Consider the following 134,631-nt stretch of genomic DNA (forward strand, 5'->3'; position numbering starts at 1 on the left):
ATGGAGACTGGAGCAGGGGAGAGGCAGCAGAGAGCTCCGAGACGGCTCTGCCCTTTCCTATTCAATGGCCAGAGGGGGACGCTGAGGTGCCCAGAGCAGGAGGGCCTGGGCCACTGGCCCAGAGAGACTCAGGGTCAGAGCTCAGGACACTGGACCACGTCCCGCCTTCCCGGGGCAGGGAAGAAGCCGCCCAAGGGTCAGGAGAGCAGTGGCGCAGGGCGCTGGAGAGAAAACGCAAAGCGTGGGACTGAAATAAATAAACTGACGAGCAAACGGGCAGGTTGGAAGGGGGTCGGGAGAGGCCAGCAGCCCCGGGGGGCCTAGGAAAGCTAGTTAGTTAAAGGGGGACATCATTTCTGGTCTCCTTGTTGCTTTAGTTTGTCTGTTCCCTGGAGTCAGATCAAAGGCAGGAGGGAGGGTGTCCAAGGAGGGGCAGCGTCTCCTGCTGCAGCAGCTTGGCCAGTCCCAGAATGCACGGCTGCCCAGCACAGACTGCAGAGAATCTGCCTCGCGTGGGATCGACACTGGGGGCCCCTTAGCTGCTCTCATCCAGCCTGCCATCTGCAGAGCGATTCAGAAGCCCCGGGAGTCCAGCCCGGCGTACACTTCCCGCTGTCCCTTCCTGATGGGCTGTGGGAACAGAAGCAGATGTGAGCACCCAGCTCTTGTGGCAATACAGCTCCGTGGCAGCTCCTGATACATCAGGGCTCTGGGCCAGGGGTGGGCACCTCTCTGCTACCACCAGGTGTGACCTGGGCACAGGTGTGTGCACGGTGCACCCTGCATACTGTGATCCGTCTGTCGCACGGACAAACACCGACCCTTAGGAAGCAGCACGGCCCCGCGCCAGTTACTCCTCCCCTCCACCCCGCCGGGGGAGCCTGGAGTGAACAAAGCCCCTGGTGGAAGGGCACCAGTGCTGTAATTTCTCAGCCCTCCTCCGCAGAGACCGGCGGGCACCCACCCCACGGCTCTCGATGCAGAGAGCCGCGGCTCATCTGCACAGGGCTCCGCTCATCATCCACCGCGAAGGCTGTGACCCCGCCCCCGCCAGCTCTGGAAAGGCCAAGAGAGGAGGACAGCCGCCCCGGGTCCTGTTACCTCATAATCCGGGTTCGGCACAGGCGGGGGACGCACCATCTTCTGGCCTGCAAGGCCAAGGAGAGAGAAAAGTCATGAGAATGCTACCAATGCGGAGCCCAGAGCCGGCGCTCTGCAGGCCCGACTCATCCCTGAGGCTCCGTGGGCCTGTCAGGACCCGGACCCCAGGTGTCCACTGACGTGGGAACCCAACTGAGACAGGGAGGGCCTGTGCACCTGGCCTGGAGCGCAGGGCGTTCTCAGACCCGGCGCGCCGGCCCGGAGCCGGGGGGCTCTGCCCAGAGCGCGCTCTGCAGTGTGGTGACGTGGAGTGCGTCTTAGTGCCCCGCCGGGGCGGTCAACAGATGACACAAGAGGCTCAGCTTCCGTTTGGAAACAAGGCTGTGTCTGCCCCGCGGCACTGCAGGGAAAGGCCTGAGGGCCCAGAGCGCAGCCACAGACGACCCCGTTTGTCATTTCCACAGTCGCCTGGTTCTCAAGCCAGGCCCCCCACGAGGGCCTGACTCTGGCGTGAACGCTGGAGGGTGGGGAGTCGTGGATCTTCCCGCTCCCTTTGCCTCTGTCCTGGCTGCCTCACGCCAGCCTGTGTGACTGGTGCCTGCAGCTGGGGCCTGGCAGCTGCTCCTTCCCGACACGAGGGGCAGCCTGGGGGGAGGAGCCTGGGGCAGGCGAGACCCCAGTGTTTCCCAGCCGCGGGTGCTTAGCCCCCCTTCCCAAGAGAGAGTCAAACCGGCTCTTACCTCTGGGGTGGCCGCCAGCCCTGCCGCCGCTACCGCCACCACCGCGCCCCTTCCGGTTTTTGCTGAAGTAGTAGGCCAGGACCAGCACCCCGAGGGTGATCAGCAGATCTGCGATGATGATCCCGGCCACCGTCAAGGGGTCCAGCTCCACACAGCTCTCGCACACTGCCGTGGGAAGGGACAGTCGGGCGCTCAGCGGGAGGGAGACAGGCCGAGCCGGGGAAGGAAGATGGCGGGAGGCGGGAGTCACAAGTGCCAGCCCAGAGCCACCGGGTTGGCTCTGCCCAGGACTCACCCGCCTGCTTTGCATGGCCAGAGTCCACAGGCCTCGTGAGAGGGGCAAGGAGAGTAAGCGGGGAAGCGAAGAGGGGAGGGCTGGCTGTTCCTGCCTCCACACGGCTCACTCTGCCAACACCACGGGGCCGGCTGGAAGGGCAGGGGCTTAAACGTCCCTGGTTTTTCTGCAGGACCCTTGGCAGCAGGCTGCAAACGGCTGCAGATTCCATGTTCCCCCTCAATCAGTGCCAGAAAGAGCTCAGGGATTCTCGGGGTCCCTCGAGCAGCTCCCCAGACACCCGAGAGTGCACACGGACTCAAGGGGCTTTGTCAGCACAGAGGAGAATTGATCCAGTTTCCCAGTGGCACGAGGGAAGCCGGGCTGAGCCTTCTCCAAGATTCTAGACCTGGAGTCTCCTTTACATTTATACAGCCGCTCCCATCACAAAGCAGCTCCCAAGCTGGGTGTGTAAAGCGCCTTTGAGAAATGCGGCCACCTCTGGGGCTACGTCTACACTCCGGATAAACTCTGCCACGTCCAGAGAATGCATCCGATCTGCCAAATGTTTTTTCAGAAAAGCAGACGCACGCTTTCGGAAGCCCTGTAAACCTCATTTCACGAGGAAGAAGGGCTCTTCCGAAAGAGGAGGTTTTCCGAAATTTGGCCCAGTGTAGATGGGTCAAATTTCAGAAAAGCCTCTTCTGAAAAAAGAATCAGAAAAAGGTACGCAATTTGCAGAGTGCATTTTGTGTCCCTTTTTCCGAAAAAGAAGTGTAGTGTAGACACAGCAGGATGGAGGGCACAGCACAGCGCACCCCACACAACGGAGCAGGGAGAGAGAACTGAACCGCACGTCCCAGGCACACGCGTGCTGTTCTGAACAGTGCTCCATGGGATCTCAGTGTTCATGGGGGGGCCGGCTGGACTGGAGCACTCGTGTGCCAAGGTCAGTCCCAGCGGGGCCCAGGAAAATCAGGCCTCGGCGTATGCTATGGCATGTGGCGCTGGGAGCAATGCAGTACACACAGAGTTAACCGCTAGCTGCTGTCGCCTCCCATGACATCTCAGGTGCCGGCTGATTCCGGTGGAAGGGACACTCTCCCTCTTACCTTTGGCCTTCAGGTAAAGTGTGACGGTGACCCCTGAAGATTCACAGTGATACTCTCCGTCGTCCTGGGAGCTCTTGTAGTTCTTGATCACATGAGTGCAGTCTGGAGTGACCTTCTCATTATGTGTTATGGTGCAAGAACTCCTGAGGCATGTGAGAGTCACTGTGGTCTTAGAGATCATCACCTGGAACGCTGCAAGTGAGAACCGCAGATACACAGAGGTGTTGAGTACAGCCAGTGGTTAAAATGGCCAAGCCAAGGAGTCCCAGATGCAGCAAAAATGGAACTAACAATGGGGCTGGGTCCCTGAGAGGCTCACTTTGAGCCCTGCCCTGCCTCTCCAAGCGGCTGTGGCAGGGGGGTTGTTAGGTTCAATGTAAAATCTCGTTATCAGCTCGGGGGAGGTTCTGGGGTGCAGCACACCCCACATTCACGAGCAGTAACGGAAAGGAGCCGTCACTAGCTCCATGAGCCACCTGACCACCATTAGTAGTAATAAATGGACTCCGACAACTGGGAATTGTCCGTCTCATGGACGAGCACTTATTTTGTGGGCTATGACATGTGACCAGCTCTGCCCTCAGTCGCTCACAAAGCGCTTCCCACAGATCAGAGTCAATATCCCCCAGTTACAATCAATAAGGCAGCCTCACTGACTGCAAAGGGAGCCAGGTGGAGCCCCGTGTGCAGCTATAAAGCTTTCTGCATTGGTACTTGAAAAAAGAAGTAAAGACGTTCCCTGTGATCAACCGCACAGAGACACAGACATGCACTTAGGGGCTGGCTTGCACCCGCTGGGGTCCATGGAGAGACTCCCATTGACTTGGGTGGGCTCTGGTAGCGCGCCCACACTCACACGGGCGCTCAGACCAAGGGGTGGAGGCTGTTAGTGCTCACAGATGCCCCGTTTTTAGATGATCTCTGAGCAGTTAGAAAGGGCAGGGTTCATCTTAGCAGTGTTTTTGAGCTGCTGATTATGGCTAAAAGCATCAATGGTAAAATCAACTTACGTTCCAGTACCTGGTTCTCAGCTGCAAAAGAAAACCAAACAAAAGCTCTTAGTAATTCTATCTGCTGGTGTCAGAAATATTCCCTGTGTGGAGGAAAATCCTCCTTCGTTCATCTGTTTAAATATTTCCTTTCTCTTACTGTTAGCAATCTGCCTTGAGGGAGTGAACACAAAACACTCGTCCATACCAATGCTGCAGGCGGGGGCTGTTTATTCTAGCTGGCAATATTCTAGCCATCAACACTGTTTCTCCACATGCCTCTCTCGTCCTGCCTGGATGGCCCTAAGAGTGGCTATGTAACAATTTTAGCTGGTTTTCCAATTAACGCTGCGCCCGGCTGCCATGTGGAGCTAGAAGAGGGAAACGAGGTGCCTGGTGTGGCTGTGAAAAGAAACGCTCTGGCTCATTGCGAGGAGCGAACGATGGCACCGCTACTGTGCCACGCGGAGATGGAGCCTGCTGTGGCTCTGAGCTGGGAGCCGGCAGGGAGAGCTGCAGGGCTCTGTGTGGGTGTACGGATCTGCCTGCTGTAGGACCAGGCCCTTGGGGTAGAAGTGGTTTGATTTGTGAGCATGAGGAAGATCGCGGAAATCCCGAGGCCACAGTCGGGTTAAAACAGCACCAGGGAGATGCTCAGAATCACACACACAGTGCACACGGGGGGCACCAGACAGACGCCGATGAAAGATCTGTGTTCCCCTCTGTCCTGGGCAATTGTCTTGGCCAGCACTTGCTTTACAGGGCCTGGGAGCGCAGTCTCACGAAGACTTCACAGGTGAAATCCCAAGACAAAGAATTTGATTCCAGGGGAAGGGGATTGGCTGCTCTATTCCGGCACAGAACTATGCTTTAGAGCAAGGGAATGAAGATGCTACATGCAGAAACACAGACAGTTCACAGCCCTGGTCCGAGCCATGGCCTGGCTGCGCCCCCCATATCCCATGTATATGACACAGTGACCAGCTCTGCCCTCAGTTGCTCACAAAGCGCTTCCCACAGATCAGAGTCAATATCCCCCAGTTACAATCAATAAGGCAGCCCCACTGACTGCAAAGGGAGCCAGGTGGAGCCCCGTGTGCAGCTATAAAGCTTTCTGCATTGGTACTTGAAAAAAGAAGTAAAGACGTTCCCTGTGATCAACCGCACAGAGACACAGACATGCACTTAGGGGCTGGCTTGCACCCGCTGGGGTCCATGGAGAGACTCCCATTGACTTGGGTGGGCTCTGGTAGCGCGCCCACACTCACACGGGCGCTCAGACCAAGGGGTGGAGGCTGTTAGTGCTCACAGATGCCCCGTTTTTAGATGATCTCTGAGCAGTTAGAAAGGGCAGGGTTCATCTTAGCAGTGCTTTTGAGCTGCTGATTATGGCTAAAAGCATCAATGGTAAAATCAACTTACGTTTCAGTACCTGGTTCTCAGCTGCAAAAGAAAACCAAACAAAAGCTCTTAGTAATTCTATCTGCTGGTGTCAGAAATATTCCCTGTGTGGAGGAAAATCCTCCTTCGTTCATCTGTTTAAATATTTCCTTTCTCTTACTGTTAGCAATCTGCCTTGAGGGAGTGAACACAAAACACTCGTCCATACCAATGCTGCAGGCGGGGGCTGTTTATTCTAGCTGGCAATATTCTAGCCATCAACACTGTTTCTCCACATGCCTCTCTCGTCCTGCCTGGATGGCCCTAAGAGTGGCTATGTAACAATTTTAGCTGGTTTTCCAATTAACGCTGCGCCCGGCTGCCATGTGGAGCTAGAAGAGGGAAACGAGGTGCCTGGTGTGGCTGTGAAAAGAAACGCTCTGGCTCATTGCGAGGAGCGAACGATGGCACCGCTACTGTGCCACGCGGAGATGGAGCCTGCTGTGGCTCTGAGCTGGGAGCCGGCAGGGAGAGCTGCAGGGCTCTGTGTGGGTGTACGGATCTGCCTGCTGTAGGACCAGGCCCTTGGGGTAGAAGTGGTTTGATTTGTGAGCATGAGGAAGATCGCGGAAATCCCAAGGCCACAGTCGGGTTAAAACAGCACCAGGGAGATGCTCAGAATCACACACACAGTGCACACGGGGGGCACCAGACAGACGCCGATGAAAGATCTGTGTTCCCCTCTGTCCTGGGCAATTGTCTTGGCCAGCGCTTGCTTTACAGCGCCTGGGAGCGCAGTCTCACGAAGACTTCACAGGTGAAATCCCAAGACAAAGAATTTGATTCCAGGGGAAGGGGATTGGCTGCTCTATTCCGGCACAGAACTATGCTTTAGAGCAAGGGAATGAAGATGCTACATGCAGAAACACAGACAGTTCACAGCCCTGGTCCGAGCCATGGCCTGGCTGCGCCCCCCATATCCCATGTATATGACACAGTGACCAGCTCTGCCCTCAGTTGCTCACAAAGCGCTTCCCACAGATCAGAGTCAATATCCCCCAGTTACAATCAATAAGGCAGCCCCACTGACTGCAAAGGGAGCCAGGTGGAGCCCCGTGTGCAGCTATAAAGCTTTCTGCATTGGTACTTGAAAAAAGAAGTAAAGACGTTCCCTGTGATCAACCGCACAGAGACACAGACATGCACTTAGGGGCTGGCTTGCACCCGCTGGGGTCCATGGAGAGACTCCCATTGACTTGGGTGGGCTCTGGTAGCGCGCCCACACTCACACGGGCGCTCAGACCAAGGGGTGGAGGCTGTTAGTGCTCACAGATGCCCCGTTTTTAGATGATCTCTGAGCAGTTAGAAAGGGCAGGGTTCATCTTAGCAGTGTTTTTGAGCTGCTGATTATGGCTAAAAGCATTGATAGTAAAATCAACTTACGTTCCTGTGCCGTGATGCCAGCTGCAAAAGAAAACCAAACAAAAGCTGTTAGTAAATCTATCCACTGGTGTCGGAGATATTCCCTGTGTGGAGGAAAATCCTCCTTCGTTCATCTGTTTAAATATTTCCTTTCCCTTACTGTTAACGCGCTGCCTGGAGGGAGCGAACACAAAACACTCGTCCATACCAATGCTGCTTTTAACGTCAAACAGCTGGGTGCCCGGCAGAGTTTGGAAAAGTGTCACAGCCACATTTGTGTTTTAAATCCATCACAGCAAACGTCCCCATTCTAGAAACTGATGGGACGGGGATCAAGGCGGGAAATGGTGTCGGCTGCTAAAGAAACCCTTCAAAACCCGAGGAGCCACTTTGAAGACGGGGCACTTGCTCTACTCCCTCGGCCCCTACCTAGAGATCTGTAATTCCGTCTGTCCCCTGCTGCCCCCGGTTTTTGATTTTATAACCAAAATGAAAACTCCTGCATTTAGGTGAAAGTGCATCCCTTCTCTCTTCCCCGTACCGTCAGTCGGTTCCTACCCTGTTCCTTTTGTACCACAAATCAGCGTCAGAACACCCGGCAGGCTGGGGCCGTTTATTCTAGCAGCCCATACACTAGCCATAATTCTATGTCTCCACGTGCCTCTATCAGGGTACGTCTAAACTACATGGCTCCGTCGACGGAGCCATGTAGATTTGTTGTTTTGGCAAAGTCAAATGAAGCCGCGATTTAAATAATCGCGGCTTCATTTACATTTACATGGCTGCCGCGCTGAGCCGACAAACAGCTGATCGGCTGTTTGTCCGCTCAGCGCGCTAGTCTGGACGCTCCCCTGCCGACATCAAAGCCCTTTGTCGGCAGCCCCGGTAAACCTCATCCCACGAGGAATAACGGGGCTGCTGACGAAGGGCTTTGATGTCGGCAGGGGGAACGTCCAGACTAGCGCGCTGCGCGGACAAACAGCCAATCAGCTGTTTGTCGGCTCAGCACGGCAGCCATGCAAATGTAAATGAAGCTGCGATCATTTAAATCGCGGCTTCATTTGACTTTGCCTATGTGTCTAATCTACATGCCTCTGCCGACAGAGGCATGTAGTCTAGACACAGCCTCAGTGTAAACAGCACCAGTGAATTGACAGAGAAAGTTCCCAGCCTGGTCCTGGAGTCAGCTAGGCGATGGGCTACTTTATCCCTGCACTGAACTCTGTTTTTGGTAGGGGAGGGAATAAATGCAGGTGCCATGACACAAACTGATCATGGTCACGGAGAACCCGAAGAGTTGCCACTGAGTTGAACGCCGGCAACTGACATTTACTGCTCGTGGGCAGAGTGGCTGCTATTTCTTCCTAAATTTCTGGTGCCCATTCCCAATGGGCGTATCACTCCAGCAATAGCGCCCATGCTTTGCTTTTCATCCGTCCGCCTTTGCAAACACCAATACTCCACTAACCCTGGCAATCTCCAGAGGCTGCTTTCAGCCCTCTTCCGTGCCCGGTGATGCAGAGACCTAGCGAAGGGGGAGCGAGGGGCCCGAGCACATGGTGGTTTAATATGGCCGCCCGCAGCAGACGGGGAGACCGGATTCCTTTGCATTCTGCTGCCCACGGCACGGCCTCTCCAGGGCTCTTCCCCAACCTGCTCAGACCAGGGCTTTGGGGTTTATTGAATTTGCTGATAAATAAGAAGGTTGCTCTTGGCAAGTGACTTCTCTTTGCACACTGGATGCAATGAAGCACCTCGATTCCCTCTCTCGCCCACCGGGATTCCGTAGGGGGCAATTCCTGCCCCGCTGCCCCGCACATCACTGGCAGGGGGGTTTATTTCTCATCTGCCAACGGCAGCTTCAGCTTTCCTGTAAGCCTGGGGCTCCTTACGAACACCTGGCTGCCGTGCCGGTGCTCCGCAGCGGCCATTGGCACGCGCCAATACCCTCCTTGCCCAAACCCGGGGGTCACGCTTCTGACCCGTCACGGTCTGTAGCCAGCTGTACTCACCCACACAGAGCAGGAGCCCCATCACAAGCAGGGTGTGCGCTAGCTTCATCGTGGCGTCCCCCCGCTCGCTCTGTCTTCTGTCCTCCCCAATCAGATCGGCATGCCCAGGCTGGCTCTGCAGGAAGAAAGAACACAGGCGCTTTCAAGTTGCTGTGGGTGAGAAAGAGGCCCCGGATTGTTTCCCAGAAACACATCTAGTGATCAGCACAGGGCGCCCGGCGGAGACTCACGGTTTCCAGCGTAACGTGCAAGCAGCTCAGCAAGACGGCAAAGGTCTGCCAGAAAACAGCCCCTGCCAGGAAGCGCGGAGGCTCGAGGGTGCCTACGTTTCTGAACGTCACTGAGCGCACGAGGGGGCCGGGGTGCAGCCAGCACCTCGGAGACGCCCCGGCCAGCCCGGAGGGGGCCCTGCAGGAAGGAGCACACCCAGCCTGCCCCAGCGGCTTTGCTTTCAGAGACTCCCCTCGATTTGTAAACAATATTTTCTGCGCTCAAGTTCAAAACGTTAGTTCATTTAGCAAAGCGACGGCAACAAACGGAACCCACAAGGAACGCAACAGCCAGCGGCGGACACAGGCGCCTAGTACCACCAGCGTGAGACAGTCTGCGAGCTCTTCAGGGCGGGGACTGCCTCCGCCTAAACTAGGGGTTTGCCCCGCGCCGGCCACGTTAATTCCCACCCCGTGGTGCTGTTGTAATACAGAACATCAGCAGCGCTGACAGTAATAGGAGGAAACAGGAGTCAGGTGCGGTGCTGACGAGAGGGCTATGGAAGCCCTGAGAGCAATCGCAGTCAAGGGGAGTGAATAACACGCCGGGAAGCAAAGGGAGCAACTCACCAATTCTGCTGTTTTGGGCCTGGATTTACTCAGTGGGAGGCCAGCTGGGACCATGCTTTTGTGGGGATGCCACTAGGGACTGGGTTGCACTGCCAGTCGTGTTTCTCACCGGACACCAGGGGGCTGTGCAATGAGCCGTGCGCCAGGGAGTCACTGCAGGCCTGATCTGGAACCTTCTTTGTCCCTTGGCCCCGTGTCAGCTTCTCACCCAGATGTCATCGGGCCTCCTGCCACACTGCCCCGGAGGGTCGCACGCTCTCCCTGTGCTCACTGGGGAGGTCACACTACAGAGGAGAGTCGATCTTCCAGAGTTCGAATTAGCGGGTCTAGTGAAGACACTAATTGGAACTGAGAGGGGCGCTCCTGTCGATGCCGGTGGTCCTGCTTCCATGAGGAGCAAGGGAAGTCGAAGGAAGATTGGTCTCCCACCGACTTCCCGCAGCGTGCGCAGCGCCTAAAGCCGAGTTGAGCTACTTCGACTTCAGCGGCGCAATTAACGTAGCTGAAGTTGCGTATCTTAACTCGACTTGTCCCGTAGTGTAGACGTACCTACCGCCCTCCACACAATTTGCTGGGGGAATGATCTGAGACTAGTGTTTGCCCCTTGAAAATGCAGACGTGTCTGTTGCCATAGCCACATCTATTCAGCACACTCCTTGGAGCGAAGATTGGGCCTTCGAAGTGCCCAGCCCTGCCAGAAGTAGAGTGCTGAGCTGTGACGTGTTGGGGCAGGGCTCTGTGTCCATTTCCCACTCTCCTGCCCTGCTCACTTAGCAGTGGAGAAAGGCACCCTGCTCTGTGCTGGGGAGTCAGCATGAGCTGGAGCTCACGGCTCTTCTCCCTCTAGTGGTAGAATTCACCACTCCCAGAGCGGCAGGATGCAGAAAAGCACCAATCCTGGGCCTTGTTCATGCGCAGGGGTGGAGACAACAGCTGCTTGATGCGGCGCTAGCTTAAAAAAATAATCATAGAATCATGGAATATTAGAACTGGAAGGGACCGCGAGAAGGGGTGAAGTCCAGCTCCCTGCCCTCACAGCAGGACCCAGCACCAGCCAAAGCATCCCTGACGGGTGTCTGTCCAACCTGCTCTTACGTATCTCCCATGATGGAGATTCCACAACCTCCCTGGGCAACTTATTCCAGTGCTGAACCCCCCTGACAGGCAGGGAGTTCTTCCTAATGGCCAGCCTGAACCTCCCTTGCTGCAGTTTAAGCCCATTGCTCCTTGTCCTGTCCTCAGAGGCCCAGGAGAACAAGTTTTTTTCTTTTTCCTGGTAACAAACTTTTGGATACTTGGCTCTCATGTCCCCTCTCAGTCTTCTCTTTTCCAAACTAAACAAGCCCATTTCTTTCAGCCTTGCCTCATAGCTCATGTTCTCTAGACCTTTCAGCATTCTTGTTGCTCTTCTCTGGATCGTCTCCAATTTCTCCACATCTTTCCTGAATAGATATGATAATATATATAATAGATGAACACCAGATAACGCTCCAATGCACAGTTCTGTATCAGAACTAAATTTGCTCCCTTTTAAACACAGTGTTTCCTTTATTTACTAATGCAACCTTGACACTGGTTTTGGTTTTTAGCCCTCTCAGATCCCTGTTATCTATATCCATGATTCAATTGGATCTCCTAGTGACAGTCCTGTGGTGCTCGGGGCAGCCAGGGATAAATATCAGGTCAGACCCTCAGTAACTTCTCGCTCCAGCTGCCAATTACTCTGTCCATGGAGACAGGACACCCCCAAAAAAGCGAGACAGGAGACCAGATTTGAGCCAGCTACAAGTGAAATGTCCTGGCTCCCCCAACGTGCACCCACTTGTCTGGTGCTGATAACACTACCCTGATGAAGAAGCATGCTGAGGGGGAAGAGAGCGCTGCGTCCGGTAGACACAGGCCCTGTGCAGGTTATTTAACAAGCACCAATTGTTTTATTGCCTGTAGAGAGAGAGGCTCTGCCACAGACAATGGCTCTTGCTTTGGACCCTGTTACACTGCAGGGGTGCTTTGGTCGCCAGAAGTTTTGTCGCCTGATACTGTCGACAAAGAGCGTCTAGACGACAGCCAGTTCTGTCGCCAAAGCACGAGAGCTGCTTTGTCGCCATGGGAGTGTAGACGCAAAGGCCCGTGTAGATGCAATAACTGTCGGCAAAAGGCAGAATGAGGAGTACCGCCATTGACAAAACTGCCGAGGTCTGTGGACGTTCTGTCGACAGAACTCGGCAGCAGCGTAGACGCAGCTCTAGTTTTGTTGACAAACCCCTGTAGTCTAGACACACTCCAGGAGTGCCCAGGCTGGCACTGCCTAGCTCCTCCAAGCAGATGTCTGATGCTGCCTTTTTCCTGGGATGTAGGAACTCCTTGGACTTGTTTGCTCACTCTCTCACGTTCGCTCGAGGAGCCCAGGGAGGGATCTCAAAGCAAGCCGGTATCTTCATTTGCTGTTCGTACTTCTCTTGCAAACCTCACTTTGTACTGGCCCATTTCCAATAACATTCATTTTTCATGTCTACGGGACCTCTTGTCTGTCAGCCAAGCCGCGCCCAGCACAAGGCAAAACGAAGGGGGTGGAAGAGGCTAAGGATGTGGGAATAAAGTTACCCTTTCTCCTGCAAAAGCTGCCAAGGCCAGGTGGGGCTGTAGTTTGTAAAATCCTGTCCAGAAGATTCTCACACTTTCAGCTGCATGGGAGCTAGCTTATCTGCCTGGGAGGGACAGAGCCCAGCACACCAAGCCAGCGTAGGAAGCAGTGGTTGTGGAGAAGCTGAGCTGTGTAGGGGGTGGACGGTCTGCACTGTCTTTTGAAAAAAATGTCCATAGGTGGAAGTGACACTTTAAAGGCTACACTGAGTTTTAGCATTAGTGTAGGAGCCACACAGCTCCACCAGGGGGGCACCTACCTCTTCAACAGCCTCTCCTCTCAGGTGCTGCATGCTGGGTCCCAGGGGAACTCACTTTCTTCCCAAAATTTGTTTTCGTCTTCACCGAGAAGTCTGATGATGGAATGCCTGACATAGTGAATGCTAGTGGGAAGGGGGCAGGCTTAGCAGATAAAATAAAAAAAAACAAGTTAAAAATCACTTAGGAAAGTTAGATGCTTGCAAGTTACCAGGACCTGATGAAATGCATCCCAGAATACTCAAGGAGCTGATAGAGGAGGTATCTGAGCCTCTAGCTGTCATCTCTGGAAAATCATGGGAGACAGGAGAGATTCCAGAAGATTGGAAAAGGGCCAATATAGTGCCCATCTATAAAAAGGGAAATAAAAACAACCCAGGAAACTACAGATCAGTCCATTTAACTTCTGTGCCAGGGAAGATAATAGAGCAAGTAATTAAGGAAATCATCTGCAAACACTTGGAAGGTGGCAAGGTGATAGGGAACAGCCAGCATGGATTTGTAAAGAACAAATCATGTCAAACCAATCTAATAGCTTTCTTTGATAGGACGACGAGTCTTTTGGATAAGGGAGAAGCGGTAGATGTGGTATATCTAGACTTTAGTAAGGCGTTTGATACGGTCTTGCATGATATTCTTATCAATAAACTAGGCACATACAACTTAGATGGGGCTACTATAAGGTGGGTGCATAACTGGCTGGATAACCGTACTCAGAGATTAGTTATTAATGGTTCACAATCCTGCTGGAAAGACATAACAAGTGGGGTTCCACTGGGGTCTGTTTTGGGACCGGCTCTGTTCAATATCTTCATCAACAATGTTGATATCGGCATAGAAAGTACTCTTATTAAGTTTGCAGGTGATACCAAGCTTGGAGGGGTTGCAACTGCTCTGGAGGATGGGTCATAATTCAAAATGATCTGGACAAATTGGAGAAATGGTCGGAGGTAAACAGGATGAAGTTTAATAAGGACAAATGCAAAGTGCTCCACTTAGGAAGGAACAATCAGTTTCACACACACAGAATGGGAAGTGATTGTCTAGGAAGGAGTACGGCAGAAAGGGATCTAGGGGTTATAGCGAACCATAAGCTAAATACGAGTCAGCAGTGTGACGCTGTTGCAAAAAAAGCCAACATGATTCTGGGATGCATTAACAGGTATGTTGTGAGCAAGACACGAGAAGTCATTCTTCCGCTCTACTCTGCGCTAGTTAGGCCTCAGTTGGAGTATTGTCTCCTGTTCTGGGTGGCACATTTCAAGAAAGATGTGAAGAAATTGAAGAAGATCCAGAGAAGAGCAACAAGAATGATTAAAGGTCTAGAGAACATGAGCTATGTACTGAGCTTGTTTAGTTTATAAAAGAGAAGATTGAGGGGGGACATGAGAGCGGTTTTCAGGTATCTAAAAGGGTGTCACAAGGAGGAGGGAGAAAACTTGTTCTTCCTGGCCTCTGAGGATAGAACAAGAAGCAATGGGCTTAAACTGCAGCAATGGAAGCCATTGGACATTAGGAAAAAGTTGGACATTAGGAAAACGTTCCTACCTGTCAGGGTGGTTAAACACCGGAATAAGTTGCCTAGGGAGGTTGTGGAATCTCCATCTCTGGAGATATTGAAGAGCAGATTAGATAGACACCTATCAGGGATGGTCTAGACCGTACTGGGTCCAGCCATGAGGGCAGGGGACTGGACTCAATGACCTCTCAAGGTCCCTTCCAGTCCTAGTATTCTATGATTCTATGATCACCCAGCAGCAGATTTCTCCTCCTCCTAGAGTGTGCGACATTAATACAGCACAGCCGCAATGCTGCAGCTACACCACTGCAGCAAATCCCCAGTACCTAGGTTGCCTGCAGAATTCTTTCCTTGACTGAACCGTGATTCTGGTGTGGGGGGGAGGCGGGTAGGTCAAAATGTTTCACAGCTGTGACGCTGTAGCAAGGTTGCTCTAAAGTTAGGTGATTCCCAGCCTTTCTACACTGGCTTTGTCACCCTGACATTTCCCCTCCTTGCCAATACTGATGCAGCCGCACCTTTGGGGTGTGACTGAGGGCAAGGTGTGGGTGTATGTATGTGTCACCTGGACCTGTTCTGAACAGTTACATGATACAGGGCTTCAACCAGCTGCATGGGGTGCTAGGAAGGTGCAAGGAGACGGCAGTGTAGGGGAAAGACCTCTAGTGGCTACTGAAGCCAAACCAGGAATATCCCGGGCACAGGACAGTTCACAATCTCCTCTCAAAGTCTATTCCTGTACCTGGCTCCAGCCAGCAGACATGCCGAGGCTCCAGCCCCAGCTGGCTGTGGGAATCCAGTCCAGGCTTTTCTTTCCTTTGTTTTCCAGAAATTGACTATCAAAGGTTTCAGTAACTCCGACTGTACTGGGCTCGCCTGGCGCACAGTGAGAGCCTCTTTGTAGCTAGGGGCACTTTCCTCCTTTACTCGTCTTTCAAAAGCGCGCTCGAGGGTCTCTTTAACCATCAATGCCCGGGGTGCGGCCGAGCCACTGCAGGGTTAGACAGGGGACGCTGAAGATTAGTAACTGACTCTTCCCATAGGCTTCCAGCCAGGCCCAGCCACCTCCATGGATGCAGGGTGGCTGTCTGTGATACTGACGCTATTGAACTGCCTTGATTGTGAGTACAGACAGGTGAGGGCGTTGGGCGTGGAACCGGCAGCCCTGCTGGGCACTGTGCAGGCTGGCTGCGGTCGATAACAGACCTGCAAGAGTCATGCAGCCTAAGGCCAGAAGGGGCCCCCAAATCACGGAGTCTGACCTCCCTGCACATCACAGGCATCCAGCCGCACCCAGCTTAAAGCCTGTACACTAACCCCTCAGGCGATCCACTCCGATTGAGAAGCCCCCCCTTCTCTCTCTTTCTGGTGTTTATTTGTACCTCTGGCCCCTTGCTCCACTCATCTGTGCCCACGACAGCTCCTGATGCCATCGACACGTTTTGTTAGTCTCAAAGGTGCCACCCGGCCATTTGCTGGGTTTTAAGTTTTTTTGCAGTGGCGGAGGGATTGTCAGCAGGGGGAGGCAGCTGCTGCTCCTCGCTCGGCCAAGAGGAGATGTGAGTGAGCCCTGGTAGAGCCTCACTCTTCTTCTGCCACTTCCACTGGTGTGCCAGCCTGTAGCAGTCGTTCCTACAGCGAGACCCTAAGGGCGTGTCCTGGTGCTATGTACTAGTGGGCAGGGATGGACAGAAGCACAATGGGAACAGCATGGCTACGTCTGCATTGCAATGCTATGATGGGATACTGACAGACCTAGCCCACGTCTTCACAGCAAGCCCGTTATATCGAAATACAATGGGCTTCCTAGTCTGACGTCCCGGTAAACCTCTTTGCATGCGGGTTAAGGGATGTTTCGGAATAGCGCTTTGTCAAAATGTCGAGGTAGGGTGCCGTGTAGACGCACTCTAAGAGGCCTTGTCACAGATTATCTCCTGGGCGACATCCACACTGCACCATAGTTTGAAATCAGAGATGGACTCTGAGCTATGCAAATTGTGTATCGTTTTTCGATCTTATTTTGAAATAGCTTGTTTCGTCGTTTGGTGCTGTCTCCACACTATTCCGAAACATCCCTTACTCCTTGTGGAATGAGGTTTGCAGGGATGTCGGAATAGCAAGCCTGAAGTAATGGGTTTGCTGTGAAGAGTGGGATAGGTCTGTTGGGATGCTCCGATATCCTGTAATAGCGTTGCAGTGTAGACATAGCCATGCTGTCCCCACTGTGCTTCTGTGCATGCCCTGCCCACATGAGCCCGGACATCTGCCCGGAAACCAGTGCCTGGCAGTCCCTGGGGGTCAGCGCCCTGCAACATGGGAAGCAAGAGCATCTGTGGAATGGGAGCGCGCTGGCCTCCGCCTGCCAGGGGATGTGGGAAGGGTTAAAAACAGAAGCCTGTTGCCAAACCGCTGCAAGTTCAGGCCTGAATCCAGGCCACATTCCTCTGAACAGCAATTCTAGCCCAACCCGCAGAGTTCTTGGGCGCTCAGGCGCTGAGGGTTCTGCAGCGCTACCGTGGATGACAGCAACGGGCCCCGCGGCACCCAGGAGGTGTCACTGCACGTACTCAGCTCGCCCAGTCGACCGTTCACTCCAGGCCCCAGGTGTGTCCAGTTTCCCCTGCTGATGCCCAGGCTGTGAACCAATGGCTTGGGCTGCGAGAATGAACTCGCACACAGATGGGTAAAGCTGGGCCCCTTCCTGTGCCTGGCACAAACTTCCTCATGCGAGGGAGGGCAGGCCACTCCTCTCCAATTCCCTCCTTTGGCACAAACCCTGGGCGCGCTCTGAGGCCCTGCGCGGGGGCGGCTGAGGAGGGCCAGCTCCGTGCCTCAGACAACAGGGCTCCTTCAGACTGCACCTCACACAGCAGGCGGGGGCACAACCCGCCCGCCCTGACGCAGTGGTGAGTGGAACACGGCCAGCCCTTGGCACCAATACAGGGATCTGTGAGATTGCAAATAGCAATCAACTCCCACGGCGTCCAGCCGCCGGTCAACATGCTCCCCCCTTTAGAGCAGACAGCACAGGAGGGGTTTCCCCAGTGTCTGACCCTCAGCTGCGGTGCAGCGAAGAGAGCCCAGGAGGGCCCTTGCTCTAAGCCAGCGGTTCCCAACCTTGTCCAGATTCTGACAATTCAGGAAGACTTGGTGACCCAGGGCAATTCAAAACTGGAGGGAGCTGGGGGGGCGGGCCACCTGGGGAGACACTTGGCGACCCTTTTGAAATGTAATGGCGACCCGTATTTGGGTCCCGACCCGTCAGTTGGGAAACCCTGCAAAGCAGTAGAGATGCTCTCCGCTGGAGTTAGGAAAGGGTTTCCCCTCGGCTGGCTGTTGTCTTTCCTGCGCTGTTTCCATTCCGCCTTCTACAAGGCCTTGCAGAAACGTCTCCCATGCTCTGCACTTCATTTGGGCTCCCCTCCTCTTCCGACGGCAAACAGGAGTCAAGCCCTTTTCATGTACCCTTTGCCTTCCAGCTCCCTCCTGCACAAAACATGCCCGTCCCATGTACGCAGTCTCGGGGCTTGACTCACAGCTGTTGTGTGCGTGCATGAGGCCTCTAGGCAGCCACAAACCACTTCAGCAGTTTCTCAGGGTGTTTGCGAGCAAGGATGGAGGCAGGAAACAAACATCCCACCATGCAAACAAGAAACCAGCAAGCAAGGGGGCTGGTAGCCGTGAATGGAAAGGGAGAGAATGTTCTCAGAACAGCAGCGAGGGGAAGTCTGGTGACGAGCAATCAGAGAGGCTGGGCAGGACCGGCCATTCTCTGAACGGGAGACGTCCAGTGCTTTTAGGGAGGCAAAGGGCCGAGGCCCTTCAGACCAGCTATGCTGCTATTCTTCCAAGAGCTGGCTGGGCCCCTGCTGCTGGGATTCTCCCTTTGTTTCCAGATGTTTTGTTCCATAAAAAGATCAGTCGTTTCTAACAAGGATGCTGGGGGCTGGTGTGTGTGTGGGGGGAGATGTCCCTAGCATGGGAGACTCTGAGAGCTCCAGCTCTAGTTCTCGCTATCAACCACCCCCGGCTCCTGGCTCTTGCCTCCAGCAACGGCCTTTTGGGGAGTGAGCACATCTGGCAGGCGCTGGCCAGGGACGGTGGATGAACTCTGCTTCACGGCCCCTCGCGGGATGGCTCCACCCGGGCCTGTTTCGTAACGGGGACACGTTCACCTCTGTTCCCTTTGCTCCGCGGCAGGTCTTACTGGGCAGTGTCTCGCTGCTGCCATAGAGACAGTCCCCTGAGCATCGGCTTGCCCACGGACACACTGTGCTACTCTGTGCGGTTGGAAAATACCCGGGGCCGGCTTTCTTGGAGGAGCAAATCTGCCTAGGAACACAGGGGCTGGTTCCCAGCAGGAGGGGCGGGATGCGGGGCGGAGTGATGTTGCCCTACCAACAGGAAAGGAAAATCCACCTGGTTTGGGCAGTGAGCTGTGCAGGCTCCACCTTTAGTCCCATGTGTGAGCGCTCACTGGGAGCCACTCCGGCAGCAGGAGGAGCAGCAGCATTGGGTGTGGACAGCCTGGCAGGAGGGGAGAGCCAGGAGGCCTTGCTGGCGTGTGGGGCAGCAGGGCTCCTGGGAGCTCACTTCTCTTATCCCCCTGCTCGGACTCTGGAGCATGGACTTGCCTTCCCCGGTGCATGGGCCCCGCTGGATGGGGGCTGTGCTCTTCCTTGGAGTGCAGCTGCTAGGTAAGGGTCTCTTCGGGCGCTTTCCCTCGGGCGCCAGGCACCTCCTTGCACAGGTGACTCGTGGCAGCACTCCTAAGGTGCACCCCTGTGGCCCCGCCAGCATTTTAATTGCTAAATAGGGTGCTCCCACATGCCCCCCCTGCACCTCGGGTGGCCCTCCCTGCACCCTCCGCAGGCACCAGTCGCCCCTGCCTCCTTGGCTTTACCCTCCTGCTCTTCAAGTCCCCTTTCCCCTAAGGTCGGTGCCTGCAGAACTCTGCCATTTCTTCAAGCAGCTTTCTGGTGGGCTGTTTGCGGAGACTGTGCATCCGGACACAAGTCTTGGACAAACAGGTTTAGGTGTGTTCCAGCTGAGTGTGTGAGCATTCTGAGATCGGGTTACATGCTATTTCCTCGCTCCCACCTCTCAGTCCCTGCGCCAGCTGGGAGGGAGGACTTTAGTCTTTGAACTGCCCTGTTTTCACCACTTTCTTTAAAAAGAGGTTATTAAAGAGACAGGCCGGGTTCAGAGTCATTTGCAGCAAAGTAATTCTGGAGAAACACCCAAATGTCAGTGGAATTTTACCGGGTTCACAGTTGCGTAAGGGATCAGAACTGGGTCCAAAGACCCAGTGTGGTTTTACCTTGTTTCTGTCACCTCACTTCCAGCACTGATTCAGGCGCACACACTGTGATCTGTTGTGAAAAAAATTTACTCTTCCAGGCCAAGTTAGTGCTAAGGGTTTGTTTGTTTGTTTGCTTGTTTGTTTTCCAAAGGGTGGTTTTCACTTTGACGTGAAAGCTGATCTTTGCCAAAAAGAAATTTTCAAATGTAAAAACATGGAAAAAGATTTGAGGTGTTCCCTCTTTTGAATGAGTTTCTAGATAAACATAGCTGTGAAACGTCATGGGTTTTTATGAAATCGAATGAGTAATATGCAAAGCGCACCGATTCCAGGGTGTTCATTGCATTCTGACTATTTCGGAGCCCTACCAGATACTCTTTATGAGTATTTGCAGTATTTATTGCTGTATTTGGCAGCAATGGGAAATAACACATACAAGGCTCAAAAGCCATGTTCTACACCCCCAGCTGAATGGTTGTGCTTTTCTACAGGAAAAAGCTAGCTGGACAATAGTCTGGGAAGAGGTGAATTAGGCCTAAAAGTGGGAGGCATCCCTGTTGTGAGTCAACAGCAGGTTGTGTTCAAGGCAAAGGCAGTTGCTGTGAAACTCACTGCATTGTACCACATGGGCAGTGAGGGTGAGTAACACCTCCCCCCTCGAGCTATGACCCCGCTCTGGGCGTCACTTTCCCATGCTGCACACTTTGGAGGGTCAGGGGAAGAGTCTCTCCATCCCACCTCACAAGCCACTGTCCTGCCCTCACTCCAACCAACCCTCTTCTTTCAAGGTGCCCACAACAAGGGAGGCTATAATCAGCCCTCCACACGCCCCTGGATCCCCCATGTGTCACAGCATTGCCAACCACGCATGGGTGAGGCCTCAGGGAAACATGAGATTGTCTTATGCGCCGTGAGGTGAAAAGAGCCGCCCTTTGGGGCGCTGTTATCTGCCTGCTGCTGGGGCAGAAGGGGTTGAGTTTGTCAAGCTTCTCTCTGAAACCACCTGGGCTGAAAATGTTTCCATTGTCAATGAAAGACGCGATTTTCAGGTCACAATCCGATTCCAGCAGTTGGGCCTGTCCCAGAAAAGACGGTTCTATTGAGCCTTGTGATACCACGTTACAAGCTGGCAGCACTGGTTCCTGCCTGCTCAGGGGCTGCCCTCTCTGCTTTCCTAGGGCAAGGGCTGGCTTCCTTTGTGCCCTGTGCAGAGCACACCACGGTGTTGGCACCGATTGAATTAAGAAGGGAGTAACAATGGCCCTACAGTTCTCTCACACTTCCCCAGCCACTGTATGTGCCCTGTGCCCAGGAGTGATGGGACAGTACGGTCTGGGGCTTGGGGTGGGGATGTGTGTCAGCCTGAGCTCAGAGTTTCCATTGGGATCACCCTGTTAGAGCATTTAGGGAAGGGGGTCTATGAAAGGATCGTCTGGGCGAGGTTCTGCAAGGTGCAGAAGGGTCTAAATGACTAGTCACTAAAGCCCTCTCTCCATGGGCCAAACAAGGCACTTTGTGCTTTTGCAATTGAGTTAGCTCAATTGGGTTAGCCTGGGGCCAATAAAATCTCCCTTAACACCCCTATTGACAGAGCGTCACCCTTTTTGTTTGCTTCTAGCAACTGACTTGATTAGATTCTGATCTCACACTGGTGTAAATTAGGAGCAATGCCACTTAGGCATGGTCTAGGTTAAAAGTTAGGTTGGCATAGCTGCAATGCTCCAGGTGGTGGAAAAATTCTCATACCTTAGCACTGTGCTGCACAGACCTAACCTCCATGTAGACATGGTTTGGGCATGAACGGCCTGGAGAAAGTGAACAGGAAAGTGTTCTTTACCCCTTCGCATTGCACAAGAACTAGGAGTCCTGCAATGAAACTAACAAGCAGCAGGTTGAAAACAAACATAAGAAAGTGCTACTTCACACATTGTAAAGTCAAACTGTGGAACTCCTTGCTGTGGGATGTTGTGACGGCCAAAACTATAACTGGGTTCAAAAAATAATTAGCTAAGTTCATGGAAGATAAGTCTATTGATGAGTCTTAGCCAAGCTAGTCAGGGGCACAACCCCATGCTACAGGTGTCTGCGGCAGATCCAGGCTGGGCTGGAGCAACTCCTGTCTGTGGTGGGGGAGCCACTGCAGCCCAGCGGTGGGCAGGGAGGCCACTCCAGCCCTCCTTTTAACCAGTTAACGAGGGTTTTACATCCCTATTTGACACTGTATGGGCAGGAAGGGACAAGATGCCTGTAGCTATAGAAGAGCGGGGAGACGGGGTTGGGAGGGAAGAGAGAACTTTCTGGAAAAACATGGGCCAGGCCATCTCTTCCCCACTCTTACCCCCACTCCGCAGGAAGCGGCACCCCTCCCTTCCCTCCTGCACAGCGCCCAAAGGCTGCTGCGTGCCACATTCTGGTGTGAACCCCGGCAGAAACTGGGGAGGAGGAGAAAGCACAGAATCCTAGGACTGGAAGGAGCTCGAGAGTCATCGAGTCCAGCTCCCTGCCCTCATGGCAGGACCAGACACCATCTAGAGCATCCCTGACAGGTGTCTGCCTCACCTGCCCTTAAAAATCTCCAGTGACGGAGATTCCACAACCTCCCCAGGCAATTTATTCCAGTGTTTCACCCCCCTGACAGGAAGTTTTTCCTAATGTCCAACCTCAACCTCCCTTTGCTTCTTGTCCTGTCATCAGAAGTCAGGAGAATCATTTTTCTCCTTCTCCCTTTTAGATACTTCAAAACTGCTGTCATGTCCCATCTCAGTCTTCTCTTTTCCAGACTAAACAAACCCAGGTCTTTGTGTTTCATCTGAAGAAGTGGGCTGTGCCCACGAAAGCTCATGACACCATCTACATGTTTTGTTGTCTCTAAGGTGCTGCTGGACTATTTGTTGTTTTTAAAGTTTTTCCTTTTCTTTCAGTCTTCCCTCATAGGTCAGGTTTGTTAGGTCTTTAATAATTTGTGTTGCTCTTCTCTGGAATTTCTCCACCTCTTTCCTGAAGTGTGATGCCCAATACTGGACACAATACTCTATCTGAGGCCTAATCAGTGGAGAGTACACAGGACGAATGACTTCTCATGTCTTACTCACAACGCTCCTGTTCATACATTCTAGAAGGATGTTTTCTTTGTTTGCAGTAATGTCAGTCACACTGTTGAGTCATATTTAGTTTGTGGTCCACTCGATCGTTTTCTGCAGAAATCCTGCTAGACAGTCACTTCCTATTTTGTGTGTGTGAAGATAATTGTTTGTTTCTGAGTGAAGAATTTTGCATTTGTCCTTATTGAATTTCATCCTATTTCCCTCAGTTGTCCATTTCTCCAGTTTGTCCAGAGTGTTTTGAATTTTAATCCTCCAAAGCACTTGCAACTCCTCCCTCCCAGCTTGGTATCGTTTGCAAACTTTATAAGTGTACCCTCTATGCCATTATCTAAATCATTGATGAAGATACTGAACAGAACCGGTCCCAGAACCGATCCCTGCAGAACCCGACTTGTTCTGCCCTTCCAGCGTGACTGTGAAGCATGGATAACTACTCACTGAGAACGGTTATCCAGCCAGTTATGCACCCACCTTGTAGTAGCCCCATCTAGGATATTCCTAGGTTGTTAATGAGAAGGTCATGTAAGACAGAATCGCTGTATCACATTGCCTCCCCTCCATCCACAAGGCTTGTTAACCTGTCAAAGAAACTTGTCTGTTTGGTTTGACTTGATTTGTTCTTGACAACTCCACGCTGGCTGTTACTTCTCACTTTAGTATCTTCTAGAGCAGTGGTCCCCAACGTGGTGCCTGCTGGCGCCATGGAGCCCGTCGGGGCATTTATGTGCACCCACCTAGCGCTGCCCCCTGGGAACCAATGCATGCGCAGCCCCGCCCCAGGCACCTGGCAGTCCTGCGTGGCGTCCGCCACCCAAAAAAGTTGGGGACCACTGTTTTAGAGGTTTGCAAATTGATTGCTTCATTATTTACTCCCCATTATTTTTCCTGGCACAGAAGTTAAGCTGACTGGTCTGTGTTTCCTGGGCTGTCTTTATTTCCCTTTTTATAGGTGGGGACTAGTTTGGCCCTTTTCCAGTCTTCTGGAATCTCTCTTGTCTTTCATGACTTTTCAAAGACAATTGCTAATCACTCAGGGTATGTCTACACTACCCCCCTAATTCGAACTAGGAGGGTAATGTAGGCATACCGCACTTGCAAATGAAGCCCGGGATTTGAATTTCCCGGGCTTCATTTGCATGAAGCCGGCCGGCGCCATTTTTAAATGCCGGCAGTTCGAAACCCGTGCTGCGTGGCTACACGCAGCACGGAGTAGCTAGTTCGGATTAGGCTTCCTAATCCGAACTAGCTGTACTTCCTAGTTCGAATTAGGAGGGTAGTGTAGACATACCCTCTGATATCTCCTCAGTGATCCTCTGTGTCCCTGCCTATCTATTGCCTCAGGAAGACACAGCACCAGGTACCAGGAAAAATGGGGTTCATCTTGGGGGCCCAGTGAGGCGTGGAGAGTGGACAGCACTGGGCAGGGGGGGTCTGATCAGTCAATTCTCCCCCTTCTATGTGAGAGAGGTATACAAGAGTGTGTGTTGCATGTGTGTGGTAGCGTAGTGGTATTAACGCTCAAGCCTTATAGATAAGAAGGTAAATGAAAGGAATCCAACTACACATTATTCCTTTTTAATATCTGTCAGCATTGGTACTGCATAGTTCTCTCTGATCGCTATTGAGCTCTCTTGAATATGAGTCATTTTACCAGGTGTCCCGTATTCAGCATGGGGAAAAATGGTCACCCTGCCCACGGAGAACCATGCCCACGCCCTGCTCCAGGACAGAGTGAAACAACTCCACCCACAAGCTCTCCTTGTGCAGTGTTTGTGCACCAGCTGATTCAATCTGTGAAGCACTTTGGGCTCCTTCCGGTTCTAGACATGCAAAATCAGCATCAACAATTAAATCTGCCCCTTGTGCCTCTCGGTGTAACCAATCATCAGGAGCGGATAGGGCAGCTGCCAGCCCACATTGAGTGAACAGGGCTTCTGATTTTGGGTTTTAACTGATGAACTTTGCTAAAGCTCTCCTGCCACACACAGAGAAATTGGTGTTTATTCAAAAGCATGGCAATGGTGGCTTGTGTCTAGGGGCTCTTCCACCCACTAGGGCAGTGCGCGCTTCACAGGCATGCTTTCTAAAGATCGCCACTGGTCCACCGCAGCTAGTGCATGCAGACTCGGCCAGGGCCCACCAATGCTTTGAGGCTGTGCTTTCTCCTAGACAGCGCATTGGTTTTATTTCCATCCCATTTCCCCTCCAGCACTCTGGCCTGTGGCTGCTGTGGAAGTGCACACATCCAGGGAAGTGGAGGCGGTGAATGGGACCAACGTACGCTTAAAATGCACCTTTTCCAGCTCCAGCCCTGTGGGCCAGCGACTGACGGTGACCTGGAACTTCCGGCCCCAGGGACTGAACTCTGCTGAGTCTGTAAGTGGGCCCTTCCTGCTCCAATGGAGCGATGCACAGTGCTGCTATGCAAGCATCGAGCCTGCTGGAAGGGGAGGTGTGAGTGTGGGTGGGGACCACACAATGGCTGCGGTATGGCGGGCAGTTGGCTCTGACTTGAAGGATTCGGTTGACTGCTCCTCTCTGCAATGAGTTCTGGTTTCAGGTCGTATCTTTGCTGGCCACTCAACCTGGTGAGGGAAAGTGTTTCTAGTGCACTCCAGCTTGTGTGGTTAAATGCCGGGGTCAAGGGCAGCTGCACCTGCTTGTGTCAAGGCTGAATTTGGTTCCTCGTCCCTGCTGAAGCCACAGCTCCGGCTTGTGACTCCCTCCCACTGGGAGGGACAGCACGCCGGCAGGGGCCATGCTTATCCTGTCGCATGGCTCCAAGCAGGGAGCACAGCTGCAGCGCTGGCGTAAGGAGGGGGCCAGTCTGAACGTTGGGTGCTCCAGGTGGTCTCTGAGCTCTGCTGCCAGAGGCTGATGCAGCACAAGTCTTGTCTGCTCTAGCCAGGCCTCGTCTCCAGTCCGGGCTACCGGGGACCCTGCTGGCTCCCCACAGGCCCCTGGTGGACGTGAAGTTACAGCTGCTCTCAGAGGTGAGACAATGAGGCCAGAAGCCCGACAGCAGGGCCCCTGCTGCCACTGGGAGGGAGACAACCACGGGGATGAGTCCTCTTCGTCCTATCCCACTGTGCTTGGCTGTGGCTCCTTTGCACGGCTGCTTTCCATCCAGGCTGCCTCTCTCGCCTCTGGCCCCCAGCCTGAAGTGGAGACACTGATCTCGGTGCTGCCTGCTTTCTCAGTGCTTTGAGCATTGTGCCCCGGTTCCAGACAGACAGGTGCCTGCCCTGCAGGGGCGGGGGCCGTCACACACTGGGCAGGGGTGACGAAGCTTCCTCTCTGACCACCTAGGTGTTCTACTACTACGAGGAGCCCTACCCCCCCACCAACGGGCGATTTAAAGAACGAGTTACGTGGGATGGGAACATTGGCCGGAACGACGTCTCCATCATCGTCTGGAACCTGAATCCCAGCGACAACGGGACCTTCACTTGCCAGGTGAAGAACCCACCAGATGTTGATGGCACAATCGGCGAAATCCAGCTCCGGGTTGTGCAGCAAGGTAGGTGGCTGGGGCACTGTCGTGATCGATGCGAAGTTCACTGGCCCAGGGAAGTGGCACCAGCGGACGATCCCCTGCCACGTCTGGGGGAAAGGCATGGCAAAGGGGCTGTAGGAGGCAAGTGAATGACTGCAATAAGGAATGTGGGTGAGGAAGGACTGACGTTGCTAGATCTCCTCCCAACAAAGCCCCCATTTCTCTTTGCCCCATTTCTCTTCGGTGCAGTGCACTTCTCAGAAATCCACATCCTCCTTCTGGCCATCGGCTCTGCCTGTGCGCTGATGATCATTGTGGTGACTGTGGTAGCGGTCTGTCGGCACTATCGGAACAGACGGCAGGAGAAGAGCACTGAGACGGTGGAAACAGAACTGTAAGCACGGGGCTTCTGGGAAACCGGAGGGTATCTTCTCCAGGGAGTCTGGCTAGTGCCTAGCAAGCAGCTGCCAAGTGTGTAAAACCCACCAGCACCTGGCAATAATTGGCTTCTTGCAGGGCAGACACACCAAGGAGCTCACAGAGTGAACCAGCCTCTCTTCTTACCCCAGGGGGTCCATGAAGTCAGGGTAGAAACCAGCTATGGGGAGGTCTCTGTGTGGGGGAAGCTTGCTGTGCCTGTTCTAAGGACAAGCGCAGCACCAGGGTGCAGTGGCTGATGCAGCGGATACATTCTGTGTGACTGGGAAAAACACTAGCTGCTGTTTGTTAAACCAAGAGGTGCATCATCTAGTCGTTACTTTTGGGCCAAGTGTAACTACAGCTCTGAATGAATGTAACTAGCTTCTTCTCTAGAAGGGAGCAGGAAAGATTTACAGCCACTTGCAACAGAGCAGCTACCGGCTGGAGGGAAGGGCTGGTAGCAGAACACTAGAAGAAGGAGCTGCTGGCCACAGCCTTTGTAGAGCCTTGAAAATCTGTGGCTATCCACTTTATATCAGTGGGCATCTGCATCTGCAGATGTGGGTGCAGATATCCACGGATTATTTTTGCAGATGGCAATACAAAAGTTTTCTCCATGCAGTGCTGTTAGCATTGGCTTGTCTTTGATTGGCCAGACACGGGGTAGTTAAAGGGATTCCAGGTGGGTGGCGTGTTGGGGTTTCGTGAGCAGTTTGCAGGGGACCACACTGAAGCCTGAATGCACAAGTGTTACAGGCAGTGGGACAAGAAGACTTGATCACAACAAGCCAGTGCCCAAAAGTTCAGACAGTGAAAATGGGGCAGTGATTGGGACCGTGTCTAACCAGCTGTGATTGAGTGACGCTAATTTGCAGGAACCTAGAGCTACACTGCAGCCTAAACACATGTAACCAACTAATTTAATGAACTTTCCATGTCTCCTAGTTAGAGTTACTGTACACTGGGCACACCCTGGCCGCCTAGGCAGGTGGTGCAGCTGGGGAAATGTGTTGGGAACAGTAGATCAGTGCTGTTCTGGGTCTCCAGAGATGATTGACTTGATCCCCACTATTCACCTACATCCCTCCAGATCTTCGGATGGGTCACATAATGCTGTGACCGGTGTTTGCTTTTCCTGCCAAAGGCAGGCCGGTGTTTATCGCTGTGTGACTGGGTGAAGGGGGCTGCAGTGCAGGGATATCTCTGGGGAACAGGTCACAGCCAATTCAAATCCGAATATTAGATCCTCCCTTCCCCCCAGTGCCCACAAACCTTATGTACACCTCCCACTTAACAGGCTTATTGCCAGGAAGCAAAGTTCTCATGATACCCCTTGCCACTTCCTCCACATAAAACCTCCCCCTACAAATCCGTATTTTTCTGTGCTTCAGGTAAAACAGCCTGGGCAGTGGGGCTCTTGCTGTCGCTTATTGTATAAATGACACTGCTACTTTCACTAACATTCAGTTAATTGTTTCTCCCCCAAAATGTAAAAACCCTAAAGATTCTCTGTTTAAAAAAAAGCAAAAGCAAAACAACCCCAAATTTCAGGTTTTTCTGTGGCAAACTGATTTCTAGGATCCCTGCTTATTTCCTCCTTGTGACTCAGACCCGGGGGCTGCTGGGCAGGGGGCCTGACGGCTGCTTTTGGTTTCGTTTCTAGAACAGAAAAGGAGACGCTGAAGAGTACAGAAGAGAAGGCATCTGTCCCATTAGAAGACTAAGGTTCTCTCACTAAAGGGTACATACGCTTTCCAACAGCTTTCTGGCCTGCTGAAGGTTTTGAAGTAGGGCTGCCAGATGGTTTCAACAAAAATACTGGACACCCTTGACATTATATCACACTCTACATTACATCTGATTGAGAAAATACCTGACATTTCTATTTTCTCAATTTGTTTTCCGAACAGAAAGCTCAAATACTGGACTATCCGGTTCAAAACTGGACACCTGGCAACCCTATTTTGAAGAGGGATTTTTACATGGTGGGGCCACGACCTGTGTGAAATGAATGGGCAGGTCTCAGGACAGTTCCTAGTGGACAGGTCATGGTACTCATATTAAAAAACTGCGACTACCATAGTCACAGTTAGTACCGACTGGCTTTCTCCTTGGCAGCCTCAGTAGGCAGAACAAGGACTGAATGGGACATGGAGACAGAACTTTCTTCTCAGCTTATGGGAGGTTTCTCTGGTTGGGGCTGATGTTAATTGGTAGGGATGCTTGAACAGTTGCTACCCATTATGTAGCAGCTTTGTGGATAAATAAGAGTGCCATTTTCATCTCCACTTTTAGATTCACTTTGCATTCCTCCTTTTGAAGGCCATTACAGGAAGAAGATTTCTGAGGCTAATAACAGGCTCTGCTGATGCATTTATATATCATTTTACTTTCCTACCTTTTGATATCATCAGTTGTCTTCATTTCTTAAGTCCCAAGAATGGTGTAGTAATATGTCGTCTTATTTTCCTTCCTGTAGCTTCTCCCCTGCAAAAGTGTCAGAAGCAGGTGGTTAAGCCTTCTGATTTGAAAACAAGCTGAATCACAGGTGTCTGATACCACAACTGTGGTATCCCCATTCATTTTTGTCACAGCAAAATGGTGGGATTAAAATAAAGCGTGAGCTCTCATTTCCTTCCATTGAAGCAACGCAGGGGAAACTTGTTCTATCAACAGTGAAGTTGTCTTTGGTCTTCACTGACAACTTCAAGAGAACTATAAGAAATTCAAAGGTATCTGAACAGATGTTTCAAAATTCTCATCTTGGCATGTGGAAGAATTTTGGAAAAAATGCCTTTAAATTTTTTTAACTTTTTTTACCGTTTTCCTCTCCTTCCCCACAAAAAACTCTCCCAATATTTGTGGGAAAGAAAATGGGAAAAAGAATAAGTCACTCTGAATGAAAATAGGACAATCGTAGAATCCTAGAACACTAGAACTGGAAGGGACCTTGAAAGGTCATCGAGTCCAGTCCCCTGCCCTCACGGCAGGACCAAGCACCGCCTAGATCATCCCTGACAGGTGTCTGTCTACAATGGTTAACTCATTCCCATTGCAAACAGTCTGTAATTGCTGGCTGCTTATTAGTTCTTGCTTTAATCCTCAAATTGGGTTTGTACTTTGTTTCCTCTTTCAAAGCTCTTTAAATGTTTCTAAAATGAAGACTGATGAGATAATTTGATCAAAGGGAGAGCTTATTGCAAAAACAGGATTTTGAGCCCCTTGTTACTCAAAGTGGAAAGTGTTACAGGTTTGACCATGTGCCATTTCTTTTGCCAGAATGATATTTAGAAGTAGGTGCATTTTTCAGCTTGACTTTTGTTTGGCATTTTAGGTGACTCAGTGTGTGAAAGTAACAGGCTGGGAACCCTGCCTGTTGCCAGCTGCAACGTGAGCAAGTTCTGTGGTGGTCTCTGCCCATTTCTATTTTACTGATGCACCAAAATCCCCACTTTCTTTTGCTGGTCCAGACCTGGTTCCCCCCACTCACTCCTGATTCACCTCAGTTCTACCCTCCAGCACCTTGTGCTGCTTGCCAGCAGCTATGTACCATTTGCAGATGCCCCTCAACTATGGCATGCAGCAGCCAATTCTGTTCCAACCTAGAGATTCTCCTAAGTAAACACTAACCAGTTGCCCTAATCACAGTAAAGTTTTATTTCTTATCAAAGTTCAGTGGTTCCATGGTATCAAGATTCTGGGAGGTCCAGATACCTCTCAGGAATGCAAGCAGCTCTCTTAGATATGCAAATTGATGCAAAAGGAAATTTGTCTCAATGCTAGTTACTGCTCCCGGTTAGCACTAGCATATCTTAGTGCTAAATATGTGGTGAGCACATCAGATTCAGTCCTGCTGCAAACCTCAGTTTAAAACAAGTAATCAAGATCTCAGAGTGCTTCTGTATTTAAGTGGCATGAAATCAAAAAACAAGCTTGTTTGTTCAGAAAGTATTTTTGCTTTTATGGCCCTGCCTGTGAAGTACTTGCTGTGTTATCTCTGTTAGTTTGTTTTCTTTTCCTATTATGGAGGGTCATAAATAAATTTGCTTTGTGGGCAGAGTCAGAAGCTCTGACAGTATAGTTAGCACAATGTAAGTCTAGAGAAACTCTCTATGATACTACAAACCTTCCTATCCTTAACGTAGAGTTGGTCTGGGTTTTTGATACAGTGGAATAAATGCCCCTATGTCATGACAAGGAAAGGCTGTTTATATAAAAGAGAAATTTTAACACACAATCCTAAATTCATGACCAATATGGTTTTGTTGCAATATAAGAATGTTTGTATACAGCACAATGATGTTATGTTGTGGCATGGGCATGCATGTGAAAGCAATAACCAATGCAGAAATTAATTGTCTTCCTGCTGTACCTACATCTGTCCTCTCAGATCTGCGCCTTTTCAGGTGCAGACACCCCCCTGTCCATACTGAACAGCTCTCACTTTGGTATGGGGATCAGTATACAAGTAAAGCAGGATTACAAGAAGGAACATTCCAAATAATGGGGCTAAAAGGTTCCAGTCCTGTTCTCATTGAAATAAATGGCAAAGCTCCCATCAACTTCAATGAAAGGAGGATCGGAGCAGTGAGTTGGAAAAGGAAGATATTGTACTGTATCCAGTCTCACTTGTTGAGATACAAGATACTAATATAGATAAATCCAGATTATCCAAACTCTCCACATTTCATTTGACTCCAAATCTGTTTGGGTCCTCCAAGTCCCAAAACCTACAGAGGGTCTAATGTAAGGCTCTCTCATGGAATTTGTCATGTTACTGTTTTGGCTCTTCAAATGAACTGACTGCAGATTAAATTCAACTATCAGATGCTGCTGTGCTGTGAGACCCACATCCTGAAGGTTAACATAATAACACAACTTTTGTATTCATCTACCTATTTTTAGTAGCAGTTTTTAGAGCAATATTACCCTCATTCTGTGTTTTGTAGTTTCTCTACTTCTCTTCTGCAAACATAATTACCTAATTCTACTTGTCAATTTCAAGGCCCTGATTCTATCAGCTGTTATGCTTGGGCAGACCTTTCAATAGTGAAGAGACCCATTAACTTCATTAGGGGTCTGGATGGGTGCAGAGCTCTGCTCACATGCAACAACTTGTGGGATCAAAGTGCAAGGGCAGTATCTAGAATTGATGTGCATTTTTATGAGTCAAACTGCTAAGTTAGAGACAAGTTTCAGATTTTCATTTTTTGCTGCAAAACTTATGTTTCAACAGAGACAGAAACTATAGTAAGTAAGGGGCTGTGTCCCATCTCTGCTGACAGATACTCTTTTGTAATGTAATTTATTTAAAATGAGCTTTTCAAGTCATTGTATATAAATAAACCATTTTTAGTATTAAAGCATGTCCTTCTTGTGTCTTTTTAATTGAAAAAACTGCACAAGTTCATTATGGTAAGAAAATAATGAATGCCATAGGACATAATGAAGACAACAGGTGAGTGAGAGTGACAGCATCTTTTATTGGACCAGCTGCCATTAATGAGAGAGATAAGAATCCAATAAAAGATATAACTTCACCCACCTTCTGGTGTCCCTGGCCTCTGTTTGTCAGAGGCTGGAGAAGGATGGCAGGAGAGAAATTGCTTGATCATTGTGTTGCCGGCACAGTTGTCTTTGGTCCATCCCATCTGGGGCATCTGATGTTGGCCACTGTCAGCAGACAGGCTACTGGGCTAGATGGACCTTTGGTCTGACCCAGTATGGCCATTCTTATGTTCTGTCTCTAATGTCCTGGCACCAATGTGCTACAAATATGCTGCTTAGTGTATATGTTTAGTATGAACTTTCCACAATGCCAGAAGAAAGTATTTTTTACAAGACCCTACCATAAATAGAATTTAAAATGAATTATTTTATTTGGGAGGCTGGGCCAATTAAGTGTGCAGAGCACTGTGATGCAGAAGTCCTTGGGTGGCAGAAATGCATTCATCTCTTTCGGAAGAGAGCGCTTTGATCAAAATAAGACCTTTCTTATGTGGTGATTTTGAGAGGCACTTGGGAACAAGTACCAGACTGGGCTGTTCCTGTAATTTTCCAGAGCTCCACTGAAAGTTGATGGCCCAGGGTCTTTGAACATCTCTCAACTACTTCCTGTATCTGTTCTCATATGCTGCCTTGCATGATGCCTCCTATATCAGGAGGAGCTTCTTATCCACTAAGTAAGTAACCTTCTTCCTCAGATCCTGTTGTATAATGAATGTCTATCCGGGCCAGCGTGAACTCGTTAGGTCTTTTTGCAACTGAGGGGCAGAAAAAGGCACAAATTGAGACTCTTTATAACAGGATAGTTCTGAAAGAAGAGGGGACATGAGGCACGAGGTTAGAAAGCTACTGACCCACAAATACTTATGTTGCTGGCAACACTTACAAATAAATTGAACTCCCAACGGAAGGTGGTGTAGGTCTAGGGCACACAGGTCTTCAAAATAGTAGTGTAATACAGAGGCTAGTTAAGTGATTATCAATACGCGTAGCATCTATCTACCTACATTGCTTAATCTCAGAAGCCATCTAGTACTGTTTTAATTGGCAAGAGGGAAAGGTAGATGCTACAGACACAACATTTCTCCTTATCTTCCCTTTCTACTCATATGCCCTGCCTCCTGGCAACTCTTCCACTAGAATCCATCCATCAAGCTCCAAATGTCTGCCAAGACTAGGCCACTTGAGAGGGATACCTGAGCACACCTATTGTGCTGTCAGGCTGTGTCTAGACTGGCAAGTTTTTCTCCAAAAGCAGCTGCTTTTGCGGAAAAACTTGCCAGTTGTCTACACTTCCTACTGTCTGAAATCAGTGCTTCTTGCGGAAATACTACGCTGCTCCCGTTCGGGCAAAAGTCCTTTTGCGGAAAAGCGTCCATGCCAATCTAGACGCTCTTTTCCGCAAATGCTTTTAACGGAAAACTTTTCTGTTAAAAGCATTTGCGGAAAATCCTGCCAGTCTAGACGTAGCCTCAGTGTCTGCCATCTCTTGGAAATAAGCACATCCAGAGTCTTCGTTAAGACATCGTTGACTGCCGCTCATCTCACTGTATCCATTTCAATCCGACCTTCCTTCTTTCCCTGCTTCCGTCGGCATGCAAGTGTCCCTTGCCGGCGAGGGCCCAGGCCAACGTGCCACGGTCACTGCCGGCTGCACCCCAGCGCCGTTCTGCGGGGACGGGCGGTTGCTGCCGCGCACCCTGGGCGTGTGGAATCGGCGTGGCAGGCCCATGAGCCCAGGGACCCGGGTGGGTGCGGGCGCTTTGGGTGAAAGGGGCGGGACCGCAGCCCCCCAGGCCCGTGGGGGCGTTGAGGCCACAGGCTGCCGGGGGGGGGGGTGGGCCTGGCCCTGGGGGCAGCGGGCCCTGGGCTGATGATGTCTGGGGCGGCACGAGGAGCAGCCCGTGGCCAGGGCGGGGAAGGCCGGGCTAGGCCCCGTTGCCATGGGAACTGCCCGAGCGGCCATATTGGACCTGGCCAGCGCCTAACTTCCGGTCTGGGCTCACCTGGGCCTGGGCCTGGCTTCCGCCGGGCGGGCTGCGCCGTGCGCACAGCGAGCGAGCGAGAGAGAGAGAGAGAGAGAGAGCGAGAGCGGCCGGGATGCGGGGCTGGGCGGCCGGCGGCCTCCTGCTGCTGTGGGGTGAGCGCGGGCCGGGCCGTGGGGTGGGGGTGCGGGTGGAGGGCGGGGTGGGGGTGGGGGCTGTGGGGCGGGGTGCAGATGGAGGGCGGGGTGGGGTGCGGGCTGTGGGGTGGGGGTGCAGATGGAGGGCGGGGTGGGGGTGCTGAGGTGCAGATGGAGGGCGGGGTGGGGTGCGGGTGGGGGCTGTGGGGTGGGGGTGCAGATGGAGGGCGGGGTGCGGGTGGGGGCTGTGGGGTGGGGGTGCAGATGGAGGGCGGGGTGCGGGTGCGGGCTGTGGGGTGGGGGTGCAGATGGAGGGCGGGGTGGGGGTGCTGAGGTGCAGATGGAGGGCGGGGTGGGGGTGCTGAGGTGCAGATGGAGGGCGGGGTGGGGTGCGGGTGGGGGCTGTGGGGCGGGGTGCAGATGGAGGGCGGGGTGGGGGCTGTGGGGTGGGGGTGCAGATGGAGGGCGGGGTGGGGGTGCTGAGGTGCAGATGGAGGGCGGGGTGGGGTGCGGGCTGTGGGGCAGGGCTGATGGGGAGGGACTGGGGTTTGTGGATGCGGGGCCACGGGGACCTGCGGGGTGTGGTGGCTCAGGCTGGAGAGGGAAAGACCGTTCATGGGGGCAGGGGGCTTGGCTTGGTGATGTGGGAATTCGTGGGGGGAGTGTTCAGGATTAAAGGGTTTGGGGTTGCATGTGGGGCCGGCAGCCTGATGTAGGGTATATTTGTGGTTTGTACATTTAGGGAAGCTACTCTGAAGGGTTCAGTTTTGGGGAGGATTTCATTAGCTCCACCCCTCCGTGTGTTAGAAGCAGGTGGGTTTTGGGGCAGTGAAAGGCAAGAGGGGAATGTTTCAGGTGGGAAGCCTGTGTCGCTTCAGCTGGATATTTCAGAAATGATTGAGTAACAGTGACCCAGTTGCACCCTGGCTAGCTTTGAGTCACCCGGACACACCAGTTTCCCAACTTGGATCTCTCAGGGTTAGGTGGGGCCAGTGAGGGCCTTGCACTAGCTGCAGCCTTAGCTTTTGGAAGGGTGAACAAGTGCCATAGAAAGTTACAAGCTTTGACTGGTGAGTGAAGCCTCCCCAGGTGCCAGTGTCTGGGCCCTGGCATCATTTGGAGATATGTCTAGCAATAGCTGGGGATCTGGGCTAGCAGAGCACTAGAATGAGAGTCAGACATCTGTGTTTGATCCTTGGCTCGGTTAGAGACTTGTTTGGGTAAGTCACTTCACCTCTCTGGACCTCAGTTTCCTCACCCGCCAGTTGTGCTGAGTGACTCCCACTCTCCTTTGTAAAGCTCTTAGAGATGTTTGCAACATGGTTTAAAAGGGGGTTTTTTTTGGTGTCTTCTGACAACTTGTTACTACTTCACACTAGACAGCTTGTGGAGCTTGTTGGGGATGTTGTGAAGGCCAAAAGTATAAGGTGGGATAAATGTATGTGCAGTTTCAGACAGCCATCGATTCTTCACTGGGACAGCTTTGCTTTCTCGCGTGTGTCCCTTACAAAAAATTCCATCTAATCTTTCTCTTTGGGACTTGTTTCATCAGGTGTCTGCAATACTTTTTCACTGGAAATTAAAGTCAATCCTGAAGTACGAGCTTTTGTGGATGAACAGGTGACCCTGAAATGCTCATTCAGATCCTTCTCTCCCATAACTGAGAAGCTGACTGTAGACTGGACTTACCAGCCCCTCACAGGTGGCCATACGCAGACAGTAAGTACTTGCAGATGGGTAGCCCAAAGAACCTTTCATGCAGGGTGGGCAGGTCTCCGGAAAGATTGAAGGTCCCATGGCATTTCATGTAAAAAGTCAGCATTTGTCTCTGTGTGCTTCTCTGCTGCTGTGTGACGGCTGCATTTCAGTGCTGCGGTGTATCTATTGAATGAATTTCTTTAGAATCTTTTGGGGCCTAAAGGCACCATGTAAACGCAAATAATTATAACCCTAAGAAATTACTGTCCCATTGCAAACTAGGCATCCACATAAATGCACTAGGAATCACATGGTTTGGAAAACCTCCCATGTAGAACGGAACATGGCAGCTTTGTCCTGTGGTGGAAGGGAAACTTGTGGTGGAGTGGCAGTGGTGTGTGTACAGACAATCTGCAGGCACTGATAACAGCTGGTCCCAAAGGATTTATAGACTCTTACCAGTTATTTTTGGCAGTGTTACAATATCCAGGCACAGGTGCCTAGATGTCTCATTCTTTGTTTAAATCATCAGTGACATCCTCTGCTTAGCTGAGGTTGAGCTCTTGGGAATGGTATGTTGCAACTAGAAGGATGTGGTGGTGTCTGTTTAAAGCAGGCTCTGGTAAGTCCCTTGTGGCCGGCCAGCCTGACAATTTGATGGGAAGTGAGCACTGTTTTGTGAATGACCTAAAGTCAGAGCTGCAGACTTGCAGCATTCAGTCATCGCATGCCTGTGACAAGGTTCCAGTGCTTTCCAAGGGGCTGGGGAGCGAGCGTTACAACTCCAGACTGGCACTGGTGCAATATGGCTGTAGCTGTGAGCTGCAGAAGAGCTCTGTCTGGCTCCAAAGCTTGTTGCTTTTGCCAATGGGAATTGGCCCAGTAAAAGCGATTTCTCCCCCACTCCAAGTTGCTGATTATCTTGAAAAGCTGTCTGCCTAAGGTATTGCCATAGTACAGGGTACAGGAGAGCACCCTCGCTTCCAGAGCAGTGGTTCTTAACATATTTACCTTTGTGTGCTGCAGAGCAGCCCTCTGTGTCTTGTGGGCCACACCCACTCGTTATATAGAACTTGTATGGCCCTGAGGTTGTCGCATGTGCCTCAACTGTGTCCTGATTGGGCTGCAAGTGGCCCATGGCTGCAGGTTAAGAACCACTGCACCAGAGCATCCTTTTCCATCTTGGATCCTCTTTGGCCAGAAAGATGATGGTGACTGTGCGCCCTGGGAACTGGTGGACAAAGAGGGAGCTCCTCAGGGCTCTCCCCTTAGTATGAAAAGCCCTGATGTGCATTTCCACCTTGGGGAAAAATATAAAAAAGATCTGAAAAGCTGGTGCACTGGTGCCTGCTGTTGTGGGTTTATGAGCCCGTGGTGTACCTGAGGTTGAACGCCTGTCACTGAGTTGTTCTTCTTGACCCTGTTACTCTCTGAAAGGTGTGTTCTCTGACTGTCTGTCTGTCTTTAAATGAATGATTTGTTGGAACAATTATTGTCTTTCCTCTTTCAGATTTTTCATTTTCAGTCTGTTGCATACCCAGCTGTAGCGGGAACATTCAGAGGCAGGATTTTGTGGGTTGGGAACATTGGCAAGGGTGATGCCTCCATTGCTATCCAAAATCTGACGCTGAATGACAATGGGACGTTCACCTGTGCTGTGAAGAATCCTCCAGATGTGCACCACAACATCCCTCAGACCAAGCTGACGGTCACACACAGGCGTAAGACTTTCACGTGGCAGTATTCTCCCTACTTATTTCTCATGAATGCATTCCTGTTTTGCTGGTAGCCTTTAGAGACCAAGCACTAGATCTGAAGTGTTTTGCTTCCCTGAAACTCCAGTTTAAATGCCATCAGGGCATCTTCTCAACCCCTTTCCTTTCCAGCTAGATCAATTGAGATCCGTCTGTCCTGCATGGAGGTGAAAGATGGCAGCAGTGTTTTCCGAAGAGCAGGCATCGCCTCTGATGTCTTTTTGAGGAGTTCATATCACCCCAAACTTCACTGGGGGTTAGCACTTGTGCAGTGAAAAAGGGGCAGGGAGTAGTGGAGGTGAGGGGCATCCCTCCGCAGAGGTTCAGGACACAAGATTGTCAGTCTAGGATTCCCACCTAAGAGGATGCAGCATTAATCAGATAGTTCCCAGCCATGCTGTCTTAACAATGACTTGATGCTTCACACACGCACTAGTGGATAACTGCCTCATCTACCCTGTATGAGAGAGCTGTCCCTAGGCTTGCAAATTGGGCATGTCCATCAGTTTGACAGGACTCCCCTCTCACTTGGCTTTGAATGTTTGCTTCTTCGTTGCACTCAGATTTAATTTTTCCTTCCCTCCATGGAAAGAGTAGAGTTCTGAATTTGTCACAAGTTCCTTTAACCCCAGCCAGCCTTGTGCTTTTTATAAAAAAGGCCAGGTGGCTGTGTGCTGAGTTAATGTTTGCCCTTGAGGTGGAACACAGCCGTATTCTAGTGCTATTCGCTCTCTCCTGCAGGCTTTTCTTCGCAGCTAATGTCAGCAGTGTTGCTATCCATCTTAGTGTTTCTCCCCTCTGCCATTGTGGTCATTCTGCTGCTGGTGCGAATGGGAAGGAAATTTGGAGTCCTAAAGCACCAAAAAAAATCTGGCTATAAGAAATCCTCCATTGAAGTCTCTGATGATGAGTAAGTTTTGCATTGAACTAAACCCCATTTCCCCTCTGTCTTGTGGTCATGGGTGGTGCTTTCTGGCCTCTCATATCTCAAAACCCACAACATCTGGGGTTCTGCATCGAGATTTCATTGTCAGTGGGCACAGGTCTGCTGGTAGTCAGAGTCTCTGAAAACACCTTGTGGGAATTAGGGATGTTAATGACTAGTCAATTCCTCCCCCACATGGGATGAGGTTTACGGGGAGGTCAACAAATGTCTTTGATGTCGACCGTGGAGCGTCCCGACTACAGCACTGTGCCAACAAACAGCTGATCGGCACAGTGTGGCAGCTATTTAAATTTAAATGAAGTGGTGATTATTTAAATCGCTGCTTCATTTTCCTGTGTCTATAGAGGTAATCTACATGGCTCCGTTGACGGAGCCATGTAGTGTAGACATACCCGGAGTTCGACATTCCTCCTTTGAAGTGTACAAGAGCCCCAGAGTGGAATGTGGAAGTGCCCTTCTCGACTAGTAAATTAACCATTACTTAACATCCTTATTGGGAATGTAATGGAATTAAGTGTGCACTTTACATCCTCTTTGTGAGGCAGCTGAGTTAAACTATTGTTGGGATATAGAACCAAGCTTGCACCTCCATCACCAGATTTAATCCAGCCCAGAGAAGTAAACTCTGTAGTGGGTCTCAGTCAAAGTGTCCGAAAACCCTACTGCTCTAATGCTAACTGCCTTTCTTGTAAATGCACCAGTTAGTTTTCCTGGGATGTCAGGTCCGCATTAGTCACAATCTTTTTAACTAAAATATTTTGGTTAATGGCTGCTGAAACTTTCCAGCCAAACAGCAGTTCTTTTACTAATAGCATGATGAATAATAGTAATAGGAGTTTGTGAGACAAACATAAATCAAGTGGCCAAACCTTTGAAATAAGAAGTGAAACATGCTGGTTTTCTGCTTGGCTAGTTCAAACATAATCACAGCAAAGGCATTTCTGATGAATTAGTCAAAAGAGCTGGGAAGAGACCTGTGTGTTGGAAAACAAACCCAGTCTTGGGTCTTTATTGGGGTGTGAGCAGGAGACACATCAGCCTAACACTCTTCTCTTTCTGCAGGCTTGAGCACAGTGAGCCGGGCACCTGCCTAGGGAAGATGGGTACATGGTGTTTGCACTGTGTGGTAAGTTCAGGTCAGTTTTCCTTTAGTTGTTTGTCCATGTGAGCTCTCTTAAGAGTGAGGGCAAAGAACAGAGAGCTCAACATGAGCACCCACACAACTCAGGTGATACCTCTCTCTGCTTTCCGTCTTTGGACCTTTTGGATAGAAAGTGCTGCATTATTGGGTGCATGTGATTAGCTTGAGACCCACCAAATTCATTTCATATGGGGTTTGATCTGGATTAAGTCTCAGGTTTCCAGTGGTGAAAAGTCAGTGCTTTAACCTCACCCTGCTGCCATTCTCCTGCAGAGACCAAGGTGAATCTCTTCACTCCATGGGTGGGGTAGGGCTAGTGTGTGGTGTCTGCTGGGTAAGCAGTGTGGCGGTAGAGAGGCTGGAGACAGAAACATATTCAGTCCATTTTGCTTTCTTCCAAAGGTGATAGCAAGCAGGCTTGGGTTAGCTTGGGTCTTTCGGAGTAGAAAACTCCATACTTATGCTCAGGGCTCAACAAATAATACAGTCTACTTGCCCGTGGCAAGTAGATGGCAACCCGGAAGAGCTGGGTTCGGGTGATCCATGCATGCGCAGATCGCCGGACAGTGCGGCTGGCGAGCGGGATTTGCCACGGTTCGGCGAGCCCTGCTTATGCTGTTCTGGTTACAGCAGAACCCTGTTGTAAGCTCTGTTCTGTGCTTCTTTTGCTACTATTTCTGTTCACCATGGTCACCCCTTCACCAACCTCTGTGAGCACCTGCAGTGGCTTTGGTGTTAAACGTACTGTACTACAACTTGCCTTGTTCCATGCTGTGTTGAATGGCCACAGCTGAAGACATCTCGTATCCTGGTACGTACTCCCTGATGTGCGTGATTAGAGGGATCGTTCTCATTGTGTCCGTCCCAGTGTGTTTTGGGACAGGGGAATGAGCCTACAACACTCAGTGCCATGTCTCTGTGTTATATAGTCAGCCTAACTTGCTCCACTTACCATGGGTCAAACAATGTGCATGTAGGAAGAAAGCAGAAAGTCTTCGATTTTGAAAAAAAAGTTAGTTTTGGTGTAGGAGATCATCCCTGGCAGGTGTCTGTCCTGCTCTTAAATAGCTCCCATGATGGAGATTTCACCACGTTCCCCAGGCAGTCTATTCCTGTGCTTACACACCCTGGCAGTTAAATTTTTCTGAATGTTCTACCTAAACCTCCCTTGCTGCAATTTAAGCCCATTGCTGCTTGTCTTATCCTCAGGTTAAGAAGACTATTTTTTTTCTCCCTCCTTGTAACAATCTCCCTCGTTTTATGTACAGGCAGTCCCCGAGTTACGCGGATCTGACTTATGTCGGATCCGCAGTTACGAACGGGGATTTTCTCGCCCCGGAGGACTGGAGCGGCGGGACGCCTGGTCCCGCCGCCCGCCTCCTCCGGGGTGAGAAAAGCTGCTCCCCATCTCCCTGGTCTGCTGGGGGAGCCAGCAGACCAGGGAGATGCTGAGCAAAGCCGCGGAGGACCCGGGGCTGGACCCGCGGCGCTTCCAGCTGATCTGGAAGCGCTGCGGTCCGGCCCCGGGTCCTCCACCGCTTTGCTCAGCGTCTCCCTGGTCTGCTGGAGGGGGGGGGGGACGCAGCTAGTGGGCCCCCCCAGCAGACTAGGGAGATGTGGAGCAAAGCCCGGGGCCTGTGGTAGAGCAGGTGGGGTGCTGCCGGTTGGTCCCGCAGCACCGCTCCTTGGCGCTACTGGACCAACCCGGCAGCACCCCAGCTGCTCTGCCCCAGGCATCCTGATTCAGCCGCTGCTGAATCAGGACGCCTGAGGCAGAGCAGCTGGGGTGCTGCTGGGTTGGTCTAGTAACGCCGAGGAGCGGCCGCGCTACTGGACCAACCCAGCAGCACCCAAGCTGCTCTGCCCCAGGCGTCCCCAAGTCAGCCGCTGCTGAAACTGACCAGCGACTGACTACAGGAAGCCCGAGGCAGAGTTGCTCTGCCCCTGGCTTCCTGGAATCAGCTGCTGATCAGTTTCAGCAGCAGCTGACTTGGGGACGCCTGGGTTTCTTAAGTTGAATCTGTATGTAAGTCGGAACTGGTGTCCAGATTCAGCCGCTGTTGAAACTGATCAGTTTCAGCAGCGGCTGAATCTGGATGCCAGTTCCGACTTACATACAGATTCAACTTAAGAACAAACCTACAGTCCCTATCTTGTATGTAACCCGGGGACTGCCTGTACTTGAAAACTGTTACCGTGTTTTCTCTCTTCTAGGGTAAGCACATCCTGTTCCTTCAGTCTTCCCTCATAGATCATGCTTTCTTGACCTTTAATCATTTTTTTTTTGCTCTTGTCCACATCTTTCATGTCATGTGGTGCCCAGAACGGGACACAGTACTCCAGCCGAGGCCTAATCACTGTGGCTTTAATCCTGTTTTTTGCCATGTTGTTCTTAGCTGACAACAGACTATTTAGCACTCCAGGAGTCTCCTGGGCTCAGAGATGCTGATGCGATGTGCCTTTTAGTTCATCTGTAATGCATTAGACAAACATTTTCAATTGTAAAAAGCCACAGAAGCTGCTCAGACTCGGCTCCTGAGAGGAGCGGGGAGCCAGCGGAGGGGTTTGCTGATAAGGCAGGTACATTTGCATTCCTGTTGTAGCAGAGCAGTGAGCAGTGAAAGCTAGGAAGTGCCAGGTTGCTGTCCCTCGTGTAAGATATTGGGGATCTGAAAGCGTGGAGTTGCTAGGAGAGGCAGACTGTGGCAGCAGGATTTAGACATGAACAGTGCTGTGTGACTGCCCACAAGCCGGTTGGCACGCGCTCTAAGTGTATGTGCTTGTCTCTTAAACCCATAAGGTCAGGCATGCTCCAGTCTGGTGTGGAGATTGTGAGTAAGCAAATGGCTGCTTGACCTGTTCTGGATCGGCTCTCTGTAGGGAGTGGTGCTGGACCTAGTGTTTGGGGGTGGTTGTGGCCGTGCCTTGTGCTTTGAGGTTTAGTTACTCCACTTAAACCTGCTCCACTTGAATTTCTTGCAGTCCCAGTTTAACCAGGCTCCTTGAAGACATGTGGAAGAATTTGTCTGCAGACTTGAGTAGAGACACTAAGCCTAAGGCTTTTGCAAGAGTGTTGGCTTTTTCAAAATGACCAGCTTCTGGGAAACACTTACTCTCTTGTCTGAATCTGCCCAGTTTGTGTCTGCTGAGCATTGTGATTGTTTCATGCCTAATCTCGCTCTCTCTCGATGCTTTCTGTCTAGGACACAGATGAGGAAGAACCATACTGATGGAAGCCCAAAGCTGCAGATGAAGAGAAAACAAACCGTACCAAAGTCACCTCCAGAAGGCTACTAGGACCCTGGGATACTCAGTGGTTCATGGCACCTTGGCAGAATAATTTTGATAGGAAAATCAACTTTTTCCCAGCCCTAGGAATAATGGGCCCACAAAAGCTTATGTGCCAATAAATCTGTTAGTCTATAAGGTGCCACAGGACTCCTTGTCGCTTTGCAGATTCAGACTAACGCAGCTACCCCTCTGACACTGGAATATTGATGGACATCTTAGCTGTCATGCTTATGGAGCTGAGAGCGGGAGCGAATGGAGCAGAGAGCGGCCTCGTCTTAGGCCGGGAGGCTCTAGTGAGGGGTGTGGAATTCCTGGGCGGCTGTAGGAATCTACAGAAAGGCTCTGAAGTTTCTTAGTGAGGAGAACAGTGCATCAGGATATTAGCAAATACTGATACTCATCCCAGAGGGCTGGCACGATACATTGCTTAGCTGGGAAATCACTGAATTCTCCCGACTTTCCCTCCTCCCCCAGCCCCGGCAGTAAGCGTTGTGAGGACAGCGGCTCTATGCTCGGGTGGCATTGCATCCTGTTTGAGTTCTGACCTGTCTGTGGAAGCAGCAGTGTGGATAACACGGGGTTCTGAGACTGATGCCTCCAGCACAGGCTTACCCCACCACTGCCTAGTCCTTGTCATCCCAGGAAGCCTGATACAGAATCCAGGCAATGGGATTCCCCATATAGTTCCCTCACTGCCCACCCCAGGCAGGAGTCTTGCTCTGCCCCAGGGTGGCATGAGCACCTGGGAACACCATCTGATGTTGCCTCTAGAATTCCGAGGTTTCTGGGTGCCCCAGCCTGCTTCACTGCAAGTCTGAGAGAGCTGCTCTTGACTTGGCTGGGAACAGGTTTGTATCTTGTCCTGGCCCTGCCTTTGCTGCTCAGGCTGGGAAGTGCCTTTCCTAGTCTCATGCTTCCTCCTGTGCCTCAGGTTGCCTGAGCATTGGGTGCCCCCGTCTACGCAACAGCGGGCAGATGTAACGATCCTGGTAAATGAGAGTATTGTAAAGAGCCTTGTCCATAATCCCCTGCAGCACTGAACTTGCTGTAACTCCAGGAGGGAGTCTGAACTTTTTATACATGCAAGTGCTGAATGGGAAACTATTAAGCTGCCAGAAGGCTGGGCACCTGACTGCTGCCCCATGGCCTGCAAGGGGTGGCGTATCTTTCACCATCACTGCCCAGTGAGAAAGGGAGGAGGTAGCTGCAGTCACATGCATCTCTGCTTAGCACTCAAACTGCTGCTAGCGCTGCTTGTGTTCACTGGGCGGTGGAGGTCCCTTGTGCTATAGATGCACTGGTGTCATGGCCAATAAATCATTTTGTTATATTCCGGGTCATGATTTTCTTTATTTTGGCTAGAAACTGGCAGGCATGTGGCTGAGTTTGACGAGGAGCTTGTGAAGCTATCCGGCCTGACTCAGCTGAAGGAAGAGCCCTACTGATGATGGGAAATATGCTTAGGAGCAGATTTAATAGAAGAGAGACCACAATTTCCCATCCAAGCCACAGTTTCTGACATGGGTATCTCCTTGTCACTGCGGTGCTGTATCCCGTCAGTCAGATGCAAACTACAGTGCTGTATGAATCCGACTGGCTAATCAGTCCAGAGGCTCTGTCTCAAACGATGAAAATTTTCCCTTTTCGCAGCTAAGTTTGCACTTACTGGTGATGTAGCGACTGTCCAAAAAAAAAAAAAAAATCCAGCCCGTGGAAGTATCTTAGTAGGAGTTACTGGCAGGCTAGCATGAGCTGGCTTTCCTGCTCCAGGTTGGGCAGCAGCGAACTGCTCAGTGCTTTGCAGAAATAAAGAGCCTCCCATTTCTACAGAACTTTCCCTCCAAAAGAGGCCAAAGGTTTTACGCAAAGTGGCCAAGTCCTGGGCTTGATTACACTGGTACAAAGCTACACTAACTCAAGTATGTGAGAGCAAAATGGTTCCTTTGTTGGTTATATGGAAATCCAGCTCCAGCGGGTCACGCCAGCAGTGGAACAGCGCCCAGCGAGGGAAAGAAGTGAAGCAGCAGATCTGGTGTTGAAATTGGGGGTTAGAGTGGAGAAGGTAATGCGTGGTTCTCTGCTGTGGAATGCCAAGTGTCCTGAATCCAGACTCTAAACAGTAAAGCGAGTGGCATGACATCAAACACGTGACTTTGTGAAAGTTAGCATTTAGATACAAGCTGAGCTGCCACACAAACAGGCCCTGTGCCTTGGGGTGCTGAGCTGCCTCCCTCCCTGAGCCCGTTATTTGGTAACTTACTTTGTCCCAGAAGCGCAGGTGAAGAGTAAGGAGCTGAGTTGGAGAACTGGCTCCGTTACGGACCCGTCTAGTGGATTTGATTGGAGTTGTCTGATGTAATTAAATGTTTGGAGTTCAGGCACATCCTAAGTCTGTGGATAGCAGCTTCTCCCTGGCAGCGAGAGTGCTGTATGTATCGGAGTATCTGCCTACAGCCCCTCCTGCCCTTTCTGGTTATTACACTCCCCTGAACGAGACAAATCAGATCTGAAAGCAAGGGCTAAGTGTAAGTCCTGCACGTGCAGCCTCCAGCATCTGCTTCACTCAGGCCATCATGGGGCTCTGGAGGTCTCTGAATTAGTCACCGGCGAACACTTTGCATGTGAAGTGGGGGATCTGCTGCAAACTCTGGTGAGTGTCTGCATGATCTTGGTTCATTTTCTTTCTGACGTAGAGCTTGGGGAAGTTGAAAGGCTGATCTCAGCTACCCTGCAGCTGGAAGCCTCCGTTGCGCTAGAGCAGGAGAACGAAAAGGCAGTGGTAGTGCCAAAGCCAGTGAGTGAGTTTGGTTGAAGGACAGTTATGCCAGGGAAGGATCCTGATGTCTGTGTCATCATGCCCTTGACTGAGCCCCTACCATCAGCTGCAGCTCACCGAGTGCCTGTTGCCAGATTTGCTGCACAGAAATACTGAGTCAGTGGGGTTCTGAGCGAGAAGGTAACACACGGCGGTTGGGCATGAGAAGGGTCTGATTCGGTAAGTGAGCTCAGTGGTTGGGGGTATGGTCGGTGCTGAGACGTTTTGAAACTCGCTATAAGCTGCTGCAGAGTGAGCACATGTGGATTTGGTGCCCAGTTTAGGTGCTTGCTGGAGATGCCGTTATGACAGGCTAGCCCCATACGAAGACTAGGAGTGAAGCCAGTCTGCACTGGGAAATGCTGCAGCCAGGGGTTTTGGAGCTCTGTGCATGGAGCTCTGCTGTGCTATCGTGGTACATGCTCCAAGCAAGCCCTGAGTGCATGACAGACCTCTCGGGGCAGACCTCTCATTGGCAAATTCTAAACATTGAATTCTTTTTACTCAGGGGCACGAGCAAGGAGAATTAGCGAGATCCTTGCTACTGCTAGCTGGCCTTTGATTCCTCAACACAGAGGGCAGCGGGAGGCAGCGTCTGTTTCATACCATTGTATTTGGGCAAGCACGCTCAGCTTGAAAAGCCTTCATTTCACAGCCTCAAAAGCAGTTCTGCTTTCGTGGCAGCTGGTGCTGGCTCTGGGTTCCGCTCCGGGACCTACGGGCCTATGAAACTGCAGTTGCATGAAGAAAAATCTATCGCAATGTCTGAGAGAAGAGGTGACTCCTTTGTAGTGAGGAGTCTGGGTGTGGAATTTCCCCTCCCTTTTGGTTCTGTACTATCCCAGCACTTTGCCATTTCACACTGTTCCATCACACGTGCAGAGCGCCGGCACGTTGCCTTACACCCCCAGCCAGAGCTGGGCCGTCCCCTCTCGCTGCTTACTGTTGTTGGTGGACTTAGCTCTGCAGAGCACAAAGGAGACAGGCTCTACCTCCTGGAGCTCACCAGCTAAGTACCCAGCCTGGCCACTGCTTTGAGTCTCTGAGAACACCCAGGAATAAACGTGGCTTCAAGTTAGCTTTAAATCAGCCAACCAAGGGCAGGTTTACTCTAGTTCCTTTTTGTCGACATCCCTGTTTCTTGGAGATTAATCCACCCCATCTCAAACGCCTATTGAAATGTGTTATGGGGCACTGGCTTGTCCAGGGCCAAAACAATGACACACACGAAAGGAGATTTTTAAAAATAAAAACCAGGGTGATTTAGTGATGTTTTTAGTGGAACACAATTCTCATACGAGACTCTCGGTGTTGTATCTTTTGCTATTGCCAGCTTTGGATTCAGCAGTGAGGGCTGTGTGTGTTTCACAGGCTGAAGGTTTATTTCCCCAATAATGTCTTGTTCTTAAAGAGTTGATCATCAGACACTGAGCAAAATGGCAGCTCTGAGTGTGCCTCCGTCCCTCGGCTTCTCTTGGAACACCAAGTGCCCCGCCGAATGCTGCCTCTCTAGATTTGTTCCTATAAACATGGAGTTAATTCTGTGTGGGTGAGACACAAGCAACTGGAACAAACTCTCTGTAGTTATGCAAATTTGCACTTCATGTAGGGGAAAATGGGACTCGCATGTTCTGGCAGGAGTGTTTGCAGACATTTCCGCGGTGTGAAATCCAGCCCTGGTGGCAAGTGGCTAGAGGTGCCAGTCTGACCTGACCTCCCTGGGGGGCTCAAACCAGGAGACTGTCTGTCGGGGTGTCTGGATTGTCCGTATCAACATAACCATTTCTGCGGATGTTTTTTAAAACACCTGCTAGCGCTTGCCTCCGCGTCTGTGGACAAGCTCAACCTCACCCCCTCCCATTTGTGCTGAAATGCTGGGCCACAAACCAAGCTGAAAGGTCGTTACCAAAAAGGAGGTTTTAAAAGCTCCCTCCAACTTCCCCATCACACAGCTCAGAATTGGCTCCAGCCCGTAACGTATCCGCTGCCCCTTGCTTTTCCAAAGGAGAGGGAATGGATTCATGAAACTCCCTGAGGCGTGGCGGGGGGTAAGGGCCAGGTCCGTATCTGGCAAAGCAAAGGCGGCGGCAGCCCCATCCGTCGCCTGTCCATGGGCAACAGAACGGGACGCGGCTGCAGTGCGATGACTTGATGGCGCGAGGGGGGAACTGCTCCCTCAAGGCAGGAGCTCTGCTCTGGGGTTTCGCTGGCGTTGGCTCCAGTCCTGCCTGTTACCCGACGGCGCTTGTACTGATGCAGTAGCACCGTTCTGGAAAGTCCCCTGCCACAGCCCCTACTTTGCCAGGGTGGGGTGTGTGCCTTGGGCCAAGGCTGTGACCTCGGTGCTGGCTGTCCCTGGAGAGAGCAGGGGCCGGCGTTGACCTGTCTCTCCCTTCTAGAGCGAAACGAGAATGGTGCCGGCCCTGCCTCTTGTGCTGATGCTGGCGTCTCTGGGTAAGTAGAGATCCTGGTTTCCCGTCACCTGCAGCCCAGCACCCTGCTGCTTTCCCCTCCTTTGCCTTTGCTTAGAGAGCCTCCCTCCCAGCCCCACAGGGCTAGTCCTGCTGTGCCTGAAGGGGAAGCTAATGAGCTGCCTGGCTGGGGCTTTGAACATGCACCGTGCCTGCCCAGCATCCTCGTTAATGCCTGTGCTGTCTGATCTCGGCGTGGGCACTCCACCCTTCTGGCCTGGCTCCAGGGCATGGGGCTCAGCTGGCAGCAGTGCCCCTGGCCTGGGACCTGGGGGGGACTCTGCACTTCGCTCGGGGTGGGCTCAGCCCTCATCCAGCTGCCCCAGGGCTCAGGAACTGGGTAACCCACCAGGAGGCTGAGCTGCGTGATCAGCTCACTTGACTTTAACGCCGCCGCCTGAAGATCCCCAAATATTTAACGAGCATCCATGTGGGAGTCAGGCCCCTGCCTGCTGGGATCTGTTCATGTTCATTTTGGCCTGGCCTCTGGTTTCCTGGTGCTTTTCCTCTCCTGAGACTTTCCTGCTGCCCCTGCCTTCTGTGTAGCTCAGCCAGCCGCCGCCTCCCCCTCTGCATTCTTGCAAACTGCCCGGGCCACAGCAGCTGCCCCGTCTATAGCCCCTGCCCTGCAGCGCTTGTTTGTGCCAGCGCAGCCCACGACGCTGACGCTGCTCGACTGGTTTCCTCTGCCGGGTTCCCCAACTGTCCCACTGCAAACAAGCTGGGGACACAGCCAGCCTGAGAGCCCAGGGCCAGGGATAGGAAACAACCGGGGAGGGGCATGCTGACTCCAGCCCAGCAGCCCTTGCCCCAGTGCTGTGAGAGGCTGAGAGTGTGGGCATGACCCTCGCCCTGAGGATGCAGGGCCAGTCCAGTGCTTAGGACCTGGGTTCAAATCCCTGCTCTGCCACTGACGTCCTATGTGACCTTGGGACAGTCAATCTCCATGCCTGAACATTGGAAGTAATAGCCCTGCCCTGCCTCCCAGGGGGCCATGTTAGACACAAGTCCTGCGGTGATAGGTACACAAGGACGGTTCACGAGGAGCACAGCTCTCTGCTGCAAAAGAGCCAATGGGCTGGGGTGTGTGCCAGGAGCGCTCTCCACTTCCCGTCCCATGCGGCCTTGCCTCTGCCCAAGGGGAAGTGAGCTGGAATTCCCCTGCTGGGAGCACTGGCACCGTGGGGCTGCGACGCCCGGCCTCCTGGGCTGGCCACGCTGAGACTGGCACCGTGGGGCTGCGACGCCCGGCCTCCTGGGCTGGCCACGCTGAGACTGGCGCCGTGGGGCTGCGACGCCCGGCCTCCTGGGCTGGCCACGCTGAGACTGGCGCCGTGGGGCTGCGACGCCCGGCCTCCTGGGCTGGCCACGCTGAGACTGGCGCCGTGGGGCTGCGACGCCCGGCCTCCTGGGCTGGCCACGCTGAGACTGGCGCCGTGGGGCTGCGAGACCCGGCCTCCTGGGCTGGCCACGCTGAGACTGGCGCCGTGGGGCTGCGAGACCCGGCCTCCTGGGCTGGCCACGCTGAGACTGGCGCCGTGGGGCTGCGAGACCCGGCCTCCTGGGCTGGCCACGCTGAGACTGGCGCCGTGGGGCTGCGAGACCCGGCCTCCTGGGCTGGCCACGCTGAGACTGGCGCCGTGGGGCTGCGAGACCCGGCCTCCTGGGCTGGCCACGCTGAGACTGGCGCCGTGGGGCTGCGAGACCCGGCCTCCTGGGCTGGCCACGCTGAGACTGGCGCCGTGGGGCTGCGACGCCCGGCTTCCTGGGCTGGCCACGCTGAGACTGGCGCCGTGGGGCTGCGACGCCCGGCCTCCTGGGCTGGCCACGCTGAGACTGGCGCCGTGGGGCTGCGAGACCCGGCCTCCTGGGCTGGCCACGCTGAGACTGGCGCCGTGGGGCTGCGAGACCCGGCCTCCTGGGCTGGCCACGCTGAGACTGGCGCCGTGGGGCTGCGACGCCTGGCTTCCTGGGCTGGCCACGCTGAGACTGGCGCCGTGGGGCTGCGAGACCCGGCCTCCTGGGCTGGCCACGCTGAGACTGGCGCCGTGGGGCTGCGAGACCCGGCCTCCTGGGCTGGCCACGCTGAGACTGGCGCCGTGGGGCTGCGAGACCCGGCCTCCTGGGCTGGCCACGCTGAGACTGGCGCCGTGGGGCTGCGAGACCCGGCCTCCTGGGCTGGCCACGCTGAGACTGGCGCCGTGGGGCTGCGAGACCCGGCCTCCTGGGCTGGCCACGCTGAGACTGGCGCCGTGGGGCTGCGACGCCCGGCTTCCTGGGCTGGCCACGCTGAGACTGGCGCCGTGGGGCTGCGACGCCCGGCCTCCTGGGCTGGCCACGCTGAGACTGGCGCCGTGGGGCTGCGAGACCCGGCCTCCTGGGCTGGCCACGCTGAGACTGGCGCCGTGGGGCTGCGAGACCCGGCCTCCTGGGCTGGCCACGCTGAGACTGGCGCCGTGGGGCTGCGACGCCTGGCTTCCTGGGCTGGCCACGCTGAGACTGGCGCCGTGGGGCTGCGAGACCCGGCCTCCTGGGCTGGCCACGCTGAGACTGGCGCCGTGGGGCCAACCTAAGCAGCATAGTCCCAGCCCTGCTTGCGCGCAGCCCAGCGGGAAGCCTGGCTAGCATGGGTGAGCCCCACCTCAAGGCTTGGGAAGGGATCTTCATGGGCCATGGTGCCATGGGCCTGTCCTGAGGAACAGCCAGGCCAGGGGCATTTAGTCTGTGTCCTGGCTGCCCCGTGGGCCCTGCCATGTTATCTCACTGCAGCCTGTGAGGGGTGAGTAGGAAGCACGGCCCAGGGCTACAGCAGACCCAGCACTTGCATCCTCAGCTCTGCCCAGCCCCTAGCAGCAGCCCATCACCCTGGCTACAGGCTGGGGACAAGCACGGCCCTCCTGGCCAGAGGAGGTGGTGAAGGCCAGGACTTTAACAGGGTTCAAAAAAGAGCTCGACAGATGCGTGGAGGTTGGGTCCATCAATGGTTACTGGCAGGGCCGGTGTCTGGAGGTGGGCGACGGGAGGGATCGCGTGAGGATTCCCTGTTGTGTTCCCTCCCCCGGGCAGGCAGGACGCCGGGCGGGAGGGACCGTTGCTCTGACCCAGCCTGGCCACTCTGACGTTCTCGCGGCGCTGTGTGCAACGCTGGGGGTCTGCGTGTGGCGCGGCTTCCAGTCCTTGGCAACGTCCCTCCCCCGCACTGACCCGCTCTGCCGCCCAGCGCGGCCGGGGCCTGGGAAAGCCAGGGGAGACTGAGCTCCAGGGCTGGTTCTTGCGGTGGACCAGGGGCCTGCCAGGCGTGATGCGGGGGGGCCTGCGCTCTGGCAGGAAGAGCTGTCTGGAGGATGAGCAGGCACCTGGCAGGCCCAGGCTGCTCTCGGCACTGTGCTGGATTCTTCAGCTTCCTTCCTCAATGCTTGCAGAGAATGGCGGGGCGCTGGCTGGCCTGGTCATCACTCGCCCCAGGCTGACGGCTGGCGTAGGGGGCTCTGTCCTGCTGGAGTGTTTCTTCCAAAGCCTGGTGCCAGGGGCCTGGAACGTGACCAAAGTGGACTGGATACACAGGCCGGAAAACCCCACTGGGCGGGTGAGTCCGATGGCTGGGAGGGGCTCAGGTCTAGGGCACGTGGGGCGCTCGGTCCCAGAGCATAGCAGGGCCCCAGGTCAGAGCGGGCACGTTGAGTTCAGCGACGCAGCTTCGGCTACATCGACTGCGCAGCTGAAGTCGAACAGCTGAATGCAGCTTTGGCGCTGTCTGTGCAGCAGGAAGCCGAAGGGAGTGCGCTCTTCCTGACTCCCCTTGCTCCCTGTGAAATGAGGGTTACTGGGCTCGGAGGAAGAAGTCCTCCCGCTCGACGTTATTTGGAAATAGTCGACGTGCTCCTCAGTTGTTGCAAAAGGACGCTGCTGTGTAGACGTACCCAGAGAGTATTCAGCACGGCCAGAGAGAGCAGCAGTTTCTAAGGGGGGGCCCTGGGGGAGAGGCTGTTCCCAACCAACAGCTGGTCTGCAGTCTCTGGCTGAGGTGAGTTTGATGCCCCTCACCCCAGTTCCTGGGCTCTCAGTCACAAAACCCGCCGTATCAGCTGGGACTGCCTGGCCCCTGGTTGGCTCTTTCAGCAGAAGCCAGTGGGCCTTACACTGCAAGTTTCTCAGCCCGCCAGGCAGGGCGAGGTGCGTGGCTGGGGGTGCCGAGGGGGCAGCAGATGGGGGATATTAGAGGAACAAAGTTCACCCAGTCACATGACATCCTTATCTTGGTCACATGACAGTCCATCCATATCCCCCTGCAGGAGGAGATGGTCTTCTACTACTACAGTAACTACAGTGTTCCCGTGGGTCGCTTCCAGCACCGAGTGCAGTGGTGCGGGGATGTGGCCCGCAGTGACGGCTCTGTCAGGCTGCAGGATGTACAGGCGGACGACAGTGGGACGTATACCTGTGAGATCCGGGTGTTTGGGCAGAGCAGTGTCTTCAAAAACTACACCGTGCTGCATGTGGCCTATGTGAGGCAGATAAGTATGTGCCTCCACTGCTAGCTTATGCCTGCCCGTGGCTATCGGTCAATGTCACCATCACCTCACCAGTCCCCCCTTCCCCTGAGCCGAGTGCCTCGCTGCCCCTCCATCTCGAGTGCCGGCTATGCCTGTCCCTGGTAGCTCCGTGTTGGCTTGAGGGCCCTGTGCATCACGCAGCCCTGTGCAGACACAGAGGTGCGCGAGCAGGAGAGAGGGGCTGGCTGTGAGAACTGGGGTAGAAATCCCCGGGTTTGGGCAGCCCCAGGCTCTGTGCCGTTCTCGTTGGGTTCGGATCCATGCCCAGGCCTGTGGGCATGAACCAATTGTTACAAAGGGCAGGAGACCGCCGAGTCCCCAGATGCCTTTTGGGGTATCATGCCCCTCCCCAGGTCTGGGGCACCTGTCAGCTTGGGCTGGGGCAGATCTGGACTGCAGCGGGCTGGTGTGCGGGGCAGACGGACGCTGCTAACTCTGCTGCACAGGTCTCTCTCCACAAGGGTCTGGCTTTGCCGGGGCCCAGGACCCTGAGACCACCAGCAGCAATGGCTGGGGGCCCATCCTGGGCTACCTCTGTGCGGCCGCCTTCCTGCCCCTTGTGTTGGGCCTGGGGCTGAGGACCATTCTCCGGAAGCAGAGGTAACGGGCCCTGGCTCCCACGTTTGGCATCATCCCGCCTGGGGAGAACCTCAGCTCCTGGGGAATCCCGCCTGACATCACGCAGTCCTCTGCTGCCCCCTGGTGGCTCAGGTGTGTGTGATGGGCTGGTCCCGGGGTTCCACCGGGCTGCTGTCCCTGCAGTACCCGCCTATACCGGGAGCGCGGGGGGTCCTCTTCTTGGCATGCCTGGTCCCACTCCCCTGGGCAGCACATCTCTTGTCTGGTCGGGGAGAGCAGAGTGCTGGGCTCTGCCCGTCTGCCCCTCCCTGGCCCAGGTGGGTGGGGAGGAGCAGCACCCCGGCTGCAGCAACTGCACGTGGGGCTGGAGCTCTCCTGTGCCCAGCAGGCTGTGGCCAGGCCAGTCCCCAAGAGCTAGCTCTTCCCACCTGAGCTGGGGCAGAGGCCCGGAGCAGCGGCCTGTCCCTTCCTGTGCTGCACCAGAGCGTGGGGGCAGTGCAGGCCGGCCGGGCACTCGCTCCAGCATGGCCGTGCTGAGCTACAGAGGGATGGCTGGCAGTGATGGGAGCCGGCACGGCTTGTGACCTGCATGCAACTGACATTCCTTCCAGAGCTGCAGAGAGCGGGACCCGGCCGAGCAGCCCGGACGCTGCGGAGGTGAGAGCCGTCTCCCCGCCGGGCAATGTGGCCAGACCCTGTGCCAGGGCAGTGCCACAATCGGGGAACTGGGACACAAGGGGGGTTCCCACGCCCGCAGCCGCGCAGGAGAGCCTGGTGCCTGCCTTGCGGTGTCATTGCCTGCGGGTGGGTGGGGACTGGAATTAACCCCCGGTGACTCCGCCCGGCCCACTCCCAATGTCCAGGGAGCAGGGTGAGCTCCTGGGCTCTGCTGCTGCCTAGAGGCCCAGGCAGAGGCGAGCTCAAGCGGGTGGCGTGGGGCCCGGGACAAGGGTCTGTCCCAGCCGCTTGCTTGCTGCTGCAGCCAAGGGCTGGCGCCGGGTTTGGTGTCTATTGGCGGGACATCAGAGAAAGGCTGCTGGGTGCGATACAACCAATGAAAGGGCAGAGCAGGGAGCATGAGCTAGTGGTAGGCCAGGGAAATGGGAACCAGGGTTCTTGAATTCTAGTCCTACCTTAGTCACTATGGCACGTCTTGTCACTTCCATGCCTCAGTTTCCCTGTCTTCAAAATATCAGAGGGGAGCCGTGTTAGTCTGGATCTGCAAAAGCAACAAGGCGTCCTGTGGCACCTTAGAGACTAACAGATTCATGCTTCAGGGCACGAGCTGTTCACTGGGGTCAGGAAGGCACCTTCCCCAGGTGAGGAGTGCCCCACTGGATGTTGTGGGGGCTTTACACCCCTTTCTCTGGAGCATCTGGTGCTGGTGGGCACCAGCAGTCAGTGGCATCGGTCTGGGGATGCAGCCGGCTGGCGTGCCCTGTACCTAGGGTACTGGCTGTTACAGCTGTGCTGGTAACTCCCCCCACAAGCCGGTCTGAGTGCGGGAGAAGGGATGACAAAGGGGCCTGGAGCAAGGCTGGGTCCTCCAGGGAGCTACTGAGCATTTGCCTCCCAGGGGCTGGGAACTCGGGGCGCACAGGCTCTCTGGGCAGCTCCCAGGCAGAAATGAGCCTCTGCGGTGGGCCCCGGCCGGCCGTGCAGCGCCTGAGTCCCCGTCCCCCGGCAGGAAGGCGTTTACTCCCTCATCCCCTGCGCTGAGGTGCTGAAGGCCGGGCAGGAGGCCGAGTGGAAGAGCAAAGCGGACACGACCTACCTCACCATGGTGAGTTCTGGGGCAGGAGCGAAGACCAGGACCCGCCGGTGCTCTGTGAGCAGCTGCTGCTTTTCCCCGTGACCTGGGGCTCACCCGAAAACGGGCCAAGGCCCCTCGCCCCAGTCAGGGCTTCTGGCTGGAGACCCCGGCAGCAGGGTCACTAGCGGCAGCAGCAGCGGATCACAGCCCTGCTGCCCAGGCCCGAAGGGAAAAGATGCAGACCTGCCCCCGTGCTCACGGTGCAGGGACGCGCCCGGCTGGGGAGGAGCCTGGGCAGCCAGGCTGGCCCTTGGGCTGCAGGCCCATCAGGCCGTGGCTGTCCCAGCTCCGGGCAGCGTCAGGCGCTCGCGGGCTCCGGGAGTCCTGGCGGCTGTTGCCTTCGAGCTTTGCCCGGTTTAGAGCAGGGACCTGGGGCCGGGAGTCGGATTCCTGGGGTGGCGAGTGTGTGGCACCCCCTCCTCGCCTCCCCGTGCACCCTGCTCCCTCCAGAGCCTGCACCTTCTCCCCGCCCCCAAATTCCCTTTCCAGCCCCCAGAGTCCCACTTGCACCCAAGCCCCCTAGAGCTCCACCCCCCAGCCCAGAGCCTCCCCCAGCTCCCAAAGCCTTAGGCAGGTGCGGGGGGGCAGAGTTTGTGGGAGGAGGGGTCGGGCTCTGGGCACCATCACAATTTTTGCAACCCTGCTGCCCCTGCCGGGTCTATTCCTGCTCTGCCGCTTGCCTCCCGGGGAGCGAAGGAGGTGAGGAACTTCACCCCGTGGGCCGCGGGCGTGAGCGTTCACTGCCGCCTGTCGGTGGTGCTCAGGTCCCTGGCTGAGACGCCTGGAGGGGCCAGCGGGCGCCGGACGAGCGCGGAGCGACAGCGCCTGGGCCTGGCTCCAGCCACTGAGGGCTCCAGCGGCCGGGTCCCAGCCCAGAGGTGATGGCGGGTCGGGGCCGTAACACCCAGGCGGGTTCTGTCGATCTCTGCCAGGCAGCGCAGCGGGCACCGGAGCAGCGCTGCTTATTGGCAGAGCTCAGGCCTAACGCCCCCTCTGGCTCGGGCACCACTGATGGCTTGGCCCTTTCCCCCACAGCGCCCCTGTGCCGCTTTCCAGCTGGAGCACAACGTGTACGTGCAGCTGGGCAGGAAGACGATCCCAGTGGAATGGATGGATGAGGGGAGACTGGGCACCGAGGGAGCCCCAGAAAGCAAGCAAGCCCGTGGGAAGTCCATCTGTCCAGAGGAGGAATTCCCTTATGTCCTGTGTGGGGTCACTGAGCCCAGCCTGGCATGAGAGCCAGGGCCACGGACCTGCCCCAGGGTCAAACTCTGCCCCCTCCATCAGCATGGCACAGGGCCGGCTCTCAGCCCGTACGGCTGTATTGTGCTAGCTATTTGTGCTGGGACGGCACCCGCCTGCCCCAGCCAGGATTGGGCCCCGCTGTACCCAGCGCTGTGCAGACTGGCTTGTGGACATTTTCGAAAGGGCCACGGCGTGCTCTATGGGGCTGCGTCTGTGCCATGAGCCTGGCCTGGCCTGCTCACAAGGCAGTGGGAGGGTACTGGCCAGGAGCAGGGCCCAGGACAGAGATGAAGGTGAACGGACCATGCCCCGGTTCCACCCTCGTCCTGCAGGCAGGGCAGCGCCAGTGGCATGGCTTCCGCTCTCTGGGCTGTTGTGAAAACTCAATGAGAGCAAGCGGTGTTCCCTGTAAGCCGGGTGCTTGTGCGGCCGCTCGGGAGATCCCAGTGCTGCCCAGCTGACTAGCAGTGCGCCCACAGCAGGGTTTTGTGATTCTACTGGTGGTGCACATTCACCCGTGCCTCGTGCACTTAAATTATTCCACACATGGATGGAAACGATTAGAAGGAGCGTTGGTCCCAAGCTGCAGCCAGGAAGGAGAGGGTAGTCAGGTGTTGGGAGCTGGCCTGATGCCTGGGAACCTTGGAGGCTCCGGGCTGCCATCCTGGCACCTCCCGCCAGAGCCCCATGGCAAACGAGCCAGCCCCATCCTGGGGCAATAGGTCAGTCGAGCCGTGTGTGTGAACAGGCGTGCGACTCCACCCCCAACGTGTCTCCATTCACACGCCTGCGCTAGCAGGGCCATTCTCGGCCAGGGAGGCCGGGCTGGGGCCTTGACTGTCCTGCCGGGACAAAATGTGCCTCTGGGGCTGGCACCCAACGGGGCTGCCTCAAGGGGTCAGCGGCCTGGCCTGCCCCTGCCCTGGCGCTGCCCCCGAGCACAGCGAGGCCCCTGCCAGCTGCTCTGCAGGGCTATAGATAGACGCGCGACGCTCACTCCTGGGCAGCCGGCGGGCCGGGCGAGCCAGCACCCTCAGCCTGGCCGCACGTGGCCAATGCAGCAAAGGTTGCTACATGCTGCAGTCGTTTGTTTCACGTTGCCACCCCACTCGTTTTTCGTTGGTGAGGCAGACCAGCCAGGGTGAGTGGCTTAAAAACCTGCCGGCCCGTTTGTGTGCAAGGCGAACGGAGACCAGGGCGGCGAGGCCGGGTAAGGGCCCGTTGCTGGACTCAGGCGCCCGGGCGTTCCTGTTGAGCTGGGCCTCGTAGCTGGGCCTTCGTGCTGCACAATCCGTGGATCTGCATGGAGAGGCGGCGTATAATAACCTGCCCTCGAATGAAAACTCTGGAGCCTCCCTGGGCCGGGCCACGAGGCTCTGTAAGGCTGCGCAGGCGTCTCCCACGCTCCCTCCCCGGGCGTGCCAGCCGGGGTGCAGGCTGACCGGTGGCAGCGGGGGTTTGGGACGAGTCTCTGGAGCCTGTCGCGCCCGGAGAGCTCAGCGTGGGGGCGAGAAGAGCGCACGGCGAGCCCGCCTGGGTGCAAGGGAACGCCTGAGAACGTGACCCGGGTGCAAGCCAAAGGCCTAGATGCCTCCAGGCAAAGCAAACAAACCCACCCCCAGCCCCCACCCTTTTCAGCCAGTCGGGGGCCTGCGTGGGAGCCTCCGGGGCTCACCCTGCCTAGCAGCGCTGGGGCGTCGTGCCAGCGGAGGAGCCAGGAAGGAGGTGCTGGGCAAAGCTGGCAGCTGGATCGTGCAGGCCCGCTGCTGTCCTGCCCCAAGGGGAGCTGAGCACCTCATGTGGGTTCCCCGAGCTCTGCCCCCCCACCTCACCTTCAGGGCGCCCTTTAGCCCCCCTCTTCCAAGGACCAGGCTAGTGGTGTGAGGTGCCCAGCAGGGGGCACAACGTGGTTCGGGTGGGGGCTCGGCTCCGTGTGTAGCAGGGAACGCAGGGGTAAGAGCTCCCCCTCCCCCAGCCCGCAGAGCAGCGCCCGTGCAGCACGTGGACCAACGCGCGCTGTGGCGGGGGGGGGGGGGGCTGCCTGCTCTGAGACCCGGGCCCCCTGCGCTGGGATGCGATTTGCACTGACTCTCCCAAATGTGGATTAACCCAGACACCCCGGCTCAGCCTCCCAGGGGGAGAGAAAGGCAGGAGGGCGGAGACCAGCACCTGGCTGGGGGCAGGGCTGGAAGGGAGTTGGTTAGTTTCTGTCTGGTTTCATGGGGGAAGCAGCCTAAGCAACGGGCTGGGATTTAGGGGCCCAGTCTCCCCCATCTCAAGGGGGCTGAGGCATCCTAGGCCTGCCCTGGAACCAGATTACATCTGTGCTGTGCTGTATCCTGGAGAAGCAATAAACTCCCTCTGTTCTACTGGCTGGCGGAGTCTGTTCGTGCCACTACGGGGGTGCAGGAGGCGGGGGACCCCAACGCGTCACACGCTCGTGTGGGAAAAGGGAGCAGGCCTGCGCTGCCCACTGAGCCAAGGCCACGGGCCGGCATCAGCCGGGCCACCTCACGGCTGGTTTTCATGGCACGGCTGGGCCACAGCAGCAGCAGGGATCCCCCCCACGGCTGTATTTCCAGCCCACGGAAGGGCCTGCTCTGGGCTGCTGCCGGCTAGAGCCCCTTTCAGGTCAGAGGCGCGGGACGGGGGAGCCAGGCGGCTCTCTGCACACGAGATGCCCAAACACTCGGGAACGTCTGCGCCTCGTTCCCATCAGGGAATTCAGTGCTGCTGCAAACCCAGCTGGGGCTGCCAGGAGTCCGGTTTGGAAGCAGGCCGGTATTGGAGCTCTCTGTCCGGGAAACACAGGGAGACAATAGAACTGAGACAATAGAACTGTCCGGCATTGTCTAAATCCGACGGAATGCCGATTGCGATGTCACGGCAAGTGGGTCCGGGATTTTTGTTGAAACCATCTGGCAGCCCCACAGCCAGGGGCCGGCTGGGCGGGCGAGTTCCAGGCCTGGGGGGGGCCGGTGCCAGGCCACTGTCTCTACGCCGCGTCCTGCCGAGGGGGCGAAGGTCCCAGTGGCGCACCAAGACCCTGGGAGCCCGTCAGCCTGTTTGCAGGGTCAGTCTGGGAGATGCCAAGGGCATGAAGCGAGGAGCAGCTGGGAAGGCCTTGTAGCCTGGGCCCTTGCTGCCTGCCCCCTGCCGTGGCGGGGAATAGCAGCAGCGAGGGCCGCGCTGTTGGTGGGGAAGGTGGCGCGCGCCCTTGGCTGTGGCCTGAGCCGTTCTCAGAGGCCACGGGGCGCCGGGCATAACCCCGTGTGGGCAGCGCCAGAGCAGGCTGTGCCGGGCCGGAGAGAAGGGCCACGCTGGCGGGGGAGGAGTCGGCCCTCAGAGCCGAGGAGAGGGCCGCATTGTCGCACGGCCCCTCCGTGGGGCAGCCCCACGTGCGCTGGGTGGCAGAGCTCGGCTGAGCGAAGCAGGGGCCGCGCACCTCACCGACCCGTAGAGCAGGCGCCCGCCACCGGCGCGGCCCAGGCCCTCAGCACGGGGTGGGCAGAGCAGCGAGCGGGGAGCCTTTCTCTGGCGCTCTGCAGACGGGCTGGGGGTCCCGGCGGGGTCCTGGCGCGGGGGAGCTGAGTCCCCACGTCTCCCAGTCTCCGCTAGGCGGGATGCGGTTTCCCGGCACGTCTTTGCAGCGCTCCCCTTCCTCTCCAGCCCCGGACGAAGGGAGCAGCGTTAGCGCCAGAGCTGCCCTTCCCCACCCCGGGGACCCCCTGGATCGCTCTCTGGTGCCTGGCAGCCTGGGGCCCCACCCTTGGTGAGACCCCCTAGCAGGGCGCTGCCCGGGGACAGCTGCATTCCCTTTGCTGGCTGCTAGGGCCCTGCCCTGGGACAGCAGACTCGGGCGTGTGGAAATGAGGAGGGTGGGGGCTCGTCTGGGGCTGGTTTGCAGCCTTGGGCCTGGACCCCTCCCACGGGCCTTCCCCTCACGCCACGGCCAGGCAGCTGCTGGGCCCGAGCGCCAGGGTTCCCTTGGCAGCCAGCCCCGGCCCCGCACGCTGGCACGAGGAGGCAACGCCCTGCGGCCGGGACGCCAGGCAGGCCCAGGCCGGTGGGCAGCCCGCGGGGCCCAGCAGAGCCGGAACGCAGGCGGCAGCCCAGGCGGCTCTAGGAGACATAAAGCCTGCACGCTGCTCGGGGCAGAGGGGGGCGAGTTCGGTGGGCAGGGACACGGCCCCTCCTTCCCCTTGCAGGCATGAACTGCCCCAGAGCAAACCCTCCAGGCGCTCTGACAACTGCAGACGGGGCCCGGCACCACGGCCACATCCCAGCGCAAGGAGCGGAGAGCATGTTCCTTTGCTACCCAGGACATTTTGATGCCCTCCCACTTCCTTTGATGAAATTCACCAACCATAAAATTTACTGCCTTTTTTTTTTTTTAAATAGCAGCAGCCCTCCAGCCGGCCATATTGGAGGCTGGGAAATAAAGCAGCTAAAATGATGTGTGTCTTGGAAATAGCCCCGTGCACTTGAGAAAACAAAGCCACCCACCAGCAGCCACACACAGCCACCCTCCGCGCCCACCCACGGGCCCTCGAACATGCGCCAGGCGCCATGGCTTCCGCGGCCCACCCTGTGCCTCACTGGGCTCGGCTTGCTGGTCTCTCTGGGTAAGTGGCGACTGTGCCTCTTGCATGCAGGCATGGGGCAGCACCAGCCTGTCTCCCGCGGCCTCGTCCCGGGGCAGGGCGTGGTGGGATGGCGGAGCCAACTGCTGCCGAAGGGGCACTGGGGCAGAGAGGGGCTTGACGTTCCGTGGGGTGGGGCTGCCCCTGGTTTTCGTGGCTGCAGGTGGGGCGCAAGCTGGGTGGCGCGCCAGGCGGCTGGTCTCCGTTCCTTGCCAAGAGCCAGGGGTGCGTGTCAGCAGCTTTTGGTATCGATTCCCTGGAAGCAGGAGACTCAGATTCAAACACAAGCTCTGTGTGGGGGGGGGGGGGCAGGAGGGGGCATTTGCTGACGGACAGATTGGGACATGGCGGAGAAAAATGACAGCGTGTCCCCATCTTCCACTAGGAATCCTGCCTGTCGTTTGCTGCGGAGCAGCTGCAGGGTGTGCGGGGCCAGGGCATGTGGCAGCTGAGCGGCGTGGGGGGGAGCAGCCCAGTGCCCATGGCTCAGGAAGGAGCCCCCGCTCCATGCTCCGGCCTGTGCATGCCGAGGGATGCGGGGGTTGCACTGCAGGGCTGGCCGGTCCGGGCGGGGTCCCCTCCCAGGCTCCAGAGCTGGCCACTGCCAGACTCAGCCAGGTGACTGATGCAGAGGGATGCACCGCCTCCGACTGCACTGAGGCACCCTGCAGGGCGTCCTCTCCCCTCCGTGCTGGGGAGGTCCTAGAGGTCGTGCCGCTGAGAACACCGTGGCTGGAGGTGCCCCGGGCCCGGGCTGGCTCGCTGTCCCAGCGGGGCAGGTTTCCCTCGAGGGGGGCGAGAGGGAAAGGCACCAGTCCGTCCCCGTCCGGATTCTGGTGTTCGCAGGCTGGTCTGAGTGCGGGGCTCATCGGGCGGGGTCGGCAGCCACGGCCCGGCCTGGTCCTGCATGCACCTGGCCAGGTGTTTTCTGAGCAGGCCTGGCCCCGCCGCGCCCTCTGGAGACCTGGCGCTGGCTAAGGAGCCGCGCGGGGGAAGCAGGATGCTCCATGCTCCACGCTCCGGTGCTCTGGTTTCCCTTCCCACTCCAGGGGCTTTCCTCCCAGTCAACATGGCTCCCCCCAGGCCTGGTGCTCGGGGACGCTCCCTCCCGCCAAGAGGCCAGGCTGGGCGGGGATGGCCCCTCAGCGGCCTGCACACGGGCGTCATGGGGGCGTTCCCCGGCCCCCTCGCAGCGCTCCACCCTGGACCGGCCTGGCTGGGCCTGTGCAGGACGCCAGCTGCCGGAGCCGGGCCATGTCCACAGGCACCGCGGGGACTCCCCGCCCCAGGGGCTCGCCCCGTCTGCCCGGAGCTGCAGTCCCTGCGCTCGAGGGCTGCTCTTCGCCTGGGCTCCGGTTTGGAGCTCGCTCTGCAGCTCTGTCCCAAGGGGCGTCCCTGGAGGGTGCTGCCGGGCTGCCGTTCGCATTCTCAGATGTTCCCGTTGTACAGGGGCAGCCCTGGCGTTGGGGCTGTTTCTGATCTAGGCGCCTCCTCCCCGACCCCCGGCCTCCGGCCCCATTTTTCCCCTTTGCTTCCTGCTCACCCTGTCCCACGTGCTCAGCTCGCAAGGCAACGAGGTGTTTTAGCTGCCTCTGCGGCAGACCCAGCTGCACACCTGCCTCTCGCCCCAGCCCCAGCCACTCGGTGGAAGGCAGCAAATTAGCTGGCACAGCTACGGTAGCGTCTGGGTCAGCACGTTCCTTCCGTGGGAGCCCAGCGAGAGCAGCACGTGGAGCCACGGTCAGAGCCACGATGGCCAGGCACTGCCCGAGAGCCCGGTGCTACCCAGGCCAGGCGGCCGCCCACAGGGACCTGCCAGCTGGGGCCCAGGCCCTGTGCCATGTGCCTGGGGAGGCTGCAGAGCGCAGCTCGAGGGCCGAGGGGCACAGGCGGAAGTGCCCGGCGTGCGGCCACAGGTCTGAGCGGCGCCTGGGCTGCGCCAGTCCGACATGCAGCGCGGGGCGGGGGCGGGGGCCGGCCCCGGGGGAGGGGGCGACGCTTTGCCGCAGCGAGTGCTGGGGACAGGGGCCCGGCTGCTTCGCACACGGGGTCCTCGAGCCCCTGGCTGCGAGGGGCGCGGGGCTGGCTGTGTGCAGGGCCGGCGCTCTGGCTCTCTCCAGCCAACGGGCCTCTGCAGTGCCCGGCCAGCCCCGTCAGTGGCTGGGGGCGTGTGTCCGTGAGCCCCCCACCGGCTCGCTGCACCAAAGCCCCCCGCTGGCGCTGCACTGGATGGGCTGCCCCCAGTGGGGACCGGCCCGGGCCCCCCACCGCAGCCTCTTGCCCTCTGCCTAACTGGGAAACTGCCAGCCGGGCTCTGCCCCCCGCCGGGCTCCCTCCTGCGCCCCAGCGGGAGCCCCGGCAGCCGAGGGAGCAGACCGAGCGAATCGGCCGGCGCGGGCAGGGGCTGCTCCCTCCTGGCCTGACACGCGAGGGGCGCAGCCGAAACCCCCTGCGGACGTGGCCCGGCACCCTGCCCAGCCCGTGCTGCGGGGCCCTGCAGAGCTCATGGATCTGTGCAGCAGGGACGCCTCGTCCAAGCGGCCGTGGAAAGCGCGTGCGCTGCAGCTGGGGGCGCGGGAGACATGACCGAGCCTAGGGGAGAGGGCAGAGCGCCGGGACGGGCGGCTAACCCAGGCCGGAGGCCAGGCACCGCTCTGCAGCCAGGGGCGCAGGGAGCAGGAGACATGACAGAGCCCGGGGGAGAGGGCAGAGCGCCGGGACGGGCGGCTAACCCAGGCCGGAGGCCAGGCACCGCTCTGCAGCCAGGGGCGCGGGGCGCGGGAGACATGACCGAGCCCCGGGGAGAGGGCAGAGCGCCGGGACGGGCGGCTAACCCAGGCTGGAGGCCAGGCACCGCTCTGCAGCCAGGGGCGCGGGGCGCGGGAGACATGACCGAGCCCCGGGGAGAGGGCAGAGCGCCGGGACGGGCGGCTAACCCAGGCCGGAGGCCAGGCACCGCTCTGCAGCCAGGGGCGCGGGGAGCAGGAGACATGACAGAGCCCAGGGGAGAGGGCAGAGCGCCGGGACGGGCGGCTAACCCAGGCCGGAGGCCAGGCACCGCTCTGCAGCCAGGGGCGTGGGGAGCAGGAGACATGACAGAGCCCGGGGGAGAGGGCAGAGCGCCGGGACGGGCGGCTAACCCAGGCCGGAGGCCAGGCACCGCTCTGCAGCCAGGGGCGCGGGGAGCAGGAGACATGACAGAGCCCAGGGGAGAGGGCAGAGCGCCGGGACGGGCGGCTAACCCAGGCCGGAGGCCAGGCACCGCTCTGCAGCCAGGGGCGTGGGGAGCAGGAGACATGACAGAGCCCGGGGGAGAGGGCAGAGCGCCGGGACGGGTGGCTAACCCAGGCCGGAGGCCAGGCACCGCTCTGCAGCCAGGGGCGCGGGGAGCAGGAGACATGACAGAGCCCGGGGGAGAGGGCAGAGCGCCGGGACGGGCGGCTAACCCAGGCCGGAGGCCAGGCACCGCTCTGCAGCCAGGGGCGCGGGGAGCAGGAGACATGACCGAGCCCGGGGGAGAGGGCAGAGCGCCGGGACGGGCGGCTAACCCAGGCCGGAGGCCAGGCACCGCTCTGCAGCCAGGGGCGCGGGGAGCAGGAGACATGACAGAGCCCGGGGGAGAGGGCAGAGCGCCGGGACAGGCGGCTAACCCAGGCCGGAGGCCAGGCACCGCTCTGCAGCCAGGGGCGTGGGGAGCAGGAGACATGACAGAGCCCGGGGGAGAGGGCAGAGCGCCGGGACGGGCGGCTAACCCAGGCCGGAGGCCAGGCACCGCTCTGCAGCCAGGGGCGCGGGGAGGAGGAGACATGACAGAGCCCGGGGGAGAGGGCAGAGCGCCGGGACGGGCGGCTAACCCAGGCCGGAGGCCAGGCACCGCTCTGCAGCCAGGGGCGCGGGGAGCAGGAGACATGACAGAGCCCGGGGAGAGGGCAGAGCGCCGGGACGGGCGGCTAACCCAGGCCGGAGGCCAGGCACCGCTCTGCAGCCAGGGGCGCGGGGAGCAGGAGACATGACCGAGCCCGGCGGAGAGGGCAGAGCGCCGGGACGGGCGGCTAACCCAGGCCGGAGGCCAGGCACCGCTCTGCAGCCAGGGGCGTGGGGAGCAGGAGACATGACCGAGCCTGGGGGAGAGGGCAGAGCGCCGGGACGGGCGGCTAACCCAGGCCGGAGGCCAGGCACCGCTCTGCAGCCAGGGGCGCGGGGAGCAGGAGACATGACCGAGCCTGGGGGAGAGGGCAGAGCGCCGGGACGGGCGGCTAACCCAGGCCGGAGGCCAGGCACCGCTCTGCAGCCAGGGGCGCGGGGAGCAGGAGACATGACTGAGCCCGGGGGAGAGGGCAGAGCGCCGGGACGGGCGGCTAACCCAGGCCGATGGCCAGGCACCGCTCTGCAGCCAGGGGCGCGGGGAGCAGGAGACATGACAGAGCCCGGGGGAGAGGGCAGAGCGCCGGGACGGGCGGCTAACCCAGGCCGGAGGCCAGGCACCGCTCTGCAGCCAGGGGCGCGGGGAGCAGGAGACATGACAGAGCCCGGGGGAGAGGGCAGAGCGCCGGGACGGGCGGCTAACCCAGGCCGATGGCCAGGCACCGCTCTGCAGCCAGGGGCGCGGGGAGCAGGAGACATGACAGAGCCCGGGGGAGAGGGCAGAGCGCCGGGACGGGCGGCTAACCCAGGCCGGAGGCCAGGCACCGCTCTGCAGCCAGGGGCGGCCGAGCTAAGGCAGGGCCCTCCCCCCGCTCTACCTGCAGGGCAGATGTGCCCCAAGCTGTGTGTCGGGGTCGGAGGGCATGTGGGGGCCTGGGGCAGGGAGGGGCTGAGGTCGCTGCCTTGGAAAAGCCCCTGTCCTGTGGCCACGGTTTGCTGTGAACCTGCCAGTCTCTGCCCCCTCCCCGGGCAGCGCTGCTAGCAGCCCAGACCCACGGCCCCCAGGGGCTGGGTCCGGCTTCAGCGCTTGCGACGTTCACTTTGTTCCCCCGGCTTCTCGGCAGCGCCCGCGGGGCTGGGCATGGAGATCATGGCGCAACCCACCATCAGCGCGCTGAACGGCACGTCCGTGCGCCTCGCCTGCACCTTCAACTCCTGCTACAAAGTGGAGAACAAGGAGTTCTCCCTCAACTGGACCTACCAGGGCTGTGACAACTGCAGCGAGGAGCTGGTGAGTCCTGTAAATCCACGTAACAGCCTCGGGCCCTCTCCCCCGCTGCTGTCGGAGCCGGCAGGGTCTCGCTCTCCGATCTCCCCCGCGCCCAACGGGCTGGGAACCGCCCGCCTGGGGGAAGGAAGCTGGGATTGGCCTGGCGGCTCCGGGCTGGGCTCTGCGGGCGCCCCGACGTCCCCTGGCCGGCTGGAAAACGTCCAGAGGTGGCGACGTGGATTCCAGCCCCAGGTCCTGTGTGTGGGCCCCCTGAGGCCGAGGGCACGGGGGGCTCCGGCGAGTCCAGCGAGTGCCGGTCTGCGGGCGGGGCCGCCTGTGGGACGCTGCAGCTCTGTGGCGCCGGGGCATGGAAGAATTCTTCTGCCGCCTTGTGCTGCTGGCACCTGGGTCTGGCCGGTGCAGCTCTGTCCCGGGGGGGCATGGCGAGGGGCAGGGACTCGCTGAGTGCGGGAGGCCGGGGCCAGCCGACCCAGCACTGGGACGACTGTGTGTCCAGAGGGGGCGTCCCTGTGACGGCGGGTTGGGGGTTCCCCGTCTCCTGCACCCCGAGATGTCACAAACAGACTGCACCAGCCAGTGGAATAGAGGAAGTTTATTGCCTCTCCAGGATACAGCACAGCACAGATGTAGTCTGGTCACAGAACTGGGCTAGGATGCCTCAGGCCCCCTTGAGTTGGGGGGAGACTGGGCCCCTAAACTCCAGCTCCTCTCCCTAGGCTGTCTCCTCCATGCTCTCCCACAGTAACAACTAACCCACTAACTTCCAGCCCTGCCCCCCAGCCAAGGCAGCATTCCACCTTCCTTTGTTCCTCTCCATGGGGGGTGTCTGGCCACTGGTTTGCATAGTGACTCATCCTGTTTTGCTGGGTCATGGTACCCACGGCAGCCAGTGGGGGTTCCCCCAGAGCCAGCAGCATAGAAACCAGCCAGGTACCCCCACTACGTCACAGTCCCGCTTCCCGGGAGGCAGCCAGGGCTCCGGCCGGCCTCGGGGGAGTGGGAGGCAGAGGGAGTATCGGGGAACAGGGCCGAAGGTTCTCGGCCAGTCGTGAGGACTGTGCCCAGGTGCCGACCAGCCCGCTGGAGCCCGGTTTGCGTTGGCTGCTACGGCTGGGGAAAGCCTGGGCAGGAGAGACGGACTGGCCCCGGCTGGCATCCTTGCTCCCACTGGCCAGGGATCTGTGCTGTGCTTGCTGGCCTGGGCTCGGGGGGCCCTGGTCCGAGGGCAGGGCCGTGCTCTTTGCTGGTGCGGGAAGGAGGCGAGGGGCCCAGATCTCTGGCCGGCCCAGTGGGTGGGCGTGCCCCGGGCGTGATGGCTCTCCTGCCTCTCACTGCCCTGCCCGTCTGCCCAGTTCCTGCAGTTCCGGATGAAGATCGTGCACTGGCGGCTGGATCGCTTCGGGAACCGGGTGGAGTTCACCGGCAACCCCAGCAAGAACGACGTGTCCTTCACCCTCCACCAGGTGCAGCTGGAGGACGAGGGCATCTACAACTGCTACGTGATGAACCCGCCCGACCGGCACCGGGGCCACGCCCGCATCTCCCTCAGGGTCATCACCGAAGGTGGGCGCGGGGGCCGAGCGGGACAGGCCGACCCACGGCCAGACAGCAGGGGCCGCTCTGACCCACGCGGCCCTGCCCGCAGCCCCAGCTCAGCGGCACACGTGGCTTGGTTTGGCGCGTGGCCTGGAGGCGACCCCAGCAGCCCCTGCCCGTGGGTGTAGCTGCCTTTCCTGCCCCTGGGGAATTGGCGCTGCCATGGAGCCAGGCTGGGTGTCTCAGCGGGCCGGGAGCGGCAGTGGGAGGGGAGGGGTGCGGAGGCTGCCTGCCCCCGGGAACTCCCCTTCTCTGCTTAGCGCCAGGCCCAGGGAGCACCCTGCAGCCAGCCCATGGCAGTCGCAGGGACGGGGGCAAGCCAGGAGCGGAGGGCGGGGAGCCAGGAGCCCCTGAGCCCCAGGCTGGCCAACCCGCACTCCCTCTGAGGGCCAAGGTGGGGCCTGGCCCTGGGGCCTGAGGCCGGGCAGCAGGCTGACAGTTACATCAGGGGTCCCAGGCAAGGACTTTAGCCAGCCCCGGCCTGGGGATGGACATGGCCACCAAGGGGCCTGCTCCTCCCAAGTGCACGCTGGCGGAGCTGCCCGCCTGACGCTCTCGGCCCCCAGCGCCCCCCTCACCTGCCCTCTCTGCTCCGCAGTGCCCCCGGAGCGCGACTCCACGGTGGCTGTCATCGTGGGGGCCTCCGTGGGGGGCTTCCTGGCCGTGGTGATCCTGGTGCTGGTCGTCGTCAAGTGCGTGCGGAGGAAAAAGCAGCAGAAGCTGAGCACCGACGACCAGAAGACGGAGGAGGAAGGGAAGACGGACGGCGAAGGGAACCCCGAGGAGGGCACCAAGTAGCGGCCCCCTCTCCTTTCCCTGTACAGTGCGACCCCTCGTGTGCTTCCCCGGGACAGATTTCAGCTCCCCGGAATTACTGAGCATCCTTCCCCCACATAGCCCCGGCCCCAGGGCAGGCTGGGGAGAAGTCTGCTGCACGCCTGGCCTGAGCACGGGGCGGTGGGGGTGGATTCGAGGAGCCTAATGAGCACCAGGGTGCATCGCCCTCCAAGCCAGGAGAGCTCTGGGTGCCAGGGTGTGGCCCAGGGCAGGGCCTGGAGCAATCCGGGAGGGCGCTCGAGAGGGAGGGAGGCCCTGAGGACTGTGGGGCTTTGGGGAGAGGGCTGCAGCCGCTCAGCCTGAAGGGCCATGGAGCTGGGGCCTGCAAGCCCTCCTGCCCCCGGCCCGGCCCGCGGGAGAGTCAGTGAGCTGGCCGGGGGAAGGGCAGAGGGGTCTCCTGCGCCTCGTATTCGTGGCAGAGCCGTGAGCTCCGGGGACCCTTTGCTGTGTCAAGTGATCTGACTCGTCTCCCTGGAGTCACTGGAGCTCCATCCCCACGGGCCAGTCTCCTCCCAGACTCCTTGGAGTGGGTCCCGTCCACAAAGGCACCCGGATCCCTCCGAACCCTGCCCCGGGCACTAGCAGGGCACCCGACAGATGGGAAGGCAGCTAGCGTGGTGCCCCAGTGCAACAGGAAGGCAGGGGGATGGGCGAGGGTGCAGTGCGGCTGTCAGGCAGGTGTGGGGCACAGTGTGATTGTCAGTTGGGGACGGGTGTGGGGCGCAGTGCGGCTGTCAGGCAAGGAGTCGGGCGGGGGGATGGGCGGGGGGCGCAGTGCAGCTGTCGGGTGGGGGGACGGGCGTGGGGCGCAGTGCGGCTGTCAGGCGAGGAGACAGGCGGGGGCAGTGCGGCTGTCAGGCGGGGGGACGGGCGGGGGGCGCAGTGCGGCTGTCGGGCGGGGGGACGGGCATGGGGCGCAGTGCGATTGTCAGGCGAGGAGACAGGCGGGGGGCAGTGCGGCTGTCAGGCGAGGAGACAGGCGGGGGGCAGTGCGGCTGTTGGGCGGGGGGACGGGCGGGGGGCGCAGTGCGGCTGTCGGGCGGGGGGACGGGCGGGGGGCGCAGTGCGGCTGTCAGGCGAGGAGACAGGCGGGGGGCGCAGTGCGGCTGTCGGGCGGGGGGACGGGCGGGGGGCGCAGTGCGGCTGTCAGGCGAGGAGACAGGCGGGGGGCAGTGCGGCTGTCGGGCGGGGGGACGGGCGGGGGGCGCAGTGCAGCTGTCGGGCGGGGGCGCAGTGCGGCTGTCGGGCGGGGGGACGGGCGGGGGCGCAGTGCGGCTGTCGGGCGGGGGGACGGGCGGGGGGCGCAGTGCGGCTGTCGGGCGGGGGCGCAGTGCGGCTGTCGGGCGGGGGGATGGGCGGGGGGCGCAGTGCGGCTGTCGGGCGGGGGCGCAGTGCGGCTGTCGGGCGGGGGGACGGGCGGGGGGCGCAGTGCGGCTGTCGGGCGGGGGCGCAGTGCGGCTGTCAGGCGGGGGGACGGGCGGGGGGCGCAGTGCGGCTGTCGGGCGGGGGGACGGGCGGGGGGCGCAGTGCGGCTGTCGGGCGGGGGCGCAGTTCTCCTTTCGGGCGGGGCACAGAGGCCGAAGTTTCATGAAGGAGTCTGTTCTCTAGTAGGTTGTTTCCTTACCCTCACAGGGATAGCTGCAGTCTTGTCTGTTGCCCCGGCCCCGGCCCGGGGAGGAGAGCAGGGACTGCGGGGGTGGGATTGCTGGGCACACACTGGTCCCAGACACCTGTGAGCTTTGGCACTGGGGAGGCCTGCCCCCCAGGGATGCCTGCCTGAGGACCCCTGGCCTCCCCCTCCGAGCCAGCACCTCCCTCTTGGAAGCAGCCAGTCAGCCCTGGGCAAATGCCAGCGGATTCCTGTGCCCCGGGCGTGAATCCGGGCCAGCTTTCCCTGCCACGCTGCGAGGCAGCACGTGTCCCTGCAGAGTGAGGGGCCGCCAGGCAGAGCCCTGGAAGCATCACAGACAGGCACCTCGGGGGGCTTCATTCCCTGCTCCGCCCCCCATGGCAGGTGTCGCCCTGCGCCTGGTCCCCGGTCGTCTGGGCTGCCCCAGGGAGGCAGTGGGACTGCAGCAGGGTGTGACTGGACACTAGCGTCCCCGGGCCGTCCAGAGGCCACGTTGAATGTGCTAGGTGGGGCAGGGCTCCGCCTGGTGCCTCAGGCCGCGAGTGCCAGCGCTGGCTGCGGGGGGCTTTCTCCAGGGGTACAGACCCTGACCCCCTGGGCCCCGGTGCAGCCTGGGGTCCCTGGGAAAGCCACCGTGCTTGTCAGTCGGCAGCTGATGCCACGCTAGGATGGGTGCTGAGGGCTTTGGAGGGTGGGTCAGAATTCAGACTGATCTGGACAAACTGGAGAAATGCTGCGAGGTCAATAGGATGCAGTTTAATAAGGACAAGGGCAAAGTGCTCCACCGAGGAGGGAACAATCCGCTTCACACACACAACGGGAAGCGGCTGCCTAGGACGGCGTCCTGCAGAAAGGGACCCAGGGGTCAGAGTGGCCCACAAGCTAAATGCGAGTCAGCAGTGACACTGGCAAAAAAGCAAACATGGTTCTGGGAGGCACGAACAGGAGCGTTGAGAGCAAGGCACGAGGAGTCGCTCTTCCGCTCTACTCCACGCTGACTAGGCCGCAGTTGGAGGGTTGTGTCCAGCTCTGGGCACCGCATGTCAAGGAAGATGTGGAGAATTGGAGAGGGTCCAGAGAAGAGCAACACGAATGGTGAAAGGTCCAGAGAACAGGAGCTATGGGGGAGACTGAAAGAACTGGGCCTGTTTAGTTTGGAAAGGAGAAGACGGAGGGGACATGATAGGCCAAGTATCCAAAAGCTTGTTACCAGGAAGAAGAAAAAAACTTGTTCTCCTTAACCCCTGATGCTAGAACAAGAAGCAAGGGGCTCAAACTGCAGCAAGGGAGGTTCAGGTTGGACAGTAGGAAAAGTTCCTGCCTGTCCGGGGGGTGAGACACTGGGATAAGTTGCCCGGGGAGGTTGTGGAATCCCCACCACTGGAGATGTTAGCGCTGGCTAAACCAATGTCTGTCAGGGATGCTCTAGACGGTGCCTGGTCCTGCCGTGCGGGCCGGGGACTGGACTCGATGGCTCTCGAGGTCCCTCCCAGTTCTGTGATTACTGGCCCTTCACAGAACACCCCAGGGCCTGGCCCCTGACTCTGCAGTTGATTCTCTGTGGGTGGGAGTTCCCACCCCCAGAGACCAGGCCCTCGGGCCCTAGGCATACGTCTACACTAGCCCCGTAGATCGATCTAGGGGGCTGGTGTAGATGTACCCTCCGTTAGTGTTTGCCAGGAGGAAATACAACCCCCCCTTGTGTTTGCAGTGGGGGGGTGGCGAGGACTCTGTGGGGTGGCATGGGCTGTGTGGGCCAGGGAGCCAGGTCCTCCTGCCTGGCACCCCTGGCTCTGCCAGCTGCCCTCTGCCAAACGTGGTTTCTGCTCTCTCTGCGCCTAAGGCCCGTGACTGGGAACGTGCTGGGTGGGATGGGGCAGGGGCTGCTGCTGGGAAGGTTTCCAGAAGAGCCAGCCTTGGGGAAATGGCAGCTCGGGTCAACTTCTGTTTTGGTGCCTGGACCCCGGTGGCTGTAGCGGCCCCATCCCCCCTGGCACCCATGGGTGCCTCAAATCCTGCCCCCATTCCCCCTGGCACCCATGGCCGCCTCAAATCCTGCCCCCATTCCCCCTGGCACCCATGGGCGCCTCAAATCCTGCCCCCATCCCCCCTGGCACCCATGGGTGCCTCAAATCCTGCCCCCATTCCCCCTGGCACCCATGGACGCCTCAAATCCTGCCCCCATTCCCCCTGGCACCCATGGACGCCTCAAATCCTGCCCCCATTCCCCCTGGCACCCATGGGCGCCTCAAATCCTGCCCCCATCCCCCCTGGCACCCATGGGTGCCTCAAATCCTGCCCCCATTCCCCCTGGCACCCATGGACGCCTCAAATCCTGCCCCCATTCCCCCTGGCACCCATGGGCGCCTCAAATCCTGCCCCCATCCCCCCTGGCACCCATGGGTGCCTCAAATCCTGCCCCCATTCCCCCTGGCACCCATGGACGCCTCAAATCCTGCCCCCATTCCCCCTGGCACCCATGGACGCCTCAAATCCTGCCCCCATTCCCCCTGGCACCCATGGGCGCCTCAAATCCTGCCCCCGTCCTGCGCCCTCTTCACCCCAGCCCCCGACTGTCCTCCCGCCCCTGCCCCCAGCCCTGAGCTTCCAGCATGTCCCGCCACACTGCCCAGTAGCCTCCACACCCATGCCGCATGCCCCTCCCCCTCTGGCTACGGCGCCCTGGGCATGGGCCCCGTTTGCCCCCTACGGCCCACCCTGCTTTCAAGGCAACCAGGGGGCCTGGGTGGGGCTGGCCTCTGCTTTCCTCCAGCAACACGTGATGCAAAACCCGCCTCTGTCCAAGTTCTTCGGGGCGAAGGGCCACGTGCCACTGCCAAGTCGATACACTGCCAGTCAGCCGGGCAGGGCCCTGCTCTGCTTTCCCGCCGTCCCCCGGTTTCTGGAACAGAGCCTGCTCCCATTCCCCGCCCTGCTCACAGCTGCTCCACCGGAGCCAGCACCGCTGGGCAGTTTGCTTGTTAAGCCCTTGCCCTGGCCCGGGTAGCACAGGTGCTGCAAAGGGCTCGATTCCAAGTGCATCTGGCTGCCAGAGGGGATGTGGTCTAGTGGTTAGAGCAGGGGCTGGTGGACCCAGAATTCCTGGGCTCTGTTACAAACGGAGGCGGAGGCCCTGCCTCAGGGTGGTTGGGGGCGGGTCCTGAGTGTGTGGGATGCTCCCCTCTAGCTGCTGGCTTGCTCTCTGCCAGGGCACGAACTGGGACCCAGGGTCCCTGCGCTTCCCTGGGGCAAGCTCGAAGGGTCTCTGCTGTGCCACCCGCCCAGCCCTTGGCCGCTAGACCCATTGCCCTCCGCCTGCCCGCCTGGCTCCCCCAACTCCAGGCCTGGCCGCAGCAGGGGCTGCAGGAGGCGCCCTCGCACCAGGAACCAAAGGGCACAGCGGGGAAGCCATCTCCTAAAAGCCCTCCTGGCTCTGACCCCCACCCCCAGTCTTCTCCCCCCCGCGCCCTGCCTTGCTGTGCATCATCCGTCCCCAGTGCGCTGTGCAGTCGAATGCGCCAGGCTGCTGTGGGGCTTAGGGCGGCCCCCTCTGGGGGGCTGGGCACAAGCCATGCAACCAGCCAGGCTGTGTCGTCTCTCCCGGCCAGAAGGCAGGTTCTCCGGGGACCGGCGCCTGGCACAGGAGGCTCCTAAGGGCCCGAGAGTGAGGCCGAAGGTCTCTGCTTTTGGGAACGTTTCACCGCCCGCCCGATTCCCCGCACACGCTGCCCTTGGGCTGGGATTTGCCAGTGGGGGTGTTCAGAAGGCCGCGCCCTTCTCTCTCTGGACAAATTCCCGCCCCCCAAGGAATTGCTGCTCTCTCTCCTCTGGGGTTTGCATCTCCTGCTCGTGGGCTGGCTCGGAAGCCGTTCTCCCCAAGCCCGCCTGCCGCGGTTTTAGCAAAACGAAATAATCACCCCCCGAAGCAAACATTTTGGCTGCTGTTGGCTCGGGGGTGGGGGTGGGGGCGTTCGCCACCGTCTCTGATGCTGCTTTAGCCCCGATGAAGCTGCTCTGCTTGAGCCTTCAGTGTTACTGTACGTCCACGGAATAAAACCCAGTAGACACGTGGTCCCGCCGATGCACGGCTTGTCTCCTTCCTGGGGCCGCGGGGGCTGGAGGGGGATGTGGGGGCAGAGTTGCTCCACTGACCGGCAATGTTGGGGCTAGCAGAGCGTTTCCCTGGCGCCTAGGCCTGGGGGGCCCCACGGAACCTCACCCTAAGCCCCCCCGCCTGGCCCTGCAGGCACAAGTGGCCCGGGCGCAAGGCCCTCGCCATGCCGCAAAGCCGGGCTCGCGCGCTGGCTTTTGGGCGTGGCTGGCGGCTCCCCGACGCCGGGGGGACTGGGAAGGGGCTTAGGCGCTTTGCTGAGTCAGGGGAAGGGCAGGAGAGAGGTTGCCACGGAGCCCCCCTCCTGCCCTCGCCTCCCCCCCTTGGGAAAGGGGGCACGGCCCCGGAGCGTTGCCGAGCGCCAGGAGAGGCGCAGCGCCCCACAGTGCTGCTTGGCCTGCCTAGCAGGGCCCACGCCTCTGCAATGCTGCCCCAGGGCGCTGGCGCTGCACCCCGCCAGAGCAAGGGCGCCCGTTTCTCAGCCTCGTGGGCGCGGGCGCGGGCTAGCCCAGCCTCTGCAGCACTGCTGGGAAGAGCAGACCCTCCCCTCTGCGGCCCTTCCAGCTCCATCAACCCCCGGGTGGCTGCTGGGTGAGGCAGGGCCGAGGGGGAGGAAAAACGCCTCGTGCTGTTGCGGCAGCGCTCGGCCTGGTTCTCTCCCCGCCCTGCTGCTGGGCTGCACTGGGCTTGTTAGCACTTGGGCAGGAGGCGTCAGGCACAGCCCCCGGCATGAGAAGGGTTAAGCCAACCCTGGGCGAGGGCTGTGACTAGGGGCCAATTGGGAGAGGGCTTGAGACAGCCAATCAGAGCCCAGGGCAGGGGTGTATAAAAGGCAGGCTGGCTGGCAAGCCCGCATGCCCTCTCGCTTGGGCTCTGGAGGGAGTAGGGCCTGGCTGCCTGCTGGTGGGGACCATGGACAGAGCAGAGCAGAGCAGAGCAGAGCAGGGCAGGGCAGGGAAGGGAAGGGAGAGCCAGTGGAACTGCAAATCCCCAGGCTGAGGCCCAGCGAGGCACTAGGGCTGCAGAGGCGTGGACAGCAGGTCCTGGCTGATGAGTGGCCGTTGAGATGGCAGTGTGCCCCGAGGCAGGGGCTCTAGATGATGAGCGGCGGCGGGGGGGGGGGTCACCAAGGCAAGGTGGGCACAGGAGGATGGGGCTCCCAAGGAGGGGGAGGGCCCCAGCATGTGGGGGCACTGCCGTGGGTGCTGCAGTCTGGGAGGGACGCGCCGGGTACTGGTGGGCGAGACGTGGGCAGGCTAAGGGTGGGCTGAGCTAATTCCCGGAGGTGGCAGGAGGCAGCGTGGTGGAGTCACTCCGTGCTGCTCCCGTGCACTGCACTAGGCTCACCTGGGCAGTGCGGGACCTTGCTCTCCCTGTGGGTCCTGGTGCTGAGGTGCCGCCCCAGCCCCTGCTGCCCTCTCCCAGACTCCCCTCGCCGCCGCCGGGGTGTAGCAGCCTGGCCCCTTCGTGGCCAGGGGACACTTGGGTCCCAGGGGCGGCAGGGTAGCCAGGTGGGGTTTGGATAATCCCGTGGTGAGGAGAAATGCCCCCGCCACCGTGAGGGGGATAAGCCTCCTTCGGAGCCAGCGCCAGGCCCGGGAACGCCGTGGCAAGCCGGGCAGGGTAAGCACCGGTCCCTCCGCTGGGTGCAAGCCGGGGCCATGCTGGGCTCTGCCAGACCCAGGGCACGCGCGGGAGGCAGGGTGCTCGGCCCGCAGGGAGCGCCAGGCTCCTTCCCACGATGCCGCCGTCCTGGCAGCAGCCTCCCGCTGACAGCGGCCAGATGCCGACGCAGAGCCCTGAGCTGCCAGCAGCCCTGATGGGGAGCGTATGTCCTGGCAGACTCTCCGTCACGCGCTCCAGCCTTCGCCATCGCTTTCCCCGGCCTCCGACGTGCCCAGCAATTATCCGGGAGCAGCTTTCCTCTCCGCTGCTGAATCAGCATCAGCAAGATGCTGAGTCAGGATGCAGCCCAAGGAACAGAGCCGCTTGTGCTGCGCTGCTGCCTCCCCTGGGCTCCCTGGTGCCTCTGTGCCCTGCTGGCTGCAGCCCCTCGGCAGAGCCCGGCCAGAGACGTGGTTTCTCCCTGTTAGCTGCCCGAAGCCCCAGCAGGGGAGTGGGAGAGCCCCTGCCAGGAGCCCGACTAGCAGCAGAGGGAGACTTGCTAGAGGCCCCGCGGGTGCGCTGGTGTTTGAGCAGAGGGCCTGCCAGCCATTGCAGTTGCCCCCGGCTCCCTCCTTCCCTCTCCCGGCCATGTGTGCCCGAGAGCCAGTCCTTGCAAACGGGGAGGAGAGAGGCCGGAGGGGCCAGGAGCAGAGAGATTCGGGCCTGTGAACACGCAGAGAATGGGGGGCTCCATCCTTGGGGTGTGACGGCGCGTCGGGCCAGCGCTAAGTACTCCAGACCCAGGACGGCTTGATCATGTTCACGTGATTCACCCGCCAGCCTGTGTCCGGCCCGTCAGCTCCACCACGTAGTCACCTCGTTCAGCTGCTTAACGACCTTGAAGGGGCCGTCCCAGGCGGCCTGCAGCTTGTTCTTCCGCACGGGGATTAGGACCATGATGTGGTCCCCGGTAGCGCAGGCGCGGGCCCGAGCATTGCGGTCGTACCAGGCCTTCTGCTTCCTCTGGGCCCTGCTCAGGTTCTCTCTGGCCAGGCCCGTGAGCTCAGGGAGTCTTTCCCAGAAAGCCAGGACGTATTCCACCACCGGCTCCTCCTCCGGAGAGGCCTTCCCCTCCCACTCCTCTCTCAGTAAGTCCAGGGAGCCCCTCACCCGCCTCCTGTACATCAGCTCGAACGGGGAGAACCCCGTGGACTCCAGGGGCACCTCCCTGTACGCGAACAGCAGGTGGGGCAGGTACTTGTCCCAGTCCTGCGGGGGCTGGTGCATAAAGGTCCGTAGCATCTGCTTCAGAGTCCCATTGAACCTCTCCAGCAGCCCGTTGGTGTGGGGGCGATACGCCGAGTGCTGGGCCCCGCTCTTCTCCCACAAGCACCGGAGCAGGGCTGACAAGTTGGAATCCTGATCAGTGAGGACCTCCTGGGGGAACCCCCCTGCTGAGAATGGTCAGCAGCGCGTCTGCCTCGATAGAGGGCAGGGCCACGGCCTCGGGGTAGCGGGTGGTGAAATCCACCCCCGCCAGGATGTATTTCTTCCCCGTCTGGGTCACTCTGCCGAAGGGCCCCACAATATCCATCGCCGCCTTCTCGAAAGGCTCCTCTATGATGAGTAGGGGCCTCAAAGCAGCTTTCCTCCTGTCTTGGGCCTTCCCCAGCCGCTGGCAGGAGTGGCAGGCCCGGCAGGACCGCTGCACGGCCGCAAAGAGCCCCGGTGGAAGTGTTGGAGCAGCCTCGGCCGGGCGCGCCGGATCCCCGGTGTCACGGGCCGGGTACAGCAGTTCACCGCGATACTTTTGGGGAAACTACCAGCTGCTGCGGGAGCCCCCATCCCCCCACCTTCCCGGGGGGAGCCATTCCCGGTACTGGAATCTCCTGGCCATCTCCCCTAGGGGCTGAGCTGCACCCAGGTCAGCCCGGTCCCTCAGGGCCCGCAAGGAGGGATCCGCCTGCACCTCAGCCTGGAATTTCACAGCGAGGCAGGGACGGGCACCTGTTCTCCCCTGCTTGGGTCGGGAGTCCCAGCTCGGCCGGGCCCCGTGTCTGCTGGGATGGGGCCCTGAGCCCCCTGCAGGGAGCCCTCCCCCGGGTGAGGGTCGCCAGCCCCTCGCTGGCTCTGGCTACGGGTGGTGACTAGAGTCCTGTGGGGTCCGTCTGGCCACTCCTCTAGGTCCCCCCCATCAGCACCTCTGTGGGTAAGTGCTAGTGACCTCCACTTCCTTGGGGCCCTCGGCCCCCCATTTCAGATGCACTCGGCTACTGGCACCTTAAATGGGGTCCTGTCTATGCCCCTCAGGGTCAGCTGAGTGTGGGTCACCATGTGCTCTGGGGCTATTACATCGGGCCAGGCCAGCGTCACCTCCGCCCTGGTGTCCCAGAAACCCGTCACCGCCCTGCCATCCACCTGCAGGGGCACGAGGCTCTCGCTCCGCAGGGCCGCCCTGCCCCCACCCGGTACACGGAGAGACCCGCCTCCGGGGCATCAGGTCTCTGGGAGGGGTTGGCCTGAGCAGCCTTCCCCCTGCTTTGAGCTGAGGTTTGCCTGCCAGCCCCTGCCCCTGGGCGAGCCTGCCCTTCCCCCAGCCCCAGCCAGTTAACCCTGTCCTGGTGCCTGGGGCACTGAGCCCTCTCGTGGCCCCTTTGCCCGCAGTGATGGCAGGTTAGTTCCTGCGGGCCCCTTCGGGCCGGCTCTGTCCGGGCCCTGGTTGTTTCTCTGGGGCGCAGACGGCTTGTCCCTGTCTCCTGGGCTCACCCCCAGGTAGTTTCCTCCGTTGCTCAGCCGAGACCTGGTCCCTGCACGGTTTCTCTCCAGGACTCCCGTTCACACCCGGTCCCGCTGTCCGTCAACTGGTCCGCCAGCCTCCCGGCCTCCTGGGGGGCCTCTGGTCCGTGAGCCACAGTCTCAGGCTGGGCGGGCACGCTTCAGGAAAGAGTTCCAGCATCATCAGGTTAAGCAGCTCCCCTGCGGTCTGGCTCCGACCCCACACACCCGCTTGCGGCAGGACTGCGCCAGGCGGGAGGCCAGATCCACGTAGGTCTCCCCTGGCTCCTTCTGCCCCCCCGGCAACTTCTTCCTGTGCGTGTCCAGGGTCAGCCCGAACTTGTGCCGCAGGGGCCTCCTTGGCCCGTTCGTAATCACCCGGCTGCAGCTCCTCCAGCTGGTTGAGCCCCCTGCGGCCTCCTGATCCAGCGGGAGCTGGGGGTCTGGTGCAGTTCACAGGCCTGCTCAGAGGAGCTGAGGAACCCGGCCACGTCCCCCACGTCTTCACACTGGCCCAACACGAGCTTTTCAAAGCGCCTCGCTGACCCCCTGGCCTCCTCCCCACTTACTGCAGCCGCGGCCCCTCGGATGCTCCGCTCCGCCATGGCCCGCTCATGCTACGGCTGCCTCTCCCGGTCCTGTGCCTCCAGTTCCAGCTGTCGCAGCTCTGCCAATAGGCCCCGCCCTGGATGAACCGCTGCTGGCGGAGCGTGGCCTGGTGGGCGCCGCGTCTGTCTGGCAGACTCCAGCCCTCCCTCCAGCCTGAGATGCATTCAGGGGGTGTCTGGCTGCTCCCCGCTGGGACAGGATCCAGGCCCCTGGACGGGTCAATCTCTTCCAGCCGGGTAATCAGCTGGGCCACGGGCAGGCCCCTCTCCTGATGGCAGACCTTGTGGGGCTGTGCAGAGAGTCGGGCGTAGGCCATCTCCCCGCTGATCCCCGGGGTGCAGACTCACCGACCGAGTGCTGCAGCGCCCCACGGTTCCCAGGAATCGCTTGGCTCTGCCTCCAGCAGTCTGGCTCTTGAAGCCCCTTCCTTCTCCTGCACCTTGTCACTCACTGCTGGAAGCTCCATCCACGGGGTGCAGTGCATCCCACCCCGACACCACTGAGACAACGCGTCGGGGACCCCCCCGATCCTGCACCCCCGTAGCAGCCAGAACAGACTCCGCCAGCCGGTAGAACAGGGAGGGGTTATTGCTCCTCCAGGATACAGCCCAGCACAGACGTGAAGAGGTTACAGGAGTCAGGGCCAGGATGCTGCAGACCCCTTGGGTTAGGGGGTCCATCGCCCCCTCAGCACCCAGCTTAGGCTGTTCCCTTCATGATTCTCAGCCAGAAACTGACCCTTCCCCCAACACTCACTTCCTTTGTTCCCTCCCTTCCCTTAACCGGTAGGATAGGCCAGTCACTGTCCTGGGGGCCCTGAAGGCCCCCCCCGCGCTGGGCAGTACTTACAGACAGAGGCCAGTAGGGGTCGCCCACAGCCCAAGCACAGCAGCCAGCAAGGTACTGACACTGCATCACATGGGGTCAGGTGCTTCAGCAGAGACTTGTAACCTGCAACCCAGCATCCTTCTCTGGAGCTGAATTGAAGGTCGTCCCATGTTCTGGCTACAAGAGCCAGGTGCAAAGGCACAGCTGTGACTGGCCCCTTTAAGAGCAAACAAGGTGGGTCAGTGCTGAGCTGCAGGGAACACCTGGCCCTAGGCAGGGCCCCAGGGGAGGAGAAAGGCCCCAGCTGACTCCCTGGGTCAGGGAGAGGAGGGCGCTGCCGGAGGAGGACAGTGGAGGGCGGCTGGATCAAGCAGAAGGACACTTGCAGGTGGAGCACAGCCGAGGGTGGTGAGTTACACACTGGTGCTTACATGAAGGAAGCAGATGGGAGCCCAGAAGTGCAGGTCCAGGCTGGGCACCTCTCTGAACTGAAGGGGAGAGACAGGAAGCCAGAGAGAGCGGGGGTGGCAGAGCAGGGTCCTTAGGACAGTGGGTTTGACTAGATGGGTGTTCCAAGGAGGAGGGAGACAAATTGTTCTCCTGGGCCTCTGAGGACGGGACAAGCAGCAATGGGCTGAGACTGCAGCAAGGAGGTTGAGGTTGGACATTAGAAGAACGGTCAGGAGGGTTAAACACTGGGATAAGGTGCCTGGGGCTTGTGGAGTCTCCATCTCTGGAGATATTTAAGGGCAGGCTAGACAGACACCGGGAAGGGATGGTCTAGGTGGTGCCTGGTCCTGCCGTGAGGGCCGGGGACTGGATCTGATGAGCTCTCGAGGTCCCTTCCAGTGCTAAGATTCTGTGACCTGAGGAAGAACTCTGTCGCTCCAACTCTTGCGTCTCTCTCCAGCCGGAATGGGCCCAGTAGAAGGTGTCACCCGCCCCGCTTTGCCATGCTACTGTCCTGGGAGCCCCCCAGCCACAAGGACACTGCAAACTAAGTCTCTTTTGATCTTGTCTAAGCAAACGAATGTTAGGGGGAACCTAACCAACAGGGGAATTGTGGCAACAGGCGGGCATGTAAAACTCAGTGGTAATGAATGCAAAGTGACGCGTTGTCTGTGGGGAGACTCGCTAAATGGGGCTTGTCGACCTTAGAGACAAATAAGGGAACTTGACAAAAGTCTGTTCAGATAACGAGCAGGGTGAAGGAGGCTGCTCACAGCAACAAGGGGGCAGTCAAAGCAGTTACAGGGCGGGGCGGGGAGATTCCAAAGCAGTGAGCAGGATCACACTTTCACACAATGACAACTGACCTGTGGGACTCACTGCCACACGCCAGCTTCCAAGTGCCTAGGGATGGTCTAGATGGTGCTTGGTCCTGCCGTGAGGGCAGGGGACTGGACTCGATGACTCTCAAAGTCCTCTCCAGTTCTAGTGCTCTAGGATTGTATTGTTGAGAACAGGAATCTGACCCGAGCCCATCTGTTCCTGTCCCTGCACTCTGTCTTCCACCACCAGCTAATGGGAATGAACAGAGCTGAGGGACCCATCCTCTGTCCTTTATTCCCAGCTTCTGGCAGTCAGGACGCGGGAAAACCCAGAATACAGGGTTGCATCCCCACCCATCTTGGCTATTGATGGACCTGTCCTCCATGAACTTATCTAGTACTTTTTTGAACCCAGTTATAGTTTTGATCTTCACATTCCCTTGCAAGGAGTTCCACAAGTTTACGGTATGTTGTGTGAAGAAATACGTCCTTCGGTTTGTTGTAAACTTGCTGCCTATTAATTTCATTGTGTGACCCCTGGTTCTTATGGGGAAAATAACACTTCCATATTCACTTTCTCCACACACATGATTTGATAGACCTCTGTCTTATCCCCCCCACTGTCTCTTCTAAGGTGAACAGTCCCAATTATTTTCACCTCTTCTCATGGAAATTGTTTAAGACCCCGAGTAATCGTTGTTGCCCTTCTCTGTATGTTTTCCAGTTGCAATGTATGTTTTTAGCACAGGGATGACCAGCACTGCATGCAGCATTCCAGGTGTGGGAGTCCCATGGTGACTTCGTAATGTTTCTGTCATCTTAGCTATCCCTGACTTTGTTCGCTCTTCTGAGCTCCACTGCATAGTGAGTAGCTGTTCTCGGAGAACTGTCCATCGTCTCTTTCTTGGGTGACAACAGCTAATGTAGACCCCAGCAGGGTCATGTTTTCCAATGTGCTTTCCTTTGCATTTATCAGTGTTGAATTCACCTGCCACTGTGTTGCCCTGTCACTCAGTTTTGTGAGATCCCTTTGTAACTCTCTGCTCTCAGCTTTGGATGTCACAATCGTGAGTATCGTTTGCAACTTTTGCTCCCTCCAATATTTGCCCCATTTTCAGATATTTTCGGAAAACACTGAACAGCACTGGCCCCAGGCCCCTCTCTCCCTTGTGAAATCTGACCGTTTCTTCCCCCGTTTCCCATCTCTGAACCAGCTACTGACCCAGGAGACGACCTCCCCTCCCATGCCAGCTTCCTTTGGCCTGAGGCCAAGAGCCCAGCAAGAATCAAAGAGAGGAGGCATTTCTGTGAGTACCAAGAATAGCCAGCAAGAAAACTGCCTACACAGCGCAGTAGCCAGGAGTGGGGAAGGGCTGTAAATCCTCCTGCTTCAGAGCCGGAACCCGCGGCTAGTGCCAGGGGTCAGGAAGGAACTTTCTCTCAGGCTGGTAGCCCCGTAGCAGGTGCAGCTGCTGAAAGCTTGCACCTTCCTGCAGGGCCGCGGGTGGGGACAGGACCCAGCTAGACAGGCACCCCCCATCTTCCAAAGCCTTTTGCGGCCCTGGCCCTGTGGGCTGGAGGCAAAGGGCGTTGCTAGGACTAGCTGGGGCAGGCGGGAAGGGGGGCGGCAGAGGCAGGAGGACTCATAGACTTTAAGGTCAGAAGGGACCATTATGATCATCTAGTCTGACCCCCTGCACAGTGCAGGCCACAGAATCTCACCCACCCCCTCCTAGAATAATCCTCTCACCTATATCTCAGATATTGAAGCCTTCAAATACTTTGAAGACCCCAAGATGCAGAGAATCCTCCAGCTGTGATCTGTGCCCCATGCTACAGAGGAAGGCGAAAAACCTCCAGGGCCTCTGCCAATCTACCCTGGAGGAAAATTCCTTCCCGACCCCAAATATGGCGATCAGCTAAACCCTGAGCATGTGGGCAAGACTCACCAGCCAGACACCCAGAAAGTTCTCTATAGTAACTCCTAGCATCCCTCCATTTACCTATTTCCCACTGATAATGAATAGTCAATTAGTTACCAAGATCATGTTATCTCATCAAACCATCCCCTTCATAAACCCATCTAGTTTAATCTTGAAGCCAGATAGATCTTTTGCCCCCACTACTTCCCTTGGAAGGCCGTTCCAGAACCTCACTCCTCTAATGGTTAGAAACCTTCGTCTAATCTCAAGTCTAAACTTCCGACTAGCCAGCTTATATCCATTTGTTCTTGTGTCCACATTGGTATTAAGCTTAAATAATTCCTCTCCCTCCCTGGTATTTATCCCTCTAATATATTTAAAAAGTGCAATCATGTCCCCCCTCAGCCTTCTTTTGGTTAAAGTAAACAAGCCAAGCTCCTTGAGTCTCCTTTCATAAGACAGGTTTTCCATTCCTCGGATCATCCTAGTGGCCCTTCTTTGTACCTGTTCCAGTTTGAATTCATCCTTCTTAAACATGGGAGACCAGAACTGCACATAGTATTCCAAATGGGGTCTCACCAATGCCTTGTATAATGGCTCTAACACCTCCTTATCCCTACTGGAAATATCTTGCCTAATACATCCCAAGACCATATTAGACCATACATCCCATTTTTCACAGCCATGTCACAATGGCGGCTCATAGTCATCCTATAATCAACCAGGACTCCGAGGTCCTTCTCCTCCTCTGTTACTTCCAACTGATGTGTCCCCAGCTTATAACTAAAATTCTTGTTATTAATCCCTAAATGCAGAACCTTACACTTCTCACTATTAAATTTCGTCCTATTGCTATCACTCCAATTTACAAGATCATCCAGATCTTCCTGTATGATATCCTGATCCTTTTCTGAATTGGCAATAGCTCCCAACTTTGTGTCATCCGCAAATTTTATTAGGACACTTCCACTTTTGGTGCCAAGATCAGCAATAAAAAGATTAAATAAAATTGGCCCCAAAACTGACCCCTGAGGAACTCCGCTAGTAACCTTCCTCCAACCTGACAGTTCACCTTTCAATATAACCCGCTGTAGTCTCCCCTTTAAGCAGTTGCTTATCCACCTCTCAACTTTCATATTAATCCCTATCTTTTCCAATTTAACCAATAATTCCCCACAGGACGCTGTGCTGGAGGCTGGAAAGGAAGGGCTAGGTTGGGAAAGGCTGCCAGGCACTCACCGCAGGCTGCTGCGTTCAGTCCTCCGAGCGGCGCTCGGTCTGTCTCTGCCTCCTCTCGCTTGGGACTGCCCTGCAGAGCAGCTGAGCCAAGAGTTTGTTCTCGCCTCCTTCCCTCCCTCCTCCCCTGCCCGCTGGCTGGCTGGCAGGCTTGTCTCCAAAGGTCAGAGCGGCAGCACCTTGCCAGCAGTCCGCAGCCTGTGCGTGTCAGCATCTCCCGGCTCCCGCAGGGCAGCTCTGACGTCCCAGCCAAGTGCCTCCCGAGGGGCCGGGGTGCGGGGCTATCTGGGAATGGGAGCTCACCTCTGCCCCGGGGCTTTCTCCCCTGCCCTGTCGGGGCTGCAGCGGGCGTGTGGGCAGGGCTGGGCACTGTCTCAGGAGGAGCCTGCTTCCTTCTCCAGATGGCAGCAGGGCAGCTGGAGGGAGTTGGAGCCTCCTGGCCCGGGGGCAGGGCGGGAAGTGGCCTGGGCAGAGGGGAACGAAGAAGGTGAGTAGAGGCGGGAGCAGGGGCACAGCGCTGGCCAGTGGGAGGCAGGGGCTGGCGACAGGCGGTGGGAGGCACAGGGTGGCACAAGGGGCAGATTTTGACTAATGGATGACAAGGTGTGTTGCCAGGGTGGCTCTGAATGTGGACACAGACTCAGGGCAGGGCACCGGCTGCCAGCACCCGCCAGCTGGCCTGTGCCGTAGTGGGGTACCTTGCTGGTTGCTATGCTGGGCGGTGGGCTGTGGGTGACCCCCACTGGCTGCAGCACGGCCCAGCAGGGCAAGGGATGAGTCATTATGCAAAGGGGGCTTCGAACCTGTCTGACCAGCTACCCCTCAGGGAGAGAAACAAAGGAAGGTGGAAAGCCGCCCTGGCTGGGGGGTAGGGCTGAAAGAGAGTTAGTTTCTGTCTGAGAAGCAGGGGTGAAGGAGCTAGGGAGGGGGCTGGGATTGTAGGGCCCAGCCATCCCCCATCTCAAGGGGGGGCACTGAGGCCTCCTAGCCCCAGTTCCTGGAACCAGATGACATCTGTGCTGGGCAGTGTCCTGGGGAAGCAATAAACTCCCTCTGTTCTACTGGCTGGTGGAGTCTGTTCGTGCCACTACGGGGGTGCAGGAGACGGGAAAACCCCAACGCGCCGTCACATAGCCCCACTGCATTCTGTGTGTGCCGAAGGCCTAGGGGGCAGGAACACACTCACCCTGCTGCCAGGACCAGGACGGGCCCCAGACATGGGAGCAAGCCCTTAGCAGCTGTGGGTTAAGCCCCTGCCGTGACTGACACCCTGGGATGCTGCACAGAATTCTCCTGGGAACTGGGAAAGCAGAACCCGGAGGGGCTGGGGGCCAAGAAACCAGGAGCCCTGCAGAAGGTCCCAGGCCTGGGGAAGACGGGCAGGGGGGACATAACAAACATGAGGGGGAGGGGGCAGGGCAGGCAGCCAGGCCTGCGGCTCCACGGCTGTGTCTGTGCTGCGGCTGCTGGCTCCGTCTCCATCCTTCCTCAGACTAACTGCAGCCCTCGAAACGCGAGTCTCTGGCTTGCACAGGCCAGCTGGAGGGAGCCCTTGAGCGCTCTCCCTGCCGTGCTGAGAAGGTGACACCATCCGGACTAGGCCGGCGCCGCGCGGCGTTCCCTGCCGAGACGCGGCTCTTTGCGCCAGACCGTGCGGAACGGGGCCCTGGCGAGATCCGACCCGGTCTCCCCACCCCGGCGCCACTTCCGCAAGGCTGGCAGGGGCCCCGGGCTGCACAGAGGGACCGAAGTGGCGGACACACCCCTGCGGCTGCGTGGCTGCCTGGACGAACGGGGTGTGTGCAGCTCACCGTGCCCGCAGACGGCCGCCCGGCTCTGCAGCGGAGAGGGGGCTTTTGGGCGTGCTCAGAACCTGCCCCAGGCTCAGCCGAACTGGCCGCTGGCATGTGCCCTCATGTGCGCCGGTGTGAATGGGGGCGGGGCTGGGTGAGCATTGTGCGCGGTGCCAGGAGCCAGCGGCTCCGCCTGATGCGGCCATGCCAGGCGGAAGAGGGGCTCTCTGAGCCGGGGGCCGGCTGCGCTGGCCGGGTGTCTCGGCAGAGACCTGGCCGTGTTGCCGATCATCACAACTGGACAAGGAGTTTCCTTACGGCTGCTGTTTTACTAAGTCTCAGTCCCTGGAGTCCTGGAACTGGGAGAGAATTTCGGGTTCTTGGGGTTACCAGGCCAGTCCCATGGGTGCTGGGTCCTGGCACGTCCCTCTCCACGCTGTAACCGGGAAGGGCGCAGGCCACACACACAGAGGCCAGAGTTGGGGTTGGTCCTGCTTTGGGTGGGGGGCTGGGCTTGGTGACCTCAGAGGTCCCTTCCAGCCTTGGGAGTCTATGAAAAGGAGGCCAAACCTTTGTGACCCCTAGAAAAGAGTCAGTTTGGGGGTGGGGAGAGGTCCAGGCGGGATCCCAGTCCACACACCGGTTCTGTGGTGCCCAAGCAGCTGTCCCTGTGCCCCACACGCCGGCCTCTGCACAGGTTCTATTCCCCACATGCAGGCCCCAGCATGACCCCCACATCCCCTTCCTCTCGGGGTGACAGCTCTGCCTTTGTCCCCCGTCCTCCCTCGCTGCGCCGCTCTCCCGAACAGCTGGCCTCCCAGCGTGCGTTCACAGGCACCTCCCGCTTCTATTTTAACACTCAGCCATGGATCACACGGCTGCCTAGAGGCACCTGCGCGGCGTCCCGGCTCCTGCCACGGCGCTTGGCTGGGCTATGTAGGGCAGTGGCGGGAACCTTTTCTGGGTCAGGGGCTGCTGACTCACGGAAAAATCAGTCGGGGGCTGCACACAACTGAGAAGCCAACCCCCCCCCCCAACCGAAGCCAACGCGGCCCGCACTGTCTGCGGGGAACAACGCTCCCTCATTCCCTCACGCTCAGAGCCGGGGGGCCGGGTGCTCCAGCCCTGAAGGGGAGCAGCTGGGGGGGGGACCCGGAGCATCAGCTGGGCTCCCCAGTGCTGAGGGGGGAGCCGTGAGCCTTGGGGGCCTGATCCAGGCTGAGGCAGGGCTCTGTGTGACGGCGCGTTGGGGGTCCCCCGTCTCCTGCACCCCGAAATGGCACAAACAGACTGCACCAGCCGGTGGAATAGAGGAAGTTTATTGCCTCTCCAGGATACAGCACAGCACAGATGGAATCTGGTCACAGAGCTGGGCTAGGGTGCCTCAGGCCCCCTTGAGTTGGGGGGAGACCGGGCCCCTAAACTCCAGCCCCTTTCCCTAGGGTGTCTCCTCCATGCTCACAGACAGCCAGCCACTCACTAACACTCTTTCCGCCCTGCCCCCCAGCCAGGGCAGCATTCCACCTTCCTTTGTTCCTCTCCATGGGGGGTGTCTGGCCCTACTCGTTTGCATAGTGACTCATCCTGTTTTGCTGGGTCGTGGTACCCACGGCAGCCAGTGGGGGTTACCCCAGAGCCAGCAGCATAGAAACCAGCCAGGTACCCCCACTACGTCACACTCTGTTCACACTAAAATCTTTAAGTGCAGCCGCGCTGGAGGGAGCCCTCCCCGCGCCAGGGAAGCCACCTCTGCCGGGGAGTCGCGGTCCATGCTGGGGGCCGCCCCCGGGGCTGTGACCTGGTTCGCACTGGGGCCTTAGCCGCCGGCGCGGGAACTCGCTGCGCTTGGCGCGGGTGGGTTTTCACACCCCTCAGCCCAAGGCACCAGGGGAGAGCTAGCCTGGCAAGCCCCCCCCCCCCCGTTCCTCCTCTTGCGCGGATATCCCAGCCTGGCGAAGGTTGAACCGCAGGGCCCGGGGCGTCTGTTCCCCTGGAGACTCTGCACGGAGCTGACCTGGCTGGAGGCCATCCCCTAGCTCTCCCGCTCCTCTGGCCCTCCTCAGGGCAGCCTGGCTGAATTGCCGCCCCCAGCTCCTGGGCGTTCTCTCAGCCTTTCCCACCTCCCTGCGGCTCCAGGCAGGGACCCCCGAGCGTTGCAAGACTCCTCCAAGTCAGCTCCCTGCGGCCAACAGCTTTGGTGCTGCTGAGCCAGGCGCTCTCAGCCTGCTCCTGCACCCCGGGCTCAGCCCAGCCCCTCGATCGCTCCTGCTCCACTCTGAGCCAAGGCCCAGCAGAGCCCTGGCCCTTGGCTGTGCCACAAACTGCAGCAAACAGCCGTCGCGCTACTGCAGGTCTCCTCCCTCCCTCCCCCTCCCTGCTTCCGCTTGCGCCGAGCTGGGGCTCAGAAGCCTCAGAGAGCCTCATTAAGGCATCTCTGGCCGGCTTGCAGCTCTTCCTGCCTTGGCACCCTGTTCCCCGGGGCACGCCCGTCCCTCCCCTCCCCTAACCACCTTCCCTGCGCCTACCCGCCGTGCATGCTGCCACTGCCGCCTCCCCAGAGCAGACGGGGGCTCTGCTGGGCCCTCCGTGGTCGCCCCCTCCAGCCTGCAGGGACGGGCCAGCCCCTCAGACTCCCAGCCTGGACCCCAGCCCCGCAGCCTGTCTGCAGCCCCGTCCCGCGCACCTGAGTTCTCGCACGGAAGGGACAAGTCGCACGAGGGGCGGGCCGCCCAGCATTCTGTATTCAGTGAGCTGCTAATGAGCAGAGCCCTGCAAGTCCACAGCTGCCCGCTTGGTCTCCCAGGTATCCGCGGCCATGGGCGTCAATGCGGATACACGTTCCGTATCCAGGCAGGGCTCTCGGGATGAGCCATGGTCTCGCCAAGCTTCCCAATGTGGGCCGGATCCTGCGCAAACTAGCTTAGGAGCCTCTCCGCCCTGGCTCCCGTCCCTGCCAAGTGCCTGGGCATTCAGCCGCTCTCCCTCCCCGCAAGGGCCTGCCTCTGGAGCCAGGAAGTTCGGAGCCCCGCAGCAGCGGTGCCCTGCAGGGGCCTGTGCGATCTAGTGGCCGAGGGGGGACGGGAAGGCCCCTAAATAGCACAACTGCGTTATCAGGGGCCTGCATTATGAAGCGCCTCCCGCTTGGCAGTGGGCGCGGCACGGCAGGGCTACTAGGCAGAGGTGGCTGCTGGACAGAGAGCGTGTTGAGCCAGTTACCCTCCCATCCGCTCCCCAGCAGCCCCCTTGTGTCTCCCGCATGCAGACTGGGCCCGGAGAGCCATTGCTGGTTCCCGACTGGCTCTCCTGCCCCAGCCCAAGCTGGAGGAGCTGCATCCCGGTCGGACGCCAGGGAGATGGGCTTTGCTCAGCCTGCCGGCACGGCGTCTCAGGAGGAGAAGAGCTGGGCTTGCAGCAGCCTGGCGCACAGTCCGTGGCGTGGACTCAGGGGACGCAGGCGCTGATCCCGGCTTGCCACCAGCGCTGGCAGGCCTAGGAGGGCAGCTCTGCTGGCAGCCAGTTGGGCTTGAGTTTGGGCCACTGGTTTTCTACTAGAGAACGTCCGAATGGCTTCTCCGCTGGCCAGGCCCCCTGCTCCCGGCGAGGGAGGCCACCAGTGCAGCCCTGGAGGCGCTCAGCACCTTCCACGGTCAGGCATTAGGGCACCGGCCTGCCCGCAAGAGCTGGTTTCACTAGACCGAGGCCTTCCCTGCCCAGAGGGTTTAATTCCATGAACCGGCTGTTCCTTTGTCAGTCACTGCCCATGCATGGCCAGTGGTACAGCCGGAAGGGAGCCTCCCTCTGCCCCCTCGGCTGCCTGTGAACCCAGGTGAGTGACTGTCACCCAGCTGCCCTGCCCTGCCCTGCCCAAGGGGTCAGGCTGGGCCCCCCAGGACTATGACACCCTGTCACATTACTGAGTTGGAGGGAAGCAGCCAGATCGCTGCTGCACCCCTAGGTGGGGGTGTTGGCCCCAGAAATTGGTATAAAGGGAGCCATGTGGGGTATTGAATGGGAGATTATTGTTTGTTGATCTTATGTACGTTATTTATGTGAGTGTATAATGTCTGTGTGTGTAGGTAGGAATCTGTAATCTGTGTGGAAGCTGAATGTTTCTGTGAATGTGGTTAAGCATGGCTATGGACAGGCTGAGTAGCAAAGCCCTGTGGAACAATGGCTCTCAATAGGCTATGGACACACCCAAAGAATGGGGTTTGTCACTTGAGGGCAGCCAGCAGGGAACATAGAGATTGGCCTCTGACCAGGTGACTTGCTGCATACAAGAAGAGGCCAGGAAGGAGATAAAGAGGCCATGTGGTCGAGGCCATTTTGTTCTCAGCTCAGCACTTCATCCCAGAGGCAGCAGTGCAGGGATCGAAGAGCCCGGAAGACCTGTGAACCCATCCTGATCGTAGGATGTGCAATAAGAACTTTTAAACCAGCAGCTGCAACATCTCTGCTAGAGCCTGCATCGAGAACTGGGAGATTCGGTGCATGTAACGTACTGTACTTTAATAACCTTACTCTCAGGCTTTTCTTTCTTGTAATAATAAACCTTTAGATATAGATTCTAAAGGATTGGCCCAGCGTGATTTGTGGGCAAGGTCCAGAGGGTAAATTGACCAGGGATCTGTGGCTGGTTTCTTGGAACCGGACAGAACTTGTTCGGGGTAGGTGGGATTGGGTGCTAGGACCCCCCCACCTGTGTATAGGCCCGGGGCCATCTGGGGCACGGATATTGCTGGGGTGTCGAAGGGGTTTTGCTTGGGAGGCTTCAGGCAGGCAGCTGAAGCGCTCTGTGGGACTGGTTTGTGGCCTGTGTGGAAAGGTCACCAGTCAGGGGCTGTAAGAAGCCCCGGATTCGAGCAATTCGCCCTGAGCGGACGCCCTTAGCTGTGCCCAGACACGGCCCGGTCCGTCACACACCCTGTGACGGCGCATTGGGGTTTTCCCGTCTCCTGCACCCCCGTAGTGGCACAGACAGACTCCACCAGCCAGTAGAACAGAGGGTGTTTATTGCTTCTCCAGGACACAGCACAGCACAGATGTCATCTGGTTCCAGGGCAGGCCTAGGATGCCTCAGCCCCCCTTGAGATGGGGGAGCCTGGACCCCTAAATCCCAGCCCCTTTCCCTAGGCTGTCTCCTCCATGCTCCCAGACATAAACTAACCCACTCACTCCCAGCCCTGCCCCCATCCAGGGCTCCACTCCCCTTCTTCCCATTGTTCCGCTCCCTGGGAGATCACTGGTCAGACAGGTTTGAAGCCCCCTTGCATAATGACTCATCCCCTGCCCTGCTGGGCCGTGCTGCAGCCAGTGGAGGTCACTCACAGCCCACTGCCCAGCATAGCAACCAGCAAGGTACCCCCCGACTACATCACCCCCCCAAATCAGTGGCCACTTTTGAACAGTTTGGCTTCAGTGCGCACATGGGCAGGTGCTGCTCTTACTTCCAGGCATGGGGCCAGATTTGCTACTCAAACGAAGAGCAGTTCCACCCTGACGAATAACTCTCCCTGCAGTCACACAACTGCGCTGCCCTCCACAGGCTCTCTGCACACTCTGCCCTGAGACCCGGCCACCCAGCACGGCGTGTGGGAGCAAAATGGCGTCTCATCGGGAATGCACAGTGGCTTGTAAAAGGTTCCAGTCAGTTGCAGTTGGAGTCGATCTGATTATGCGCCGTGACTGGAGAAAACCCAAGACTCTCTTATGGCAATCACAGCTTTGCCAATACAATTATGTCACTAGTTCCTTAAAACCCACCCACAATCCATTTGTAATTAACGTGACAGGGAACCAGCGCCCGGGATCAGTGCAGGGCCATCTACCAAATTCACGGCCACGAAAGATGCATCCCAGACATGAAATCTGGTCTTTTTGCTCTTCCCTCTAATCCGTAATACAGGTTTCATGGGGGAGAGCAGTGGTTTTTAAATTGGGGGCCTGACCCAAAAGGGAGTTGCAAGGGGACCACAGGAGATTTTATGAGGGTCATGGTGTTGCCCCCCTCACTTCAGCTGATGTCAGAGCTGTGGGCCAGGAACCTGCAGCAGCAGAGCCGTAAAGGTGGCAATACCCCCCCCCCCCCCCCACGACAGCTTTATTTGTGCACTGCTGCCTTCAGCACTGGGCAGCCGGACAGCAGCAGCTGCTGAGGGCCCAGCTCTGCAGGCAGAGGTGCAGAAGTAAGGGTGGCAATAGCATACAGGGGGGAAAGCAAGTGCTGGGACTGACCAGTGGGCAGGTCCCTCCTGAGCAAAGTGTGTGTGTGCTGGGGAGAGGGGGGCTGGGCAGAAGGAGGGGGCTGTGGGCCAGATTTTCCCAGCCAGTCCTTCCTGACCTCCCCTGCTGCAGCAGCCAGGATCCCCAGGGCTCCTGCAATAGTGGCAGCCTTGGGCCTTTTTAAATCACCAGGCCCCCCTAGGGCAGCTCCCCCTTTTGCTCCCCCCATCGGTGGCCCTGCCACTAGGGTCCAGCAGCACCACCTGGCTCTACCAGCGGGGCTGCTGAGGGGTGAGGGTGTGGCTTGGGGGGGGCTGTCTGCCCTGTGACCCGGGTCCCCCTGCACTGGGATGGGAGATTCTCACTGACTCTCCCGAATGTGAATTAACCCGACACCCCGGCTCAGCCTCCCCGGGAGAGACAAAGGGAGGGAGGCGGAGACCAGCACCTGGCTGGGGGGCAGGGCCGGGCCGGGGAGGGAGGCACTTGCGGTCTGGGAAGCATGGAGAGAAGAGGTTAAGCTGGGGCCTGGGGGAGACAGCCCCTAACCCTGGGGTCTGAGGCATCCTGGCCCTGGCCCCTGGAGCCACATCACGTCTGTGCTGGGCTGGATCCTGGAAAATCGATAAACCCCTTGTGACGTAGTGGGGGTACCTGGCTGGTTTCTATGCTGCTGGCTCTGGGGTAACCCCCACTGGCTGCCGTGGGTACCACGACCCAGCAAAACAGGATGAGTCACTATGCAAACCAGTATGGCCAGACACCCCCCGTGGAGAGGAACAAAGGAAGGTGGAGGCTGCCCTGGCTGGGGGGCAGGGCTGGAAGAGAGTTAGTTAGTTGCTGGCTGGGAGCATGGAGGAGTCAGCCTAGGGAAGGGGCTGGAGTTTAGGGGCCCAGTCTCCCCCATCTCAAGGGGGCCTGAGGCATCCTAGCCCAGCTCTGTGACCAGATTACATCTGTGCTGTGCTGTATCCTGGAGAGGCAATAAACTTCCTCTATTCCACCGGCTGGTGCAGTCTGTTTGTGCCATTTTGGGGTGCAGGAGACGGGGGACCCCCAACGCGCTGTCACAACTGCAACCCAGCACAATCCTCCGTGGGCCAGGACCCTGTCGTGGGACATTCTCAAGCCCTGTGACCATGAACGGACCAGAATTGAGGGTCTGGGTTGTGGGACCCTACAGGCAGAAAGCGAAACATGCCCAGTACTAGTGAGAAGCCGGGAACCCGCCCAGCGCTGAGAAGGGGAGTGTGGTCCAATGGTTACAGCCACGCTCTTTCCCTGCTACAAGCCCTGGGAGGGCTGGTGTGAGAAGAGGGGTGTTAGTTGCTTTGCTCTAGGAGCCCCAGATACTTCGCTGCCGAGGGGACAGAGCAGTGGAAGCGACCCAGCAGTCAAAGTAACTGTCCGGTGTCCCTGCGCTCGCAGCCGGCTGGATTCCACACGCTCAGCTGTGTGCCATAGACCCTGTACGGCTGGTAGCGAAGGAGAGTCTCCTTGAGCGCAGGGGGCAGAGGCCGGGGGGTGTAGCCAGAGGAGGGGAGGCTGCGGGTGCAGTGGAGGGGGGCAGGGTGGGGAAAAGCCGCGCCCTGGGGCTTGGCCGGCTCAGGCGGACTCCCGGGGCGCGGGGGGGCCCTGCCTGCAGCCGGGAGCCCCGCGCCCCCCCCCGGCCCAGCGCGCACTGCAGAGCCCCGCCGCAGCCGCGGCCGCGTAGGGGCTGCAGAGCCGCAAACGCAGCCCAGTGGCCGGGCCGGGCCCCACCCCCCGGGCGGCTCCCTGGCTGCAGCGCCCCGCCTGGCAGCGCGCCCCGCCGCGTCCGCCCCGCCCTGCCCTGCCCTGCCTGCCCGGGCGCCGCGTCCGACCAACTTGCAGCGCCGCGCCGGCCGGATGCGGGAGCCGCTGCGGGGACCTGCCGGCCTGTGGCGCTCCGGAGGCGGCGCAGGAGCCGCGAGGGGCCGGCCCGGGGATGGCGGAGGCTCGGTGGCTGGCGGCTCTGCTGGGTAAGGGCGCAGCGGGACCCGCGGCTCGGAGCCGCCGCTCGCGGGCTGGGTTGGGCTGCGCTGCCCCCGGGCCGGGGGACCCGCTTTTCGGGGCTCCCCCTCCGAGCGCGTCTCCCGCTTCGCGCCCAGCCCGGCCGTGGGAGGCCAGGTGGCTCCAGAGCGAGGGGCTGCGGGGTGCGCTCCCCAGCCGGCTCCGGGAGCCCCCCGGCACGGGGCATGGGGGGCGCCGCCAAGGCGGAGCAGAGCAGACGCGCTGGGTCCGGGCAGGGCTCAGCCCTCGGGGCCTCTCCCACCCGGTTATCCGGTGGCAGCCACGTCCGGCGCTGGAGTCGCTTCTTGGCTCCGGGAGTTTCAGACAGCGCAAGGCCCAGTGCTGGAGTCCTGGGCCAAGGGAGACTGTCAGAGTGGTGGGTGTGGGGGTGGGTGTGGCAGTGCGTGTGGGGTGCGTATGTAGCAGGGTGGGGTGTGTGTGTGTGTGGCGTGGTGGGGTGTTGGGGTGCGTGGGGGGGTGTGTGGCAGGGTGGGGTGTGTGTGTGTGTGGCGTGTTGGGGTGCGTGGGGGGGTGTGTGGCAGGGTGGGGTGTGTGTGTGGCGTGTTGGGGTGCGTGGGGGGGGGTGTGGCAGGGTGGGGTGTGTGTGTGGCGTGTTGGGGTGCGTGGGGGTGTGTGGCAGGGTGGGGTGTTGGAGTGTTTGTGGCAGGTGGGGTGTTGGGCTGTGTGTGTGTGGTGGTATGTGTGTGTGGCGGGGGTGGGGTATTGGGGTGTTGGGGTGGGGTGTGGGGCGGGGTGTTGGGGTGTGTGGGGCGGGGTGGGATGTTGGGGGGTGTGTGGGTGTGGGGCGGGGTGGTGAGGTGTGTCTGGCGATGGGGCGTGTGTGTCTGGAGGCTGGATGCAGGCTGTTGGCCAGGGAGCAATGGCTCAGTGTGGCCAATGCCAACGGCTCAAAAATCTGCGGCTGGGCCCCTCGAATCCACCAGACTTACAAAATACCAAATGTCGGGCTCTCCCTTTGCTGGCTGGTCTCTCAGCCTTTAGGGAGCCTGCAGCCAGGGCTGGAACTTCCTAGTGTTCTGAAGGGAACCCCAGAGCCTCATGTGCTCCCATGAGTCCAAGAGTGCGGCTGTAAGGGGGACATCACAGGTAGCCAGGCTCTCAAATACACAGGGAGGGAGGGAGTGAATTCTGGACTTTGTGCTGTCCCATCTGTCAGGACCTGGCCCTGTGTGGCAGTGCGCCTGTACCTCTCCAGCCCCCGTGCGCCCCGGTCAGTGCGCCTGTACCTCTCCAGCCCCCGTGCGCCCCGGTCAGTGCGCCTGTACCTCTCCAGCCCCCGTGCGCCCCGGTCAGTGCGCCTGTACCTCTCCAGCCCCCGTGCGCCCCGGTCAGTGCGCCTGTACCTCTCCAGCCCCCGTGCGCCCCGGTCAGTGCGCCTGTACCTCTCCAGCCCCCGTGCGCCCCGGTCAGAGTGTGTGGCAACGCAGTAGCTGTAACCATTGCTAGAACCCCCTAATCATCGACATTGTTGTTCTCCCTCTGACCAACATCAGGGATGTAGGCTCGACACTGGCGCGAGGAAAGCCCACCGCCAGCAGCCTGCTTTGATTCCCGCTGCTCTCGTGCCGAGCCGGCGGAGCACTTGCCCTTCTGTGCACGATCTCCAAGTGCTTCCCTCCGGGCTGGGGAACCTGATGGCTGGTTTGCGGATGTGCAGTCGGAGGCACTGAGCATAAGCGACTTGCCAAGGTCGCTCCAGGAATAGCCCAGTCACCCTGGCATCCAGGCCTCCGTTCTGCCGGCAGCAATTGCTAGTAGACATGCAGCGGCGGCTCCTTCGGGGTTTTCTCATCTCTGCTCCATCCTTCTCGCTCTGCTGGCGGGGAGTCCAGCTGCTCGCTGCTGCCAGCATTGCAGGGGGGAAATACGGCAGGGGCCCCGGGAAACAACTGTCTTCCATGCAGCTGAGAATAATGACAGGGTTAAAAATATTTGTCATAGCCTCCTTCCCAGCAGAGGAACGAAATGGAGCTCTGGGGCTCTGCTTGGAGCCACCCAGATCTGAGTCTGGGGGAGGTTCTGTAAAATGCCCTGGCTGCATCGCAGGGCTAGGAGCCAAGACATTCTGTGTGCTTCTTCCGGTGCTGTTTGCTGGCTCCCAGGAGGCCCCTCCGACGGGATTCAGAATTCCCTGTGCCCCCTGCCGGGCTGTTACCCTACTGTGTGCAGGAGCTCCTTCTCAATCGGAGGGTCTGAACCCAAGAATTCGAATGAATGTTTGGTACTTAAAACCCGGCACTGGTTAGAAAACTCCCGAGAGGGGCTTCTGGTAGGGCAAGGACAGGACAGGAGCTTGTTGGCTCTCAAGCTAATTTTAAATAAGCCGGAGAAATGAGAGAGGGAGGGGGACTGGGATTTCAAAGGAGCTTGAATTCCAGTGGGATTTAGGTGCCTAATTCCCTTAGGCTTCTTCGAAACTCCCAGCCCAGATAGCCCAAGCGCAGTCTCATTTTAAGAAGGAAAGACTGTCGTCATGATTAGAACCGACGCTCAGCTGTTGTAAGCTGGGTCATCTTGAGTTCTAAGACCAGGCGCTGGCTCCTCGGATCTCCGGAAGGGAATCAGACCCCTTTGTACCTCCGGCAACTCAGCCCTGCTAAAAAAAAAGGGGGTGGGGGAAAGAGACACCTCAGTGCAGCTGAGTCATGTGATTCTGCTCTTCGGTGACTGAGGCTGAGGCGCGTTGCATGGTCGGGTTAGCCCGCAAGGCTCTGGGGCGCAGAGGGGCAAGGTCGAGTAAGATCCGCAGCTTCAGCTATGACAATATGAGGTGGAAGTGCCTTCCCTCGGCGTTCGGCGCTGGGCACGCTGCAGGAAACTGCTTCCCTTACTCCTCGTGGCTCCCGCAGCGCCCCCTCGGCTCGAATTCGCTGTCTTCACTAGGCCCGCTAATTCGAACCCTGGAAGATCGCCGGCGGCAGCTTGGATCTCCGTAGTGTGGCCGTACCCTAGGGAGTAGCACCTGGCTGCGACAGCCAGCGGAGCGCTCCGAGCTGTCTCCGGGGGCTCTCCCAGATGGCCTAACTCCTGTGCCACGGCATGGCCTGGCCTTGTCCCCCGCCCCCCGCCCCCCGCTTCCCTGGCAGCCTGCTGAGGTCCCTAGGAACAGGGCCAAAGCATGACGGTCCCCTGAAGACGGCAAGCTCCAAGTGGCCTGTGCGCAGTTCCCTCTGGTGCCGTGTGGCAGGGGCTGGGAGCAGGAGCCCCCAGCCTGGGAAGGGTGAGCTGGGGGATGGGCCAGATGGGGGCAGGGATAGAAATGCTCTTTCTGCAGCCCTTCTGCAAACCGAGAGAGGCCCCCAGTGGCCACTGAGGGGATCAGCCGTGGGTTGCAGCAGGGCCCCTCTGGCTCCCGTTCCCGGCTGCGCCAGGCCATTCCCCGGGCTGCTGCCTGGGGTGCTGTGGCTGAGCTGGCCTGCGAGCCCGGTGCAGAGAGGGATGGTCACATGAGGGTTGTTCGGAGTCCCTGGAGCAGCCTGGGAATGAGGAGTTAGGGCTCCCGGATCCCAGTCCAGTTCTGCCACGGCTCTGTGGGCCCCCAGGGGCTCTGAGAGTTTGGCGTGCCTGGATTCTGGGGCGGGCCAGCGGGGCTGCCACGTGGGCACCAGGGCGGCCGCGAGGGGCTTGGCCGTGGAAGGCCGGCGCTGGGAGACGCTCCCTTCCCTGTTGACTAGCGACACGGCTGCTGGTCCGGCTCCTCGCAGTCGCCTTTCCCCAGGGCTCGGCCCTGAGGCCCTGTCCTGTGTCCTCTAGGCTGGCAGCCCGGCCTGGCGAGGTAGCGGACTGGCCGTGTGGCCTTGCTGCCAGGTGACTGCGTGGCTGCGTAGCCCTGGGGTGCCCCAGGAGAGGCCGTCCCCGGTGGGGAGCGGGTCTCCGGTGCGGCTGACCTGGTTTCGGTCTCTCTCTCCATCCCCGGGCAGGCTTACAGCTCTTCTCCATGGCAGTCACGCTGGAGGTGTCGGTCGGGAAAACCCCGGTGGTGACGGCCCTGAACAACACAAAAGTGCAGCTGTCCTGCATCTTCACCACCTGCATGGGGTTCGAGGACCTTGTCTTCACTTGGTACTACAACAGCACTGAAATGGTGCGTGGGCTCTGACGGCCAGCCCTCGGGGGGGGGGGGGGGGGGGGGGTGTTCCACTCGGCTTGGCCCCAGACAAGTCCCCAAACCCATTTCCTGGCCCTCGCCTGCAGCCGTGTCTGTGAGCTTCGGAAGCAGTGGCGAGGCCGGCGGGGCCATGGGTTAAACACACCCCTTGGGCTCAACCGTGTCCCGTTTCACGCTGCGCTTGGAGCGAAGCCCAGTGAATTTTCCAGCTCCACAGGCCCCTTCTCGTGCTCACCCTGACGCCCAAGAGCCAGGGGCTCCGAGCAGGGCCACCTTCTCCCCCGCTTGCCAGAGTGAGGTAGGGCTTCTGCCGGCCAGCCCAGCTGCCCTGCCCCTCCAGCCTGGGCCAGCACGAAGCTGCCCTCTGGCCGCGTGTGCCTGGGCCGGTGCTCTTGCTGCAGGTTGCAGCCCCCGGATTCCTAGGGTGGAAAGTGGATTCCGGCCGATGCAGCCACCTGGCAAGTGAGACCGGCCTGCTGCTTCCCGGGTAGCCTGTGGCCTGTCCTGCCCTTATTTGCCCCATTCAGCTGCTTTCCCCTTTCGGGAGGGGGCAGAGATAAGGGCGGAGAAGGTTCTGGGGCCCAGCAGGAGCTGAACAAAGTTGTCATTTCATGTGACCCTGGCTTAACTAGGAGAGGAGCCATCCCCCACCCCCGCCTTTGGCCCTGTGCAGTTGGGGAGGGCCCGGGGCTGGAGAGCCAGGAAGGGGAGGGTGCATGGAGCACAGTTCTGTTCTGCCTCCGCTCTGCTCATTCCCTGGGGGTCCCTGCGGCTGGCTGCTGCGCTCACTGGGGCGCCCTAGGAGACCGCTCGGGGTGGGGAGGGGCGTGCTGGGGGGAGTAACTGGCTTTGGGAGCCCGGGGCAAAAGCCAGGCATTTGGGTTCTCCCCCGGCTGGAGGAGACAAAGCCCTGGGGAAGCAAAGGGGGGTCCCAAGAGAGTTTTGTCCACTTGTAGTGGGGCCAGAGCTCCATCTGCATGGCACTGGCACTGGCACAGCCGGCTTGTCCCTGGCGTGGGCGCGCGGCTGCCGATTATCATGAAGATGGGCCCCAGGCAGGGTGCCCTGTACGCCGGGCGCTTGTGATTCCAGTGCTGCCCAGCTGAGTAGCAGAGCACCCACAGCTAGGTCTGGTTCTGCAGGTGGTGCACGTTCACACGTACTTCAGTGCACATAAAAAAGTTATTCTGCACATGGCTGGAAAAGATTAGAGGGAACATTGGCCCCAGCCCTCAGCCTGTGCCCTGCCACCCTGGGCTGTGTCTGATGCAGCCGGCAGAGCTCTCTGGGGCTTGTTGAGCGTGCAGGCTGGCCAGGCTGGTCGCTTGCTCAGTGTCCTGGTGCACTCCCCCGCCCGCCCCTGCAGATCTATCGCGGGAAGATCAAGAACAAGGCATCCGAGCCGAAGATTGTATATAGTGACCCTCGGGTCCAGCTAATCGGTACGACCACTGGGAAGGAAAACAACATCTCCATCTCCATGTTCGTGGACTTCAGCGATGCCGGGAAGTACACCTGCCACGTCAGGAACCCCAAGGAGAAGGGCGCGGAGCACAACGCCACCATCACCCTCAGGGTGGTCCCCGAGAGTGAGTGTCTGCCCCGGGGAGCCCTCTGGGCCGGGACTCGGCTCCTGAGCTCAGTCGGGTTTCCAGGGGCACAGGAGAGTGGAGTCTGCTCCCAACACTTGTAGTCTGGCATGGCGGACTGGGCACAGGCTGCCCGCCTCAGAACGGAGTCCCCGGAGAGCCGTCTGTTCAGGAGAGGACCTGGGCTGGGGGGACTTTCCACTGACCCCCCGAGAAGGCGGCCGACCTCTCAGAGTGGGCCCTGGCTTGTAGCTCCCTGGATTTGTTTTGGGCCTCTCCCACTGAGCACCCCTGAGACCTACAGTCCCCCGAGGCAAGGAGAGCTGGCATAAAGGCAGGGGCCTTGCCACAGGCCGGTAGCCACGGGTGCCAGCAGGGCGTCCACTCGCCAAGCTCCCTCCGTGGCTGGCAGTCAAGCGGAGCCACGGGCCGTGCTATGGAGGGAGGTCTGGCAGCAGCAGGGACAGTGAGGCCGGTGGGTGTTCGAGATGAGGTGGAGGATGCGGAGGGGCCCTGCAGCTGCGGGGTGGCCGAGGCTTTGGGGTCCGACGAGTAGGCGCCATCTCTGGGGGCTGCCCCCCGGCTCAGGACCAGAGGCACCGTGCGGGTGGGACTCTCCCGCCCGGCTGCCCCTCACCACTCCTCTGGGCCTCTCTCCTGCAGTGGTGCCCGTGGACAACACCCTGACGCTCATCATCCTGGCCGTGGTGGGCGGGGTCGTCGGCCTCCTCATCCTTATCCTGGTCATCAAGAAAATCGTCCTGCTCGTCCTCAAAAGGTCCCAGGGCAAGAAGTGAGTATGGGGGGGGGGTCCCTTCTCTCAGCCCCGCTGCGCCGGGGTGGGGGTGGCGCCGTGCGGACCGTGGGCAGGGATGTTGGTGCTCTCCCGGGCCCGCCTCCCTGCCTAGACACCGGGGCTGCGTCACGGCCAGGAGGGGCAGGTGGCAGCGTGGGCCAGCGAACGGTCCTGGCCTGGAAAGCGGCCCACACTGAGCGGTGTTCCCAGCTCTGCCCGTAGCTGGCCTGCACAGCCCTGCCTGGGCCCCCGCCCCCCAGCTGTGCCGGCATCCACGAAGGCCTGTCCGTGCAGGGCTGTCCCGGTGGCCTGCCCTGCCCAGTCCTCAGTCAGTGCCCAACGCTCAGGCCTTGCCCTGCTTCCTCGGGAGGCCGCGGCCCAGGCTTGTAGCCCGGAGCCCTCTGCCCAGCAAGGGAAGGGCCCGGCTCTGGGGCCGTGCGGGCCAGGAGCTCCTGGGCTCTGCCGCCTGCTTCCTCTCTGCCCTGGCCTGTGCCGCGCGCCCTGCCGCCTGCAGCGATGGCAGCAGGAGGAGCTGGGTGCTCGTGCTGGCGAAGTGTCTGGTGCCTGGACGTCCCTCCCTCCCCGGCTCCCCTCGCTCTGAGAGCGTCACCGCCGGGGCCCGGTCGCTGCGGGTGGGGCGGGGCGGCGGGTGCCAGGGCCCGGTCGCTGCGGGTGGGGCGGGGCGGCGGGTGCCGGGGCCTGGTCGCTGCAGGTGGGGTGGGGCGGGGCGGCGGGTGCCGGGGCCCGGTCGCTGCGGGCGGGGCGGGGCGGGGCGGCGGGTGCCGGGGCCCGGTCGCTGCGGGTGGGTGGGGCGGGGCGGCGGGTGCCGGGGCCTGGTCGCTGCGGGCGGGGCGGGGCGGCGGGTGCCGGGGCCCGGTCGCTGCGGGTGGGGTGGGGCGGCGGGTGCCGGGGCCCGGTCGCTGCGGGTGGGGTGGGGCGGGGCGGCGGGTGCCGGGGCCCGGTCGCTGCGGGTGGGGCGGGGCGGCGGGTGCCGGGGCCCGGTCGCTGCGGGTGGGGCGGGGCGGGGCGGCGGGTGCCGGGGCCCGGTCGCTGCGGGTGGGGCGGGGCGGGGCGGCGGGTGCCGGGGCCCGGTCGCTGCGGGTGGGGCGGGGCGGCGGGTGCCGGGGCCCGGTCGCTGCGGGCGGGGCGGGGCGGCGGGTGCCGGGGCCCGGTCGCTGCGGGTGGGGCGGGGCGGCGGGTGCCGGGGCCCGGTCGCTGCGGGCGGGGCGGGGCGGCGGGTGCTGGGGCCCGGTCGCTGCGGGTGGGTTGGGGCGGGGCGGCGGGTGCCGGGGCCCGGTCGCTGCGGGCGGGGCGGGGCGGCGGGTGCCGGCCCCGTGCTGCAGGTGCCCTTCTCTGTCCTAGGAAGGAGTGCCTCGTGAGCTCCTCGGGGGTCGACAACACCGAGAACGGCCTGGCGGGCTCCAGGGCGGACCGGAAAGCGCCCCCAAAGGCCTGACGCAAGCGCAGCAACGCTCTGCTGGTGGGGGTTGGGGGGTCTCTTTGCTTTTGAACCCAGCCATGCTCAGGGCAGCGCTGTGCTCCGCTCTCGCCGTGCCTCAGCCGCGCCGGGGAAGGGAGCTGGCCAGCCCCTTTCTCTCGGGGAGGCAGGGCCGGGGTGGGTCTCCTTGCGCTGCAGTGTGGGCTGGGCCGGGGGGTTGGGTGCGGCGTGTGCCCGAGAGCGGCGAGCTCGTCACCGGGGACCGGGCGTGAGGGCGCCGAGCCAGACCGCTGCCCTGGGAGCGGGGAGGGAGGCAGGGAGCACGTCCCCTGCTTGGCTCCCGGGGGAGCTCGGCATTGGGTGGGGGCCATGCACCATGCAGAGGGCAGCCGGCTCCTGGAGCAGAGCCCTCTGGGGGCCAGGCTGCTTGGGGCACTGCCAGGAGAGAGCCTGAGAGTGGGGCTGGGTCCAGGCGGAAGAGGGCTCTGCTGCCAAGCCCCCCTCTGAAGCAAACGACGGGGGCCCCTTTGCCACGCCGGGCGTTCGTCCCTCGCCCTGGCTGGGTAGGGGGAGCAGCCGGGGCTGCGGCTGACCTGGCAGCTCCCTCCCCTTCCAGCTCCAGTGCCCCTGCGTCAGTCCGGGCTGGGGCAGCTCTGTGGCCGCGCAGGGTGCAGGAGCAATGGGAGCTCGGCCCCCCTGCCTGCCCTTCGTCGCTCCACTCACCCGGCCTGCAGGCATGGCTCTTGTTTGGCTCTGGACTGTGCCGTGTCCCGCTGCCAGCAGTGCCACACGGGGTGGGGGAGGGTGCAGGGCAGCTGGGACTCTGGGCTGTGATTCCTGTTCTCTCCCTTCTGGAGGGTCTTTGGGACTCAGCCAAGACGCCATGGTGATGGGCGCATGCCTGGGAAGAGGCAGCTGGGCTGACAAGCTTCACATTTCTGACTGTCCTGGGGCAGAGGAAATGTGGGCAAGACAGAAGCTGCAGGAATGGCCCCCGGCTCTAGCGAGTTCGGTGTCCAGGGCCGGCTGTGCTTTTACCCTCCCTCCGCTCCCGGCCCCTCGGCAGCAAGTCAGTGGGAAAGAGGGCAGCTCCTGGGCCAGGCCGTGCGCCGTTCTCTCTGCCTCCTGTTATGTGGGCCCAGCCGAGGCAGAGTGTGCCCTGGGTGTCCCTGTGGCTGTGTCTGATGGACAGGCTGGCCACGAGGAGGCTGTCACCGGTCCTGCGGCTGTACCGCTCCCTGGCACTGCTGCTCCCTCCGGAGCACTGGGGCATGGTGTGGGACTGCCAGGTCGGCCTCTCTTCCTGTGCTCAGGCCAGGCAGAGCAGCCTGGAGCATGCTCCATCACTCTGTCCCGGAGCCAGCTGTGTCCAAGGTACCTTCAGCTGCTTCCCCTGTCCTGGGGCGCGCACCAGGCTGGCGTTCTCGGGAGAAGTGGCTGTAGCGTTTTCCATCGGTTCCAGGGTTACTCTTTTTTTTTTAAAGCTTGGCACTTCGGGTAATAGACATGGAAGACGCTGGCTTATCAAGGCTTTAATTAGTTATGCAAATCACGTATCTGATGGGCTTAAAGGGGAAACAACTCATTCAGTTTCCCTTTCGCTGCAGAAAGAGCGGGGAGTTCCTTTCACTCTGCCGGGAGGGAGTACAGCCGTGTGGTTCGCGGGCTTGGATTCAGGGTGCTTGGGTTCTGTTCCTGGCTCTGCTTTGCTGCTCGGTGCCTCAGTTTCCCCGCCTGTAAAATGAGCATAACAATACTGAGCTACCTCACAGGGGATGTTGTGAGGCCTCCTTAGTATGATTTGTAAGGTGCTTTGCGGCGCTTGGAGGAGCAGTGTCAGGAGGAGGAGCCCCGGGAAGGCTGGCTAGGGTGATGTTCAGAGGGACACCGTCAGTCTCTCCCTGGACACTTCCACTTTCTCTTGGTGCCGCTGGCGAGGCCCGAGAGCCCTTTTCATTGCGCTGGGGTTCTGCGCCCCCTGGTTCTCTGCCGTGGGCTGGCGCCCTGGCTCGTGCTCTGGTCCGACGGCAGAGCTCCCTGGGAGCTCCGTGCATGCAGCCCTCTCCCCCCAGCAGCCCACTGGGCCCACAGAGAGAGCAGGCGGGTGCTCAGGGAGAGCTTCGGAGGCGTGGGCGCCGCGGCGCCGGGTGGTCGTATAAGCGACAGGAGGGGGAGCAGACACTGAGGTGGGTGGGACTTAAACCCTTGAGTGCGCGGGGAAATCCGCCTGTAAACGCAGGAGACTGCCCCCCCGGGCATGCGTCTCAAGGCGCTAGAGCTGCGAATGGGCTTCGAACTGTATCCAGCCTGAAATAATCCGTTGCCTGTGGCCCTTTATGGGCAGCGTGTCACGAGCCAGCTGCTTCATTTCTGGGGCGGGCTGTATCTGTGTGTGTGAATGGGCCAAGGACCGAAACTGGGCCCTTCTCCCCAGCCCCTTCGCTGTGGGGATCGGAGGCGGGGCCGCTTTTCGGGACTGGGGACCGGCTTTGCTGCTCTGTCAGCGAGTGGGAGCCTGCTCTGGATGAGCGGTGCAAGAACCTTGCACTGCATGGGTGTGTTCTGGAGTTAGCGTATGGACCAGCCTGATCCGGCTGCCTCAGCGGCTGTGTGTGGGGGGGGGACGTGCCAGTTCATTTGCAGACAGGAGTACGATGGCAATTTGACTCTGGTAGCGATCGACAGGGAGCCCCGCCTGCCTGCTTGTAACCGTGCTCAAGTCTGCCCATGGAGGGACTGTTGGAAGAGGGGGAAGCCCCCAAAGCACCGGATGCTGGTGCGGTTGTGACTGTGCTTTTCACCAGGGCAGTTTGCAAGGGTTTTTCCGGCCCCTTGTCTACTCACAGAGCTTCTCAGGATGCAGGGCAATGGGGATATGCTCTGAAAGGTTTGACAGTGTTGGCCACTGGTTAGAGTAGGCAGGTAGGCCTGCTGGGTTCTGTTTGCTGCTCTGCTGCTGTGTGTCTGTGGGCAGCCCGGGGAAATCTCTGTGCTTCAGTTTCCCTGTCTGTGAAATGGGCTGACAGCACTGACCTGCCTCGGGGGTTGCTTGTCACGTGCGCTCGGCTCCTTGGACAAAAGGGGCTGCGCAAATGCAAAGTCCGATTCGCGGGTCATCGTCGCTCATGATGTTTTAGACCAAAAGACGCAAAAATCTTCCCTTGCCCCGTGAGATCCCCAGTCCAGCCTCTGTGCAGCACTTCCACGCCCACGGCGCTGCGGAGAGGGTGGGTTAGAATGATTGTTAGCTGTCATGAGCCGTTAGTCTTTCTAGAAGTGGTGTTGGGGATGTCCCACCTACCACGCGACATGCAATGCTCTTCTGTGCACGGCCCACTCCTCCGGCTTGCCTAGAGACCGCGTAACAATCCCTTTGAGACCCTTAGGGGCCTGTACACGTCTGGATTTATAGATATACTGCACAATGGGCATGCAGCGAGGGCTCTGCCAGCTTGGAAAATCCACTAGTTCCCGAGCTGTTCCCCCGCTTTAAAACGGGGTGTCCCCCAGCACCTTGTCCCGTGAGGGGCAGGGAGGGGACTGTACATTATGCGCACACACATGTATATGTGTACATACAGACACAGTACATAGTTGTAAATACTGAATGTATAGGGACACTGTCCGATGCCTTTCCAAACACTTTGCACTATAGAGTTTTATTTAGCTTTGCCTTGAATGAAATAAAAGTTTATGTTTAGTAGAGAAACTCCCTCGCCTGGGTCCTTTCTGCCCTTGCCGTGGGGCCTGGCCGTTGGTGTGCGGCGTGGGCACGGAGCTGGAGGAGCACGTGCAGGCACGAGAGCCTCCTGTGCTGAGCGGAGAAGCCCAGGCCCGAGACAGCGTCTGCCAGAGTGTGGCCGTCCGTGGGCATCTGTCCCGCCCCGGTCACTGGTCTGCGGCGGGAGCCCTAGGCCGGGCTGTGGGTGAGTGCGTGGTACAGCCGCTGCCGGGATGGCTGGAGTCGCTCTGGTTGGGGGGTGGCAGAGCCGAGTGTCACGCTCATCGTTAGGTGCATCGACGGGGTGAACCCTGTTCTCTGCCGAGCAGCGCGGCCCCCGTGCTCTGCTCTCCCTGGGCTCAGCCGTGCCCTGGCACCGGGGGGAGCGGGCTGCAGGGAGAGCTGAGCTGCCTAGAAAGCCCTGCACTCCGGCTGCCTTCCTCTGAGCCCGGGGGCCGCGCCCCGGCATGTGCACCGCCGAGACCCGCCCACCTTTCACGCACCCCCGGTAAAAACGGGAACCTCTGGCGGGCGCCGGGGGACTGGCGGAGCCTGGCGCCTCAGCAGGTTCCGCCGCGGGCTCGGGGGTGGCTGCAGGCTGAGCTGCCCTCAGGCTGTGGCAGGAAGATCTTAGGGCCCGACCCACAGCGCACGGGGGACGCTATTGAAGGGCCCCGAGGGGGATTCTGCCTTTGAAACCCTCCTCTCTTGCTCTCTTCCCCTCCCCCTCCAGGCCAGGCGTGGCTCCCGAAGAAAATGGCAGCCACTCTGGAGAAGATGCTACCCGCGGGGCGGGGCAGGGCTATTGCCTCCCCGGCAGGGCACAAAACGTCCCAGTGTGAAAAGGCCGCGTGCCAGGCTCGCAGGCCGGCCTGTGCCGCTGAGTCCCAGAGAGCTGCTGCAGGCCCAGTTCCCTGGCTGGCACCAGGCAGCTCCAGTGCTAGCTGAGCCCCGGGCTGGAGAGCGCATGGGGCTGGGGGGGGGAGGGGGGCAGGTGGCAAGCAGTTCTACCAGGCCTGGCAGCGAAGGCTGCTGGGTTCTGTCCCCGCCACTGGGCCTGGCTGTGGCGCTGGGTAGCAGTCAGAGCAGGGAACGGCGGCTGGCTTTCCCGACTGGCATCGTCTCTCGGACTGAGCCGCCGATCGACCCCCCGACCCTGCACCCCCATCGGCAGCAAGACGTGACTCTGCCAGCTGTAGAACGGGGGTTTATTGCTTCTCAGAGGCACAGCACGGCCCGGGTTCGACGTGGGCATAGGGGTCAGGGCAGGCAGCCTCCGACCCCTTGGGGTGGGGTCCACAGGCCCCTCAACCCCCAGCAGTCGGCTCAGTCTGTCCTCGTGTTTTCCAAAACTGCTCCTCAAAAACCACAGAACACCCATCCCCCCGGGTAGCCACCCCCTTCTCATGGTTAGGGGAGAAACCTTTGCTGGGCATTGTCTGGGGCGGGGGCGACCAGCACTGGGCAGTGCTTACAGCCAGAGGCCAGCAGGGGTCACCCCAGCACACATGGCAGCCAGTGCATGCCCACCAGCGTGGGCCCAGGGCCACTGGAGTAGGCAGCCCCCTCACTAGTCACACCTGTACACACGGAGACCTGCGGCTTTGCGTTGCTCCAGGAAAGAGCGTGGGACCCCCGGGCGCTCCGCGGGGCCCTACTGGGAGACCTGCACTCAGGCCTCCTGGGGCCTGGCCCTTCCTTCCTCAGCGGGTGGCCAAAGGCCAGGCTCCTCCGAGGGGCTCCAGAGAGCCCTTTCCCGGGGGCTTGGGCGGAGGGTTTTGCCGGGCGGTGGGGCAGACATGCAGAGCCCTTGGGGGCTGGGTGGGCAAGGTTGCCTTTGTCTGCAGCAGGGGCATGGGATGCTTGCTGGTTTCTACTAGTGCGAATGGTGGATTCTCTGTCATTCGACCTCCTGGGCTGGGGTCAGGAACTCGGAGGCAGTGAGTCTAGGACAGGAGTGGGGGTGAGGTGCTGCGGCCTGCAGGAAATCAGACCCGCTGGTCACGATGGGCCCCTCTGCCCTTACAGTCTGAGTCAGTGAGGCCTCCCTTTTGGCTTCCCCTTGCGCTCCTGAGCCATGGCTGTGAGCCCTGGTGTCCGACTGCTCTTACTCCTGGCTAGGGTTGCCAGGTGTCCGGTATTCACCCGGTCAGTCTGATATTTTTGCCTCCTGTCTGGTAAAAAATTCAGAAAATACCAGATGCCTAAGATGTCCCATATTTTCTAATTTTTTTCCTTGGCCAGGAGGCAAAAATGCCGGGCACCTGGCAACCCTACAGACACTCCGTGCCCGCCCTCCCCCCAGACCCCATGCTTACCTGGTTCCGCACGGCTGCCCGCACAAAATGGCTGCTGGCAAAAAGATCAAGGGGAAGCAATGACTCCCCTGGGTCTTAGTGCTCAACCTATCCCCAGTTTCTATCCCTGCACTCACTCTTAAAGGGGACATGCTGTTTTAATTTTTTATTTTATTTTATTTTTGTTTAAGTTTTGGAGTGGAGTCCTTTTTTTTTTTTTTTTGCTCAACTTTGGTCTTCAACAGAATTTTTTCCCGGTGTTTTTTTTTTTTGGGGGGGGGGGGAAGGGTTCAGTATTTTTGTTTCAACCATCTGGCAACCCTGCTCCTGGCTCATGATACAGCCGGTTCTCCCCCAGCAAAGCCTGCAGGCCCGCCTCTGACAGAACACCCATTGTACACCCAAGAGGTGCAGGGGGGTCGGGCTCACCGGGGCTGGATGGCCCCGAAGCCTGGTGCTGTGGGGCTCGGGGGCTGCATCCCACCTGCTTGTGCAAAGAACGGCCGGTGCATCCTGTCGCAAGGGCCTCCCCTTCCGGAGAACCTGTTCCCGAGCCAGGCCAGGCCAGGCGGCAAGGGACAGGCTGGCTCGTTCCATCAGCAGTGCCACAGGACGGCTGCATGGCCTCGGGCGGCTGCAGAGAGCAGGCCCCATCCGCTCTGGGGGTGGCGCCGAGCCAGGTGGGTTCCTGGTTCCAGCTGAGTCCTGTCGCTGCCCGGCCGTCGGAGCAGGGATCCGGGGGCAGGGGCGGCACGTTGGTCTCCCAGCAGCTCAGAACCCAAGGCAGGGCTGGGGGGTTCACGCCGGCTGGCAACGGGGAGCTGCCGTGGGCGACGTCTCAGAGCTCGGACTGGGAGGGGAAGCAGACAAGCAATTAAAACCGGCATCACAGAGACAGGAGTAAATGTTGGACCAGGTTCTAGGCTCGGATGCCCACTCAGCTCCCAAAGCACAGCCAGGCTGGGGTGGAACAGGCCCTGGCCCTCCTCCGTCCCCTGCAGCCCCCTCTAGTGCTGGCAGGGACAGTCCCCCACAGGCCGGGTCCCTCTGGGGCAGGTGCTGCCAGGGGCCAGAGCCTGGGCAACCAACCTCTGGACGTGCATCCCCCTGCACCACCTGCGCTGGCCTCTCCATGGGCGTTTGCCCACTTAGTCTCCTCCAGGGGAGGAGCAGCACCCCACTCCTCCAGCTGTGCCGGGGCCGGTTGATTACCTAGCGGGGGGCCACTCTGCAGCGCTCCCGGCCTGCGGCCAAGCGCCCCAGGGACACTCGTTTTACGGAGGGTGCAGCCTAGGAGCAGTTCTGATTCGCTCAGCCCCAGCAGCGCTGCGTGAGATTTTCTGGGAACCCGACGGCAGGAGGCCCGAGTCAGGCCTGTCTCCGTAGCTCTGCTGCTGTGCGGTGCAGGCTGGCTCCCCATTGCCTGCGTGCCAGCCGTGGGCGCAATAGGGCTGTGCCGCGGGCGGGCACCGCGAGGCAGGGGGCAGGCTGGCGGGTGCTTGTGCCCTGGCCATGCCGTGTGTTGCAGTAACAGTGCGGGGAGGCCCCAGGGCCTGGCCTCTGGCTCACAGCCGAGGGGTGCCGCCCCTGTCCCCCCAGCCCTGGAGCAGGGACGACCCCATCAGGGGATGCCTGGAGCAGCAGGTTTCAGCGGCAGGACACTCACAGGGTTACCAGATGGGTTTCGAAAAAATCCCAAAGCGTCAGGGGGTAGCTGAGTTGGTCTGTTGCAGACAAAAACAACCGATGGTCTGGTAGCGCTTTATAGACTAACCACACGTGGAAGGGACCATGAGCTTTCGGGCATCCGAAGAAGTGGGCTGTGCCCACGAAAGCTCGTGATCCCACCATGTTTTGTTAGTCTACAAAGTGCTACCAAAAATACTGGACACACATCATCTCAGAACGGGGAGTGGTGGCCACGAGAGGAGTGGGGCTGGCCAGGAGGGGTTCAGGGGGAGTGGGGCTGGCTGGGGAGGAGTGTGGGGAGGAGGAACCAGCCGGCGGGGAGCGGGGCTGGATGGGAGGGGGTCAGTGGGAGTGGGGTGGCTGGGGGGGAGTGTGGGGAGAAGGAACCAGCCGGCGGGGAGCGGGGCTGGCTGGGAAGGGTCAGTGGGAGCAGGGCTGACGTGGGGGCGAGTGGGAGGGGAACTGGCCGGCGGGGAGTGGGGCTGACCAGGGCGCACGTAAATGCTAGGGTGCTGCCCGTCCCACGCATGGTCCTGGCGGGGCGTGTGGGCGAGTCTGGCCCCAGGGATTCCCTCCTGCCACCGCCCCCCTCCTCTCTACTGCGTAGCCGCGTGCCGCCTGGCCGGGAGACACGCTCACGCGAGCAGCTACGTCCGGATACTCATGAGAACAAGAAAACGTCCTTAGTTCACACCCGACAGTCCTGTGGCCGGTGTTTTCTCAGTTTGTTTCCCAGACAGAAAGCTCCAATCCCGGACCGTCCGGCTCAACTGGCCACCTGGCAGCCCTAGACACTGACCCTCTGGACGCTGTAGATCCAGTTGAGATAGGCCTGCACTTTGGTGTAGACGCCGGGCGTGCTCGGCCTGCCGCAGCCGTGGCCCCAGCTGACGATCCCCACGACCTGCCAGCGCCCCGGGTTGTACATCAAGGGGCCGCCGCTGTCTCCCTGGGAGGGACACAACCCTGCTGTTAGCCCCCGCGAGCGCGGCCTGAGGCGTTCGGGTCAGAGGGGGCCCAGGCCCAGAGTGAACGGTGGGTTGGGCCCAACTTGGAGCCCCTGGTTTTCAGGTGGTGGGTGCGCGGTGCGGTCTGGAATCACACACCTTGGCCCAGCCCCCCTCCTGCCCCTGCAGCACCCTGCACGGCCCGGCCCCTCAGTCCTGCAAGGGCCCCGTGCGCCCCTGGAACGAGCCGGCTGCTCCCTAGGGCTCCGGGCTCCCCTCGTGCTGGACTCACCCCTCCGAGGTGCTCACCTGGCAGGTGTCCACCCCCCCTTGCACGAGGCCCGCGCAGATCATCTCGTGGGAGATGGCCCCCTGGTAGGCGGCACTCGCGTTGCAGCTGCTGCTGTCGACCAGCTGGACCTGGGCTTGCCGCAGGGCCTCAGACAACGCGCCTCGAGAAAAGACAGGTGAGTGAGAGCTGCCCTGCGCCCCGCCGCGCCGGGGGGACCGGCCGCCTGAACTCACCATCCTGCTCCGCGTAGCCCCAGCCTGCCACCCACAGCGGGGCCTGAGGGGGCAGCTCCGCATCGAAGGAGGGCAGACAGATGGGCTTCACCGTGTCTGCAGGGGACAGGCAGAGTCAGGAGACCAGGCCCGTCAGACATTCCTGTGGCTGCCCAGGCATGAGAGACGGATCGGCCCACACCCCCGCCAGGACGGCCACGCTGGGATTTACACAGCCACTCCGTGGCCTCAGCCACCGTGCACCACGGCGGGGCCGGTGGGTCTGTTCTGTTCTCGCTCACTGGCTTGGATTTGTCTGCCTGCCAGGTGCACTCGTGGGCTGACCCACGCAGCCGGGCACTGCCAGGGTGCTATGTCACCCACGTGGATTTGCTAACAGCCCCTGTGCCACCCTGGTGTGCCACTCCTCCCCAAAGGGCTGCATCAGACTCGTGGGCTGAGCCGGGCACTGCCAGGGCGCTACGTCACCCAAGTGGATTTGCTAATGGCCCCTGTGCCACGCTGGCGTGCCACTCCTCCCCAAAGGGCTGCATCAGACTCGTGGGCTGAGCCAGGCACTGCCAGGGCGCTACGTCACCCACATGGATTTGCTAACGGCCCCTGTGCCACCCTGGTGTGCCACTCCTCCCCAAAGGGCTGCATCAGACTCGTGGGCTGAGCCGGGCACTGCCAGGGCGCTACGTCACCCACGTGGATTTGCTAACGGCCCCTGTGCCACGCTGGTGTGCCACTCTGTCCCAAAGGGCTGCATCAGACTCGTGGGCTGACCCAGGCAGCCGGGCACTGCCAGGGCGCTACGTCACCCAAGTGGATTTGCTAACGGCCCCTGTGCCACCCTGGTGTGCCACTCCTCCCCAAAGGGCTGCATCAGACTCGTGGGCTGAGCCGGGCACTGCCAGGGCGCTACGTCACCCACGTGGATTTGCTAACGGCCCCTGTGCCATGCTGGTGTGCCACTCCTCCCCAAAGGGCTGCATCAGACTCCTTCACGTGTCCCCCCAGCCTGTGATGTGGGCACGCACCATTGGTGGGAACAGAGGTTCCAGCTATGTGGCCCACACAGCCAAAGCCAGAGGCTGCGGCTACCCAGGGACTGGCATGGGATGCTCGTTCCGACAGCATGTCTGACGGTGGCTTAGCACAGACTCTTGCTCACCTGAAATAGCGAAAGGGGCCGCCAGCTTCACCAGGGCGATGTCGCTGTCTCTGGGAAACACAGACTTGCTGTCCATGAGGAAGATCTTTTCCACAGGGAGGGCGTGGAAGCTGGAGAGGGTCTCGGACCCGGCTTTCACTCGCCAGTGCTGAAGGGCCAGGTTGTTCCTGTGCACAAAGACAGCCTGTGGTGACTGGCTCTTTCCCTCCCGCGGTGTCGCGCTCAGGGGAGAGCTAGAGAAGTCACACGGGCCTTGAGTCTCTGCTGGGGATCAGAACTAGCGCTCCCCCTCCGCCCTCTGGGCAGGAAGCAATCACGCGGCACAACCTGCAGAGGAGGCTGGGGGTAGCGCCGTAGCTTGTCTCTGCCCCCAGGAGAAGCTGGTCCAATACAAGATATAACGGCACCTACACTGCTTGCAGCCAGGCTCTTAGTATCCCTGCCTCCGAGGAGAGGGTCCTCCTAAAGGAACTCAAGACTTGTAAAGAACGAATCAAGACTCATGGATTTGTAAAGAACAAATCACGTCAAACCAATCTGATAGCTTTCTTTGATAGGACGACGAGTCTTGTGGATAAGGGAGCAGGGGTGGATGTGGTATATCTAGACTTTAGTAAGGTGTTTGATACGGTCTTGCATGATATTCTTTTCAATAAACTAGGCAAATACAACTTAGATGGGGCTACTATAAGGTAGGTGCATAACTGGCTGGATAACCATACTCAGAGAGTAGTTATTAATGGTTCACAATCCTGCTGGAAAGGAGTAACAAGTGGGGTTCCGCAGGGGTCTGTTTTGGGACCGGCTCTGTTTAATATCTTCATCAACGATTTAGATATTGGCATAGAAAGTATGCTTATTAAGTTTGCAGATGATACCAAGCTGGGAGGGGTTGTGACTAATCTGGAGGATAGGGTCAAAATTCAAAATGATCTGGACAAATTGGAGAAATGGTCTGAGGTAAACAGGATGAAGTTTAATAAAGACAAATGCAAAGTGCTCCACTTAGGAAGGAACAATCAGTTTCACACATACAGAATGGGAAGTGATTGTCTAGGAAAGAGTATGGCAGAAAGGGATCGAGGGGATATAGCGAACCATAAGCTAAATATGAGTGAACAGTTGCAAAAAAAGCAAACATGATTCTGGGATGCATTAACAGGTGTGTTGTGAGCAAGACATGAGAAGTCATTCTTCCACTCTACTCTGCACTGATTAGGCCTCAGTTGGAGTATTGTGTCTCGTTCTGGGCGGCACATTTCAAGAAAGATGTGAAGAAATTGAAGAAGATCCAGAGAAGAGCAACAAGGATGATTAAAGGTCTAGAGAACATGAGCTATGAGGGAAGACGGAAAGAATTGGGCTTGTTTAGTTTGGAAAGGAGAAAACTGAGGGGGGACATGATAGCAGTTTTCAGGTATCTAAAAGGGTGTCATAAGGAGGAGGGAGAAAACTTGTTCATCTTGGCCTCCGAGGATAGAACAAGAAGCAATGGGCTTAAACTGCAACAAGGGCGGTTTAGATTGGACATTAGGAAAAAGTTCCTAACTGTCAGGGTGGTCAAACACTGGAATAAATTGCCCAGGGAGGTTGTGGAATCCCCATCTCTGGAGATATTTAAGAGCAGGTTCGATAAATGTCTATCAGGGATGGTCTAGACAGTATTTGGTCCAGCCATGAGGGCAGGGGACTGGACTCGATGACCTCTCAAGGTCCCTTCCAGTCCTAGTATTCTAGGATTCTACGATTCTAAGACAAAGCAAGATCAACGCGCACAAAGCATGAGACACGTTGACGAAAGAGTCTCAGATAAACTGAGGTTGAACGTCGCCTTCCTCCAGAACGCACGTTCCGTTGCTTAACAAACTCTTCAAATGATTGTTCCTGCGACCGAAGCCTGTGATGGACTTTCCACCTCGCCCGTCTTTGGGGAGCGTGGGAAGAGAAAGGGGGAATCAGGGATAACTTGCTGTGAGGCTCAAAAAACAAAACATTGCAGAGGTCAAACTTCTGGATGCTCCAGAAATCAAACTCTGCGGCTGTACATGTGTTGGCTTTACAGATCAAAGGCACTGCCACTTACCATACGGATAAGCTGCCTTGTTGCTTCAAAATAATGACTTGAGTTCTCCAGTGGGCCTTGAAGGATGTGAAAGGAAAAGCACTACATCTAATCAAAGCCCATACAGCCTTGGTCCACTACGATTAGAGAAACTATAAAGAATTCTGTTTTCTTTCTGAATTGGTGATGCATTGTAGACGTGACATGAATTGTAAAGCACCACCAAGCAGCAAAAATAACCCTAAGAGATCTAAGCATCTAACTAGAGTATAATTTTGCAATATTAAAAGAAATTACTTAAAGGAGGGGGAATTCTAGTTACTGGCAGGAGCTAAAGCTTGTAGCATTTTACACACACTCTTTACACGCGCTCTGCTATATACAGCCAGGTGTGTGTATAGCTGGCTGTGTGCATGGCCAGGTGTGTGTATAGCTGGCTGTGTGCATGGCCAGGTGTGTGTATAGCTGGCTGTGTGCATGGCCAGGTGTGTGTATAGCTGGCTGTGTGCATGGCCAGGTGTGTGTATAGCTGGCTGTGTGCATGGCCAGGTGTGTGTATAGCTGGCTGTGTGCATGGCCAGGTGTGTGTATAGCTGGCTACAGCTGGAATTAGCGCTTGTTGAAAAGCTTTTATCCAAACTTTTCTTCATGTCCAGCAGCTTTGTGGCTAACTGGAAGGTTTTGTGGGAATGTATACGGGGTGTGTGTGTGTGTGTGTGGGGGGGGGGGGGGCGGGGGGATTCCCAAACAAATCCCAAACTGGCTTCTGGCTTCTTTTTATTTATTTTTTTACAATTGAAAACAGCAACAAAATGGCTTATTCGCTTTCCAGCGACGCCCCTATAATCACAACACGCTGTGAATGCTCATCCCATTCTTTTCATTTCAGCCAAGTGTTTCATGGGCTGTCAAGTGCCAGTTCCACGGAGCCCTGGCCTGTAGCGCCCGAAGGGAGGGCTTGGCTTGTGTGCGCAGTTAAATGCAGGCCCTGCCCCCATTCCCGGTGGGATTGCACGGGGAGGCTCACCTGAAGCAATGTGCTGCTGTGAGGATCCAGCTGGGCCCAATGATGCTGCCCCCACAGAGGTGCTGGGTTCTGTGCTGTAAGCTGACCTGCCACGGCCAGGCCTCAATCCTGGCCAGGCCCCCGCCAACCACTCGGGGAGACTTGATGCTTTGGCCACAGGCTGCGTCCAAGGACCGGGAAGAGACAGCAAGTCAATAGCTGAGCTCAGCACGTGAGAGCGTGAGCCCTGCCCACCGTGCCACGCCCGAGAATGTGCCACGCCCGAGAACGTGCCACCCCCATAACGTGCCACCCCCGAAAACGTGCCACCCTCGATAACGTGCCACCCCCGAGAACGTGCCACCCTGAGAATGTGCCACCGCCGAGAAAGTGCCACCCCCAAGAACATGCCACCCCCGAAAAGGTGCCTTTAGACATGTTCCAGACTGGTGTGTGCAGAGCGTAAGCCTGGGCCACACGACTGGGGATGAACACAGGGATCTGGTTGTGTTTTGCCTTCCGTTGACACCGCTGGGCTCACACATACGTCACAGACTCTGCACTTTCCCCAGGCTTGCTTAAATCAACGAGTTTATTCCCTTCCCTTTCCAACAGTTCCCTTCATGGGCTTAGCAGAATGAACGACTGTGACGTAGTGGGGGGACTTGCTGGGCTGTGGTGACCTCTGCTGTCTGGAGCAAGACCCAGCAGGGAAAACCTCATTATGCAAAGGTGACTCAAAAACCTGTCTGACCTGCGGCCCCCATGGGGAGAAACAAAGGGAGGTGGATGCTGCCCTGGCTGGGGGTAGGGCTGGAAGAGGGGGAGTTAGTTCCTGTCTGGAAAGCAGGGGAAAAGGAACTGGGGAGGGGGCTGGGACCCCCCTATCTCAAGGGGGGCACTGAGGCCTCTTAGCCCCAGTTCCTGTAACCAGATGACATCTGTGCTGCGCTGTGCTGGAGGAACAATAAACAACCTCCATTCTACTGGCTGGTGCAGTCTGTTCATGCCATTTCAGGGTGCAGGAGATGGGAAAATCCCGACGCGTCGTCACAACGACATTAAGCCCGGCGCAGACCAGCTGCTCTTCCTTCCACTGCTCCGTAACCGCCAGCGCAGGCAGCTCGGGGCTCCTGCCTGTAGCACGTCTGTCCCCCCTGAACTCCGCCCGCCAAGCCATGAGAATGGCGCCTGCCCCACTGCTGCCCCATAGTCAGTACTAATAACGGAGCCAGACTTACCGGCACATACCAGCGAAACAACGGCCCCCGAGAGGCACTGCCTGGAACAGAACGGCGGGTGAAACGCTGCGCCTCTCGCAGGGCGTCTCTGCCCGTGGGCCGGAGGGCGTGTGCCCCACAGTGCTAAGTATGCGCGGCCTCCGGCCCATGGACTGGAACCCTTTGTGCCCTCAAACCCCGGGGCTTGCGCGGAGGCCTGCAGCGGTGCTGGTTCCCGACTGGCCGGCCCCAGAGCCGTGCAAAGGCCCCATGGACCGGCACAGCAGCGGTTTAACCTGCACTTTGCAGGCACCACCCCAGAGACGATTCACGCTGCTGGTCTCCCCACCCGGCTACACGTTCCCCTGCTCCGGCAAGGGGCAGCCGTGTTCCTAATGGCACCCGGCTACGCTGTGCCACAGGGCAGCCAGGGCCAGCTGCCAGGCACTCCCCACGGGCACTGGCTGGCAGAAAGGCCCTGCCAAGGCCTGGAGGCCTGTCCCATGGGAGTGGGGGGGCTGTGCAGCTCTGGGCCAGCCCAGGTTCAGTGACGCCGCAGCGCAGCCGTGAGGCCCAGCGTTGCTGGCCGGTCACATTGCAGGAGCTGGTCACGCACGGGAATCTCTCTGGCCCTGGCCCCAAGGGATTTCAGTAGCGCTCTGGGGCCAGCAGCACTAAGAGCTCAGGGTGGCGGGGAGCTGGCCAGCCAGGAAGGGTGGAGGCCCTCCTGGGAACCGTCCGCAAGGGGCGTGCCAGCCAGCTGTGTTGAATCCCAGGGGCGCCAGCTGACATCTCCACCGCCTGATGGAGAAAGACGTGGTCTGAGCACAGGGCCTTAGAAAATCCTGGGTCTGGGGCCTCCGCTTTCCCGCTGAGACGGGGAGAGGGCCACGGAGCGGCTGGCCACGCCGAGGAGATCAGCCACGTGCACGTCATGCTCTGCAGGGAAATGCTGCCTAGGCGCGAAGGCGAAGGACCGCCACGCCTCCGCTCTCAGCCCCAGGAACCAGGCCAGGCCCCTGCGGCTCTCAGCAGCCCTTCTGTGCCCGATGCACGGGAACGGCCACGTTCTTCCGCCCTCAGAGGACCTACCAGGCGCTTTGCCACTCACCTGCCAGAGTCTTGCCCTTGCAGGCCCCCGTGGCTCAGTGTGACCTCCCTGAGGGGCAGGCCCCGCGTGTCGGCGATGCTCACGGCGCTGAACGTGGCGGTGCTGGAGAGCACAGGCAGCCTTTTACCAACACAGCCCCATCCCGGCAGCTGGCCATGACCAGCCCCCTCCCTGCTGCTGGGCCGGGGATGTAGCATGGCCTAGTGCAGGGGTGGGGAGCTTTTTGGGGGTTGGGGGCCACTGACCCACAGAAAACTCAGTCGGGGGCTGGGGGTGCCAGCAGGGCTCCCTATTGCCAGGGGAGGCCTTAAGCCTCGGGGGCCAGATCCAGGCAACCCAGGGGCTGCATCAGGCACCCGGGCCTGGGGTTCCCCACCCCGGCCTTGTGGGACGGGACCTTTCCTGGGGAAAGTGTGGGGTGGCCAGTGCAAACTGCCTTGTTACAGGCAGCGTCGCGGCGCCTGGCAAAGGCCCAGGGCTGCCGTCTGGGGGTCCTGGCCCAGCGGGTTTGGGAGCAGACAGGAGCCCACGGGCTGGGCAGGGGGGCTCTGCCAGCAGAACATGGTCCCTTGCAGGAAGTGGGGCTGAGTCTGGGGCAGCCCCCCGGATGGAGAACGCTCGGGGAGAAAGCCGTGGGGGTGCAGCGTGCATGGCCCAGTGGGACTGTGCTGCCCCCCCGTCCCTCCCAGCTGGGATCCCCCTGGGAACGGGAAGGGCAGGGACGTCCAGATGCCAGAGCACGTCTGATCTCGCTGTGGGGCGCTCGCGCTGCGTCGGCAACGTGCTCACAGGAGACAGGGCCAGCGGCAGGCAGGGGCCGAGGAGAGAAAGCAGCAGGAAGGAGGCAGAGAAAAACGGGGCTGGAACAAGAAACCAGCCCCAATGGCCACGGGGAGGCAGGCTGCCCCAAACAGCCCCGGACCCTGTGAGTGTGAGGGGACTGATAGCCCCTTACTGAAACTCGGTGGGAGTTTTTGGTTCGCCAGCTCCCAGTGTCAAAAGGGGAAGGGTCCATGAGAAACTAGGGCCCTGAGACTGACAGACCCCAGAGACAATGGAAAGCAGCCAACACTCAGCTCGGCCTGATTGACAGGTTGGACAGGCCAGTGAGGAAAGTGAGAGGCCAGGCCCCGTCCTCCCTGTGAGCTGAGCTTGTTCTGGGTCTCTCTGAGCAAGGGGAGAGCTGAGAGACAGCTAAGAGGAGCAAGCTGTGTAGAGAAGCAGTCCTGCAGCACCAGAGCCAGGCACACGCAGCCCAAGGAGTGCAAGCTGTGCTGAGGGGCAGTCCTGCAGTGACAGAGCCAGGCACACGCAGCCCAAGGAGTGCAAGCTGTGCTGAGGGGCAGTCCTGCAGCACCAGAGCCAGGCACACACAGCCCAAGGAGTGCAAGCTGTGCTGAGGGGCAGCTTTTCAGCACCAGAGCCAGGCACACGCAGCCCAAGGAGTGCAAGCTGTGCTGAGGGGCAGCTTTGCAGCACCAGAGCCAGGCACACACAGCCCAAGGAGTGCAAGCTGTGCTGAGGGGCAGCTTTGCAGCACCAGAGCCAGGCACACGCAGCCCAAGGAGTGCAAGCTGTGCTGAGGGGCAGTCCTGCAGCACCAGAGCCAGGCACACGCAGCCCAAGGAGTGCAAGCTGTGCTGAGGGGCAGTCCTGCAGCGACAGAGCCAGGCACACACGGCCCAAGGAGTGCCAGCTGTGCTGAGGGGCCGTCCTGCAGCACCAGAGCCAGGCACACGCAGCCCAAGGAGTGCAAGCTGTGCTGAGGGGCAGTCCTGCAGCACCAGAGCCGGGCACACACAGCCCAAGGAGCGCAGACCCTGTGTTGAGCAGCAGACTGGCAGTGCTCAGAGAGCCAAAAGGGACAGAGAAGCAACACAAGGAGCTGGAGACTGGCAAAGCAGCACAGCCTGCAGCTGGGTGTGGTGAGCAGCTGGGACCAGCAAAGTGCAGGGAGAGGCGCTGGGCAGGGAGATATCACCAGCCAAGAGGCCCAGCAGGCCAGACTGGGAGAGGGGTCTGGCCACTTAGAGCTTGAGGCTGTGTGGTCACTGCCAGAGCAAGCGTGTCCAGCCTGCAGCCCCCCTGCAGCACATCCAGGGCCTCTAAGGAAGAGACTGTGAACTGTCCTTACACTCTGCAGGCTGCTGTTTTGATGTCCCCGTGCTACAGAGCAGGGCTGTGTGTTCTCATTTAAACTTTCTCATTTTTTCTTATTCTTTTCTCTTTAATCAGTTGATGTTTAATAAATTGTATTTGCTTAGAACCTTATGAAATGATCACTGGGCCAAGAAAGCATGCAGTGTGCAGAGAGCACCTCGGAGTGGGGACACCCTAACTCCTGCCCCTAGTGACCACAAGGTCGGGGGTTTAACCCCAGGAAACCTGGGCCCAGCCTCGTTGGGGATTCGAGGACTCTGCTACTCAGGAGAGTGAAGGAGAGCCCTCAGGATCAGGGAAGCCATGGGGAAAAGGAAGTGGGAGCGGGGACTCGGATCCTTTCGCTGGTCCATTTCACTGGGGTGGTATAGAAGCCAGGAAAATTCCCCACAATAGCAGGACCATTCCCCTACTTACATGAGGTCCACGGCCAGCGCCAGCTACCCCACTCAGGGCACAGGCCGCTGAAGAACCAAGAGGGGGCCTTTCTTGTTCAGTGAGCACTGCAGAGGGGCACCCTTCTTCCGGGTCTCCGTAGCAACCCCCTCCCCCGAAAGGAGCTGGGGGGGCGCTTTGTCTTTTGCATTCGTTGTCGGGAGCGGAGCACGTTCGCACACTGCATGCCCAGTGGGGTGCCGGGAGGGCGTATTGCGTTGGGGGCTCCCCTGCAGATAGCTCTGTACGTGCTAGTAAAATGCCTCAGTCGCTGTTCAGGGGAAAGGATTCGGCGTGCGGGGAAGGGTGGTGAGGGGCAGTTCCTGCTCGCAGCCTGGCCAGCTCCAAGCATCCACCAGGAAGGGCCCCGCGTCACGAGCAGGCTGCATTCTCCAAGGGGCCCAAGGGAGTTAGGTGCCCATAAGCTGTTACCAGTTCTCAGCCCCGTTGCTTCAGCCCCACCTTGCGGGAGTCAGGGATTAGGTGCGAGTCCTCGCGTTTTTGCCCTAACGAAGGACGTTTCTAGCCCCCCCCGGATCTTAGAGGAACATTCAAAAACTTGAACCTTAAAGGTTCCAACACCTGAAGGAGGAAAAAACAAACAAAACCAGCCCCCCCGCCCTCCCAGCGTGTGAATCTCGTGCTCCTCAGCCAGGCTCGTGACGCGGGGCCCTTCCTGGTGGATGCTTGGAGCTGGCCAGGCTGCAATTAGCCGAGCAGCAGGCACTGAGCCCTGCTCACTGGGAAGAGCAGCTGCAGACCAGAGCGGCACACACAGCCTTTCAAGCTTACTTACTCATTGGGGGCGGGCTGGGGGCGGGTCTGTCTGAAATGGCTGTGGGTGGATCAGGCCAGCCCAGCTGTTCTGGGGCTGCAATCCTGAGCAGCTGGGAATACTGAGGGAGGGAAAATCACCCTGAAGTCATGTGACCGATCATGTGAGCAAGGCAGGCTATAAAAAGAAGCAGCTGGCCCTCACTCGGGCAAAGAAGGGAGTGGGAAAGCGCTGGGGTGGCTGGGCCGATGGAGACGCGTGGGCTGGGCGGGTTGCAGCAGTAAGGGCTAGTGGTGAAGCTGGCTGGGAGCATGCAGGGAAGCCCTGATCCGAGGGTGACTGCAGAGCTCCTGGAAGGGCCTCAGGGTGCCAGCTACGGGGCCCAGGGCTACGGGTGCTTCTGTTTCAGTAGGGGAGGCTGGGGCGATCGCACTCGGTGTGTGAGACTGGAGCTAGGCCTTGGAGAAGCAGGAACTCTGGGGGCTACATGGGGGCCAGGGCCCTCAACCCCCAAAGCCAGGCACAGCCTTAGCAGAGAGGAAGCTCTGAATAGGCCGGCGAGGCTGAGCGGGAAGGGTGCCAGAGAGACAGCGCTGGCCATTGGGCCTGACCTCTGCATGCTAATGAGCATTAATCACTTCCTGCCTCCCCACTCCGGGAAGTGTTAATCTCGAAGGCGCAGGGGGAGTGGAGAGGGAGGGGGTGACCGGGGAGCAGTGGGAGCGAGATGCAAGGCAGGTACCTGCTGTAGCCCATTTGCTTGCAGGCTGCTTTTGCCAGGGTCCTATCGAAGTTATCGTGACATGCCCAGAACCAGGCTCCGGTCTCTCTATCTAGCACCTGCAAGGCAGCTCTGTCTTGGGCTGTGCGGACTGGGGAGAAACACAGAGAGTCAGCCGCATCGCAGGCCCCCTCCAGCCGGCTGCAGTTTGGCCCACGCGCCCCTCCCTGCTGCAGCCTTGGGCGCGGTGCTTTCTAAATGCAGCAAAAGGCTCTGTCTGCTCTAGCACCTCCCTGGCCTGCCCGCCCCCTGCCCCCAGCGAGGCGGCACACTCACCTCCCACGGGGGGACCGTCCGGGACGTGCTGCACGCAGTTCCCCTCGTCCTCGCCCCAGGGGCAGTCTGGCTGCCCGTCACACTGCTGCTGCAGGGGGATGAAGGTGAAGCTCTTGCTGCAGAGGAAGTAGTAGCGTTCCAGAGCTGCCTTGACTGGAGGGAAAGGGACAGAGGCCAACGTGGCTGGGACAGAATCTTACACTCATAGAATCACAGGACGGGCAGGGACCACGAGAGGCATCGAGTCCGGTCCCCGGCCCTCCCAGCAGGACCCAGCACTGTCTAGAGCATCCCTGACGGGCGTCTGTCCAGCCTGCTCTTGGATAGCTCCAGGGATGGGGATTCCACAACCCCCAGGGCAACTTATTTCAGCGTTTAACCCTCCTGGCAGGACATTTCCCTAATGTCCAACCTGAACCTCCCTGGCTGCAGTTTGAGCCCCTTGCTGCGTGTCCTGTCCTCAGAGGCCCAGGAGAACAAGTTTTCTCCCTCCCCCGTATAACACCCTTTGAGATACCTGAAAACCGCTATCACGTCCCCTCCGTCTTCTCCTTTCCAACTAAACAAACCCAGTTCTTTCCGTCTTCCCCATAGCTCCTGTTCTCTAGACCTTACGTCATTCGTGTTGCTCTTCTCTGGGCCTTCTCCAATTTCCCCACATCTTCCTTGACATGCGGTGCCCAGAGCTGGACACAACCCTCCAACTGCAGCCTGACCAGCGCAGAGTGGAGCAGAAGAACGACTCCTCGTGTCTGGCTCACAACACTCCTGTTTAAATATCCCCCGTGGCATTTGCATGAACATGGCTGCCGCTTTTTTCCGGCTCGGGGTTTTGCCGGAGAAAAGCGCCAGTCTAGACGGGATCTTGCGGAAAACAAGCCCTTTTCCGGAAGAGCCCTTATTCCTACTTGAGTTCCGAAGTGTCTCATTAGCATCCCTTTTACGGAAAAGGGTGCCAGTGTAGACACAGCCCTAGTGAAATAGTTTTCCCTAATATCCAACCTGGACCTCTCCCACCGCAACTTGAGCCCATTGCTCCTTGTTCTGCCACCTGTCACTACTGAGAACAGCCTCTCTCCATCCTCTTTGGAACCTCCCTTCAGGAAGTTGAAGGCTGCTCTCAAATCCCCCCTCACTCTGCGCTTCTCCAGACTAAACAGACCCAAATCCCTCAGCCTTTCCTCACAGGTCATGTGCTCCAGGCCCCTAATCATTTTGGTTGCCCTCCGCTGGACCCTCTCCAATGCGTCCTTTCTATAGTGGGGGGCCCAGAACTGGACACAATACTCCAGATGTGGCCTCACCAGAGCTGAATAAAGGGGAATAATGACATCTCTGGATCTGCTGGCCATGCTCCTCCTAATGCACCTAATATGCCATTAGCCTTCTTGGCTACAAGGGCCCCCTGTTGACTCATCTCCAGCTTCTCACCCACTATAACCCCCAGGGTCTTTTCTGCAGAACTGCTGCAGAGCAAAGCCACAAGCAGAGAGGGAGAAAACTGGCTGCTCCCCAGGGCAATGAAACTCCGCACTGTCTGCAGCCTGGCCGATGGACTCCGCTGGCGGGCCCGGCTGGCTACCGAGCCCCAGAGCCCGCGGGGGAGCCCTCCTCTCGTGGCACACAGAACTCCAGCCCAGGCCTCACTGCGCCCGCCCCCGCGGGCAGACAAAGGCTCCTTGTAGTTTGCCCCCCAAGTTCTGCATCGACGCCGGAGTCCAACGCCACCCGGCACAGAGGTGGCATTGGGATGAAATCCCAGAGCACAGGCAGCCTCCCCCGACCCCTGGACCCCAAGAGCCCCTGGCTTTGGGAGGGGACTGGGCTCTGGGCTCCAGCTTTGCATCGTGCCCTGTTCCTCCCGCGACCAAATGGCTGAGCCGGCGTGAGGCCCCGTTTCTGCCGGGGAAAGGCTGGCGCCTCCGGCGCGCTCACTCCAGCGCCCTGCCAGGGTGCCGTGGCCAGGCCTGCGTGGCAGGGGGTGGCGTGCGAGCGAGAGGGCAGCGCGTGGCTGTGCAGGCGTGACCGGCGGGGGCCTTACTGAGGAAGGCGATGACGATGATGGTGGCCAGGCTCAGGATGGTGGCGATGAGCGGGATGCCGAGGCGCTTGAAGTTCTGGGCCACAGTGCGGGGCTTGCGGGCCGGAGGGGGGCCTGCAACACAGAGAGCAGCACGTGGGCACGGGGGCTTGGAGCACAGCTCCAGCACACCATGCCTGAGACCCGGAGGCCCTTACCTCTCCTGTTCAGGGGCCACGCAGCGTCCGGCTCCTGCAACGGAAGGGGACAGCTGTCAGTGGCCTGAATCCAGGCAGTGGAAGGACAGCTGGTGGGGGAAGGGCTCCTGGGGAGAGAGTGCACGGTGCAGGCTGCTTGCTTGGACGCCAATGGCCGGGATGCTCGGGTGGGATCTAAAGCCTGCTGAGGGCAGGGGAGGTTCCCACTGGTCCCCCATGGAATGACCCTCGTGGTCCCTGTGTGACGTAGTGGGGGTACCTGACTGGTTTCTATGCTGCTGGCTCTGGGGTAACCCCCTGTGACGGCGCGTTGGGGGTTCCCCGTCTCCTGCACCCCGAAATGGCACAAACAGACTGCACCAGCCGGTGGAATAGAGGAAGTTTATTGCCTCTCCAGGATACAGCACAGCACAGATGGAATCTGGTCACAGAACTGGGCTAGGATGCCTCAGGCCCCCTTGAGTTGGGGGGAGACTGGGCCCCTAAACTCCAGCTCCTCTCCCTAGGCTCTCCTCCATGCTCTCCCACAGTAACAACTAAATTCCCTTGCAGCCCTGCCCCCCAGTCCAGGGCAGCATTCACCTTCCTTTGTTCCTCTCCAGGGGGGGTGTCTGGCCACTGGTTCGACAAGTTTGGCATTACCTCTGCCTAGCGAGGTTTTCCCTGCTGGGTCTTGCTCCAGACAGCAGGGGTCACCACAGCCCAGCAAGTACCCCCACTACGTCACACCCCCACTGGCTGCCGCGGGTACCACTACCCAGCAAAACAGGATGAGTCACTATGCAAAGGGACCTCTCAACCGGTAAGGCCAGACACCCCCCATGGAGAGGAACAAAGGAAGGTGGAATGCTGCCCTGGCTGGGGGGCAGGGCTGGAAGAGTGTGGGTTAGTTGCTGTCTGGGAGCATGGAGGAGACACCCTAGGGAAAGGGGCTGGAGTTTAGGGGCCCAGTCTCCCCCATCTCAAGGGGGCCTGAGGCATCCTAGCCCAGCTCTGTGACCAGATTCCATCTGTGCTGTGCTGTATCCTGGAGAGGCAATAAACTTCCTCTATTCCACCGGCTGGTGCAGTCTGTTTGTGCCATTTCGGGGTGCAGGAGACGGGGGACCCCCAAGGCGCCGTCACACCCTGTTAAAGGCTAAGATCCTGAGCTTGCTTTTGCCCAGGCAACCGAATGGCCCCAAGAGGTCTGTTCCCGTCACATGCTTGTCTCCTGGGGTTTGAGCCCAGCAGACTCGCCCGACAGGTGCCCCAGGTGTCCCGCCGTAGGTCTTGAGCAGACCGGCACTCGAGCTGTGCCCTGGCGATGCCCTGAGCCAGGCTATGCTAGCGGTCTCTGGTGCTGCGTGGGCCCAGCGGGGGGAAGTGCCTGGCTGTTCCCCTGGCCCCTTGCCAGCGATAGAGCTGCATGGCCCGCGTTGCAGTGGCATAGGCTGAACGGCGCCGGCGTGCGCGTCCAGGGCGGCGAGGGGACGCGCGCTCTCCCGGGTCACTAAGGGCATAGGCAGGGGATAGTCCCTCTGCTTAGCGCGAGGCGTGTGAGCTTTTCCTGGGTGGGAGGGAGGCGTTCGAGTTTGCGCAGAGTCCCACCTGGCAGCCCGTGAGCACAGCAATCCGTGCGGGGTGGGGACGGCTGGGGGAAGCAGGTATCCAGAGAGGTTCTCAGGGGTTTGCGGTGGAGCGGGGAGTCCCAGGGCTGGCGCTAGTCAGTAGCGGGGTGGAGAGTGCGCGTCTATCGGTGCAGAGGGGCTGCGAGCACGTCGGAGGTCGGGTCAGAGTTCAAAATGGCTTGGCCCAACGGCGAACGTGTCTGACGGCCACAGGCCGAAATCTGCCAGACAAGGGCGAAGCGCTTCATTCGGAACAGGAACGGACGAATCACACGACAGCTGCAAACTGGGGAACGGCGCGGGGCCCGTCTGCCACCAAGCGCCTGGGTGCCAGCGGCCGACAGACTGAACCACTCAGCGGCCTGGCGCGCTGAGGGGCACTGCCAGGAGCGCTGTGTGGGCGGCGCAGGGGCTGTCTGCCTCACTCTGCCCGGCACTGGGCAGCACCGCGCTCTAGGGGAGAGACGGGCATGTGGCAGAGAGCCCAGGCGAGCACAAGAAGCTTTAGAAAAATCTCACCAGGGTGGAAAAGTTGGAAAAATTGGGCACGTTTAGCCTCACAATAGAAGTGAGGGGGACCCGAGCAGAGCCTGTGTTGGAGAGGGCGGGGCTCCCCTGTTCTCCCTGTCCCCGGAAGGCGGGCAAGGTGCCCTGGGCGTACCCTACAGCACGGTCAGAGGCTGGGAAAGTCGTTCAGCCCCGCGACAGGCTCCCGCCGAGGCTGTGCAATCCCTGTCCCGGGAAGGGCTCCGTTTCTCCGGTCCTGCCGCTGGGGGGGAGGGGAGGGGGAGATGAGCTCTCCAGGCCCCAGCAGCCCGACATTTCAGTGAGGATGCTTTGTTGGGTCTGGGCCTGACGCCTCAGCTGGGGCCTTTCCCCCAGTTCCTGGCGCACAAACTGGCCCCAAGGAATAAGCTCACCCCTGGATCTCAGCTTGCGGTTTGCGAGAACAAAGGCTGCAGTTGTCTGGGGAACGGGCTCCTAGCGCCCAGGCCGCGCTGGCGGAGCCCAGGAGCAGCTCTCGGCTGCGCTGGGCGAAGCTGTGCGGCGGGGAACGTCTGCGCAGAGCAGCGGGGCTGCCGGGTGTGATTCGGGGGCAGGAGGAGCAAGGGAGGGATTACCTGCAGCCATCTGGCCGAGAACCGGATTTCAACAAAGACTTCCGGCTCAACCCATGTTCAAGAGGGGTGAGAAATTCCCAGCTCGCCCGAGGTGCAGATCTGAAAGCGCCTGGGTCGAGGGGTTGTTCTGGGCCTCCCCGGCTGGCTGGCTGGGCCTCCCCGGCTGGCGTCTTTCAGCAGTGTCAGTACCAGGGAGACTTGGGCATTTGTGGGCGGCAGACCCTGCCCCAGGGCAGAACTGCTGAGCCTGCCGCTCGGTGCAGGTGGACGCACTGTGGAAGCAGCCCAGTGACTGTCCAGGGCAGGAGGGGAACTTCCCCAGGGCAAATCCCGGCCCAGCCCAGGAATAAAGCTGCAGCAAGGGGCAGGCGGCTTTTATTCCCCGCATTCCGGTCTTGCATGGCCAGCCGGGTCCAGTGCGATGGGTCGGCTGCCCCGTGCCGAGTGGATGTGACACCTGTGAAGCCAGGCAGGGCTCCACCCCCGCCCCGAGGGACTAAGGGCAGACAGAGGAGCAGGGACAGCTACTGCCGCTGCTAGGAGACGCGTAAACAACCCCCGTGCAGCAGCGTCTCAGGAGACCGTGGTGACACTGAGCCCCATCCATCCCCCAGGCCGGCGTGCAGGAGAGGCCCTGCCCTGCTGCACACACCAGCCGCGCTTTGCCCTAGGAGCCGCCGCGCCTTTCTCTTCGCTTGCCGCTCGACAGAGGCCGGGCAGCGTGGCGGGGCCCCCGGGGAGGCTGTGGGGTTAGCCCCTCTCCCTCTCCCACGGATGCCTTGGCCGTGCGGCCGAGAGCTGCACCCTGGCCCTGGCCGCTTTCACTTGCAGCGCGAGCGCCTGGCCCGTGGGAACCGGCCCCTTTCTGTGGCGCGTTAGTGTCCCCTCCGGCCCTGCGCGAGTCGCCGTGGGACGCGCCATGGCAGGTAAGCGTCAGGGCTCTGTGCCCCTGCAGGGTGGGCGTCACATTCTAGGGCAAAGTGGCCCACGGGGGACGCCGAGTCAGCAGGGCCCGAGGCTGGGGAGCTGCTGGGGGGGAGGGGAGCCGCTTTCCCAGTGTGTGGGGGGGAGGGTTGTGTGGTTTCCGACTCTCGACTGTTCCCAGTTAAAGATCCAGCAGCGGGTTGCCCGTCCCCAGCGTGTGAAAACCAGGAGTCAGGCCCCCGGCGTCACGGGATCTCAACCCCGGCTCCGTTGGTGGCGTTCGCCCTCTGGCTCCTCTTTCCCAGCCGGGGGGGCTCTCGCCTCCTCCCCAGCCCCGGGGCAGAGACTGGCCTTGTTTTTAATGGAAGCTGCGATTCCCAGGCCTCCAGGCAGGGCTTGGAGAGACGCCCCCAACACAGTCTGGGACAGCCATGCGGAGCGGAGCTGAGGGCACTGCGCCATGTGTCCTAGCCGAGGGCAGGCATGGCCTCATGGCTGCCAAGGAACGGCGAGTGACCCTCCCCGCCCTGCACCCGGGCAGAGGAGAGCAAATGGGCATGACATGCCACCCCCTCACACTCCACACCCGAGGAGCAGACCCACACCCGCCCCCAAACGCTCCGGCGCCGGCTCTGCCTGCATTCCCTGGAGCCACGCACCGTGACCCATTGTCTCGGGGAGGGGCGGTGCCTGGCTCAGCCTGCGCCGGGTCTCGCCTCCCCCCTCCGTCGGGTCACGCCTCCCCCCTCCGTCGGGTCTCGCCTCCCCCCTCCGTCGGGTCTCGCCTCCCCCCTCCGTCAGGTCTCGCCTCCCCCCTCCGTCGGGTCTCGCCTCCCCCCTCCGTCGGGTCTCGCCTCCCCCCTCCGTTTCCCTTTGTTCCGAGCGGAGGCTGCTCCCCGCGCCGGGTTTCGAGACGCTGCCGCTGGGTGAGAACGGCTCTCCCCCTGCCCGAGGGCCTGGCACAGCACCGGCCTGTCCCTCCCTAGAGCAGGGCCGAGTCCCTGGGGAACAAGGCAGGGACGGTGCCTCAGTGCCCTGGCACTAGCCACCCTTCTCCTCTGGGGTCGGGGCCCTTGTGCTGAGCTCCCTCTGCGCTGTCTGCTCAGGGCTGGCTCTTGGCGTTGGGACGCTGTACAGGGTAGGGGTGGGGTCTGGGATAGGCCTTCCCTCGCCTGTACTGCCCGTGATGTCAGGCTCAGGATTCAACTCCAGGGTCTGCTGACCCCCTGCCCAACCCTGCAGGCTGCTGTGGAAATGCAGGCGTTGATCCCCATTAAGAACATCAGAACGGCCAGGCTGGAGCAGACCAAAGGCCCGTCTCACCCAGCGTCCTGGCTGCTGACTGTGGCCAATGCTGGGAGCCCCAGAGCGAGTGAACACAACAGGGAATCCTCATGTGATCCCGCCCCTGTCGCCCATTCCCAGCCCTGACAAACAGAGGCCAGGGACACCCTCCCTGCCCAATAGCCATTGATGGACCTGCCCTCCATGAATCTATCCAGCTCTTCTTTGAACCTTTTCAAAGTCCTGGCCTGCACAACATCCCTTGGCAAGGAGTTCCACAGGTTGACTGTGCATTGTATGAAGAAATACTTCCTTGTGTTTGTTTCAAACCTGCTGCCTGTTAATTCTATTTGTGACCCCTAGTTCTTGTGTCATGGGAAGGAGTAAATAGCACTTCCTTGTCCACTCGCTTACCCCAGTCATGATTTTATAGCCCACCATCATGCCATGTCTCTTTTCCAAACCGAAAAGTCTCCGTCTTACCCATCTCTCCCCACACAGCAGCCGTTCCATACCCCCTTTTCTCAACCTTTTCGAATTCCAGCATACCTTTTCCGAGGTGACTGGAAACCCTTGGGAAACCCACGCGTGTGGTTCCCACGAGTCCCGGTGGTTTGGTGTTAGAATGGGGGTTTCACGGGGATGTACTGAGCTGTCCGGCAGTGCTCTGCAATACCGCCCCGATCCTCCCACTAGGCCTCACAGCCCGTGCAATGCGCTAACTGCTAACAAACTTCCCCTGAAGTTCAGTGGCGCAGGGAGGGATGTTCATGGGCCAAGCTATTGCTCCCGGGGGCAGCCTGGTCAGGAGCGTTCTCCTCCACGCCCGTGTTCCGCGGCGGGTCCTGGCAGGGCGGCCGGCGGGGGGAAGGCGGAGCATGCTGCTTGCCAGGAGGCAGGTGCAGGAGTCTGGTATGAAGAAGCCTGTGTCTGAGGAGTGGGTGTGAGGGCGCCGGGGCGAGGACTCGGGTTGCCATCCTTCCAGGATTGCCCTGGAGTCTCCGGGAATTAAAAATTAATCTCCGGTTAAAGATTCTGTAGCGTAATGAAAGCTCCAGGAACGCGTCCAACTGAAACTGGCCTCCGCAGGGCGGGGGCGGGATGTGTTTTTGGCCAGGGGCCAGTCTGGCTTTCTGCCTTTTCATCTGCCCATCCCTGACTTGATTTCCTCCAGGCGGCCTCTCTCTGCTACGTGTGGGCCCTGCCTCAGCCTCTGGCAACAGCCTGCCCTGCTGCTCACCCGCAAAATCCCAGCGCTGCCCCCAGGCGCCATGCAGGGCTCTGATGTGGCCAGTCCTTCCGGGTGCGGGTTTCAGCGCCCCCCGGGGCCTCGACTTCCCGCCCCGCCCAGCCCCTGGAGCCTGTCTCACAACCAAGAGGGCCTGTGCCAGCGTGGGGAGAGGACACCAAGGAGATCCCCTCTGCAGTCATCCCGGGCAGCTGCATAAACGCCGAGGGGCAAATTCCCACGCTGGGCCGGCGCTGGCAGGGATTTTGCTGAGCTCCTGCCTCCTCCCACGCGGCGGCTTCCAGCCACGGAGCTTCCCGCTCTGCGGAGCCCAGCCGGGGCCCTTGCAACGCTCTGGCCCTGCGGCTGCCTCGGGGACACGTCCCGGCCAAGCAGGAGCGAAACCCTGCTGCCGTGTCGGAGGCAGACGTGGCCAGTTGAGCCTGGTCGCGCCAGCCCAAGGGAGGGGGCAGCATCTCTCTGGCTGACCTCAGCGCGCCGTGGCATTAACGCCGCGCTGGCTCCGGGCAAAGCCAGGCAGGACCTGCGCTGGTCGAAGTAAAGCAAGCACATCGCTGCCCTGGAATCCGGGAGCTGCCGCCAGTAATTCCAGTGACCTGGCCGTCTTCGCCGCGAGAACAGGCAGCGGCTGGGCGCCCTGGCAACACAAACCAGCGAGCGAGTGACTCCCAGATGGGCGTTCGAATCCGGGGCCTCGGGGTGGGTTGTGACCCTGCTTGCGCCAGTCTGACTTCCCCGCTCCCGCTGGCCGCGTGGCACAGCCAGCCCGGGGGGAGGGCGCAGAGAGAGGAGGCAGCCGGCGCGTGAGCGCGAGTCGGGCTCTGTGCAGAGCCTTCTATCGCCCGCCAGGCCTCTGGGACGCAGCCATGGGCCAGATGCCACCTCCACCTCCACGGCGCGGTCACGCCCTGGCCCCTTCCATGCCTGTCAGCTGCAGCAGGGGTGCGTCCTCCGCAGTGCGAGTCGGCGCAGGCCTGGGGCTTGTTGCCCTGGAGATCAAGGGATTCTGCTGCCCTGGGCCTGCACTCCGCTCGTCTGGGGACGAATTCTGAGCAAAGCCCCGTGCTCTCCCCTCCCGCACGGGCCAGGCCGCGGGGAAACGCCTCGCACTGCAGCTGCCGTGGGGGAGGGGCAGCTTTTCCCAAGAGCCTTGTGCACACAGCCGTCGTGTGAGTGCACTGTGCACCCACCTTCCCCAGCGCCTGCCCTTTGGGCGGCGTGCGAGGTGTGGGGCAGGCCAGCGCCCGGGGCTCTGCCGGGGAGGCAGGCCCTGGTCTTGCCCAGCTGTCTCCGAGACTCTTAGGGAGCGGCCCTTCTAAGAACACACGTACGTGGACCTCAGGACCCCGCCACGGAGCCCGGCAAGCAAACGTGCGAGGGGCAGCGAATTCCACGGGGTGCTTGTGCTGCTCCTAGTGGGGAGAGGCAGGCGGGGAAGCCCCGGGCTGGGGGCAGTAGCAAGCAAGCCAGGAAGCCCAGAAGGAAGGAGGCAGAGGAGGTTACACGCCTGGGCTGAGAGCTACAGCTGGCTACGAGAGCCCGGGCAGAACAGGCCATCTGAAAGCGGTGCCGGGAGAGCCAGGGCTTCCCCCTCACCCCTGCCCCGTCGGCACGGCGCTGCTCGCCAGCCCACCAGGCGTGGCACTCTCGCCGGAGAGCCGTGGGATGGCAGCGAATAGGGAGGGGCGCGTCCCCCATCCCTGGGGAAGGACGGTGGCCCAAAAGCTGTTCTGCGCTCCCATGCCGGTGACTCACCATGGCTGCCCCGCTCCCAGGTGTCCTCGGAGAGTCGGTTCCCGGCTCCAGGGGAGGCCTGGGCGCCTAGGACCCAGGCGTTTTGTTCGGTCCCGGATGCTCTGCGGCGATCCCCGCTCTGCCCCGCTCCCCGGGGCCGTGTCCCAGCACTGGCGGCTGGACAGGGGCAGAGCACTTTAAAACCCCGTCCGGAGTCGCCAAACAGGAATTCTCATTTGGACTGTAATTCGATACCCACCTGTCAGATCCACATCACCTGCCTAATCGTCTCTGCCGCTACCCCGGGGCGGGACTCACCTCCAGAGCGGCTGCCAAGGCCGGCCCGGCTGGCGCGTCCTCTCCCTGGGTAGCAGGCACCTGCCCGCAGCCTCCCCTCCGCCCGGCGCCCTTCTTTCCGCATTACTGGGGAGGGGCAGAGCGGGGCGCGGGAGTCCCCAGGCCTGGCCTCTCAGGTCACCAGCTCGCCCTGTTCCTGGAGGGGACACACAGTTCTGCAGTGAGTCACTGAGCACACGGCCCTGCCCCCCTCTTCATGCACATTCCTTCCCTGGCCTGCGCTGGCTGCTGTGCGGCTGCTGGGCCTTCGACGGCTGCCACGCGGCACCCGGGAAGGGCCTCGTTCCAGGGGCGGGTGCTGTGCTCCACGTACGTACCCCTGGCCTGGCGTGTGTGCGTGGTGCGGAGCGCCGTGAGCCCGCGAAGCAGAGACAGTTCCCGCTGCCGCCAGACCCGCCCTGGGACAGGCGCTCACCTCTCTGGCCATGGGGACATCACGATGACGCTCCCGTGGCACACCAGTGCGGAGTGAGGCCTGGGCGCGCCCGGCGTCTCGGGCGCCGCGTCTCAGCCGGGTAACAGTGAGCACCCTGCGGGCCGTGGGTCGTGCAGCGTCACTCCCTCAGATTTGCCACGTGCTGGGGGCCGTGGCAGGGAGCTGCCGGAGAAGGGGCTCGCGCCAGAGCCTCCAGGGCCCTGGGGCAGGACCGCGCAGGGGAGGGTGCACGTCAGTGGGCCAGGAGCCCGTCCCAGCCGTGACCAGAGATGCTCCCTGGTATGGTGCAACGAGACTGAGGAAATGGTCTCGAAACCGGTAATTACCGGAAATTAAAAACCCATTCACGTGAGAACATCACCAGGGCGCCTGCCCCTCCCGTGCCGGGGCTGCTCCTGCAGGCTGCTGGCCGGGAGAACCTCGTGCAACGCCGCGCCAAGGGCCCCCCCACCTCCCACGTCGCACGCCGACCCCCAGGGAGCGGCTGTTCCTGTCCGCCCTGGCTCTGCGCCGTAACGAAAGGGGCGGGCTGTGGGCGCCAGAGCAGGTCCCAGCAGGCTGAGGGTGGAATGACATGACAGTGCCAAGGGGGGTGGGTACGGGCAGCCAGTGCCCCCCCACGTATGGCATGCGGCTGCCTAACGGATTTAGTCCATGGCAACGGAGGAGAATGAGCTCGGAGGGTCTGTGGCGAGGTCGAGAGGAGCCTGCTAGAGAGCTCCGGCATCTGTAAACCCATTAGACGCTGTGGGGCGGG

At 59.5% G+C, this 134,631-nt stretch overlaps 8 protein-coding genes across 18 annotated transcripts in view; 6 read left to right on the top strand and 2 right to left on the bottom strand.

Annotated features, from left to right (window-relative positions):
- Positions 1–356: 356 nt before the first annotated feature.
- On the bottom strand, positions 357–12,872 carry CD3E (CD3 epsilon subunit of T-cell receptor complex). 5 transcript variants are annotated; one of them, XM_075909228.1, is made up of 9 exons: positions 12,773–12,872; positions 9,031–9,145; positions 7,040–7,060; positions 5,639–5,659; positions 4,238–4,258; positions 3,228–3,419; positions 1,842–2,006; positions 1,102–1,148; positions 357–630 (listed from the first exon to the last, which is right to left on the bottom strand). In XM_075909228.1, the coding sequence occupies exons 1-9, from the start codon at positions 12,803–12,805 to the stop codon at positions 574–576; spliced, it is 672 nt and encodes a 223-aa protein (XP_075765343.1). In that variant the 5' UTR covers positions 12,806–12,872; the 3' UTR covers positions 357–573.
- A 5,885-nt stretch (positions 12,873–18,757) lies between these two features.
- MPZL2 (myelin protein zero like 2) lies at positions 18,758–31,977 on the top strand. The gene is made up of 6 exons (XM_075909709.1): positions 18,758–18,986; positions 24,905–25,071; positions 26,005–26,215; positions 26,441–26,585; positions 28,275–28,352; positions 29,946–31,977. The coding sequence occupies exons 1-5, from the start codon at positions 18,914–18,916 to the stop codon at positions 28,333–28,335; spliced, it is 657 nt and encodes a 218-aa protein (XP_075765824.1). The 5' UTR covers positions 18,758–18,913; the 3' UTR covers positions 28,336–28,352; positions 29,946–31,977.
- Positions 31,978–34,096: 2,119 nt separating this feature from the next.
- On the top strand, positions 34,097–44,398 carry MPZL3 (myelin protein zero like 3). Of its 2 annotated transcripts, none has more exons than XM_075909708.1 (6): positions 34,097–34,256; positions 35,791–35,957; positions 37,447–37,657; positions 38,432–38,600; positions 39,699–39,772; positions 42,981–44,398. In XM_075909708.1, the coding sequence occupies exons 1-6, from the start codon at positions 34,217–34,219 to the stop codon at positions 42,989–42,991; spliced, it is 672 nt and encodes a 223-aa protein (XP_075765823.1). In that variant the 5' UTR covers positions 34,097–34,216; the 3' UTR covers positions 42,992–44,398. The 2 variants fall into 2 exon arrangements, with proteins under 2 accessions (XP_075765823.1, XP_075765822.1); XM_075909707.1 differs by having other exon boundaries at positions 39,699–39,762.
- Positions 44,399–45,749: 1,351 nt separating this feature from the next.
- JAML (junction adhesion molecule like) lies at positions 45,750–59,488 on the top strand. Of its 5 annotated transcripts, none has more exons than XM_075909704.1 (8): positions 45,750–46,063; positions 48,283–48,337; positions 51,777–51,940; positions 52,647–52,872; positions 53,354–53,507; positions 54,098–54,143; positions 55,174–55,269; positions 56,335–59,488. In XM_075909704.1, the coding sequence occupies exons 2-8, from the start codon at positions 48,295–48,297 to the stop codon at positions 56,533–56,535; spliced, it is 930 nt and encodes a 309-aa protein (XP_075765819.1). In that variant the 5' UTR covers positions 45,750–46,063; positions 48,283–48,294; the 3' UTR covers positions 56,536–59,488. The 5 variants fall into 5 exon arrangements, with proteins under 5 accessions (XP_075765819.1, XP_075765821.1, XP_075765820.1 ...); XM_075909706.1 differs by having other exon boundaries at positions 45,750–46,024; XM_075909705.1 differs by lacking the exon at positions 45,750–46,063 and adding an exon at positions 46,070–47,942.
- Positions 59,489–60,951: 1,463 nt separating this feature from the next.
- Positions 60,952–74,477, top strand: SCN2B (sodium voltage-gated channel beta subunit 2). Its single transcript, XM_075909710.1, has 4 exons — positions 60,952–61,169; positions 66,176–66,342; positions 67,695–67,905; positions 68,537–74,477. Exons 1-4 carry the CDS (start codon positions 61,100–61,102, stop codon positions 68,734–68,736), a joined length of 648 nt encoding a protein of 215 aa, XP_075765825.1. The 5' UTR covers positions 60,952–61,099; the 3' UTR covers positions 68,737–74,477.
- Positions 74,478–94,533: 20,056 nt separating this feature from the next.
- SCN4B (sodium voltage-gated channel beta subunit 4) lies at positions 94,534–110,696 on the top strand. Its single transcript, XM_075909331.1, has 5 exons — positions 94,534–94,777; positions 98,750–98,913; positions 100,304–100,526; positions 101,190–101,319; positions 102,685–110,696. Exons 1-5 carry the CDS (start codon positions 94,744–94,746, stop codon positions 102,776–102,778), a joined length of 645 nt encoding a protein of 214 aa, XP_075765446.1. The 5' UTR covers positions 94,534–94,743; the 3' UTR covers positions 102,779–110,696.
- On the bottom strand, positions 109,491–133,261 carry LOC112544839 (transmembrane protease serine 4). 2 transcript variants are annotated; one of them, XM_075909329.1, is made up of 13 exons: positions 133,103–133,260; positions 125,160–125,193; positions 124,963–125,076; positions 122,922–123,074; positions 122,607–122,736; positions 118,495–118,596; positions 117,405–117,445; positions 116,185–116,344; positions 113,096–113,262; positions 111,940–112,035; positions 111,724–111,866; positions 111,267–111,416; positions 109,491–109,628 (listed from the first exon to the last, which is right to left on the bottom strand). In XM_075909329.1, exons 1-13 carry the CDS (start codon positions 133,103–133,105, stop codon positions 109,617–109,619), a joined length of 1,305 nt encoding a protein of 434 aa, XP_075765444.1. In that variant the 5' UTR covers positions 133,106–133,260; the 3' UTR covers positions 109,491–109,616. The 2 variants fall into 2 exon arrangements, with proteins under 2 accessions (XP_075765444.1, XP_075765445.1); XM_075909330.1 differs by lacking the exon at positions 109,491–109,628 and having other exon boundaries at positions 111,255–111,416; positions 133,103–133,261.
- The window catches only part of SMIM35 (small integral membrane protein 35), a 17,877-nt gene continuing 11,279 nt past the window's right edge, over positions 128,034–134,631 (top strand). Inside the window, exon 1 of the mRNA XM_075909332.1 lies at positions 128,034–128,816. Coding sequence (XP_075765447.1) covers positions 128,810–128,816 — 7 coding nt within the window. The 5' untranslated portion in view covers positions 128,034–128,809. The remainder of the gene's footprint in view (positions 128,817–134,631) is intronic.

Source organism: Pelodiscus sinensis, chromosome 26, assembly GCF_049634645.1.
Source record: "Pelodiscus sinensis isolate JC-2024 chromosome 26, ASM4963464v1, whole genome shotgun sequence".
Classification (NCBI taxonomy): domain Eukaryota; kingdom Metazoa; phylum Chordata; order Testudines; family Trionychidae; genus Pelodiscus; species Pelodiscus sinensis.

Bases quoted from the DNA above. Each gene is read 5' to 3' on its own strand.
- CD3E (XM_075909228.1), bottom strand. From the start codon at position 12,805: ATGCAGCACCTGAGAGGAGAGGCTGTTGAAGAG. The intron at 3,420-4,237 runs GTAAGTTGATTT...TCTCACTTGCAG, and splicing joins TGAGAACCAGGTACTGGAAC to CGTTCCAGGTGATGATCTCT. The intron at 631-1,101 runs GTAACAGGACCC...CTGTTCCCACAG, and splicing joins TGCCGAACCCGGATTATGAG to CCCATCAGGAAGGGACAGCG.
- MPZL2 (XM_075909709.1), top strand. From the start codon at position 18,914: ATGGACTTGCCTTCCCCGGTGCATGGGCCCCGCTGGATGGGGGCTGTG. The intron at 18,987-24,904 runs GTAAGGGTCTCT...TTTCCCCTCCAG, and splicing joins CCTTGGAGTGCAGCTGCTAG to CACTCTGGCCTGTGGCTGCT. The intron at 26,216-26,440 runs GTAGGTGGCTGG...TCTTCGGTGCAG, and splicing joins GCTCCGGGTTGTGCAGCAAG to TGCACTTCTCAGAAATCCAC.
- MPZL3 (XM_075909707.1), top strand. From the start codon at position 34,217: ATGCGGGGCTGGGCGGCCGGCGGCCTCCTGCTGCTGTGGG. The intron at 34,257-35,790 runs GTGAGCGCGGGC...TTGTTTCATCAG, and splicing joins CGGCCTCCTGCTGCTGTGGG to GTGTCTGCAATACTTTTTCA. The intron at 37,658-38,431 runs GTAAGACTTTCA...TCTCTCCTGCAG, and splicing joins GCTGACGGTCACACACAGGC to GCTTTTCTTCGCAGCTAATG.
- JAML (XM_075909702.1), top strand. From the start codon at position 51,656: ATGCGGGGGGGCCTGCGCTCTGGCAGGAAGAGCTGTCTGGAGGATGAG. The intron at 54,144-55,173 runs GTGAGAGCCGTC...GTCCCCCGGCAG, and splicing joins GCAGCCCGGACGCTGCGGAG to GAAGGCGTTTACTCCCTCAT. The intron at 55,270-56,334 runs GTGAGTTCTGGG...TTTCCCCCACAG, and splicing joins ACACGACCTACCTCACCATG to CGCCCCTGTGCCGCTTTCCA.
- SCN2B (XM_075909710.1), top strand. From the start codon at position 61,100: ATGCGCCAGGCGCCATGGCTTCCGCGGCCCACCCTGTGCCTCACTGGG. The intron at 61,170-66,175 runs GTAAGTGGCGAC...GCTTCTCGGCAG, and splicing joins CGGCTTGCTGGTCTCTCTGG to CGCCCGCGGGGCTGGGCATG. The intron at 67,906-68,536 runs GTGGGCGCGGGG...TCTGCTCCGCAG, and splicing joins CCTCAGGGTCATCACCGAAG to TGCCCCCGGAGCGCGACTCC.
- SCN4B (XM_075909331.1), top strand. From the start codon at position 94,744: ATGGCGGAGGCTCGGTGGCTGGCGGCTCTGCTGG. The intron at 94,778-98,749 runs GTAAGGGCGCAG...ATCCCCGGGCAG, and splicing joins GTGGCTGGCGGCTCTGCTGG to GCTTACAGCTCTTCTCCATG. The intron at 101,320-102,684 runs GTGAGTATGGGG...TCTCTGTCCTAG, and splicing joins AAAAGGTCCCAGGGCAAGAA to GAAGGAGTGCCTCGTGAGCT.
- LOC112544839 (XM_075909329.1), bottom strand. The intron at 112,036-113,095 runs GTGAGCAAGAGT...TGTCCCCTGCAG, and splicing joins GGCCCCTTTCGCTATTTCAG to ACACGGTGAAGCCCATCTGT. The intron at 111,417-111,723 runs GTGAGCACCTCG...TGTCCCTCCCAG, and splicing joins GGGGGGTGGACACCTGCCAG to GGAGACAGCGGCGGCCCCTT.